General features: G+C 34.9%; 13 protein-coding genes across 19 annotated transcripts in view; 6 read left to right on the top strand and 7 right to left on the bottom strand.

Annotated features, from left to right (window-relative positions):
• Nucleotides 1-10,576: 10,576 nt before the first annotated feature.
• LOC129806858 (anaphase-promoting complex subunit 7) lies at nucleotides 10,577-17,201 on the bottom strand. The gene is made up of 5 exons (XM_055855670.1): nucleotides 16,997-17,201; nucleotides 16,817-16,923; nucleotides 15,842-16,754; nucleotides 11,000-11,326; nucleotides 10,577-10,929 (listed from the first exon to the last, which is right to left on the bottom strand). Exons 1-5 carry the CDS (start codon nucleotides 17,063-17,065, stop codon nucleotides 10,636-10,638), a joined length of 1,710 nt encoding a protein of 569 aa, XP_055711645.1. The 5' UTR covers nucleotides 17,066-17,201; the 3' UTR covers nucleotides 10,577-10,635.
• A 6,174-nt stretch (nucleotides 17,202-23,375) lies between these two features.
• LOC129806850 (uncharacterized) lies at nucleotides 23,376-47,826 on the bottom strand. Its single transcript, XM_055855658.1, has 9 exons — nucleotides 47,547-47,826; nucleotides 41,299-41,591; nucleotides 41,020-41,215; nucleotides 36,267-36,588; nucleotides 35,794-36,096; nucleotides 32,275-33,147; nucleotides 27,803-29,067; nucleotides 24,593-24,863; nucleotides 23,376-24,527 (listed from the first exon to the last, which is right to left on the bottom strand). Exons 2-9 carry the CDS (start codon nucleotides 41,513-41,515, stop codon nucleotides 24,165-24,167), a joined length of 3,810 nt encoding a protein of 1,269 aa, XP_055711633.1. The 5' UTR covers nucleotides 41,516-41,591; nucleotides 47,547-47,826; the 3' UTR covers nucleotides 23,376-24,164.
• An 83-nt stretch (nucleotides 47,827-47,909) lies between these two features.
• LOC129806824 (zinc finger protein 271-like) lies at nucleotides 47,910-57,288 on the top strand. 2 transcript variants are annotated; one of them, XM_055855619.1, is made up of 6 exons: nucleotides 47,910-48,149; nucleotides 48,209-48,837; nucleotides 48,901-49,797; nucleotides 52,012-52,165; nucleotides 52,259-52,391; nucleotides 52,455-57,288. In XM_055855619.1, the coding sequence occupies exons 1-6, from the start codon at nucleotides 48,000-48,002 to the stop codon at nucleotides 53,069-53,071; spliced, it is 2,580 nt and encodes an 859-aa protein (XP_055711594.1). In that variant the 5' UTR covers nucleotides 47,910-47,999; the 3' UTR covers nucleotides 53,072-57,288. The 2 variants fall into 2 exon arrangements, with proteins under 2 accessions (XP_055711594.1, XP_055711587.1); XM_055855612.1 differs by having other exon boundaries at nucleotides 48,898-49,797.
• On the bottom strand, nucleotides 57,213-59,379 carry LOC129806839 (protein arginine N-methyltransferase 1). Its single transcript, XM_055855631.1, has 3 exons — nucleotides 58,742-59,379; nucleotides 58,553-58,679; nucleotides 57,213-58,492 (listed from the first exon to the last, which is right to left on the bottom strand). The coding sequence occupies exons 1-3, from the start codon at nucleotides 58,994-58,996 to the stop codon at nucleotides 57,297-57,299; spliced, it is 1,578 nt and encodes a 525-aa protein (XP_055711606.1). The 5' UTR covers nucleotides 58,997-59,379; the 3' UTR covers nucleotides 57,213-57,296.
• LOC129801476 (mitochondrial import inner membrane translocase subunit TIM14) lies at nucleotides 59,146-59,725 on the top strand. Its single transcript, XM_055846615.1, has 2 exons — nucleotides 59,146-59,163; nucleotides 59,372-59,725. The coding sequence occupies exons 1-2, from the start codon at nucleotides 59,146-59,148 to the stop codon at nucleotides 59,723-59,725; spliced, it is 372 nt and encodes a 123-aa protein (XP_055702590.1).
• Nucleotides 59,726-59,894: 169 nt separating this feature from the next.
• Nucleotides 59,895-60,890, top strand: LOC129806846 (40S ribosomal protein S3a). The gene is made up of 2 exons (XM_055855644.1): nucleotides 59,895-60,289; nucleotides 60,364-60,890. Exons 1-2 carry the CDS (start codon nucleotides 59,949-59,951, stop codon nucleotides 60,824-60,826), a joined length of 804 nt encoding a protein of 267 aa, XP_055711619.1. The 5' UTR covers nucleotides 59,895-59,948; the 3' UTR covers nucleotides 60,827-60,890.
• A 3,963-nt stretch (nucleotides 60,891-64,853) lies between these two features.
• On the top strand, nucleotides 64,854-72,417 carry LOC129806772 (uncharacterized). Of its 3 annotated transcripts, none has more exons than XM_055855546.1 (3): nucleotides 64,854-65,217; nucleotides 65,674-68,086; nucleotides 71,801-72,417. In XM_055855546.1, exons 1-3 carry the CDS (start codon nucleotides 65,044-65,046, stop codon nucleotides 72,196-72,198), a joined length of 2,985 nt encoding a protein of 994 aa, XP_055711521.1. In that variant the 5' UTR covers nucleotides 64,854-65,043; the 3' UTR covers nucleotides 72,199-72,417. The 3 variants fall into 3 exon arrangements, with proteins under 3 accessions (XP_055711521.1, XP_055711534.1, XP_055711527.1); XM_055855559.1 differs by having other exon boundaries at nucleotides 64,913-64,963; XM_055855552.1 differs by lacking the exon at nucleotides 64,854-65,217 and adding an exon at nucleotides 65,486-65,534 and having other exon boundaries at nucleotides 65,630-68,086.
• On the bottom strand, nucleotides 72,404-79,713 carry LOC129806792 (uncharacterized). Its single transcript, XM_055855569.1, has 3 exons — nucleotides 79,510-79,713; nucleotides 78,530-79,449; nucleotides 72,404-73,756 (listed from the first exon to the last, which is right to left on the bottom strand). The coding sequence occupies exons 1-3, from the start codon at nucleotides 79,597-79,599 to the stop codon at nucleotides 72,472-72,474; spliced, it is 2,295 nt and encodes a 764-aa protein (XP_055711544.1). The 5' UTR covers nucleotides 79,600-79,713; the 3' UTR covers nucleotides 72,404-72,471.
• On the top strand, nucleotides 79,674-85,877 carry LOC129806802 (carnosine N-methyltransferase). 2 transcript variants are annotated; one of them, XM_055855579.1, is made up of 6 exons: nucleotides 79,674-79,962; nucleotides 80,033-80,288; nucleotides 80,355-80,506; nucleotides 80,562-80,702; nucleotides 80,775-81,032; nucleotides 85,085-85,877. In XM_055855579.1, the coding sequence occupies exons 1-6, from the start codon at nucleotides 79,841-79,843 to the stop codon at nucleotides 85,365-85,367; spliced, it is 1,212 nt and encodes a 403-aa protein (XP_055711554.1). In that variant the 5' UTR covers nucleotides 79,674-79,840; the 3' UTR covers nucleotides 85,368-85,877. The 2 variants fall into 2 exon arrangements, with proteins under 2 accessions (XP_055711554.1, XP_055711562.1); XM_055855587.1 differs by having other exon boundaries at nucleotides 79,749-79,962; nucleotides 80,388-80,506.
• On the bottom strand, nucleotides 85,394-86,572 carry LOC129806818 (protein KTI12 homolog). Its single transcript, XM_055855598.1, has 2 exons — nucleotides 85,877-86,572; nucleotides 85,394-85,777 (listed from the first exon to the last, which is right to left on the bottom strand). The coding sequence occupies exons 1-2, from the start codon at nucleotides 86,483-86,485 to the stop codon at nucleotides 85,484-85,486; spliced, it is 903 nt and encodes a 300-aa protein (XP_055711573.1). The 5' UTR covers nucleotides 86,486-86,572; the 3' UTR covers nucleotides 85,394-85,483.
• A 277-nt stretch (nucleotides 86,573-86,849) lies between these two features.
• LOC129806762 (ATP-dependent DNA helicase Q5) lies at nucleotides 86,850-95,594 on the top strand. Its single transcript, XM_055855537.1, has 3 exons — nucleotides 86,850-87,055; nucleotides 87,134-89,545; nucleotides 95,448-95,594. The coding sequence occupies exons 1-3, from the start codon at nucleotides 86,938-86,940 to the stop codon at nucleotides 95,525-95,527; spliced, it is 2,610 nt and encodes an 869-aa protein (XP_055711512.1). The 5' UTR covers nucleotides 86,850-86,937; the 3' UTR covers nucleotides 95,528-95,594.
• LOC129806754 (sarcosine dehydrogenase, mitochondrial) lies at nucleotides 95,171-101,859 on the bottom strand. Its single transcript, XM_055855528.1, has 6 exons — nucleotides 101,572-101,859; nucleotides 100,052-101,496; nucleotides 99,845-99,987; nucleotides 99,525-99,779; nucleotides 95,949-96,387; nucleotides 95,171-95,883 (listed from the first exon to the last, which is right to left on the bottom strand). Exons 1-6 carry the CDS (start codon nucleotides 101,705-101,707, stop codon nucleotides 95,623-95,625), a joined length of 2,679 nt encoding a protein of 892 aa, XP_055711503.1. The 5' UTR covers nucleotides 101,708-101,859; the 3' UTR covers nucleotides 95,171-95,622.
• Nucleotides 101,860-134,618: 32,759 nt separating this feature from the next.
• The window catches only part of LOC129806689 (bifunctional 3'-phosphoadenosine 5'-phosphosulfate synthase), a 52,681-nt gene continuing 47,096 nt past the window's right edge, over nucleotides 134,619-140,203 (bottom strand). For all 3 annotated transcript variants that reach the window (XM_055855468.1, XM_055855462.1, XM_055855476.1), the window contains exons 3-4: nucleotides 134,925-136,273; nucleotides 134,619-134,853 (exon numbers count right to left, since the gene is read on the bottom strand). In XM_055855468.1, the coding sequence (XP_055711443.1) occupies nucleotides 134,756-134,853; nucleotides 134,925-136,273 (1,447 nt within the window). In that variant the 3' untranslated portion in view covers nucleotides 134,619-134,755. The remainder of the gene's footprint in view (nucleotides 134,854-134,924; nucleotides 136,274-140,203) is intronic.

Here is a 140,203-nt window from a genome sequence, read left to right as displayed (position 1 = left end):
TAAGGAATCGAATTCGCAACATTAGAATTAAGAGCTCAAATGTTCTATTACTTTCTTACTCTTTTACAAATTATGCAGTCAAATAAAAGTTCTGGGCCTATTTTTAATTTTTACTTTTGAACCTAGGACGAAAGGGCTAGGTTTTCAATTTTTTCCAAAAATGTGAAGCTTAAAAATAACTGTTAAAATATATTTCCATGGTAAAGATATATTAAGCAACATAGGAAAAACTGAGGTGTTTTATTTTTTAATAAAACTGAAAATTTGAAATTAAACATAAAATAGGGTAACTGTACAAATTTTCGGCCAGCTTGCAATTTCGGCCACCTCTTTTATTTCTCAAATTTCCATTAATTTTTAGTTTTTGCGCACTGTAGAGATTATACAGCGCATAAAAAACAAAAAATCTCGCTTTTACGAAAAAGATGTTCCGAAAATGACTTAAGAAGGATTCCGGAAGGGCAAGGAACTATGAGAATTAAGGTAGCCGAAATATTACCCAAAGCTAAGTCTATATTTTTAATCATTTTAAAATTATTAAGAATGATTTTAGAGAATAGAAAGACGATTAACTAAGGTAAGGGAGGTATGTATCGGCCAGTTAAGAAAAATACTCCATAATTCGCTTAAAATAAATGATCTAAACCAGTTTTTGACATTCTAAAATATGCCAATTGGAACTCCAGTATTACATCTATCTATATATCAACATTTGATTTCTTACTATTTAGAGAAATTAGTTAAAAAAATGGTAAAATTGCAATCATGCACTGCGCATATTGCATCGGCCATATAAAAGCAGATGAGGAAGATATCGGCCAGGAGTGTAGCAGGCATCGGCCGGAAAATAAAACCCAAAAAAATATCATAAATTTGAATATTTTTCTAATTGATTACGTTGTACTCGAAGAAACACTCTCTGACATCCACCCCTTACCAGAACCCAACCATCAGGACCACTTTTTAGCACTTTCCAGGGAGATTTTTGGTGAAGGTTGTCTGCATCTTCTCATTTCCACCATATTTTTGATCCAATCCTGGAGCTCGGACTTAAGGATAAGAAATCCAGTTTCGGCTTGATTCACGATCCTCCGGTTCCCAAACTTACGTAATACAAGCTTACCAGTGATTTCCCTTTTGAATGCCTTCCGCAAAGTTTATCATTCAGGATCATTCTGGACACTCCATACTTTGCAGTTATTTTCAAGAAGATTCTCGTGCCGTCATGACATCCAGCACATTTTTCAATCTTTTCCCTGATATTGCAGTTTCTAAAAGACCTCCTTCAAGATGTTTAACATTGATAAAATGCGAAATTCACACTGAGGAAATCCTTTTTCACAACAAAAACATTACCGACATAACCTCAACTGCTCGCGAACATGACATCGAAATGCGATGAAAAATGGCCGGTGAGCTCTGTACTTGGAACAAAACGTACTTCCTCTCAATTAACAAATTAATTCTAATTATTCGTAGCGAGATAATTAAAAAGTTCTTTGATACTAAAAGTAGAATAATTGAGTAGTATTTTTTTTCATTCAGACAGATTCGTAAATCATTTAAATAAGGTATAATTCCTTATTTTGTGTCACTGAAATTCTAGTATAAAATCATAAGAATTTGAGAAATGGCTACTTTTTGATTAAGACTCTGACACAGTGATTCAATTAATTAGATGAATAATTATATTTTGTTAAAAAGTCGACGAAAAACTTAATTCAGAAGATCATATATGAACAAACGTAATATATTTTGTATTAGATAATTGGTAAAACGTAGTTAGTAATTTTTAAATATTCATTTTTATCTTGGTGGCCGATATCTTCTGCAAGCTGGCCGATACAAGGTACATGGCCGATATATACTTCTCTTACCTTATCTACAAGGATCCAAAAAACACGCCTTTCAAAAAAGTAACGAAAAAAAGCAAGTTGTATTAAAAATTTTACATGCCAATTTTAAGATTTTGGCGTTTACGCTTACATGCAACTATGACGAAATTTAGGTGCAGTTACCCTAAATTATCAAAGGTACGGCTAGCAATGTGTACTTCATGTTTGTTATTTTTATTTTATTAAAAATAGTTATTTATTTTGTTAAACGGTAATATTAAAGAAAAAACAACAATAGAAATAAGCAATTTCGCGTTTTATAATAAAAACTCTAGGGTAAAATTTGGAAAGGCGGACACTTAAGAAGGAGCTCAACTTCTTAGGTATATTTATGGACTAAAGTCATTTTTCAAAGTCCGACATTCAGCGCTGTCCGACTTTTAGCAAATTACATTTTTGTAAACAGAAAATCGTAATAAGGAACATGAGTATTAACACTTCAATTCTGAGATAAATCTATTAGCCTTTAAATTGTGATTCCTATTCTATGATAATAATTTTTAATTTTATCGTTTCATTTTCTTTAAGTTTTCAACTAAGCTGAAATTAAAACGACATACTACTTTAAATTCTTTTTAGTTTTAAGTCTGAACGTAATTAGTTTTTAACTCACAATAAGAGATCTTTAATTTTGACTTTAAATTTTTCAGAAGTTTTCAAGAGAGATAGATTCATTCAAGTCAAAATAAGAATAAACAAATCCTCCTTATTTGAGTGCTTAATCTCATTTACTACTGCCTTACAGAATATTTCAAGACCTTTCTAATGATTCGAAACAAATTGTATTAGATTCAACCCTCTAGGAACTAATTGAAAAAAATACGATAAAAAAGAAAAAAATATTAGATGAGATCATATATTCTGTCAGTAGAAGAGGTAAAAAGTTTGGAGTGGTATATCTCAGCTCCTGATGAACATAATTGGATGAGTGAACTATTGTTGGAAAGCTTGGTTCATTAGCTTTCAGAATCTGGTATATGTAATTGGCTATGGGTAAATCATGGTCATCCAGAACCATTTATGTCGAAGAAGACACTTTTTGCAGCGTCATTTTTGACCATCTACTGCTGGGACCAGGAGTGACCCACAATTCTCGCACTTGGACTGTTCGTTAGAGGAACTCAAAGGGTATAATTTGTGGAAGAAACTTTTTTTTTGGACGTCTTACTTTTTTTTATTCATCGACTTTTGCAACAATTTTAACATTTTACACGCAAGGAAAAAATTACAAAAATCCTAAAAGAGTGGTTTCTGGAGGGGAAGGATAGACGTGGGGATGAAATTGATATGATATTTGGATTCCTTGGATCAACTTATGGGGGAGTACTTAGAACATTCCAAGTCGATATCTTCATTAGTTTGTCCAGAAAATGAGATAGAAGGATTTTTGTCATTTTTTTCTATGCGTATAAAATGTTAAAATTCTTGCAAAAGTCGATGAATAAAAAAAAGTAAGATGTCCAAAAAAAAAGTTTCTTCTACAAATTATACCCTTTGAGTTCCTCTAACGAACAGTCCAAGTGCGAGAATTGTGGGTCACTCCTGGTCCCAGCAGTAGATGGTCAAAAATGACGCTGCAAAAAGTGTCTTCTTCGACATAAATGGTTCTGGATGACCATGATTTACCCATAGCCAATTACATATACCAGATTCTGAAAGCTAATGAACCAAGCTTTCCAACAATAGTTCACTCATCCAATTATGTTCATCAGGAGCTGAGATATACCACTCCAAGCTTTTTACCTCTTCTACTGACAGAATATATGATCTCATCTAATATATGTAAAAACGCCATTTTGGTATTTCATTTTCGAAAGTGATAGATCTTTGTACAGTTTCTCATCCATCACTTAGTAAGAAATTTTTAGCGCTAAAAAAAGTATAAACTTTTATAAATTATAAAGTTTTTCGTTTAAGAATTTACATCTAAAATACAAATATGACTGAATTCAACTAAATTCTAGAAAAAAATGGCTTGCAGAAAAATTCTATTGAACTAATCAAACAACAATTTTGAGTTCAGTTAATGATCCATTTATATTGCAATTTGTTACTTTTCCAATCAACTTGCATCGGAATTTTACATAGGCTATTAAATTGTTGCATCTGCAAATACCATTATCCTGTTTGCCAATGTATAATGAATAATTCATTTAAATTGTTCGAAATAAGAAGAAAACTTCATTAATTTGTAGCCTCTCTTGATGTCAATATCAACAAATTCTTAAACAGTCACCACACCCCAGAAATCATCTTTATCAATCCTCCTCTTTGGTCACTTTTCGGCAAATTTACCCATCAAACTGCTCAAGAATTTTTGTATACCTGCACTCTCGAACGCAAACATTTGATAAATTCGCAGTGAAAAAAAAATCTCCACTCCACTAATGATCTACTAACACTTCTTGTGACCATGCCATTTCCAAATCTGTGAATTTAAATGAAACGACCTTCGACAATTAGCCACTTGATCGTGAATTGAGCACGATCTCTGCAAGATCAGCTGAAAAAAAAACATCATCTCTCTGGTGAGATCGTCACACTCTCCAGTAGCTGGTGTGGAACTAATAAAGTGCACTTTAATTAATAAACAACAAGTCTCAGTATTGAACTTGAATGAGACGCCATGGAGAGCACTTCCGCCTCTCGTTCGGGGGCGACTCACCGGTCTGACCTACTGGAGGGATTTTACTACACAATTTTGCATCCATAAATGGCGCTACAATTACACAGTCAACATATTTAATCGAACTACAACATTACACACACCATTCCCTCTCATTTTCATCAACATTTATGGTAGATTTTAATGTAATTTACAAGTTTCCCTTACGGAAAAATCATACCCGAGTTGAAGCAAAATGCATAATTTTTATCCCATAGATAAGATTATGTCATTTATACTCTTTCGTCACCTTTTTCTTCGAAATTTCACCCTGTAATCACCTAAAATTGCTTTATCGCTGAAAATTCAGTATTTTTACGATAACAATTCGTCACTTTTGCACCGAAAGAGAGATAAGAACTAACTAAGGGGCTTTCTGACATTATCACAAATGAATCAAATGAACATGTTTTATGGCAAATTATAGAGAATTCAACAGTTGGTATCAAATTAATTATCAGAGAGATCAGAGATCATCAAATTAGGGTGTAATCTCAAAGTGAAACAATATACTTTTTGTGGAAAGATAATACAAATAATTATACCTGTATAGTTGTCATATATTGATAAATTGTGATTAGATTTCAAATCACATGATTTAGGGCCTACAACCTCTTAAGTTTCCAAGAAGTACATCAACTTGTGTCAAACTTATGATATTTTCAATAATATTTTAATTATTTTATGTGCAGATTATTTTCCTAAAATCCTAGGAAACGTTAAACAATATTTGATAATTTTCAACAAAAATAATAGCATCTTTTTTCCAATGCTTCACACTTAAAACCACTTTAAATAAATTGATATTTTTTCAATATTAAGAAAATAGAGAATTGCAGTACAAAATTACCAAAAATTTTGACCAAATAATACTTTCATAAAATTATCAAATGTCGTAATAATTAAATAATACCAATTTACTTAAAGTGAAATTAAATGGACAGATAAACCTAGATCAATTTATTGCAGGTAAGAGTCTTAACCTTTTCTGCTATTTTTAAATGAAATTGAGCCTTATCAGCCAGAAACTGCTCACCGAGATAAGCACACAAGCAAAAATATAGATCAAAATGTTAATTAAAACCGGAGATACATGCCAGTCAATTTTTCAAATTTGACCCCTTACACTCGGGTCGGGAAGTCAACTTGCCAGGTGCTTGGTCGGGAATGTCCGAGGGACTTCGGTTTTTTTTGATCGAAAACTCTAAGATCCAGCTTTAACTCTTTCGTCTCTTTTGGGACTCTGAATACCCAAAGCAGCATATGAATGTTCTGTGAAAAACCATGTTTTTTTAATTATTCAGAACTGATAAAAATCCGATTCTTGTGGATGATTACAAACTACAAAGATGTCCAAATGTAATATTATATATTTTTTATAGGACCTCAATTAATTCCTGAGCTTAGATATTTTTGAATAAAAAATGGGAAAATTGGCTTGCAGCATATGCTGCGGTCCGGAAAGAGTTAACACAATAAGATTTTGAGTCTGATCGATGCCATAGGGGCTGAGCTATTTGCAAAACAAAAAGCGAGGTTACCAAAATGACGAAAAAAAGGGTGGGGAGGTGGGGGGTCAATACACCAGGTTGCAATTTTCACCCGATATATTATATAAACTTTGCCGAAAACCGCAAGTCGATATCTCTCTTAGTTTGGGAGCTATGAAGCTCCAAGAACAGCCGGACGAACGGACGGCCGTGAAAGTTGTTTAGCTACCCATAAGTTCGTTACCAAGAAGTAGCGAAGCGCATTCTGGAGAAGTTTGGAGTCAATCGGAGGACATGAGATTTTGTTAGAATTATAAGTAGCTGCGATTTTTAAAAATCTCACCTAATTAGAGATTTTTTCTTCTGAGTTAAAGGTTAATCTATTTCAATCTTATTACAAAATTTTCTAAAATTAATGGTATAAAAGATCATTCTGATCAGTATTTCAATCAATACGGCTTAAATAAATTTGGCATTTTAACAAGTATCTTAATCGAAGAATTAGAATCATCCTTTAACCCTTTAAGGACGAGAAGGTCAAAAATTGAGCGTCAGAAAAAATCATTTTTTCTGACTTTAGAGCTAAACACAACTTTAGAAGGCCATAGGAAAAATTTCATTTTTGGGTCACCGGTGACCCAATGGTCCTTAAAGGGTTAATGGCCAATTCAAAGATTTATGAGCCCGGCACACCTGTTCGATCAGGAACATAAAGTCAAAATTTACATCCCTTTCATTCTTAAAAACTTTGCATGTTTGTTTATCCTACTCTTTATTTCGTACTCTTCTTCATATTTTGAACATCACACTAAATTAAATTTAGTTCAGTCAAATTTTGAGACCGAAAGTGTGGGATAGATTTATGCCCAACGCACAATAACTTTTGTTTTGTAAACGTGTTTTTGACAATTCAATTAAAGTAATGGCCTCTACGCACTAGAGAAATTTATGTCCATATTGAACAGTTTTCCTACACAGGCCTATGGAATTTGCTTCAATATGAACATAAATGTCTCTAGTGTGTAGAGGCCATAAGTGAGAACTTGATCTAGTCATCTCGCTCACTCTTACAGAAAATTTTGAAAACATGTTTACAAACAAAAATTACAATAGACTCTCGCTCAATCAGCTCTTTTTCAATCAGATGAAAAATTTTGTTGGCAATTTCACGTTTAATTATGAAGCAAATTTGTTCAAATTCGCTGTAGTTCTTCCTATTTTATCGTGATTCTTTATAATTGAACGCTTTTTGTGGAATTTAAAAAGGCTTTGACGCCCAAATCTATCGATAAACCGGATGACATTTTGTCCCAATTGCCAAATTGAGAGAGAGTCTACTGTATTGTGCGCTGGGCATTATGCAAATCTTTCGAGGAAGAAAGGGAAACGAATTTTTATATTCATGAAATTATACTGACCTAAAAGGTGTACCAGGGCAACACTTAGATGTGTTTTAGAAATGAGAGTATAAATTTTAAATGAGTCTACAAAAAAATTATATGGGTTTTAATATTCTAGTTAGGAGATACAGCATTTAGAATTTCCTGCCATTAATTACACTCGTGGTAGCAAAAGGTTATGATGTTCGCAAGAATTAATGAAATCAAAAATTCTTATATAACTAGTAAGATAGTAGGTATATTTTGTAAAATTGTTCGTAAACTTTTGTGAATTCCCAATGAGGACTCACAAAAAGCTCGTAAATCGGATAACTCACTAAAAAATTTCTAAACGTTTGTACGTTTTTCACAAAAATTGTTCGTAACTTAACGAGCATTTTTTTGGTTTTTTACAAATCCTTTGTTTGTAAATGTTCCTAAATACACAAATGTTCGTAAAATGTTGTTGTTCATGAAGCGTTGTCAGACAAATAAAAAATGTACAAACAAGAGTTTGTAATAAAAAAAAACAAAAAAATCTTGTTAAGAAATCATTTTACAAACAGTTTGTGAAAAAGTACAAACTTTTACGAACTTTTTTGTGAGTTATACGATTTACAAGAATTTCGTAAGTCCCCAAGGGGGTCCTCAAGTCCCCAAAAGGGTTCTGCTAAGTATGCGTGCTTTCTAGTTCTAAGTGTTCAGTAATCTTCGAAGTAAACGTGCTAAATTAATTAAACTGAAATATTAACATGTGAATGGTCAGCATTTCCAGAGAATCATAGGGGAACTGAACCATAATAGTTTAATAATAAGCACATTCAAAAGAAATTTCAGGTTTTCCACAGAAAAAAAACTGTCCAAAAATCACTAATTTATATGATAGGGTCATTTTTCATGACCAAAGGAGCGTTCTCTTCTGAAATTTCCTGTTCATAAGATAATTTTTGAAAGAAAGAGCCAAAATTGTGAATAAAAATGCGCATAAAACATTTTTTGGTAAGTAAATTAGTACGTTTGATAAGTTAAAAAAACCAATTTTGGTAAAGTAAAAAAATCATTCTGGTAAATAAAATATAAAAATGGTTCAAAAAACTTCTAAATTTTCCTTATGTCACTAATATTTCACTATTTACCATTTTCCATTTTTTACTTACCATTTTTAATTTTTACTTACCATCTTTACCGAAATACAAATCTGCTGTAGCCATAGGAGAAAGTTCCCATGCTTTCAACGCTTCCAAGCTTTACAATGACTAAATTTTTCCTATGTTTTTCAATAAATATGTTTCATCGAACCCATATTTTAAAAATCAGGGGAAAGTGTCCTGTTTTTAAAATATATTGGGGAGTCACATTTATTCAGAAACATAGGAAAAATTTATTCATTGTGAAGCTTGGGATTGTACAAAGCATAGGCACTCTCCCCTGTACATAAATTGGCCAAACACAGGGTTTTATACAAATCGTCAGTTAAATCATCATTTATCGTAACTTCATTTTTGCGATCAACACAATTTTGTTTATTAAACGCACTTGAGAAAAAGAAACTTTTATAAGCCCAATAAAAATTATTTTAAATAAAAATTATCGTAAGTGCCCTTAATTAATAAAAATTTATCAGAATTTGTCGTAACTTCCATTTTTGTGGTAGTTACGACAAATTCCCATACAAAATTTTCAGTAATCATCAATCATCATTTGCTGTAACTTTTTTTGCTCGTTTGCGTGGCTTGTAATTTGCAGCAAAAATGTAATATGTCTCATTAAAACGTTCACAAACTCTTCCAAATATCCAAAGACAGTGCAAATAATGCAACATGAAATCATTTTAATTCAATATTTGCGAGAAAAAAAAACTGAGAAAAAATCCCTACCCATTTGTCATTAATTCAAAACAAAACAAGGGACGTGGCGCACAAAATTTATTCAATAAAAGTTACGAAATTAAAGCTTTTGGTGACAGGGATAACAATTTAATTGACTATAATTGACTAATTTAGTCAAATAAAGGAATTTTAGAAAATTGTCGTAACTTCCAATATTTCCATACATTGAAAGTTACGGCTTTATAAACGATGAAAGTTACGATAAAATATTATTGTGTTTCTTCTAACATATGTCTCAATATTTCAGCTTTTAGATCATTTTATAAAGATTTTTTCCAGTTAACTTACAGTTTATTAGTGTCACTTTTATTATTTTGACTCAAAAGTATTGCATTCGGGGCTAATTTTTAAGAAAAAATAAAGCTGAATCTGAAAATTTCGTCTCCTGAAAAGTTATCAAAAGCAAGTTACGACAAATGCTGATTTAACTGACGAAATACAATTTTTACCATTTTAACAATTTCACTTTACTTACGTTTTTGTTTTATGAAATTAAGTCTTGGAAACTGCATTTCTTAATTAATATGAGTTCCTCTCAATTTTGTAATTCAAAACTAAAATATTGCATAGGCTTTGTTGACTGATCGCAACTGCGATATCGCAAGCGGAAATAAGCAAGCATTCTTACTTTTAATAGTTCAACATATTGCTTACCATTTTGTGGTCGGTGGATGGATACTTAAGATTTGCAAAATTATACTAATGCAAAACACCTTGAATATTTAAGAGATGAGATATGCAGATTATTGAATAATAAAATGAATATCGAGAATTACCTTCTCATTCTCAGTTGTCCAAAAAAGTTATAGCTCTGGTTGATTGTATTAAAGTAAAAAAAATAAATAAATAAAAATAAAAGACTTTGCCAAACTTACCATTGATGTCCACAGGCCACAAACTCATGAATTTTGACATCAACAAGAATACACAGGCCTAGATAGTTTTTTTTCATCTACACTCTTTGCAGCTCTGTTGAGTGTGCAGAGTTTGAACTGTACGCCTCACAGTGGTTGCCTTGAGTGCGCTCGACAATCCGTTGGTAGATATTTGGTGGATACAACAACAACAAAAAAAAGGTTCACTTCCCAAACCAAAAATAGCCATCCAAAGTCACCACTTGCGGTCATTTGCCTTTTTGTTGTTCCTCACATCTTGCCGGCAGCATTGACCATCATCCCAAAAGAGACAAATTACTGATCATCCCCTTAAATGGTATCACATTTAAGTGCACATAACACTACATGAAAGTTCAAGAGCATTTTCAGGAAAGGGTAGTCCCTCATATTTTTTTCCCATCGTTCAAAGTCGCGGACACAATTATGTTGAATTAATCTCAACCTCCACATCTGACCACATTGCCTCACTCTCAGATTCAATATCTGGCGCCGGGATCTCTTCCAGTTCATAGGGATAGCTCGTACCTTCTTCAGCTGTCGACGGAGTCACATAGGAATTTTCTATTTTTGTATTAACCGTAGGATGTCCCATTGCCAGAAGACTCGCAATGGCTTTGCGATTGGAAGGATCAAGACTCAGTGCTACGGTGTAATTTTCCAAGGCACCACTGTAGTCCTTCTCACCGCTCAAAATATCTCCAAGCATACAATGTACCTGAACATCACACACATATCATTTTTCAATATTCTGAAAATAAATGACCCATTCGCATCACAAAATTTACCTTGCTGTTTGGCTGGACGCCAGTCTGCTTCTTCAGCAATTTTATTGCCCCAGCACTATCTCCCTCTTCTAGCATCAATTCTGCCATCATAAACACAGCCGGTAAGTAATTCTCATCCAATTCTAGGGCTTTCTCCAGCATCGATTTAGCCTGGAATTTCACCATAACATCTCGCACATAAGTCCGTGCCAAGAGGACAAATGTCCTCGGACTCTGACCCAAAAACCTCACAGCATTCGATGCCATGGTCTGAGCCTCACGGAAACGCAGCATTCGCATGTACGTATCCACCAGACCCTTGTACATCTCAAAGCGATACGGAGCATACTGCAAGGGGGGAAATGGGAAAATTTTTGAGGAAATCCCAGTATGATCTAATTCACTGCAAAATAAGTGGGACTATTTTGAGCTCTCATCGTCACTGCTGAATCAACAATTTGCAAGAATTTATGAATGTCGCAGAATGGGCGTTGTATTGATGAAATAATTTATAGTTAGCACAATCGATTTCCTGAGCATATTTTTAGAGCAAATAGACAAACCCCAATACCCCACAATTTAAATTTTATATACCCTTCGATATTTTGGTAAATTTAAACCCAAGTATAAATAATTATTTTCACATCCAATTCGAAATAAGTTCTAATTTTAATTTTAATTTAAAATTTAATTTAATACTCTTATGGTAATATTAATTAATTCACTCATTTACAGTCGCTTGTACTTAATGAGGTCGCAGAATTAGGACACCCCGACACCCCTCCACACCTCCCGATTCTCGATTTTCTCCCACTTCAGGAAAGTATTCACACTTAAATGTAAGGCATTCCGAAGCAAGATTGTGAATTTGGTAATATTTACGAAAAACTTACCAAATGTTGCCTTTATAAGTTTCATGCGCAGCAAAGTTGTTTTGGTAAGTATTCAATTTTAACCCTTTAACGACGAGACACTTTTTACGGACCGAAAATCAACAATGAAAATTAAACCGATAAACAAAATTTGTGAAACGTTTCATATCTAACTTTGGAAAGTTCAACAGAGTCTGATTCGGTATATTTTTTACGTCTACGTGCGATAGGGACAAAAATAGCTCAAAACTTTAAGTAACTTTTCTGACAATAACAATGAATAATATTTATCACTTTAATGAAAAATATTACGTATGAGTAATGTAGTTTTTATTCCTAAAAGGGTTCTGCTTAAAAAAAATTGGAAGTATAAAAATAATTTTTCCATATGAGAATTTAAAAAATCACCATTTTTAAGTTTAAATATTTAGTATTACAGCAAATAGTTGGAGACTGGCAAAAAATATCCTAGATTCGTTCAACCTTCTGCTTTGCAATTACGTACAAACATAAGGAAAAAATAACTTTAGGTAGTCAGGAAAAATTATTTTCTTTATGGGACACCGGTGTTCCAATCGTCCTTAAAGGGTTAAGGGCTCTACACATTGGGAGCAATTTTTTTCAAAAATTGCATTTTTGACAGAATTTTGACGTTTCTACTTACAGCAGTGCAGACGACTTCCTACAAAAATTAATTTTTGGCAAAAGTTGTTCCTAATGTGTAGAGACCTTTAATTATAGAAAATTTCACAAAATCAAATTTCGCATCCTTTTCTTTCACAAACGTTTAACATATGTCTATCCCACTCTTTCACATTCTTCTTCACCATTCTAATGTCACAAAAAATTCAATTTATTTTAATTCCACGTGAGATGTGAGTACAAGAGACAGTCGTATGGAAAACGTTTGAGAAAAAAAAGAAATGTGAATTTAGATTTCAGGAAAATTTCATGAAATCAAAATTCACATCATTCTCTTTCTCAGACTTTTTGCATAAGTCTGCCTTGTACTTTCGACCTCCAATTCGATTGGACTAAATTTAATTTGTTGTGATGTTTAAGAGAAGAAGAAGAGGAGTGTGAAAGAGTAGGATAGTCATACGAAAAACCTTTAAGAAAGAAAGAGATATGAATTTCGATTTCATAAAATTTATTTGATGTAAAAGGTGTGCCGGAGGCATAACTACTTAAATTTTGTAAGTGAAAAATCTAAATTATTTTAGACAATTAGAAACGAAAAGACCTGTCGGAGAACATTTTTATAGAATAGAATATTTTTTTTGAATCACAAAAGTAGGGTTCTTCCCTCTTATAATTGTGATAAAAAGCAAAAAAATTAAAAAGAGAAAAAAAGCAGAAGAAACCAAAGAATGAAAGACAACAAAAAAATGTTAAAACCGCTTTTTGAAGTTAAAAGAGAACCACTGACACTGACAGAATTGAATTTTTGCCGACCAAAAAATATACATATTGCAAGAACAAAAAAGAGAGCAAAAAGATGCTATGTAATCCATTTTCCCTGTGTGTCATAAATCTCAAAGACCAAACGGCAATATATGGTTTTTCGCGTTTTCCCGTTCTTCAGGAAGCCCATTATAAGATCAATCCCAGGCTTAACAGCATGATACTAATTTCTCCTCGTCGTATTTGTTTCATTCAAAACAACGTTTTTTGTAAAACTTAAAAATAGTTTTACTTTTTTTAAGTCCTTAAATACGTTTCAGAGGTTATTCAAGTGGTCAAAATTTGTTAAAATAGTTTTACTTTTTTTAAGTCCTTAAATACGTTTCAGAGGTTATTCAAGTGGTCAAAATTTGTTAAAATAGTTTTACTTTTTTTAAGTCCTTAAATACGTTTCAGAGGTTATTCAAGTGGTCAAAATTTGTTCAAAAACGAGGCATTATTTGATGTTTTACAATTGTTAACCAGTGTTTGGTTTTCTTAGAATATTGATTCTATTAAAAACATTGATTGATTGTACATATTTTGAAATTAGCTCCTTTTATGGTTTCGGCACACCTTTTAGTAGATCATGAAAATTTCATGAAGTTAAAATTCACATTCCTTTCTTTCTTAAAAATGTTGCATTAGTCTATCCTACTCTTTCGCACTCTTCTTTTTCTTTTGAACGACAAATTAAATTAAATTTAGTTCAGTCCAATTTTGGATATGAAAGAGTGAAATAGACTTATACAAATCTTTTAAAGAAGAAAGGAACGCGAATTGTAATTTTATGAAATTTTATCGATCTTTAATGTGGACTGGACGTATTAGAGATTAATAGTTGATTATTGTGATAAAGAACTATTTATTTATATAGTGTAATTGTCTAAAAAAAAGAATTTGTCACCCATAATTAAAATAAAGAATGAGGATAAAGGAAAATATTATCAAAATCAAGGTGATATGCCAAAATTCCCATGCGTAACTTAATGCACGAACTTAGCATAACTTTTAAATTTTATTTAAATGGGGAATGGACCGGCTTATGAACGAAAATTGGTGTGGGCTCCATACTGTCCACAAGGAGTTATTCCTAAACACTTCTGGACTGTTCGACAGTCCCTTAAGAGAAATAGTTCTTCCTTAATTAGTTTAATTAAAAGTGAATTAGCGAAAAGGCGACCCAGTTAGTGCATGGTAACTTATTTCAGTATTATCATTATTTTAAAAATTTTCTTTAATATTTTTGATATTTTTTTTATGTTTTTGAATGAAACAGTGAATAATTCTATGGATTTAGAAGAAGTAAAAAACAATTTCATCAGTCCAAAAACAAGCGTTTAAGTAGCACTCTTCGGAAAGCGATCCAATTACCCCACCTTACTATATTTTCAATCCTCATGCCCCTCTAAAATTAACTCCTCTAAAAACATATTTTTAATTTTACAGATCTTTATAGCTCAGCTAAATTTGGTCAATTTAATTTTAATTGGAAATTCTTGTTTTTTTTTTTTCAATCCGACTGCACCAAGATAGGGGCTAAACGCTAAGAGATATTGACTTCTGGTTTTCAGTGACCTCCCATAAATCAATATCATCTAAAAATGTAATTTCACACCAGCCCATATCCAAGCCTCTCCCCGCCCCAAAATTATGTATTTCAGATCATTTCAAAAACAGTTCTAAAAATCCCGTTTAGACGCATATTTCGTCCAAAGATTCTTATGATCAAATCAACCTTACTGAAACATTCATGGACAAAACTCAAGTCTAACTAGAGGGCTTAATTGTGGAGCTCAGAGGCAAAATGACACATATCCTATGGCAAAAGCATAGGATATGTGTCATTTTGCCTCTGAGCTCCACAATTGCTCAATTTAAGCTAGTTTGAACTCTGAAGTCCTGATAAATGTCAACAGATTCAAACCACTTATAAACCAACATCAGAAAATCCAATAAGTAAATCCCATATTTTGTAAAATTAGGTCTTGTAAGAGTGATTTCGAATTTGTTACTCCTACAAGACTACAATTTGACCAGAATCTAATTTTGGACAATTTTTTTTGAAGAAATTCAACATCTCCGCATTAAAAATATTCTGTGATCATAGAGGGCGTATGGTAAGTGTTTTCAGCGTTTTCAGTTACCAAAAATTACCCAAATTTTATCCAAAATTGCTACTTGGGTCAATTTTTGAAGACAATTCCACCTCACAAATTGTATTTAATTCTCTCATTATTTCACTCAATTTTCAACTTCACATCTTACTTGCATCTGTTTTCATAAATTTGCAATAAATTTTCATGCCTCTGTGACAAAATAATAAATTGTGGAATTCTTTTAGAAAGAAGAATTCATGTGAAACAATAGTTTGGCCAGAGATAAATTGTTTTCTTCCGATTTATGTTAAATATTTCAGTAGAACTCTCCAAATTTAAGAGTTATTTCCTGAGAAATAAAGTTGAAGGAGAGAGATAATGGTCTCTGGGTCACTGAAAATTTATACTTTGGAGGAAAAATGTTATTTTTCTTTTGTCAGTGAACTTACCAATTGGACTGTTCGCAAGTGCAACAGGGCATCTTTGTACTTCTTGAGTTCCAGAAAGATATTGGCTTTGAGGAGAATGGCCTCAATATTGCGGCTATCGAGGAAGCATGCTTTCTGTGCAAAATATGCCGCTCTCTCGTACTTTCCCGTCACAAAGAGATACTGAGCCATTATGAACCAATTCTCTGTGGTGTATTCCCATACAGATGCCGACGGCGTTATCAGTTTCTCCAGCTCGCTAATTTTGTTCTTCTTTGCATACAAACTGGAGAGGATCATGAGGCCATCTGTGGCCTGTGGATGGAGAGTGTGAGCTCGCTTGAGGTAATTCAGGGCATTGTTGTAGTCACCATTGTGGTAGCAACTCTCCCCAATTAGCACCAAGAGTTTATTGTAATCTTGAATCAATGACTCATTCTCCAGATTCTTGAGGATCTGGATGGCTTGGGGATATTTCCTGAAGGCTATGAAGGCATTAGCCTCAATCCAATGCGTCAGCCAGTCGGAGCATTGGGGCCAATGGGTGGCATCTACAACCAATGAGTTCACCTCTATCCCTTTGACGCCCAATTGGAGGAGTCCCTCCATAATATCCAGCGCCAGGGGACATTCCTTCAAGACTTCCTTGTACGAACTCACTGCACATCTGTCATGGCCATTGTACTGCGACAGCCGACCATAGAGAGCATTAATCTTGGGGGATCTCTGCTTCACTGGAATTGACTGAAGCACAGTTATCGCCTCTTGTGATTGCTTTACCTCCACCAAACATTTGGCAATTTTAAATTTGATCTCAGTCTCTGGGAATGGGTCAGCTGCTTCTGTCGTTTGCTTATTTGACGGTGATTTAAGCTTAGCAATCACTTTCTTAGAATGAAGAGCCTGTCGATAGAATCCTTCAGCCTTCCGGAACCTTTTGACAAAAGACATTTCGATGCATTTCAATGGATTCCCATCGACCAGAAAAAGTCTTACCTATGCTCATTCCAGAGCGCATCTCCGTAATACATCAGCGTAAGGAAATGCTCCTGATGCGACAGGATGTGTCGATGACGCTCATATGAGCAAAGGATCAGGTTGGCCTGCGGAAAAAGGATAAAATCCCGGGAAATAGGGACACCGAAAGGCTCCGCCAGAAAATTGCTTATAACTTACCAGCGTCATAACATCTGAGTACAATTCATAATCGTAGAGTTTCTTGAGATTCTCAAAAAGCGACGTCATGGCTTTTTATTGTTAATATTACGATAATACTGGAGAAATTGATAAAAAATCACTGGGAAAAACTCACTCTTAATTCCACTGTCAAGTAGGACGCCAAGCAATCAGCTGATTGTGCGAGAAAGATAGTCAAATAGACAAATTACCTGTGTGAGAGTGAAACAACTAGATTTGCCCACAAAGCACAATTGAGAGGTTTATTCTGGCGGGAAACATTGAAGTGTTTCACAGGGTGCTCCACTGAATTTCCACCTGTGAAATTTCCACCTGTTCCCCGAAAAGGTCAAAAACCTCTTCAAATATATTTTTTTTTATATTTTACAAAAAAAAACATTTTTTTACTTCTTGAGTAAAAGCTTTATTAAAAAGAACACAATTTTATTCATACATTTTGTCTGGCTTTGTGGCCAATTCTACAAAAAAAAAAGGAAATAGATCTCTAATTAAACGAGTTTCTTCTTTACTATTTTGACTAGCATTAACACTTTGCTTTATTTCACTCCCTCAAGAATAGAAAGAAACGCCACGGTAATGTCGCAATGAGAATGTTTCATTTTCATCAAAGATAAATTGTGCAAAAATTTCCTTAACTGATATCTTTTTTTTTTTAATTTCTATAAATATTCAATTCATTCTATCAGGTAGATTTTTTAATGCATTTTTTTCTTTCTGCAATTTAATTGTTTCAAGTCTAAAGACCATTCTTTTTTTCTCAATTCATAATATCCTAACACTAGAAAAGTTCTACTGCTTTGCAAACAACTTTGAAGAATATTTTTTTTGCTATTCTGGATTGAAGCTATGTTATCTTGTGATATATATATATACAGTAGAGCCTCGCTATAGGCCATATTTGATTCCAGATTTGACACTTGGGTCGCACTATAGTCCATGTCATTTTTTAAAATTATCAACGATTTTTAGTATTGAAACTGCTCGACGGCTTCCACTTTCTTTGCGATTGTGGTACTTGTCCTCGCTCACTTCATTATGGATCACAATTATCACAACTACCGTCGTTGCGGGTGACTTTGCACGTTTTTTCGCTGTTTTTCAACTTTACCCTTTAAAAGTGGATAGTTAAAGTGAAAGGAGGGGGGTGAATGGGTAAAATTATTTGTATTCAGTTGTTAATGAATGGATTTTGTGCCACTAACATTAATTTTATAAAATTTTACTATGTTAAAAAAAATCAAGAAAAAAGGCTTGCACTGGGGATAAGGTGCGGGTGACTTTGCACTTTTTAATAAATACTAAAAAATCAACAATTTCTGATAATAAACGACAATGAAGATCTTCATATCTAAGGGTAAGATGCACGAGATCTACAAGATGACGTGGTCGCCATCTTGATTTGACATTTCTCTCCGCCATTTTGAATAACTGTCAAACCCTAAAACTGGTCCGATTGGGTTGAAATTTTAGTATGTTTTAGCTGATGTCAAGACCTTTTCAAAACGTATCTATGTTCCAGTCTACGTCAAGTATTTACCTAGATACAGAGGCTCAAAGTTTAAAATGTTGTAATAATCATATTTTGGCGGTCTTTATTTTTTAATCTTCAATATTTGATACCTAAACGAAATGCCTTAGTAACCATTAAAAATGGTTGAGGCATTAATTTTATATATTTATTTACTCTAATATAATTTAAAAAAAATAGACGAAAAGTGCATTTAATTAATTTTTTTATTTTTCATCTTTACCAAAACAGTTTTTAAGATTCTCAAATAAAGCGCTGTTATAAACAAAAACATTACTTTTCTTTTTGTTTGTTTGTTAGATCTCATCGCCTAACAATAACGCTGTCTTTTTTGTGATAGTTTTGATAAAAGAAGCTCCCTGTAGTTCTGTATTCATGAAAATGTCAAAATTTTGAACTTGGAGCCCCTATATCTAGGCAATCACTTGATCTAGGTCGGATTTTATATATTTTCTGAAAAGGTCTTGACATCAGCTAAAACATACTAAAATTTCAGCTCAATCGGATAAGATTTTTGTTTTGACAGTTATTCAAAATGGCGAAAAGAAACGTCAAATCAAGATGGCGACCATACCATCTTGTAGATCTCGGTCATTTTATCTTAAGTTCGCACAAAATTGGATAATTTTTAACCAAATACTTCTATAATAAAGCTTTAAAAAGACCAATATATGCAATTTTATAACATAAATCATGCGTTCTTAGGAAGATAATAGGAAAAAAAATATTTTAATAAAAATAATCAACAAAATCGAAATGGATTATTCTAGCCAGATAAATTTAGATTCGATTTGAGCAATTTACTATTCTGAAATCGATTTTGGAATTGCACCTTCAGATAACTTTTTCACGGAGGCATTTTTTGACAAAATACCTATATTAGCATTTCATTCACTATTACTAAAACTACAAGAATCCTTTTGGGGATCATTGTACCTTACTTGGTACTTAACATATCCCTATATACTTTGACATGGTAGATCGGATCGGCGAAGACCATCAATAAGTGCTAGAATTTATGAAAGTCTTACGGACAGCAGAGTGCAAAGTCACCCCCCGAGTGCAAAGTCACCCGCAACGACGGTACTCAATTAAGTTGGACAAAAATATTAAAATAATTATGACAATATTGCATGTCGCGTACTAAAAAACATAACCTAAAATAAATTCAGTGTTTTGAAATCAACGGTCGATAAATTGTGGACTATAGAAGGATGGCCTATAACGGGGTTCTACTGTAAATTTATCTTTAGGGGAAAACGGGGCTGTTCAGACACTGTGATCTTTACCTTTAATTAGCATTATTTTAATTCATGAAAAATAAATCGTAATCGTAATCTGGATATTTTTATTTATAAATTTATTCGAAAAATGGTTAACATCAGTCGTAGTTATTTTTAGTAATTGTCACTTCTAAATTATTTGTAATTTCCACTACTTTTGTAATAAAAATTCTAATTCATTTAAATTCAATTTAAACCAAATGTTTAATGCTCGAATGAAATTATTATAAATTGATGATTATATTTTTATTTTGAAGATTCATTAAAGCAATCATTAAGAAAAGTTAGGTTATGATATGCTCATCCTCCTTAACCTCAAATTAAGTTTTTTCATAAAAAAAATATTGTCCTTATGTTTCTGGCGTTTTTACAGTTTAGAATTCATAATCAAACAACGAAAATGAACACGATTTTCTAATTAGAGGGCTAAAGGTGTTAGTATATTATTTGGACAAGATATTCTTAGTTTATCGCACAGAATTATGATCATTTTTTCAAGGTTAAGTGGGTTAAGTAATACCATTACTTCATTTTTTTAAATAACCTCTTATTTAGCTTAATTTTCTTAATTTCCCAAGATGTTTATTATGCCATAGATCCCATAGACACACTGCCTAGAGACAGCTTAAAATAATTGTAATCAAAATAATTATCAGATAAGATTTCCATCGGTTTCTGTCTAATCCGTCTCTCGGATTAAGCCGAGAAACGACTTAGTTAATAGAAAGCTGATAGGAATTTAGTCTAATCAATATTTTGATTATAATTACGTTAAACCGTCTTTCGACTTAAGTCGTAAGTGTGTCTAGGGCATTACGCATAACCTCAAAAGTATAGAATAAATCCTTGGAAATTCAATTAGATTGTTTTATATCTTAATGCAGCTTTCGCCAGAAATCTAGTTTTTAGTGGTTTCTACGGATTTATCAAACTGTTCAAGTTTGGAAGTTGGAGTTTATTAAATTTCTCAAACCTTTCAATAAATAAGAAAAGCTATCATTTTACAATTATTCAGATGTTTAAAATAGTGATTAAGTTGCATTAGGTCTTTGACACACTTAGGACTTAAGCCTAGAGACGGCTTAGTGGAAAATGATAGAAATGTTGTTTAACCATTATTTCGAAAAATATTACGCTAATCCGTCTCTCGGCTAATCCTCAAGTATGTCAAGGCCCTTAGTCGTTTCCTTTGATATAGGAATATCGGTTTTTATTTTACTACACAATGTCAAGGTTATGTCAAATATAACCTCAAATTTTAAAATATCTCTTTGCCAAGAAAAATAATCAAAAATAAGAGAATATCACTGTTCATTCAAAAACGAAAACATAAATATTTTTCTTTAAGAAAACACGAAAGTTTTGGCTGCAAAATTTTCTTGGTAATCTTCAATTCAATTCAATTCAATTCAATTTATTGATAAATAAATAGGACAAGCTGTCCTCTGTACAAAGAATTTCCCTAAACAATTGTTTGTGCGGGATTTAAGGAATGCGTGGTAGACACAAATCTGAGGATAAGCTCCCTCTTCCGCTCACGCGGTAAGTTATTCCATAGAATAATTCCCTCTACAAAAAGGGAATTGCGGAGAATGCGACACCCCGAACCCGGCACACGGAGACACGAAGCCCTAGTGGATGATCCAGTCATCACAAACTCCGTGAGATACCTTGGCCCACCAGTGTACAATAATCGAGAGACAAAGTCAACAGCACGAGTCTGCAGATAAGGGACAAGAGAAAGGCCTAGGATTGAGTCAACCCAAGGAGAAATATGATCGTATTTGCGCAACCCAAAAACGTAACGCACACAAGAATTAAATGCCCTATTCAGGCGATCCTTCGTCTCAACACTGGCGCTGAAAAATAATTCAGCCCCATAGGTGAAGAAAGGAATAATTAGGGACCTAATAAGTAGGAGCCTGGTACCCTGTGGTGTGAAGGCTTGGAGACGTCTAAGAGTGCGCAAGGTATGGAAAACCTTTCTACAAATCTCAGCTGCATGGTCAGTCCAAGTAAGGGTTTCATTGAAAATGATTCCCAAATTCTTAACTCTGGAATCTTGTCTGTTTTCTATTCCCATTTGCAAAAAAGTGAAGGGAAGACGTTTTTTACGCTTCGTTGGTACTTTTTGTAAAATAAAAATGAAAATAATTTCATAAAGCTTCTATGAAATGTTTACTCTTGAACACAATGTAATTAGACTGCGAAAATCATGTTTTCTTAGAAAAGTTTGGCAATCTTGCAAATTACTCGTAACAAGATTTATTGTGAGGTTAGAATTTGATATCTTTTAGAATTGAAGGAAGACTTTTAAAAAAGTTCATAATCTCTCGAATTACATTTGAAGATACATCTTTCTGTGTCTTAATAAATAAACAAATTTTCGAAAATAATTTATATTCGGAAAATTTTAAAGTTTTTTTTTACTATGTTATGTTAGATACTTTACATAGGTTATGTTCAATATAACCTCACATTGCAAGTTTACTCTTTAACTTGTAAATAAATTAATAGAGAGCAGCACGTTGGTATCCGAAACAAATCTACACAGAAAAAAATATTTTGTAAAAATGTTCGTAAATGTTTGTGAATTCCTATTGGAGACTTACAAAATGCTCGTAAATAGTATAACCCACAAACAAGTTCGAAAAAGTTTGTACTTTATTTACAAACATTGTTCGTAACATGAACACTTGACGAACATTTTTTGTACTTTTACAAAGATGTGTTCGTAAATGTACGTAAACACACAAAAAATGTTCGTAAAATGTTTGTCAGACAAACAAAAAATTACGAACAAATGACAAAATATTACGAACATTTTTTGTGTGTTTACGAACACATCTCTGTAAAAGTACAGAAAATGCTGGTCAAGTGATCATGTTACAAACAATGTTTGTGAAAAAAGTACAAACTTTTACTAACTTGTTATCCAAAATCTAAAAAAAAACTTATTTTTATATTTTTGAAAAATTGATAAATAGCTAGATTTTTAGATATTTATTTATTGATAAATTTCTAAAAACTGTAAGCTGTTTCGAATCTTGAAAGAACAGAGGGCTAATTTTTATCACTTGCACTCGCACCCGTCCGCTCTTTAGTGGCCAGAAAAATCTACTCGTACACCTCGCAGATTCAAATCCTTTTGGAACAACTCTTTTATAATGTAAAGTAAACGTTGGATGTAACTCAAAAATCTGCAGAGTAAAATGTGGCAGGCAAAATGTGTTTTAAATTTTAAAGCATTTTTTTTTTAATTTCCCGTGGAAAACATTTTTTTAACATTCTTTTAACAAGTGACGTGACACCTCTTTTCTTTCAGATTGTAATCGTAGAACGTTAAACTGCCTTTTAACTTAATTTTGAAAATGATCTAATCTAAGTCCGAAATCTATTTTCCTGTTTAAACAACCCCATTTCCGCCTATCTTATTTAATTGATACGATATTGTATATCAATCTAAAAGTATGGAAAGTTGGAATTTTTTAATACTTCTTTTATTTACAAGGAATTGAAAGAATTTGAGACGAAAAATGCTAATAAATGCCCCTTCAAGATCTTTTTTTTTATTAAATAGTAAATGATCAATTAACATAATACTTTAATCCCGAATAGCTTTTCGATAAGATTTTAGAGATAGAGAGAGAGCATGGATTGATTCAGTGTCGGCATTAATGGCATTAATATTTGTTCATGTTATTTTTTCTTCTTTTTTTTGGTGTTGGGTAAATTTTACGTTGTCATTACAGCTAATATTAAATTTTTAATTTCTAATATTATTTGTATATGAAATATAAGTAATAGTTTTTTTAGCTCTCTAAAATGTGTAAACACTTTTCTTGTAAATTGTCTGATATTTTCATGATTATTTACTACTATTTTTTTTTGTATGCAATTTAGACTAGACTTTTACTACTACAACTTGCTCTTCAGTAGATAATCTACACAGGTTTTCTTAAAAATCCTTTTTTCTTTAATAGCTATTGCGGGTTTTTTCTTTTCTTCTGAGAAATATATAGGCATCCATTTTCTGAAAATGAAAAGTCGAAACCAAATTTTCGGGCGGATTGCGCAGTTTCTTTTTTTTACACCTAAAATCCACTTAAATTTACCAAATAATTGAACTCTGTAGAGAGAAAACAAATAATAGCTACACCGACAAAAATAATAATTAACCTTTTAAAGACAATATCACACAAAACATTAAAAAAAAAGATTATATCAAAGAAATTACATGTAAAGATTTATGCTCTATCCCGCTATTTCTACTGAATATTTTTTTTGTTGTTGTTTTCAATTAAACTTTGTTTTTGCGATGGAATAAAGTCAAGAGTTAGACATTTGTCCCATAAGCTCCACCACTATACATGGCCCTAGAGCTATCAGTATCGAGAGAAATATCCTCAGGACTAGCGAGATCTACGCGAACGGTGCCCGAAGTATTACGCCGTTTGGCCGCCTGAGCTGCACCCCAATTGCTCAACGTCCACTGGAAGCAATTGTTGTCTGACTGTGTCGTCTGGATGGCTGTTGTTCGATTACCACATGGCAGTGTCTCTGTCGTACCTAGCGTTGTCCCCGTCACGGCAGCAATGCTCTCACGGGAATCATTGGTGTCATCTGATGTCTGTGATCCCAGTGAATCCAAACTCGAATCAGCTACTCCGCCACGGAAACGAGCAATTGCACTCACCGCCTACCAATAGGACACATTGCAAATACCTGCAACAAACATCATCATCACATCACACTCTGTCTCACCTGCAAATCCCCATGGCAGTCCTCAATGGCGCGCAAAATCTCCCAACACAGCTCCGAATCGAGTGGAATCGGCTGTTCTGAATCCCTATTGTGAATAGCAATGGCAATGTGAACGGGATGTGGAATTGGAAGTGGAATTAGGAGCTTCTCTGCTGGATTCCTTTCACCATGTTTTCGCTTCCACGGCCTCCATGGTGGATTGGAATTATTTACTGGTTGTTGACGACGAGCTCGTACTCTTGGAGTAGTCAAGCCCGTTGGATTATTATCACTGAAATTCCAATATAGAAACATAAAATTTATTTGATTTCAAAACAAACAATAAAAATACCTATGAAAAAAAACATTGTATAGGGGAAAGCGCACTATTTTCGAACGACTCAAGCTTCGAGCACCTTATTCAAGGACAAGCTAGTCCAATGTATCAAACTTCCAGAAAATGCTATGGGTCAAACAGGGGCCTTTCGACATTTCATTTTTCCATACGTTTTTGCATAAAGGCACTGAAGACTATTGGCAAGTTTTTTCCTAAAGTGAATTGACTTATCAGTTTAATATAACTATTTCGAAATCGTCCATTAAAAGCTATCTAAAAATACATATTTCATAATGCTCGCCAAAATAATACAAGAACTATGAAGAAATTTGTTTAAGTCGCGGTGCAATATCTGCAAAATTTTTACAAAAAAAAGTGAAAAATATCTTAACTTTTTATAAGGCTTGATGGGCCCCTGGGTCAAATCTATGTAATAAAACAAAATTAAGTTATCCGAAGGTATGGCGCATTTCCCCTATATTCGAACGTACAATGCTTCAAATACACTGAGCAATAATAATGAACATTAATAAAGGTGCATGACATTTCCTATGTTTCTAGCGTGCCGAAAAAACTTTTGAGTTATTTAGCTATTTTCTGTCATTGTAGAATGATTTAGCAAAAAATACTAATACAAAATAAAAGCCAATTTAATATTGAAAAGGCAACCGAAAACCCCAAATTGGCAACCTACGTAGTTTTGGAGATATCTTATGAAATGTGTACGAAAACAGGAAAAGTTTGTACTAAAACTAGTCACATTTTTCAGAGCTAATGCCACTCCCCTGTTATCAATCGTCAGTCTTTCTTTTGGGATGGGTTTCGCTTTGATAATGTAACAGTCCAAAGGAATATATTTTCAATAAAAAAAGAAATTTGATGAATTTGTATGCAATGAAAAAAGAACCGAACAGAGTGCCTATGTTTGAGCTTTCCGCAAGGTTTTGATACTCATCATATTACAACAGACCGATTCATAAATTACTTAATAATTTTCCCAAAGTCGCATAAAAGTACAATTTACATTTTGAACGAAAATTGATAAAACGGAGTATAATCGCTTAATAGGGTAATACGGGCTTCAAACCAAAAATTTGAAAAACCTAAGTTTTTATTGACACACCTTTTAGATTAAAAAAATCATGAAATCGAAATTCGTATTTCTTTCATCGAATTGTTTTACATAAGTCTATCATACTCTTTCGCACTCTTCTTCTTCTTTTGAAAATCACACCAAATATAATTTAGTTTATTCCAATTTTAAGACCGAAGGAATGGGATGGACTTATGCAAATCTTTTGAGGAAGAAAGAGAAGAGAGTTTTTAAAAAGTGTGGCGGACCCATTAGGATTGGATAATTGAAGTCAAATTATCTATTAGATTCTGAAAAATCAATCCAATTGGTTACTTTCTAAGATTTCATGACCTTCAGGAACTGGACTAAGCTTCATGGGTGCTTTCGTGTATGGACAAAAAGTCAAAAGATCACTTAAGACATAGACGAAAACGAAAAAAATGCACAACTCATTTAAAGCTATCCATATAGAATATTCTTGTACGGAAAGGATAAAAATAAGTGAAATATGAAGGTCATGTTAATATTCCTTGGGTTGACTTATGGGGGTCCCCCGAAGATCTCTAATCTATATCTCTAACTGTTTGATCTCTATAGCTATAGGGGAAAGGCTCATAATTTTATCCAGTTTCTTATTTTGGACACTTTGAGGATAAAACTGGACACTAAAAGTAAATTGATTAAAATGATGGATTTTTATTCCAATATTTGATGAATAATGAATGAAATACGTTAAATTTTGAATATGATTTTAGTTGAAATTGCTTTATTGAAAATTCAAAATGAGCTGCTTACGAGAAATATGACAGAACTTCGTTTTTACTTCAGTCTTATTTAGCTGTGGTGAAGTACTAACAATATTTCTTCGCTTTTTTTGAGTGATATTATTGAATATTCATTGAAAATTGTGTTGATTCACGTTAGTGGTGATTTGTACATTTGACCTGAAGTGAGATTTGCCTTGTGAATTAGATTTTTCATGTGAAAAATGGGAAATTTTCTAAGACATTTACCTGTGAGGTGATGGCTCTTATTTTGGACAGGTGTTTTTCTCACGAAATTTCGTGAAGTTTTAGCTTTTGTGATGACTAGGTTGGACAAATGCCTGGAGAAACAAAGGAGCATCATCTCTACGAATGAAAGTGAGAAATGCCTTGAAAGGCTCCCGGAAAGGCCAGGGAATGCGCGAATCCGCGCGTACTTGGAGTACCGAAGTCAACTCACTTTAATGAATAATATGGAAAGTTTCCGGGTTTCTTGTGACATTCTACGTTTCCCTTACATGAACAGGAAGAGGACTTGGTAAGATTGGTTCATGAAATGAAGAACAATGGGCATCCTGTTGAGGAGGATTAGCTGTCCATTCAATGTTAAGGGTCGACCGTTAGGATGATATGAGTCAGATGTTGGAATTTCGGTCTAAAAACTTTCTTGTTCTTTATGTTTTTATTGGCCGATGTTTCGATCCTTGGTTGGGACCTTCTTCAGGGCATCAAAAACTGGGAGAACAATTGTAAATATTAATACAACACCATCAACTTTCACTGACACTACACATTGCTCCTTATCCATCAGCAGCCAATCTTCCACTGCTCCGGTTCCATTTGACCGATTTTGATGAGTAACTAACATAAACACTTGACGAGCGTTTTTTTTCTCATTCATATACATTTGTTCGTACATTTTTGTTTGACTGACATAACTTTATTTTAACTATGCATAAACTTCTAAAATAGATTAACCAAAAATATTAGTCAGATATTACCGATAGTGCGTGAGGAACCTAATATGGAATTTTAAGAAATTAAGAGTTACTTACTGTCGCTTCTCTGCCTTTCGGAAGTTCATTGTGATCCTGGAGCGTGGATTGAAAGCAGATACTTCGAGATAGGGTGAATGCACTTGAATATTCCCACGTGGAGCATAGACATTGCCTAGCAAATCCGGTCCATTGACACCCATAATATCACTCGCATTTTGTACCATCTCACTGTACCGCGACAAATCCAGCTGCGGATGTGCCTCCAGTTTAAATTGTGTCTCTGAATCACCAACTGGTGTAAGAAAGTCCAGACTGAAGATTTCCACATAGTGAACACCAGCTAATCCAGCCCAATCTCCATGGGAAATACCTCTAGTCTCCCAAAATTCATCTTCAGACAGAGCTAAATGCGGAAGAACATGACTGGGATAGAATCTCTCCAGGAGATGCGCTCCCTGCTGAATGGCAATCTTCAACTCCATCGTAGTCATCTTAATTTTGGACTTTACCGCTGGTGTCAAACCTGTCTGAAGATCTCGTCGTCTCTTTTCGAGTTTCTCACGCAACGAAGCAATTAGATCATTGCTTTCTCGCTCGAGATTGCGATAGGGTCCAGTCTTGGACAGTTCTGCTGAGAAAGGTCCAAAGCAAGCCTTCACAAATTGACTGAAATCCTTTTGAGGTTGCATTATCACGGATTCCATGGAAAATTCAAAGGCATTGAGCTCTTCAAGTTCCATTTTTGCCTCAAAAGCAGCCAAAGCTTGTTCGGGCTTTATGACAAAGAAGTAGTCAAGAGCCAAGCCAGGTCCGGCAATTCGTCGAACTGCAAGACTATCGCTGGCCGGAACTCGACCACATTTCTTGATGAACAGATGAAATGTCATGGAATCCCACAGCAATCTCAGCCAGTAACGCGCCAATCCAACGCAGAGTACTGCAATCGAAGTTACTGGACAGATGCAAGTTGCCACAAAAACAGCCAAAAGAGGTTGAAGGCATCCCTGAACGATAATATTCCATCCGACAGCTTCAAATAGTACACAATAGCGATTTCGCGAAGGTTCAGGACAATCCAAATCGAAGATGAGCATCATATAAACGTGCAGAAGGAGAGTAACAATGGGCACCCAAAGAGGAGCCGTTATTGCACAAGCTATACTCGCTAGGCTGACCATAACACAAAGCAGAGGGAAGATAAAGATGATTAGAAGTGTTCCGAGGAAGCCTTTGAAGACATAATTCCACACACGATTCATATGCCGTGTCATTCCTTTTCCAATGAATCCCGTATCTGGTTCTGTCTCGAAATGTGTCCGTGCCTGGTTATAATCAAGATTTTTATTGAAAAAGACAAACACGTACGTCATTAACTTAGTGTCTCCTGAAGATACTTAAGTCATTAAGTGAAAAGGGATGGCAAGGCGTCCCAGGCTTTGCGAAGTGCTCGAATTCGTCACTTAAATGTTATAGGGTAAGTGTTGCTTGAAACCTTGTAGACCGTTTATCGTCTATATTTTCTCTAAAATCAGGGGCATGACATTTCGTATGTTTCCTAAATTTTTCTAGCGCGCCGAAAAAACTTTTGAGTTTATTAGCCGTTTTCTGTCATTGTAGAATGAATTAGTAAAAAATACTAATACAAAATAAAAGCCAATTTAATAACGAAGAGGCAACCGAAAACCCCAAATTGGCTACCTACGTAGTTTTGAAGATATCTCGTTAAATGTGCACGAAAACAGGAAAAACTTTACACTAAAACTGGTCGCATTTTTCAGAGATAATGTCACCCCCTGTCTAAAATCATTCTTAATACATTTTAAAATGAATAAAAATGTAGACATATCACTGGGTGGCCTATTTCGGCCACCTTCATTCTCATAGTTCCTTGCCCTTCTGGAATTCTTCCAATGTTTTTTTTTCAGATTATTATTATTTTTTGCATTGTATAAGATTAAGATCTAGAATATGCAAAAACTAAAAATTCATGGAAATTAGAGAAACAGAAAATGTGGCCGGAATTGCAAGCTGGTCGGAATTTGGCACACTTACCCTACATCAAAAGTACTTTTGCATCATTTACCTTTCACCGGTTCTCAACCGATTTGAACCGATTCATAAATCACTCAAAAGATCCCCCAAAAAAGTTTTAAAAATATTGAATTGATTTTCTGGTCAAAATTAGTTATCGGATCGGTTATGAATTGCCTCGTTACCGATTCATGATCAATTAGAATCGGTTTAGTTCTAACAGAAATTTCAAGACCTTTCCAACGAGCCTAAATCTGATACAAATCGAACGAGAAGTACGCTTTCTAGAGCCTTTTTAGCCTTCAATTCTGGAGAGAGAACGGAAAGAGATATCGAAAAACGTTTTTTGCCAATCAGATCCGTCACCTCATCCCTCCTTTTGGCATTTTGAAACACATTCAAATTTTATTTATTTTTCTTGCACTAACTCAGCCCCTATGACATGGATCGGTTTCAAATTTAACTATCTTATAAACTAGTCTTATTAGCTTTCAATAAAAACACTTAATCTCAATGTACCCCGACCTTTATCGAAATTGACTGGACTCTTTCTATATTAACCGATTAGTGATAGGCCCAGATAAACTTGCAGTAGCTGAGATTCTTTTCAGGGAGGAAACCTAACGCTTGCAAATCAGATTGCTTGAAACTCGAAATGTGTACAAGTTCGATTGTGAGTTGAATTTTGGGAGTAACGGCTCTGGCACAAATTTTCAGGAAAAGGAAAATGGTCAAAACCAGTCCCGGAATCACCACGAACTGGACCTGTGCCTGTGCCAATGGATAAACATTGGTATAGGTAACTACTTTTGTTTAAAACTTGCCGAGAGCAAGTGGAAGAAAGCCATCCGATACCGTGGAGGCAGGTTTTCGACCTCGTCAGATCGAGCCTAAATTTTGGATTTACACGTTTTGACACTCATAGTTCCCAAATATCATGTGTGCTAAAAATCGATTTTCGTGGACGTCCCGTCCGTCCCGTCCGGAATACTAACGCTTCTGGAGAAAGAACGGAAAGAGATATCGACATGCGGTTTTCGGCAAAGGTTAAATATCGATGAGTGGCTAGAAGTTCATGATGTCAGACCCCCCCTCCCCCCACTTTCGCCATTTTGGGATACCCCTAAATTTTGTTTTCTCAATAACTCAGCCCCAATCGGGCTCAAATTTTAGTATGTTATAGCTGGGCCTAAGAGCTTTCGATCGATACCAAACGATCCGATCCAATGCCGACCCCCCTGACCCGAGCTAGAGTGGGTCAAAAATTCAATTTTCAGATGGTCATATCTCCGCTTCTAATTATCGGATTTGGAAAACTTTCGGTGTTTTGGGAAGCCCTCGTGGAGTACTACAACATTTATGATATCTCAATTTCATCCGATTTAATCGATGATGGTCCGATTAATCGAAAAATCGATTTTCGATTGATCGATCTCAAATATTTCGAAAACTAGACGATGCCTTTTCTTTAAATTATAGTATGTTGTAGGTGAGGTCGAGACCTTTCCAACGGTGGGTCGCACTCCTCCCTCGATGTACCCTGACCCGAGCTATAACCAAAAATGTTTTGACCGGACTGCATTTTCTGTATTTATAAAGGGATTTCGATGAAATTTTAGCCTATATTGTATCTGAGAGCACGATCTTTCGAATAATGGGTCCCATCCGTCTCTACCCCAACCCACTGTACCCCGATCCTTACAATACCCATATGGACCGGACTCTATCCGATATTAACCGATTTCAATGAACTTTTTTTTCTTTTGTTGGTCTTCCCCAATCAGACTATTTAAAATAGTAAATGACCAGTGATAAGCCCAGATAAGCTTATGGTAGCTGAGATTCTTTACAGGTGACCTCGAAATGCGTGAAAATTCCATTGTGAGTTGAATTTTGGGAGTAAACAATCGCGTCGAGCCAATTTTATCCATTTAGGAGGGGGCCGAGAACTGTTTGCTCGACGCGATTCTTGTTTAAAGATGATTACCTGCAGACAGAAATAATTGTATCAATAAAATAGCCAATATATCCGGCTTGGAGCACCCGGTAGAATATTGTCTTCGATGAATGTCCTCTTGTTATACATATTTATCACTTGAAAGACACTTTTTTACAATTAAGTTACAATTTATTCTCAATTTGAACTTGTCTTTTTTACTGCTCCTTACTTACTACTTTTTATAATAATTTTTTATTTTCTGAAGTTACTATTTTAATCACTAAACTGCAACAATTCTTTAACCCCAAAATTCAACTCACAATCGAATTTTCACGCATTCCGAGTTGCAAGCACCCCGAGTAGCACGCATTTCGAGGTCACCTATAAAGAATCTCAGCTACCATAAGCTTATCTTGGCTTATCACTGGTTTTTATTAAGAAATACTAAAGCATACTTCAGGAGACTATGAGCCAAATCTTAAAACAAGGAATTCTATATCATGCTACCTACAGTAGCTGCTGTTATATAAAGTAATTCAACAAATTCATTTGAACGCACCTTTGATATGTGTCTCCAGAGTTCCAAGAGGCGGGAAGCCATTGTTTGAGTAATGCTCGTCTTTCGTGGAAAAAGTGTCCCATTAATTTGCGACAGCTCCAAATCATGCATGAATGGTTTCATGCAGAACAACGCACGCAATCCCAGTGGACTACACCATGGGACAACGATGCCCAGGAGAAACATCATATTCCACGTCCAACACCAAGTGCGCTGAATGAGATTGAGAAGACGCCAAAGTGGCCACCTGGTACTGGTGGTGCGATTTATCTCCTTCTCCACCAGAAACACCGGTTGGCTGGGATCACTGCGTGGCGTGACAATTGAAGTGGCCTGCTGGCAAATCACCGTGGGAATGACCTCAGACTGACCCTGAAAATTGCGTCGAATGATCCAAGACTGAGGTGACCAAATGCGACATGGCCATTGGAAATTTCGTGTGGGTGTCTTGGCATTTCGCAGCTCCTTCAGCAGCACCGGTTCACGCTCCTTCATGAACACCATATCGCGATTGAGGAAGTATGCTGTCTGCTGAAGATTGTGCTTGGAGCAACCCTTGAGGGCCTCCTCATGAGCTGACCATGTGGTCTTGGTGAGCTTTGACAATTCAGCCGACGAGAGACGTGATCGTAGCCATGGAGCCACTCGAGATAAGACCGGATGTGTATCTGTGAGATTCTTTTGTTGCTCTTCACGACAGTGTTTCAGTTCACGTTGAATTTTCTCCACAGCCTTGTGCATAATCACCACTGACTGAGCCTGTTGCACAAGTAGCTGTGGCACTCCCACACCCAAATCCTCAAGATCGGTATTTGAAAGGATGGAACTGTACACACGCTGCAAGTATTCCTTCATCACTGCCTCATTCACTTCCTGCAGGAACATAAAAAAGGTCCACTGAAAAATCTTCATCCTGACTCTTTCTATTGATATTTAAATGCTTTAAAAAATGCGTTATTATATAAACCCTAAATTTTCCACCTCCCAAAATGTTCAGCTTCCACTCTACAGGGACTACTTTTCTCAACAAATCTTCGCGTTTCAGACGATTTCTGATCAATGGCGCCACGTTGTGTTTGCCAGCTGTAAAGGCCAAACGGTAAGAGACAGCGACTTAGATTCTTCAGGGGACCCCCCTCTTATAAAAAATTACAAAAATTACCCCCTTTTACAAAAATACCGTTGAATCATTCCTAATAACGATTTTTCAAGGTCAACATTTAAAAAGGCTCTAGAGAGCATTTTTCTCATCCGAATTGTATCATTTTTGGGTTTGTTGGAAAGGTTACGGAATTTTCGATGAAACTTAACCGGTTCCAATCGGTTCTGAAATGGTACGAAACCGGTTCATAACCGATATACCGATAACTAATTTTTATTCGAAATTCAATTATATTACTCCTTAAGCGTATTTTAAGCGATGTTGTGAGTGATTTATAAATCGGTTCAAATCGATTGTGAACCGGTAATGAACCGGTTATAAACCGATAAGTAATTAATTTCAAAAATCTAAACAATTACTCTTAAAACTTTTTTGAGGGATCTTTTGAGTGATTTATGAATTGTTTTAAATCGGTTGAGAACTATATAGGGGCTTGAAAAGCAGTCTTCCAGGAGTTTACACAGACGAGGTTTTAATTCATTCTTGACGGGGTTTAAGCTTTACTCTTGTCAAGGTTTACTGAAAAAAGGTTTGAGAATATATCCCTGATAGGGTTTAAGCTTTACTCTTGCCAAGGTTTACTGAAAAGGGTTTAAGAATATACCCCTGACAGGGTTCCAGCTTCACTCTTGCCAAGGTTTACTGAAAAGGGTTTGAGAATATACCCCTGACAGGGCTTAAGCTTTACTCTTGCCAAGGTTTACTGAAAAAGGTTTCAGAATATACCCCTGACAGGGTTCCAGCTTCACTTTTGCCAAGGTTTACTGAAAAGGGTTTGAGAATATACCCCTGACAGGGTTCCAGCTTCACTCTTGCCAAGGTTTACTGAAAAGGGTTTGAGAATATATGTTTAAGCTTTACTCTTTCCAAGGTTTACTGAAAAAGGTTTTAGAATATACCCCTGACAGGGTTTAAGCTTTACTCTTGCCAAGGTTTACTGACGGCAAAGTTAATTAATATCCGTGATAGGATTTGACTTTCTACCTTTTCAAGGTTTGGTTGAAACAGGGTTTAAAAAATACTTGTACATCAAACCTTGCCACATTTAGGTTGAAACAGGGTTTGGCATCAGTTTGATAGACAAACCCTGTTTTACTTACCTATTTAACCGTGATTTTTTTTAGTGTACTAAACAGTAAATGATACAAAAGTACTTTTGTGTTATAGTATCTAATTCACGAGGTCGAGCTCTTCACAAAGCCTGAGACACTTTGAAATCCGCTTTCTTTACAAAATAGACACTGAATTTTTCATATGAATATTTTCCTAATATTTTCAAATATGAATTTATTGTTTTGCAATTTTTATTCTAAATAGATGATAATATGAAAATCCTAACTAGTAAGAAGTAAAAAGTGTAAATCATGTATAATAATTAGAAACTCTTTATCTTTTTGTAAGTAAATCAAAAATCAAACAAAAAGCTTTATTGCACTATTCCAATGAAATAGAAAAAAACATGTTTTAGTACATCACTGTTCTCAAATGCTTCTGCATTATCGACTGCTCTTTGCGTTGGTTCCTGTGTCACAACTATTTCTTCTCAGTCCTCCTCGTGTCCCAAAACCACCAACCAAACAGTTGCGACAGGAACCCAACACAAAGAAAAATCGATAACGCAGAAGCATATAAAGACAGTCATGTACTAAAAAACGTAAAAAAAGATTTCTCCTTTTCATTTCTCATTTGAATAGGACTATATTGGTGGTATGGGTGGTATAGTCAATTAAGCTGAAACTAAGAGCTTTTGCTTTGATTTTACGAAATGTAAAAGCTTTGTCTACAAATAATTAAATATTAATTAGAATTAAATACTTTATGGTGCTATTAAAATTATTTTTTAGCACTTCACTGTTTTCAAGTGCTTCTGCATAATCGACTTTTCTCGGTTTTCTGCAGTCCTCATATTGTTCTAAAACCATCAAATATTCATGACAGGAACCAGTGCAAAGGAAAGTCGATAATGCAGAATCCCTTGAGTGCAGTAAAATTTAAGAAAAAAGCATGTTTATTTTTCATTGGAAAAGAACCATTATTCCCCCCATCGCGTTCTTTAATTGCAGAGAACTATGGATATTTCCAAGTTCTCAGTCAATCAGAGAACACAATGAGACTGAAATATTTTTTATAAGTATTAATATTTAAGTAAATTGTGTATAAAACTTAAAAGCTATAAATTAGAATATTTTATTCATAATTGAATTTAAATGCCAGAGTGAAAAAAAAACTCTTCTCTTTTGGGAAAATATTTTTCACCAGAATCCTTCCAATAAAATTCCTGATGTTTTAGAGTGTCTGATTTCATCTTCATAAATTCCATTCATAAAAACAACAGAAAAATTGAAAAATAACGTTACCTCCTCAATTTCTTCATCGGGCATCTTCTTCTCCCGCATCTCAGCAATAAGCCTCTCGCGAAAGTGCAGAAACCACCCTCTAGTCTCCCTCTCGAGAATACCAATCAATATTGGCAGTGCCTTTCTCATGATGTCCCGAGAGAACAGCCTCAAGTCAATCTCTTGACCCTTGGGCGTGAGGAAGAGATATGGAATTGGTTGTGCATTTGTGTCACATTCCACTTCAAATTTCTCCATTGTCGCTCGCCTCAATTGGTGCCTTACATACGTTGTGAGCGAATCCATACAATCTTCATATTCTGGCTGTTGTGGGCATGAAATAGGAGAGGCAAGAATTATTACACAGTTGGACGAAAAGAAAGCCAAATAGATTATTTAAAAAAAAATGAGAGAAGAGCGAAAGACAAGAAGCCACAAATTATCAGATAAGCTTTTGAGTGGGTATAAAAAAAATTGGATAATCGTTCATTTACCCGACACACAAGTTCTGCCACGAGAAATCGACAGCGCTCCTCCTTAATCTTGTAGTCGAGATTGTGGGCCATCAGCGATGGCACTCCAACGAGCATATCCAATATTTTAATGAGACCCTCAAAGAATGCTCTAGCACCCTGAGCCACGCTGAAAAAATGCCCCGTGAGGCGTGATTTGGCCGTCACCACAATAAAACGTGCTGCCAGTGCCAAATCACTGAGCAAAGAATCATGTGCACGTTCTGATCCCTTTTGTAGCAATTGTGACAATCGCCAACGATGCACTTGTCCCGGAAAATTCAAACTTGCCACCTCAAATTCCCTGAAATATTTGAAGAGAAGCCCTCATTGCAATTTATTGATGTGATCTCTTTCTAACTCGATAACACTCAAAATGTATCAAACTCATCACAATAATAAAAAGATATTTCGTTTAAAGAGACATTAAAAAAAAAAGATTACTAAAAGAGTGATAGACAAAAGTTGAAAGAACAAATAGTGAATTAAATGATTTGTATACAGATGAAAACTACAAAACTTAAAGAAAAAAACAAAACAAAGAGAGTGAAAGGAAAAGAAGTGTATTAGGAAAACATCTAACAATCATTCCAGTTAAGAGAAATTTACAGAGACAATAAATCTACCAATTTTAAAAATATTCAAACACCATTTCCCGTCCATTAAATCACAATATTTTACAATTACACAATCATGCACATTTTTTTATGGATCTCTCCTTCCTATCTCGACATTCCCGCATTCCCATTTTTCATGATATCAACATCAATTTCAAGTCATTTTCTTTTCTTGTCTTTCATCTCATCTGTGTATTTGTTTGCAGTGTCTCTTTTTTCGTTCTTTTTTGAGATTCTTGTTTTATTTTTGTTCTTTGTTTTTTTTTTTCTTTTCTTTTTTTTGGTAGGAGAAAATCTATTTACCCTGTCGAGCGTATCGTTTCCAATTGCTCCAAACTTAGCTTCTTCGGTTTCCCAAATTTATCCTTTTGCAAGCTTTACAATTGGAGTGCATTATGTTAGTAATAACATTAGATTTCATAGAAAAACACAGAATACGGCATATAAAATGACAAGAAACAGAGGAAAATATGGTATTTAAATTTCAAGAACTTTCGAAGATACTTTTCTTTGATATATTTTTTTTAAATTTATTATAAAATATCTGACATTGTAAAAATATCAAAATGCCTATTTCTTTTTGTCCTACAAGAATCATTCATTTATCAAGTAGGGGAGACTGGGGCAAAATGTCACAAATCGAAAAATTCAAAATTCAATATTTTCCAAGGTAAAAAAAAACGGCTCAATGTTTTTCTAGCCTCCATAGACCTTCTTCAATGTCGTAAGTTTCTTAGAATTCGAACAAGGAATTTAGAAAATAAAAAATATCGAAATTTTTAGCCCTATTTTTGAAATATTTTCCTTGCAGAAGATAACAATTATTACCTACTTATTTCCCAAAATTGATGCACTAGTTAATATTTTCTAAATAATTTGGATTTTTTGAATACGAATCCGCTATCTATTTTAAAATTTCACAAAAGTTCTTTTTTTCCAGAAATCCTTTTATTAAAAATGGCCACTTGGGGTAAAAAGTAACAAAAGGTATAGAGCAAAAAGTAACAAAAAAGCGAAGCAATTTTTGATGCCTCACGGCGAAAAGAAACGTCATTATCATGTCTCGCCGCTTGTTGTTTGCATTGGTCAAACGATTTGCAGTCTTTTGTGTGTTTTTTTCTAAAATAGTTTGAAAAGCGCTTTTCTCGTTTTATCACTTTTCTCGCAGAGAAAACGGTGTTTTACAAAGGTGTAGATGAATAAATTTTCTATGAAAATATGTCCTTTAGGTATTTTTTCAAATTTACGGAAGCCCGTAATGAAGCGAATCAAAATATGATAATACCCCATGTCTGGTACTTTTGCCCCAGTATTTTTGAGAATAGTCATAAAATTACCCTTTATAGAAATTGGCTCGATAAACGTATTTCCTTGCAAAATAGAGGAAAACTACTTTCCCAAAGTTGTAGGCGGTAAATTTTCTATAAAACTGCACTAATTGGAAATTTTTGAAGCGCTCGAGTAGCTTGTAAAAAAATAAAATATCCGTTTTGTGACTTTTTGCCCCAGTCTCCCATATGCAAAGTTAAAAGATTCTTAATAGTAGGTATTAAGAACTTAAATGATTTATTATGTAAATAAGATTTTTCATAAAGAATTCATGAAATTCAAATTCAGATTTAATAAACTTTAAGTTGCTTAAATTGCATTTTCTGAATTTCTCAAAATGAGAGATTTTAAATCTCAAAAATCCTGTACTCTGCATGTAAAATCTCAGCTTGAAATCGCTCTCCTGTAAAATTTTCCTACTGCGAGTTATTCGTTTCTTAATCTGAGCAATCGATATTTGGTTTTTCGAAATTCCTGGCCGTCCCAGAGCTCTTCTAAGGACTTTTCTACAGCATCTGAATCGTAAAGACGATGTTTTTGTTTATTTGATATCCTATATCCTCGAGAAATTGAAAAACAACTAAAAATTATAGAAATTTGAAAAATAAAAGAAGTTTTCGATGTATAGGTACCGGACAAAACCCCGAAAGCCAAAATTTCGAACACCAAAATCCCAAAAGGGTTGAAATCACGAAAAGCCAAAATCCCGAATACTCAAAATCCCGACAGGGCCAAAATCACGAAAAGACAGCATTCCGAAAGCCAAAATCGAGAATGGGTCGATATCCGGATCCGGAATGCGTCAAAATCCTGAAACGCCAAAATCACGAATAGGCAAAAATCCCGAATGAATCGAAATCCCGAAAAGCCATAATCTCGAATGGGCCAAAATCACAAAAAAACTCAAATCCCGAATCCCAGAGAGATATTAGAAATTTAGAGAATTTTACCGGGATCTCAGTCAGTCCAAGACCGTCTTGGGCGGATGAGATCTCTTAGTCGACTCTCACAGTTGTGAGTTCGAGTCCCACCCAGTGCAAACAACTGAATGTTTAGAAAGAGACATTTTCACCATTTTCACATAGAATAAAAACGTAATAAAATGCACCGCCTCTGCCCAACAACTCCGGGAACCACGTACAAAACAGACAACAAAAATTCATATATTAAAGAATGAATAAAAAATTTGTTTCATTGATCACGCATTTTTTTAATTTATATTTGGTTAAAGTGGATTTGTTTAATTTAAATACGTTTTATACCTAAAATAATTTTATGATTGCCCGGTATTTTGTTTTAAAAAAAAATTAAGCAGTTAATTTATTAAAAAGTATGATTAAAACAATGCATATATGGTTCAGAATAAAAATTAGAAAACGTCGAAATGCATTGCCAAAAAATCCTAAAATTCGAAGACAAAAACGATTTCTATATTAACAAAATTACTAGGAATATTTAAGTATTTTAAAAGACTTTAATACAAATTATTTGCTCTATAATTTTCAAATATTTTAAACTTTAAGTAAAAGACTAAATTTAAGGGTTTCCCAGCATTTAAGATAAAATGGATGATGAGTTAATTCGTATAGGTTGATTAATCTAAATATGTTAATACAAAAAACAAAAATAAAAAAAACGCAGGAGTAGGGGGAAGTGAGGCTATATTGATATATGATTTTTTTTAAAGGAAATTAGCTCTAAAAAACAATTGTGGAACTAAACTAAATTATGGCCGACCTAGCTTCCCTTAGGCCGGCTTCTGACCTAATGTTTAGCCCAGTTCCCGATGGTCTCGAAATTCAAAATAACAACCAAGTTTCTTGGTTTTTCAAAATTTGATGGATCACTTGCCCATGTTGTCCAATCTTAAGTGATAATTTTCCAAAAAAATCTTGATTGATAAGGAATTAGAGAAGTTAAGCCATATGGCTCTGAAGCCTGTATTAGGATTATGCGAAAAAATATCAATAAAGCATATCCCCTGCTAAAAGTGATCTATATCCCCATAAAATTAAAAAAAGAAATGAATACATATTTTTAAAATTCATGGCCCCTTGCTATCACTAGGGTTTATAATTTCCTTTGCAAAACCGAACGATAAAAACCAAGACACTTTTTTTTATAACTTCTTTCACTATTTCAAATCTTCGAAAATCAAACCCAAATTTAAAATATGAACAATATTTTTATTAACAAGAAATAAAAAATTTGAATATTCTCATTTTCGTCCAATTCTCGTGATTTTTCATTACTGCGATATACTCCTGTACAGGGCAGTCAGTCATAAACGGAACTAATGAAGATTAATGTCTCTTTAATTAGTCTTGAAAAGTTCTTGAAATATTAACAGCATTTTTTCCCTCAAACATTTCATATGCTGCACCTTGTTTGCTGTACAAAAAATCATATTTCACAAATTTTTATTTTTATTATCGTCTAACTAAAATAATAAATAAATTTTCTGTGTAACAAAAAAAATAAACTTTAGAAAAAAAGAACTAAAATGAAGAGACAAATTTGTGAGGTGGAATAATTTATCGATATTTGTTTTGTCCCAATTAACAAATATTTGTGGAATAAAAAAAAAACTGAACAAAAGAGACAAACATGAAATAAAGAAATTATTTATGTACATTTTGATAATAATTAATTTCCTTCATGGGTGCTAAAATGAAATTAGGCCTTTTCTATCGATTTAATCATTGCTTTTAGATATTCCTCTAAAATAGAGGGATCACATGGGGAATAGAAAGTAGAGAAAGAAAACAAATAGGAATAGAAGTACGCACCCTCTTTCTCGCAGTGACCTCAGTTGATTGTTGGTCAATCTTCTGGGTTCACCATTTCCATCAGCAGCCACGGCGTCCAATTCATCAAATGGTGGTGCAACAAATAAGTCACGCAGATTTATCGGACGTGATTTCCTATTACCATTCGAGGAAGTCGATGAAGAGTTATTGCCACCACATAGCGGATTGGGTAGAACTAGGTAGAAGGAAAATATAGGCAATTGCAATTGCAAGATGTGTAAATGCAACACTTCAGAGAGTGACAAATGGTCAACATACCAATTGGAAATGTTTTCCAATGATAGAGAAATTGCTCAGCAACTTGTTTAATGTGCTCAACAAGTTGTTCCACTTCTGGTGGGGCCCCCACGAGACTCACGTTAAAATTCACGGGCTCTCGCTCAGGTCCCAACAGACTGCTCGGCCTTGACCTCATCACTGGTTGACCACTCTGACTCTGACGAAGGGTAGCCGTCTCTCCTCCGGACGCCTCCATGGCTCACGGTACACTCCTCCTTCTTCTCAACCAATACTTCCCACAAACTCTGTCACCAGTTCATCATAAAACAAATCTGACGACGAGAACAACACCAAATTGTCTCTCTATTCATTTCAATTGGATTCACAGTAAAACAAAAATTAAAAAAAAAAAACATTTCCCACTGACTGTTGCGGGAATTTCCTCTCAAACTTTACAATGCATAAAATTCTTTCAGATCAACAATTTTTACATTGTCTTGAATATCAATTCAGCTGCTTAAATATTTGATGAAGTAGCATTCAGAATAAATTCTTTCCAACTGACTGTATTAATTTAAGTAATTTCTCTTATATGCGAAGCAGCTGCATTTTCAAACTAACATTACACTCTCACAAGGAAGCTCTTCTTTTGCGATAATACTCTCTCACTATCTCAGTCTGGCTTAATGTAGTCTTCTCTATTAGGAAAATTCAAGAAAATTCAAAACTATTTTACTCTTCCATTTTGCTTAATTTCCCAAAACCCGCAAGGTCTTTTTATTGCTTGAAGAATTAAATTTTGAATTATTTGCAGTTCTTATCGACAAGCTATGAATAGGGGTCTTTGTCAAAATCTCTCTTTAACTTTCTGTCCAGGAGGTTTATTTTAAAATAATCTTGCCAAAGGAGAATTAAACTATACTGCTTCTGTTTTATAATCCGAAAGATTTACTACATTATTTCACCCATGTAAGACTTTTAAAAAGGATATCCAATTTGATCCTTATATGACAACAATCAAAATTTATCTACTTTCCTGATTCACCCTTTTGGTATTCCAGCAAAAAAAAAACATTCATAGGAATATCGCAAGATTAGCTTCAGAGTATAAACTTCTAATCGATGATGAGCCCTGTGTAACATCTAAAATTAACATTTTGTGTTTGTGTATGAAAATGAAAGAAGAGAAAAGTTTCTTAGCTCCAGGGAATATAGAGATGCTGAAGCATACACAAATCTTCCCGAACACGTGTGTTGTGAGAGAAATCGCGGAATTCTCTTATCCCAATATATATATATATATACATATACGTGTACATATTTGCTCCAATAAAAGTTCTTTGGTCTCACTGTGAGAACTCTTCGATGCATCTGTGAATGTTACAAATTAATTCACACACACGATCCATGATTATTCTTGGGAGAAGAGAAATACGAACCAAACTGAAATGGAGTGTTGAGGCAAAAAAAAAGTTCATTCTCTATGCTTCTATGTGTGCTTTGTTGGAGGAATAATTAATTGCGTGAGCAAGAGACTTTACGGAATGCTTGATTAGGAATAGCAATTATTTTTTGTACTCCGATTAATTATTTACTTTTATTAATACCAGAAAAATTAAATTTTAATCATTTAAAAATGACATCACTAGTTCACTGAATAGAATAAGAATATTAGATTAACCGCACAGAGGTCCTTGATTTGAACGCCGTGCCGGTTAAACCACGCCCAGTTCTTTGAAAAAAAAATACCGTTCAAGTATAGGTAGTAACATAATTCCAGGCTAATCTGGTCAAGCACTATCAGTGATCACCGGTAACCGCGAAACTTAGGATAAGGACATAAGGAGCACGAGAGGAGCACCCATATCAAAAGGCATCGCTTTTGTTTTAATCCTCCCCGTACGATAAAACAATTTGAAATGAAAAAATACACATCTTAACACAATGAATATTTAAAATAATATTGAAACGGAATTATTTAATTTTTTGTCAGCTCGAACTCAAGGAGAAAACAATATTATATAAGGTAAGAGAGGCACGTGTGGAATACAGCTCGGTTTGTCCGGTTTGCAGGACAAATTGCCTCCCCGAGATAAAAATCCAGATTAGATTTAAATTAGAAGATCTTAAAATTTTCACCGGAGCTGCATTAAATTCCAAATTGAATATTGAATATTTGTAAAAAGCTTCGAAACTATTTGTCGTATTCGTAATGGCCCAAAAAAGAAACAGTATAAGAACGACTTTCGGTCTTTAGTGACCATTCCAAAGTCGATATCACAAACGGTTCCATGGATTTCTTTCATTTTATAGATTTTGTAATTATGATTGCAAGACTATCTGGGCAAATATTTCGTCCATATAAATAATATAAGACAAACGAAGCCAAACTTGATTCCTTCAAACAATTTTTCAATGTCAAATGTTAAAATCTTTTAAAAACCTCACAGCATTAAATCCAAATAGTGGTAGCCCCATCCCTGGGAATATTTAGTTCGTAAAGTTTAGGTCGTAAAGAATAAGCACAAATTGTCATAGGAGATTATAGGGCAGTAGTAAACAAGGGGTTGTTATAAACATTCAGATATTTTCATTAGATATTAGACTTCAAAGGATGAAACCTAAAATGAAGTCGTAGATTATAGGGATCCTAATTCACTGAATAAATTGTCGCCATAAGTTCAAGCAGCATAGAGAGCCTAGACATAAAAATCAGTGTTTACAATTATACGCTGTGTTTACTCTACCCCAGTTTCCCCTACAATATGAATTAGGATCAGAAGGACCAGGTGAATCAAGTTTAAGGATGAAGCTATTGAAATGCTCTATATCGCAAATTTTAGCAATTCTAAAAGCTTAGACAATTTGCCATTATTTTTTTTCATGATTTCTATCAACATCTCGCCGATTAAAATAGAAAACCTGGCAAACTTAAATTTAATTTTCAAAAAGAATAAGATTTTTTAGAGGAAATTTTATTAAAAATTTTAAATTTGTCTTGTGTTGAGGTCATTAGGTCAATAGGAACAAAATATTTTTTGCCAACTTCAATTTTCATATTTTTCAAAGCTTAAAATTGTCATGTTGATCGTTTTTCTTGCCTTTCAAGGCCTCTAAACACTAGGAGCAATTTCTTTAAAAAAAATGTCTCTTTAAAGAAAATTCCCCTATTCTTTTACGGGTGTCTACACACTAGAAGCTATTTTCGTCAAAAATTGCCTTTTTTTAAAAAATTCTGACGTTACAAGGGTAGGGAAAATTTTCTTTATACATTTTTAAAGAATTTCTCAGTGTATAGCAGTAGGCAAAAACGTCAGATTTCTCAAAAATCTAAATAACACGCAATTTTATTGATTTTTCAAAATCTAATGAATCATTTGCCCTTATACACTCAGTCCCGGCATTATGCACTTCGGGATTATGCACCTGACGAGATTATGCACACACGATTATGCAATATGCCTACTTTTGGGAGTCAATTTATGAAATCATTTTTTTTAAACGCCTGAATGTATACTATTTTTTGACGTGGGAAATTTGAAGACACTATGCTCATTTTTCGGAATAAAACTTTAATATCTTTTATAAAATTTTTTTTTGAATAGTCTATAAATTTATTGAAGAATTCTGGGCAAAAAGTACTGTTTGTTAATGCATTTCTATTAAACAGTTGAATCTTTTTGTTTGAACTACTTTTACTCCGTTTGTAAATTCGTTCTATTTATTCAAAAGAAAGCCCCTGCGGGTGTGCAATTTTTCTCGATGCATTATGTCATTTCGTGCGTTTTTTTTTTGGTCCCGAAAATGTGCATAATCCCGGGACCGAGTGTAATCCAATCCTAATGGCGCTGGCACACCTTTTTAATTACAGTAGACTCTCTCAAATTCGGGCATATGGGACCGAAATGTCAGCCGAATTGGACAGAAATTCGGGCGACAAACTTTTTGAAATGCAATGATTTTTTATTCATGTGCATATAGATATTGAGTTTACACACTCATATATAACGTATATTGCATGAAAATCCCTCAATAATGCAAAATCACATCGAAAATAAGACAAACCAAGCCAAATTTGAGTATATTTGATTCATTTGATAATCACAATCAAACTTGAAAAATGACAACAAACTTTTTTCAAATGTAACCGCTGCCCGAATTAAAAAGTAGCCCGATTTTAAAAGAGCCGAATTTGCGAGAGTCTACTGTAAGTAAAATTCAATCGATTGAAATTTGACCTCTTACTCTTTCAAACTGAAATAAGATATGTTTGTCTCTTTCTGTCAAATGAATATTGGAATTTCAATTTCATTTTCAATTTCTATTTTCATTTGACAGAAATGTACAGCTATATCTGATTTCAGGTTGAAAGAGTAAGAGGTAAAATTTAAATCAATTGAATTTCACTCAATTGAAAAGGTGTGACAGCGCTATAAACAACAATTTTCTAAAAAAAAATCGTGCCTTAGGGGAAATGCTTCTAATTTTGTCCAGTTTCTTATTTTGGACACTTTGAGGATAACATTGGACACTAAAAATAAATTGATTAAAATGATGGATTTTTATTCCAATATTTGATGAATAATGAATTCTATCTAAATATTTGTTCTTTTTGGAATATTTTAACACTAAATACGTTAAAATTTGAATATGATTTGAGTTGAAATTGCTTTGTTGAAAATTCAGTGTGAGCAATTGCTTACGAGAAATATGACAGAACTTCGTGGCTTACTTCAGTCTTATTTAGTTTTGGTGAAGTACTAACAAAGTTTGTTCGCTGTTTTTGAGTGATATTATTGAATATTCATTGAATATTGTGTTGATTCACGTTAGTGGTGATTTGTACATTTGATCTGAAGTGAGATTTGCCTTGTGAATTATATTTTTCGTGTGAAAAATGGGAAATTTTTTAAGACATTCACCAGTGAGGTGATGATTCTTATTTTGGACAGGTGTTTTTCTCACGAAATTTCGTGAAGTTTTAGCTTTTGTGATGACTAGGTTGGACAAATGCCTGGAGAAATGAAGGAGCATCATCTCTACGAAAGAGATGCAGTGAGAAATGCCTTGAAAGGCTCCCGGAAAGGGCAGGGAATGAGCGAATCCGCACGTACTTGGAGTACCGAAGTCAACTCACTTTAATGAATGATATGGAAAGTTTCTGGGCTTCTTGTGACATTCCACGTTTCCCTTACATGAACAGGAAGAGGATTTGGTAAGATTGGTTCATAAAATGAAGAACAATGGGCATCCTGTTGAGGCGGATTATCTGTCCAAATTTACAGACAAGTTGTAAAAATTAATAACCAAGTTGTCCAAAATAAGAGTCAAATTCACCTCTACATATCAATTCATTTTTAAACGTATTAAAACTAATTTTAGTAAAAATAAGATGATAAATAGCTTGCCAAGTTTCTAAACAATCCTTCTGAAAAGAGAGTAACAAGAAAAGTCAATTAGTATTGAAAATATGGCACTTCAAACTTAGGATATCGATGCTTATATGCTGACTGTCCAAAATTATAAGCACTTCCCCTATTAGGAATTAGAGGAGTTAAGCCAAATGGTTAAGTCTTAAGTCTGAAGCCGGTATAATAGCTAAAAGGAGTATTGGCTGAAGTCAAATTCCTGGATTAAATTGATTTTTCAGAATTATCTAAATTTCCCGATATCGTCTCAGTATTGATTGATTTTAATATTGCTCTCCCAGCTGACTAACAAAGCGAGTTTGAGCAATAAAATTCTTTTTGCTGGACAATAGAGTGTGGGATTCTTTAACTGATTTGCATTATTTTATTTACCGAGACTGAAGAACTTGAAGAGATTCTGAAGTGGCTGGGACACATTTGCTTTTTTGGTAGCTCCCCTTTATTGCTCCTCAGATAATCCCTTTTGTGTACCTCCAGTGCCTTTTTACAGAAACTCTCCCTTCTTCCACCACAAACAATTTATCAATCGATAAAAGGGTACACCGTAATGTCTCTCTCTCCCCAATTTTGGGGTATTTTTTGTGGCTTTTTTACATCAAAAGCCACGGCAAAAGGTGTCAAAACAAATATTTAATTAATAAATCATTGAAAAAACACAGAAATCATCTGAGCAAATGTTTATAAATACAACAAAATAGATTTTTTTTCTTTTCAAATGGTTTTAATGAGAGCAATTTTCTTCAAACTCCCACCTCAAATTACGAACAATCAGCTAGTCAGAAATTCCAAATTCTACTTCAGTGTCCTTCTTTGGACCCCATAGAGAGCTAAAGTGGGTTAAATAGCTAAATTACATACCATTTTAGGCCAATAATTATTCTTTTCTCCAGTTAAGCATTTTTTCTTGTGCGTACTTGGTTTTAATGGAATTTCGGTGTTTACACAGAACACTCCCGATAACTTTTAGACACTTTGGCTATCGTTGCGAAATGTACACACAATACACTCTATGCTACACAACATTGATGGACACGGAAAAAAATTGTAGAAAAACTGTCGATAATTAATATTTTTTTCGTGAGAGAAATCCTCTCTCCGCGAAGTTTGCCAGCGACTGACAGTAGAAAAATTGAAGAACAGATGGAGGTGAATTTCTCTCGGATAACTAGATATTCACCACTACGCTGTTATCCAACATTCTGGATAATTTAATGTCAAAACAATTAAAGATGGCGTGCCATTTTGTTTTTTAGTGGATTTGTTTGTGGCAAGATATTTTCGTGTTTTTCGTGTGTTTAGCCACTTCCACAGATGGATGTGGTGGGTGAAATGGTACCTGAGTACAACCTGGAGAAGCTCTGCAGGCTCTGTCTCAAGGAGGACGATGACGTACGGTCGATATTTGGAGATGAAAATGGGAAAACATTCAATGAGATAATTATGGAATGCGCAAAGATTGAGGTATGTGGTCAATTCTCTGTGATTTCGAGGGTATTTTGTAAGTTTGGATGCCTTTGCAGGTTCATGAAGATGACGGTATGCCCAATCAGGTTTGTGGTTTGTGTAAGGTACAAGTACAGAGTGCCTATGCCTTCCGGAAACGCACAGAAGAGAATGACTTGTCTCTGAGGGCGTACATGATTGAGAAGTTTCCTGACAAATTCAAAGCCACCCTCTTGGACATTAAGACGGATCAGGACTTTCAAAATGTCGAATTTTCACTGTCTATTGAGCCAGATGTGCCCTTTGACGTGGACATGGATGCAGGTGTTCAAGATGGTGATGAAGTAGTTGAATATCTGCAGTGTGAGGAGGAAGACCTCAAGCCGGACATTGAGGTGACACCTGAGAAGGAGCCACCCAAGGAGAAAAACAGAGATCAAGTTGAGTGCCATCTGTGTGAAGAGGAAGTGCAAGATATAAAAATTCTAAAGGAGCACATTGAAGGCAATCATGTTCGACACAAAATGAAGCAATGCCGGATGTGCAGGGCAAAATTCAGGCTGAAGGCTCAGATGAAGAAGCAAGTGACTGAACAGGAGGGCGATGAAGAGGACCAAGAAGATGAGAATGCATGTTCTCAGTGTGAAAAGAAATTCAAAAACGCTGATGACTTGAAGACTCATGTACTGACGCACAAGAAGCAAAAGTAAGAAGAAATTTTTTACAGGATTTTTTTTCATAGATTAATTTACTTTTTTTTCTCTAGAAGACGAGGCCGGCCTTCTCTGAAGGATCTCGAGATCCGGAATCAACTATCCAACCTGAAAAATCTCGAAGATAAACAAAACAAAATCTACGAGACGATACAGGAATATTCAGTGGAAGGAAAGGTGGCTCTCTGTCGTATCTGCGATGTGACATTCAATAAAATATCCCTGCTGCGCAATCATCTGGACAAACACAAATGTCTGGATTCCTTTGAGGACATCAATCTCACGACAAAGTGCTATTTATTTGATAATACAAAAATCATGCCGGACATGGAGACCAATGAGAGTTTAGTAAATTACGTGATGAATGAAATTTGCACTGGCAATTCCACAAGATTCTATCAGATTACCAATAGCAATGGTCATGAATTCGAATTATCAGACTCAGATACCGCAGAATCGGACACTGAGGGCATTATAGACTTCAACCGGAAGCACTATCAATGTTCAGCTTGTCAGCAAGTTTTTGATCGTCTCTACAAGATTTTGGCGCACATGAAACTCGATCATATTGAGTCAGATTTCACGGCAAAGTGCCTCCAATGCTCCAAGGTCTTTCCCAATGACGATCTCCTGGCCAAGCATTCGCGGCTGCAGTGCCTGAACAAGGAGAAGATGTACTTCTGTCGCATCTGCAAAATCAAATTCATGTGGGAGACAAGTCACGAGAAGCATCATCAAAATGTTCATGCCAACAGGCAACTGGCCACAAAAGCACGCCGGGAGAGAGGAGTGAAGGAGAAACCCAGAGAGAAATGCTTTTCCTGTTCGATCTGCAGCAAAGCCTTCTACAGGCAGGAGCATCTTGATCGCCACGTGAAGATCCACATGCCGTCAGAGAAGAAATTTGAGTGCACAGTTTGTCAGAAGAAATTCAATCGAAAGGACAATCTTAGGTAAGTGATTGTGTTGATTTAATAAACAAGTGTCGTACGTGGAAAAAAAGTTTGGCGATGCAAAAAAATAATGATCAGTTTTCGCGATGTAAAAATAATTACCTCCGGATTACAGAAAATATTCGGATTTCCGAACAACGGAAAATATAAAAAAAATGCGATTAGAGCGCTCCTATCGTCAATCCGATAAAAGTCTGTTGATCTTAAAAGCTTTAGCAATTTTTCAAATTGATTTTAATCTTTTTTTCATGCACAAGAATCTTTTTCAATATATCAATATCAAAAGAAATACAACGAAACTCTGGAACTATGACTTTGTGTTCTGATAACATGATTTTTTTTGTTTTAAGATCAATAATTTAAGAAAAGGCTTTTAATTTTTATTTCCCAATAAAGAAAAATAATTTATTCGAGAATATTTAGCCTGTAAAATTTGTCAGTAAAAATTTATCCTAAATTTTCATACACTGAGGGCTTAGGAACATCAATTACAGTTCCTTTTTATAAATTTGCCTTACCTTATCCTTCATTGCCAAGTTTTACAGGCTAAATATTCTCGAGGATGAGACTGAGTCTATTTGGGCCCTTAGGCTCATCAAAATTGAAATTGGAACTTTTGAGACATTAGACAATGAATTTTCAAAAATCGATTTATCCATTAATCGAACCTTCGATTAAATCGAATGAAAATGGGATGTTCAAATACTTAGTTGTAGCATATAATGAGGAATTTCCAAATCACTATTTTTGTTGTCAAATCCTGACAATTAAAAAACCAGAGTTGTGGCCATTTTTAAATAAAATTTTTGACCCCTTCTAGCTCGGGTTAGGGGAGTTGTGTAGGGGCTTAAATTTTTTTCTAATTAACAGCTTTTAGGCCTAGCTATAACATACTAAAATTTGAGACCGATCCATGCTATAGAGATGAATTATTGAGAAAACAAAATTAGGGGTGTTCCAAACGGTGGCAGTCAAAATCCCGAAAGCCAAAATTCTGAAATCCAAAATCCCAAATGTTCAAAATCCTGAAAGGGATGAAATTATATGGAGGAAAATGTTTAGGATAATTTCCTAAGATACAGAAGATTTCCCTTTGCCTCCAGCAAGCGCGGGTACAATCGTGGGAGTAGCTGTGACACTTTTAAGAATTCGGGATTTTGGCGTTCGGGATTTTGACCGGGACCTGTTGCAAAATGGCTTGAGGGTGGAGGAACGGGCGAATCTGATATCATCTTCTAATGTCGTCCACCCGATATTTAACCTCTGCCGAAAACCGCTTGTCGATATCTCTTTACATTCTCTCGCCAGGCGCGTTTGTATTACGTAGAATCGGCTGTACGGCCACAAAATCGGTTTTTGGCGGGTATGATATTCGCGTGAGCTATTAGAATCAAAACATATACACATGCAAATTTTTGAGACCGATCTAACGAGGTCGCATTTCATCTCGGACCACAGAAGCTGAGATTGTGAAGGATCTTAGCTGAAGAACGCACAACGCAGTTTCGAAAAATCCTGAAAAGGTTTTGGTGTGGAAAGGGAGGGATGGGGGGAAATGAAGGGCATGTTAATAATTCCAGGGTCGTCTCTGTGGGGTTTCCGAAATTCTCCCGAAGTTCCAAAGGCTCTATCTCTAACCGTTTGGCCTGTAGAGGTGGCAATATATAAACGGACCGAACCGACGAAAAAACAGTGTGACGTCGAAAAACTCGAAAATTCAGGGATAACATGATAACTTATTTTCGATACTATCGACTGTCGATTCTTAAAACTTTAAAAGATAGCTGCACTTATTCTATCTAATATGAATATTTATCAACAGCCTCATTCTTTTAAGAATGTTGCAATGAATGGCCCAACTATCCGTAAAAAGTAGATATTCACTTAATCTAACAGATATAGATTTATCGATAGTATCGATTCCATAGTGTCGAAGAGTTATCATTTCACCCCAGATTTCCAAAGGAGGTAAGGAGTCGAAATCGAAATATATATAACTCAAAATCGTGAGATTTTATAATATATACTGCTTCCTTTGAGGAGTTTGAGCAGTAAAATTTGGCACCTTTACGCTCATGAATTACCTCTCTGACTTGAGATACAGGCGATTTAGGGCATAACATCAAATTTACGAGAGTTAGTGCATTACGTGAATTTGGGATGCTAATTAATTTTGTATAAAATGAATAGACTGCAATTTATTATTGCCTTTAGGTCTCATATGAGGGTCCACAAAGACATCAAGGAAGATACAGATAAACACTTGTGCGTGTACTGTGGACGAAGTTTCTCCAATTCGTCAAATCTCATCGTTCACATGAGAAGACATACAGGCGAAAAGCCCTATCGATGCGATTTGTGTGATAAGGTAAAGATTTTTAAACGCAATTTGCATAATTTTAATGATCTCTTGAGCTTTAATTCCAAGTTAATAAATCTATCGTTGTGATTTGAAATCAAGGGTTTCCCAAGGTCTTCGGATCTTCAATGTCATCGCCGGACGCATACGGGTGAAAAGCCTTGCCTGTGCACAATTTGTGGAAAAGGATTTTCGCGATCTAACAAACTCGTTCGTCACATGCGAATTCACACTGGTAAGTTGGGATTATGCCGTGAAAATCTGCAAAATTATTGATTTACGAAATTGTACTGAATAGGAGTTCGTCCGTACAAGTGTACATACTGCGATCGAGCATTCACCCAATCCAATGATCTGACCCTACACATCAGGAGGCATACGGGTGATAAGCCCTATGTTTGTGGTATTTGTGGTGATCGTTTTATTCAGGGTACTGCTCTGGCAGCTCATAGACGGATGCAGGGACACTATGAGGAGGTCAATCAACCCACTCCCTTTTCCAGCATCAGTGTCAATAATCCAAATCGTTATACAAATGCTAATCGTGTCAATCGTATTGGTATTCCGCCAAATCCTCAGCAACAGCAACCGCAACAGCAGCAACAGCAACAACCTACAACTCTTATCATCTCACCTGCAACTCAGGCCACAACTTTGGCTAATATCAAGACAGAGAAAGTGACCAGCAATCCTATTGTCATTCCGGTCAGTAGCCTGACACAAAATATCCAAAATCGAGCCAGTAGTCCCCTAAATCCTGCTATAGCAAGGATACAGGTCAATTCGGCAGGATATGGCACAAATGGCCAGATATTTTCTAGTTTCGAAGTCACTTCGCTACTCTCAATGCCTCACTATCAGATGCAGCAACAAACATCGCAGCAGCAACCACAGGATCAACAGGGATACAACTGAGGGTTGCTTTAATAAAGAAAAAGTGAAGAGGGCTTCGGTAACAGGTATTTATCACCTCATATTTTTTTTTAATTAGGGATATTTCTTGAGTGTCACAAAAAAAATGAATCTCACATTTTTGAGATTTACTGCGCTAAGTAGGCTGAGTATCATGAATGAGACACTCAAAAAATCCAAAGGGCAGTTGAAGGATTGCTTCAGAAAAACTTTCCAAGCAGCCTTGTTGTTAAGAGTATATTGTCATTAAATTTAAGAGACAGTTGTAGATATTAAGCCAATCTTTTGAAAGCTCAATAACTCAAGAAGAAAAGATTGTGTTGGTGAAAACACATTAACATAGGATTTTATCATAGTAAAAATTCACTAAATTTAATTATAAATAGAAGTTGAAATATTTGGCGCCGTTCTCTTATTTCTTTAAAACACAAAGAGGTTAAGCATCAGGAATTTCAGGTTATGTCAAATATAACCTCAAAACACATGAATTATATTTGCAAATTCCCTTACGGCGTTATCACACTTGCACATTTAAATTTTAATGTGCTTCACATTAATTGTCGCTTGTGAGCGTCCAAATATGTTATTTGTGTCTTTGTGTCATTTAATATTTGGAGTTTTTCTATTTATTGATAAAGAAGTGGACTTGGCCTGCAAAAATAAGTTTAAATTTACCTAAAGCATAAATATTTTTCACATTAAAAAATTAAAGAGAAAATCGCATTAATTTTTCGCATTAATGCTATAAATCAATTTATATCAAATTTTGCGGGCCAAGTCTACCTTTTTATCAATAAATAGATCAAATTTTGAATATAAAATGATTCAAACACACAAATTACACATTTTGACTCTCACCAGCGACAATTAATGTGAATCATATTAAAATTTTAATGTGCAAGTGTGATAACACAGTTAGATTTTGCATCCAAATGCATTTTTGATTTAGGAATTTAACATGAAAGAGAAAGTTCTAAGTGAAAAAAAATATTCTTATAGATTTGACAATAGGGTAATTCTTTGACAGAATATTCAACACTAAGTTCAAATTGCTCCTTGACTCTTCTAGAATGTTACTGTTTAGTGAAAATTCTTTCAATATAATTTGAAAACTTCATAAATACAAGAAAAACACACAAGTGCAAAGTGCTTCTATTGGAAACAAATTAATCGAAATGGAGACAAGGGAAATTTTCTAATTGGAGACAAACTGTGTAAGTGAAACCGCGACGAAAGGCTTCCAAAACCTTGTTGAGTTGCTTTTAAGTGCAGGATTTGTTCTCATTCCTGGTCTTTTCTCCTTTCCCATCTAAAACAATAAGAAAATTTCTCCAAATTAATCATATTTCCGGGCGTTTCCATTTGGAGTATAGAAAAATTTTCATTTGGAGCAAGTTTTGAATTAGCTAAATTTACCCTATACCTAATGGTTTAAATATATTAATTTCTCTGATTTCTCAACAAAGAATGCAGAATCGATGACTACATTTATCTTTATGATGTTTAAGCTAGTTGTAAAATAAAATTTAAACTCTGTGATCTCATAATTTTCTCTATAACCTGGATTTTCAAACTTAAATTAATTTTCAAGAAACACATTTCCAAAACGAAAGGAATTAAGAATATCTCCGGTATTCGCCAGGAAAAAAAAAGTTGTCATCGTAAGAAGAAAACACTTTTTTGGTCTCGTTCATCATCGCGCACGTTCACATTGTTGAGACAAGAGAATTAGGTTCAATAAGGTAACATATTTTTATTGAAAAAAAGAAAAAATTGTTTTATTATCATCCGCCTTGGAGCTTCAGATTTATGTTCTTATTATTGGAATTTCTTTTTTTACGTTAAATTCTTTATACAAAGTTACCAAATACTGATTTATTCAGGTTTGATGAAACTGAAATAGTAGTCTTAAATTAGGGGGAAGCTTCAATTATCAAAAATAAATCGATTTTTATTGCCTGAATCGATAGATAAGCTGTTTAAGAATGTATTATAAAATATCAGTAAACCAGATTCGATACATTTTCGAAAATACAGACACGAAAACGAAGGAGCACCGAGTGGATTTGCAAGCACACAGGCGGACATGCAAAACCTTGAAACGTGTTTTCTTCACTTCTTATTTTTACGATTTTAAAGAAATGGCGGGGAGAGATAAGATTTTAACAAGAATCAGTTCTCCATTTCGAATTATCGATGCATCGAGGCCACAATCGGATTCATTATGCTTCTCCGCTTCTACTCTACCTTATCCCCCGATACTGGTAGCTGCTTCATATCACAGCTTCACTGTATGCTCCCAGTTGCAGTGATAATAAAGATCACAGCAGCCCATCTCGATGCGTGTGTTTGGATCAGTGTAACAGTGAATATTTAATCGACTGAAGTATATAGGGCTGTAGGGGAAAGTGCACATGCTTTCTATGATCCAAAGATAATAGATACCCCTGAAAACTAAGCACTTCCCCCTAGTTTTTAAAATATGTGTGCGATGAATCACATTTATTGAGAAACGTATAAAAAATTTAGTCAAGCTTGGGATCGTACGAAACATAGGCATTTCCTATACCATTTACATGTCTTCAAAGGATTTTTTTTTTAATTTTTTTTTATTCGTCTATTATTTTTCTGCGGTTCACTTTTATTGCTAATTTGCACACTATGTATTTTGCTACTGCTGCTTAGCTTTGAATCTGAACGAGACCTCATAGTCATAGACATACTAGTCTATCTACTGATCCATTTGACGTGATCGACGTGATCATCCAAAATGCGATTACAATTTTATCGAAAAAACAACTTATGAACCGATTAAAATGAATTAAGGCCAGTTGAATCTTGAATCTTCTAGTTGAATCATGATAAAAACTTTTAAAAGTATTTTTTAGAGCATGTAAGTTTATGCCAAAAAAAACAAGAATTTCCGATTTGACGATTTTGTTTTTTTTTATTTCCTTTGTAAAATTGTGAATTCTACTCTTAGTCCACCACTTTAATCTTTACTTTTTTTCTGAGGCCCGTTGCATATAACAATTTTTACAATTAAAATAACTGTACCAAAATTCGGCATAGTTGCATGCAAGCACTAAAGTCTTAAGTTTGAAATGTAATATTTTTAAAGAAAATTAATTTTTTTAGTTACTTCTTTTTTAAGGAGTGTTGCTTGGAACTTTCTAGAATCTTAATATATTTTAAAAATAAATAAAAATATAAACATAACATTGGGTAATAATATTTCGGCTACCTTGATTCTCATAGTTCCTTGCCCTTCCGGAATTCTTACAAAGTCTCTTTCAATTCATCTTATTCGTCGAACTAAATTGACTAAATTTCGAAAAATATTTAAAATTCATCAATAAGAATAAATCCACTCATTTTTAAAGGGTTATGCGAAAATGTGAGGTTATGCCAGTCAACCTAAAAATATCAATAGAAGCATTATTTGAAATAAGAAATAAAAAATTCCACACAATTGTATATTCATAGAGCACCCACAGCTGGAGTTTTCCCTAGGGAAAAGACGAGACTTGTAATCCCTGACAACTTTTTACTGTGATAACTGTAAATAGTTGCCTTTTAACCTCGAGATACTTTCGAAGAATCACACTATCTGCGAATACAGTAGTCTCTCTCTTAATTGGGCATTTGGGGCAAAATATCATCGGTTTATCGATAGATTTGGCCGTCAAAGCCTTTGTAAATTCCACAAAAAGCCCTCAATTATAAAGAATCACCATAAAATAGGAAGAACTACAGCGAATTTGAGCGAATTGGCTTCATAATCAAATGTGAAAATTGTCAACAAAAATTTTTCGCCCGATTGAAAAAGAGCCGATTGAGTGAGAGTCTACTGTACCTCGTTTACAAAGTTTAATTAAAATTGTGTTTAAACATTTTATAAAAATTGAATACTTCACCAATCACTTCTTATTTAATATTATAAATTTTGCATCGTCGGTGATTGATTTTTTTTCTACAACAATTAAAGGTTATGTTTTCTTCTAGTTGTTTTTTTCTTGAGGTTATGCCAAACATAACCTAAAAATAATTTCTTCGTTGGTTATAAGAGAGGACAGCACTATGTCAACATAGAAATCCTATGTTAATGTGTCACAGAACAACAGTAAAGAAAAAAAACTCCAAATTGAATGTATCATAGAAATTGTGTATAATATTGAAATAAAAGAGCATCACAAATCTATTTTAGAAAGAAAAGAAAACCGATGACTCACATGAAATTGTACTTGAGCACTTCGTCCTGAAGATGGATTGTGATGAGGAGTGATCTTGTATCTTGGGGATTCTTTTGGCAATCGAATGTGCCAGAGATTGTGTCACCTGGGGAAACGGGCAGTGGCTTGGGCAGGAAGAATACCACCTGTTTCCAGTGTGTTGGCTCAACATGGGGTCCTGTGGAGAAGTGCACAGGAACATTGGGTAAATCGAAATAGGTGTCGAAGTAGCCAACGAGGGAAGTCAGGGAACCGGTTCGGAGAACTCTGAGGTTGAAATTGTAGGAAAAGGAGTAGCATGAGGTGTCTACGGTCATGAGATTGAGGTCTATGATTGTATTGGACTCGGTGATGATCATATCCTGCTGGCAGACTTCAACGCTAGCTTCCCTGAGGACATCATCCTTCATGGAGGACATATCAAAGCCATAGACATTCTCCCAAAAGCCTATTCTTTCCCGGTAGCGTTCAACATCGCCGGATCCCACGAGGCTGATGGTGCAGCGATTGGGCAGGAGAATTCCATTGGGATTGAGGTATCGATCCCTTGCATATATAACACTGTCCAGCATTCCCTCAAACAGAAGCAAATATCCCATCCATTCAGACACAATTACATCCACTTTTTCATGCGGCAGAGTCACTTCCTCAATTCGTCCTTTGAGGAATTTGATATTCTCAAAACCATTTCTCCTGGCAATATCCATTGCCTGATAGAGAATATCTGATTGATCCACAGATACTACACTTTTAGCTCCAGCTTTGGCTGAAAACATGGATAGGATTCCTGTGCCACAACCTAAATCCATCACGATTTTGCCCTCAATTGAAGGCCTATTCTTCTCAATTGCATCCCTATATCCCAATGTCCGGACTTCATCGCAGAGCATCTCCTGGTGGATGCCATAGTGAGAGTATGATGTGAAATATGACTCATCATCCCTAACAGGTTTAGTTTTAGGCTCTTGATCGTCTTCCACGAGGGTTTCGATGGCACTTTTCCGGAGATTTTCGACAATTTCCTGGAGTTGTTTGTTGGCATCTTCAAGTTCCTGATTGCGTTTTAGAGACATTTTCAAAGCATTTTGTAAGCCTCGAAATTCATGGAGCGGTAATGAGACGATTTCGTCGTCCAGGGCAGAGGATTCTTTCAACTTTTTCCTGCCAATTTCCTCGATGTAATCCTCAAAGTCTGAAAATTCTCTAATGGGATGCAGTCCTTAAATAAAGGCAAAGAACTCTTTACACTTACCGAAAGTCAGCCAATTCTGCCTCTCGTCCTCCACTGGACGTAAAAATCTATCGTCTGACCACAAACATTTGTCCGAAGAGACAATATCTTCAGGACAAGGCTTTTCTCCCAAGATGAAATTAATCATCTGAATAAAAAAAAGTTTCATCACAAAATGTTCTTGCCTTTCAAGAATATTCCGCTCTATACCTTGATATATAAATATTGATCCATTGAATATTTCTCCTGGAGATCAACAACACTCAATTTGTGACCAATTTTTAGATGATCAAATGCTTCCTCAAAGATTTTAAATGATTTTTCGCAAAATAAACACTTTGCAGACTCATCACCTTCCTCCATTTCTTCCCATTCATCCGATAATTCTTCATCATTTTCTGAACAATTACCATCAATAGGATCACTATTACACTGTACATCCATATTTTCATCAATTTGCGACATTATACACAATTTACAAATTAGATTTCCACGAAAAACTCGGTTTGTTTACAAAATGTACCACGCGTGTTCACGTGTTTTTGCGGCTTTTGGATAATAATTTTTGACAATTGACAATCTTCCTGGCAGTTTGGATAAAATCTCGTAACACGATGAATTTACGTTTTTGCGTAAGAAAATAGTAAAATTGCTCTAAAAAACATTAATCTAAATGCAGTTTTATAAGAAAAGTATCTGTTTTAAGAGGGATTTTCCATAAATAGCTGTGCTGCAACAAATTATTTGGTGTCTTTAGGAACTAACCTTAAAAATGGTGAGTTGCCTACTTACCAATCTGATGAATTTTTATTTTAATTTTACCCTTCACCGTCCTTTCAGGCTTCCCTAATTCTAACTGGGATTGGAATTGCTGCTGTGGGCTATACTGGTCGATACATACTCAGAAGAGTGCCGAATATGAGTCAAAAAATGAGTGAAGCATTGAAATCCCTACCGAAACTTGATGCAGAATCCCTGGCAAATGCAAAGTACTACAAAGGGGGTTTTGAGCCAAAAATGTCCAAGAGAGAAGCCTCTCTTATACTTGGAGTGAGTCCAACGGCGTCAAAAAATAAAATATCCGATGCTCACAAACGGATTATGTTGCTAAATCATCCAGATCGAGGGGGTTCTCCGTATATTGCGGCTAAAATCAATGAGGCAAAGGACCTCTTAGACAAAACAAATAAGTAGAAAGGGATGTAAATAGATAGATTGCGGTAAATAAATTATAATTTTCCAATAGGGAAAATTTTCTCAAAATGTTTTTGTTTTTTCTTCAGATTCGATATATCGGGATATAATATCGGAGATTTTGGATAAGTCAGTGTGGTGAATTTGGGATAAAAATGGCGTGTTGGCTGTCAAGGGAAATGTCAAGTTGATTTCCGGTCTTTTCCAACATCTCGACGTAATCATGGCGGTCGGTAAAAGTAAAGCAATTTCAAAAGGTGGCAAAAAGGGATCGAAGAAGAAGGTTATTGATCCTTTTTCGCGCAAAGATTGGTACGATGTGAAGGCTCCCAATATGTTTGCTACGCGGAACATCGGGAAAACCCTTGTAAACCGCACACAGGGCACTCGTATTGCCTCCGAGGGCCTCAAGAACCGCGTGTTCGAAGTGTCTTTGGCTGATTTGCAGAACGACAATGATGCCGAACGCTCTTACCGCAAGTTCAGGCTGATCGCCGAGGAGGTTCAGGGTAACAATGTCCTCACCAATTTCCACGGAATGGACCTCACAACAGACAAACTGAGGTAAAAGAAAATAATGTTTTTGTTGTCAGACATAACCTCACTAAAGGTACTTTCTCTCTTCCGGAAAACAACAGATCCATGGTTAAGAAGTGGCAAACACTGATTGAGGCCAATATTGATGTTAGAACAACTGATGGATATGTCCTCCGTGTGTTCTGCATTGGCTTCACATCCAAGGATTCCCTGTCGCAGCGCAAAACATGCTATGCCCAGCATTCTCAAGTGAAAGCCATTAGGAAGAAGATGTGTGACATTATCACACGCGATGTGGCTAGCTGTGACCTCAAGGAGGTGGTCAACAAACTACTCCCGGACTCCATCGCCAAGGACATCGAGAAGTCCTGCCAGGGCATCTATCCGCTCCACGATGTCTACATTCGCAAGGTGAAGGTGCTGAAGAAGACACGCTTCGATCTCTCGAAGTTGCTGGAACTCCATGGAGATGGAGGTGGCAAGGGGACTGAGGGAGCCGTAGCTGAGGGCTCCAAGGTCGACAGGCCCGAAGGATATGAGCCACCAGTTCAGGCTTCTGTCTAAACTGAAACACAGCAAATTGTGTTGAATTTGGGGCGAAATAAAAAAAAAAGGCTTGAGACAGATATTCACAGAGCTTTTTCTTCTTCTCTTCATTCCCTAACCACGAGGTAAATATGCAAATGCTCTTTTGAACTAATTTGTTTTTCTTTTCAGTTTAACATTCCAAAAAGTTTCAGGACAATTTCCTTCTACGAAATGTAAGTGAAAGTTTAATTTTTTCCTTTTTTTAAAGTTCAATTAAAATGATGATTTTTTAACTCAGCTCACTTTGAAACATAAATGAAAATAGCTTGAAATATTTCCCGACTGATTTTTCTTTAAAAAAAATCATCAATTTTGTTAAAATAGATTCCTAAAAACTCAAAAAGAAATTTTTGTTCTACTTTATTCACAGATCTCAAAAAGGCGCGCCTAAAAGCTCAAAAAGGTATTTTTTCAATTCTATTTAAATCTTTAATAAAATATTAAAATGATGATCCATAACATAAACCCAGCTCGATGATACATACATGAAATGAAATATGTTATTCCAATTTAATCCACTGAATAATCCTTATCCTGCAAATGAAGAATTTAAGAAAAAAAACTGGAAATTGACCAAAAAATATTGATTTCTTTTTTTCCCAGGTGATGAGTTCTTGGAATTGAAGGGGGAACCGACTTGTCTCAATCGTCTCAGGTGAGTTTCTTCAATTTCCTTGGATTTCTTTTTGCAATTCTCTGCGATGATGTTTAATTTTTCGTCTCTGAAGCAAAATGTGTTGACTTCGTACTCCTGATGCAGATTTTTGCAAAATTCTTCACATTTCACCTGTCAAGAGGTAATTTCGCTAAAAATTCTTCCGTTTGCGTCTTTCAGGTAGTGGCAATTTTTGAGAGAGTCCTCCGCCAAAAATTTTCAGCGGCGTTGCTAGGTTTTAGAAGCGGCGGAAAAGGGCGAGCCTGGCCGCGAACTTTTTAATTTTTGATCTCACTAAATGAGTTGAGACCAAAATATTGTAATTGACGCAAAGAAATGAAAGATAAAATAAATATTTTTTTATGGAATGTAAAAGTGGTACTAATTTCCATACACCCTTTGGCTCGAAAGAGATTTTTCTTCCTCTCTTAATTCTGTCTGGCGATATTCCCAAAGCAATTATAAATAAACGTACAGCATGCGAAGGAACATTTCCATTGTTTAGTTGTAAGAGGCTGGAATCAACACTAAGACGGCAATGGACGCATGGAAAGGGAATGGGAGGCAAAAAAAAAACAAAACGAGATGAAAATAAATTGAATTATTTTCCATTTAGGGGAAGGTGAGGCTACATTAAAAACGCTATTTTTCATATACATATGTCTAAAGGGTTCGGTTTTAACGTAATGTATCTTAAGACAAAAACATTGCGGATTAAAAATAATTATGGGTCTTAGGTCCGTTTTCCTTCAGAAATATGCGAAAAATAGCATTTTTTTTTTTAATAAAGTCCCAGCTCAATATAGTCCATAGACATAGACCCACCTATTGTCCAAACATACAGTGCCGGACAAAATTGTACCAATGTTTCAAAATCCTCTATAAACGATTTAATATCTCAAGATCTAATATATATTTTAACTGAAACTTTTTTTTAGAGAGCTTTATTATAAAGCTACAAATTGTGCCTTATTAGAATTTTTTAGGAGAAGGACTAATATTTTTGTAGAGCCTTTTAAAAGAAAGGATGCATTGGTACAATTTTGTCACTTGTACCCAAACGCTACTTTTTGTTCTAAGATTTTATTTTATGAACTATTTACGTAAAAAGTAATTTAATATAATGACTTCCGGCTGTTTTTAATGCATTTTCCATGAACACTTCCGGATTTTTTTCACTTACAACTTAAGTAATGGTATATTTTGATAAAATACTCTCTTAATGAAAAAGTGTTTCAATAACGGATTTTTGTCCAACAAAACGGCTGCACAATATGACGTAAGTCATATAACAGAGATCAGACTACGTATCTAGACGTGATCCAGTGGTAGGACTATCAAATCCGGAATCAAGTCACGGTTTTTTACCATTTATTATAGTATTTGGGCGAAAAAATCGCGTTCGGCGAGGTCTAAACTGTTAGCTAGCCTTTCAAACTAATCAAAATCGATATCCTAAGCAACATCAGCTTCAGGGTATGATAACTAAAGGCTGTCTACACACTATGAGCATTTTTTAAAAAAATTCTTTAAAAAATAACCCTAAAAAGGTTTTTAAAAAGAATCGGCTCTACACTAGTGAAAATTTTTGTAAAAAAATGGATTTTTTACAGAAATTTGCCTAGTATGTAAGCAATTTTGTAAAAAAAACCGACCCATTTTTATTTTTTAAAAATTTTTTTAAAGAATTTTTTTAAAAAATGCTCATATGTGTAGACAGCTAGCCATGAATTACCCGGCTGAATAGTCTATATACCGTGTAGGCAAAAAAGCAGCGAAATTACTTATAAAGATTTTACGAACTGATGTAGTATCATAAAATTTAATACCAAAATCGGACGATAGGGCTGTAAGACCATGGAAATATTTAGTATAGTGCAAAATAAGTAAAATAACCACCTGGGATCGAAAAGATATTGAAAAATCTTAAGAAATGTCGGTTTATTTGACGAATTGTAAAAGTATAAGTTAAAACTGTTTTAGTTTCTTTTACATTTCGTTCTCTTTCTCTGCTTTACCGATCTACTTTGCTGATCTACTCAGCAAAAAAATGCTGAAAATGCTGGTTTTTTCACCTGACTGTGCTCGTTGGACATGATAAATTGACTTATTGACCACGTTTCCTTCAAATATTCTGCATCATTCTTTACAAAAAAAGTTTTATTCGGGGACTTAAATACCGAAGCTGGTATTAGGAGTTCCAAAATCTCGGGATTTTTTAAATTTCGGGATCCTGGTATTTAAGTATTTCATTAGTCCTAAAAATCTCTTTACCCTGAAAATTCCGGGATCATGAAAAACCCGGGATCCCGAAAATCCCGAAATGCCAAAAAACATGGGACCCCAAAAACTAGCAAGTCCATGGACCCCGAAAATCTCGGGATTGCAATACAGTAGAAGTAGAATCTCAAATTCGGGCATTTGGGATCAAAATGTCACACGAATTAGAGAGAAATTCGGGCGACAAACTTTTTGAAATGCAACGATTTTTTCTTCATCTACATGCACATATTGGTTTACATCGTTTACATACTCATACATCGTAAATTTTATGAAACCTCCTTAATAATGCAGTTACTTCAAAACTAAGCAAACCACTACAGACTACAAATTTACGGATATTTGCTTCATTTGATAATCAAAATCAAACTTTAAAAATGTCAACAAACATTTTTCGAATTTAGAGTCTACTGTATTTAGAAATTTCAGGATCCCGAAATCTCGTTTTCTCAATGCATCGTTCCCGGGATTAATCTCGATTCTAAAAAGGGTCGAAATCCCGGGATTTCGACCCTTATGGATATTATGGCCTGGCCCACTACTTAAGCTAAACGTTTGTAAAAAATTTGTAATCAGATAGATATGAGAGAGATGACAATAAATGAAATGAAATTTCGCGATACCGCATTGGAAACTCTAGCTCACATAGGATGTATTGTATTGCATGCATTTATTTTATACGCTCTCTATTGAACATTTAAATTCGCAGTAAATTAACTCTTTTTAGTCCCTTTAGTTTATAAGAGGGGTATAAATACTAACGGTTTTACATATTTTAAATATAAATTAGATAGACTGATAAATATTTAAAAATGAATAGGCAGGAAGTTATAATTACTCTGAAGAGCAATTTGCTTAATATTCTTTCTAAGGAAAAATGTAACACCACACTATCTAATACTATACGTGGCTAATCTGTCCCGGTTTCCCCTATAACAGAAACATTATTGATGAATTTCTTGATCGAGTAATCGAGCATACAGCAAATAAGATTCTGCTTCTGTTTGGCAGAAAATAAAAGAGAGGGGAAGTGGAGAAATACCACCTGTAAACCTTTTAAATGTCCCGTAACAATGGAATTCCAATTTGGGTGGGATTCCTGAGATGGTGGCCATCTTGGAGTAATAATGGCGGTGCCTTGTTGATCGGGTTCTCGATAAATTGCAATTTAGTGGTGCGTGAGTGGACTTTCCGTGGTATCCGTGTGCAGGAAGTTGAAGTGGAGTGTGTCCACCAAGTGTGGCAATTGATATTCAGCATGACGGAGTTTCTGCCACTGTGTGATCTACTATTCAATGTTATCTCGCTGGCTGGCTACTTTTGTGATATTGTTTTTAATGTTGTCTTTAGCTATGCACTGTATGAGAGTGGAAAATTCATCTATTTCGCCCTCACTGCCACCATTGTCCTTTCATCGCTGATACTATCCCAAGTAATTTTTCTCATTTTCACCTGCATTTTCCATTCTCAATGTTCCATTTTTCTTCCTCCGGGGTGCATTCCATCGTTGGGTGCTTTTTGGAGGGGAAAATTACCCAAAAAAGATCTTGCGGCGTACTAGATCACAGGGGGCTACTTACTAATCCATGCATTGAGTGCATTTTTTATATGTTATATGAATTTTTGCAGTGTTTTTTTGGATATTTTGCTTTTTCTCAGAGTGTTTTTGCATGCAACAGTGATTTTTTTGTCTATTTGATGTTATTCTGTGTTAAATGGTCTGGTTGGGTATTAATGTTCGATTTTTAAGTGAGTAGCCCCCTGCATCTATAGATCATTGAACTTGGCATGCCATGGGATGCATTTTGTTTCTTTTGCATTTTTCATCATTATCACCCCCGAAGGGATTCCGTGCACATGGATAATTATCATTCTTTCCCTGATGCAGATCATATCGCTGCGATGGTTCCTGAACAAGGAGCGCCTGACGCAGCGGAAGCAACCGCACGCGATCACCCAAGCCACAGAGGAACGACAGTCGGTGACCCAGATTGTGCGGTGGTGCTTCATTCCAAAGAACATCGTCATCCTTCTCCATGCTGTACTTGTGGGGATTGTATGGCGATATGCCAAACTCCTGGCTCCCGTTGAGCTGCAGAATGTGAAGCATGAAGTGCGGGATTTGTGCATGTTGCGCCTCATTCATGCATTTTGTGAGAGTGCGCCTATGCTACTGCTTCAGCTGCATATCCTGGTGTCTGATCACACTGCCCGGGATATCCTGTCGGGCTCTTCGGCTGAATTGAGGCCCAAAATCCTGAGAGAATCCACAACAGTTAGTGGATTGGTGGTGGAGGGAACAGATGCCCCAGCTATAAATAGCCATGCCTTCCGGGAGCTCAATATCGTGTCAGCTGCCCTGTCGTTGTTCAGTGTCTGCTGGGCTCTGGCCAGTTTTAGCAAAAATGTCCGTCTGCAGAATGTTCATCGATTGATCCTCACCTGGCTCGGAGTCATTTTCCAGCTACTCTGGCGCCTTGGTACTATCACTTCCCGTATGATTTCTTTAATTATCTATGGTTCCTTCTACTACTACTGGACCTTCCTCGTGATCATCCTCCATTGGGTGTCCATGTTCCTCTGGATTATATCTCCTAAGAATGTTTTTCACGGTGAAAGGATCTCACGGCTCAGGAAGTGTCTTCTGGCTGCTCTCATTGCCTTCGTCTATGTCTTTGCCTACATCAATCTCCAGGAAGTCAATCATAGGCAGAAAATGGTTATTTTCTACACGGTAATGTTCCTGGAGAATCTCCTTCTGGTTGGTCTGTGGATCTTTGGTATCTGGGCAGAGAGGCCCGATGGATGGTATTGGATTGTCGTGATAATGCTCGTGACATTTGCCTTGGGGATCTTCTTCATGTTCCTCTACTACAGATTCTTCCACATTCGGCGCCTGGGTTACGAGATCAATGGAATCTACCCGTCAAAGCCATCAATAAATTGTGGAAATTGCTATTGCAATAGCAAAGAGCATGAGCATAAGCTTCCGCCGAAGATGGATGTAAATTCCAAGAGTTACTACCAAGGGATTCCCGGAGTATTTAGCTGCAGATTCATCAATCCCATTGGCATGGCTGCGACGAAGAGGAAGAAAAAGAAACCAACTTCTTTTGTGCCTCTGTCACTGTCGATCACAGAATTGGCGGCTGGTGCTCAGCAGAATGGTCAGATGCCAAATGGTCCGATGATGGTGCCATTCTGGAAGAAGCAAATTGCTGCACTGCAATATGCTGGATCCAGTGAGAATGAGAGTAGTGTGAGTTCACGCATTGACATCCACCAGAAGTTGCAGGAGAAGAAGCAGAAGCAGCTGGCGGAATTGCAGATCATCGAGGAGGAAATTAAACAGGGAAAACTTGGAGGACCAGTGCAATCGGTTCCGATGAATGGTGGCGATGGCGGAGGAAAGGTTTCACTGCCAAAAGAACCCATTCCCAAAGCAAAAAATCACCGGAATATCACACCACTCGGCTGGCCAAATGCCATGATCACAGAGGTCAATGAATCCTTGGCGGATTTGCCGTATTTGCAGCAAAACTATGCGGAAAATTATTCAGAAAATTCCATGATGAAAGAAAGTAATTTGCCACACATCCTGTCATTGGCGTCCAAGAGGAAGGTTGACTCACCCAGTTCGTATTTGCATCAGCAGCAAAAGCCAGAGAAGATATCCAAGAAATTGAGTGATAATTCAGACATCACAGATTCCCTGCAGAGGCAACTGAAGATAATGAATTCGAGTGAGAATCAAGCCAATCGATGCATGCCTCCGCCATCGTACAGAGGTGCCTATAGTCCAGAAACTGTGTTCAATCGAACAAGAAATTACAGTCGAGGAGTTCCTCTGGATCTCCATCGTCCCAGACAAATAACCGGAACTTACTGTACGAATCTCGAAGCTTCGTACATTGATAAAGCCTCTTTCCCCTTCAACGTCGTGCCACCGCCAAGGAATCGGGATTCGCAGCAGCAGCAACGAGATCGTCGAGCTATTCCAAGTATATCAGGGCAGAGATTTGTGGAGGAGAATGAGAATGAGGTGGTACTGTCGCCACACTATCTCGAAAGACCCAAAGGCAGTGGGAAGTGCGATGGTGGAAATTTTGCACCATACAATGGGAATGACGATAGCTTTCTCAATCATTTGGCCCAGCAAAATGGTCCATCTGATATTGACAGTCAAGTATCACTGCCCAGATCCTATACACTACCCAGAGAATTTAAGTACTATCGGCGGAATCGCTCAAAGAAACTCAAGCAGGAGGATATTTTTGTCACAAGCAACAATAGTAGCGATGGTAAGTCATTTAAATCTTTTCTTTGGTATCTATTAAACCTCTAACGTCCAACTTTTAACTATGCAAAAAGAAGTAGTGAGATAATTTTTTCTAGACTAATTTATGGTCCAATAAACTCAAAAAATACATCAGTTCTTCATTATCTTTTTTTCTTTAGGCGCAAAGTGCGAAAATATAAAAATTTTTGAAATTCTTTTCGCTCCTAAAATTCACATTTTTATTTTTTTCAATTTTTTAATTAAAAATTTACAAAATAAACCGACATGCCTTTTATAAAAAATTAATTTATTTCAGTCAGATTACTTTAAATCAGTATTTTTCTTGAATTTATAAGTGAGATTTTTTGTCATACAAAACTGAGGATAGCAACTAAACGAAGAGTCGAAATTAGGTCAAACTTTCAAAAGATGTTAGTAAGGTCCTCGACAGACCTGAGGATTAGCCGAGAGACGGCTTAGCGTAGTTATATTAGAAATAATGGTCAAACTACATTTCCATCATTTTCCACTAAGTCGTCTCTCGGCTTAGGTCTTAAGTGTGTCTAGGGCATAAGACTATTACCGAGGACACTATTACCACTCTTAAATAAATAAATCATTTATTGTCGCTGTAAATGCGATTTTTGTGATGCTACCCTGCAGTGACTCTTATACGGGTTTCAGACCTAAGGCTTAGCCAAATGGCTTAACTGCTCTAATTTCTGATCAATTAAATTTTTTTTGGAAAAATTTAACTTGGGATTGGATTATTAAAGATAAATTATTTTTGAGGCTCTCAAAAAGTGACGAAGTTACTCCCTATTCAGGATTTTGAGACCTTCGGAAACTAGGCTCAACCTCTAGTCTGAAGACCGCTTTATACGTTAGAGGTTTAGGGCCTTGACAGACCTGAGGATTAGTCGAGAGATGGCTTAGCCTAATTATATTCGAAATAATGTGTAAAGCACATTTCTATCATTTTCCACACAGCCGTCTCTCGGCTTAAATCGTAAGTGTGTCAAGGACCTTAAATTAAAACTCTTAATCCATTCAGTCAATGTACCAGAAATACTTGAGATAGTACGTTTATATTTTGGGATTAGTTTCCTACAGATTAATAGATGAATTTTTTGAAAAGAAAAAAATTTTACCTTTCATGGGGGCGCGGAGAGCCCCTGTCAAGCACACGTCTTAACGGTCACTGAATTTAACTTCTGTGCATTAATTCATTACAAACTCTATTGATTTAGATAGAGGAACTATCCAAGAAAACAAATTGGCAATTAGAATTCAAATCAGGAAAGAGGCCAATTTTAGCAAATTCAACGGGATGTCGAATTTTCCGTCCGCCATTTTGAACAAAAATTTTGCATGACCTTCCGCGAAGCAAGAAAATAATAACAAAATGTATTTTCATCTCTGTCGGTCTATCTTTCCCAAGTAATTAAAGAACTAAAGTTACTGAAAATCCATTCCCGACAGCAATTCGATTATCAGTTGCCTAGGAATAAATAATCTAAAATCACTCAATTTGCGTATGATGTACAATACCACGGTATGGAATGGGTTAAGATAGAGAAAAATTATCTTTGACAAAGTTGTAGAGAAATAAATTTCCTCTAGAAATATGTCTATTTGATATTTTTAACGTTTGCGAGAGTAAAACGTCACAAATTATCCGAAGACTGACAAAATTTGCCCCAGCAATTTTGAGAATCTCCATAAAATCGACTTTTAGAAAATGATTCGAAAATCACATTTCTTTCGAGATAGAAGAAAATAGTCTTCTGCAATGTTGTAGAGCAGTAAATTTCCTATAAGAATATGCTCATTATAAAACGTTTAAGTTTTCTCAGAGCTCGTGAAAAAATTAAATATGCGTTTTGACAAGTTTTGCCCCAGTCTCCCCTATATTTTTAATTTCCTTTTTATTGCTCTATATAATCCGCTTTTTCTCCAACTTATCACGGCTCTTCTAAAGCTTAGCTTAAACGGTAAAAGATATAAACTTCCGGTCTTCGGTGACCCCAAATAAAAAAAATGTATTCCAGACGTTTTTTTTTTCATTTTACCATCACCAACCCCTCCAATACCATTTCTTTTGGTTTATCTCAAAATTGACTCAAACTTTTTCAAAGATTTTCGGATATGTTAGGTAATCTGTGTTCATCTATAAATAATAAAAAAAACCATTTGTCAGTGCGGTCATTTTAAAATACGTAACTTTTAAGTTTAAATATTTACTATACAGGAAATAGTTGGAGATTTGCAATTTTTTTCCCAGATTCCTACAACTTTCTACTTTGCGAAAAATTATATTCTCTATGGATCACGGGTGACTCAATCGTTCTTAAAAAAGGGTTAAATAACGTAATTGAATAATTTTATTTCGGATTTTTTTTTACTTGACTTTAATTTTTTTCCCAAACGGAAATGTTTTCGGTGGACGAGACAGATAAAATTGGCTCGACGCGATTCTTTATCCCCAAAATTCAAATCAAAATCGAATTTTCGCGCATTCATTCAGAGTTCGCCTGTAAAGAATCTCAGCTACCATAAACTTATCTGGGCTTATCACTGGTAATTTTCTCTATTTTAAATAGTCTGAGTGGGAAAGGCGAAATAAAAAGAAAAAATGTTCATTGAAATCGGTTAATAAACATAAGAGATAGAGTCAGGTCCTTTTGAATTATGCATTAAAATTTCATAGAAATCCCTTCATGATAATGAAAATACAGTCCGGTCAAGACCTTTTTGATTATAGTTCAGGTCAGGGAACATTGAGGGGGGAGTGCGACCCTCCGTTGGAAAGGTCTCGACCTCAGCTACAACATACTAAATTTTGAAGAAAAATCACCGTATAATTTTCGACATATTCGAAATCGAAGTTTCAAAAATCGATTTTTCGATTAATCTGACCTTCGATTAAATCGGATGAAATTATTGTGTCAAAAAAGTTGTAGTGTTCCACGAGAGATTTCCATAACATCAAATTTTTTCAAGTTCTGACAATTAGAACTGGACATATAACCATTTCAAAATTAAATTTTTGAGCTCTTCCAGCTCGGGTCAGGGAGGTCTATTTTTCTATTCCTACTTCTATTTTCTATTCCCAATAACGGTTTTTCAAGTTCAAAGATTTAAAAGACACTAACTGAACCAGTTCCAATCGGTTTTGAATCGGTAATGAACCGGTTCAGACACTGAGAAAAAAAGAGGCTGCGATTTACTTTTGTTTGTCATAACCTTAACACTTTTTGGGTGTAAAAATATATCAACATTTTTTAATGTTAATTTTACACCTTTTTAAGGGTAAAATTAATATGAAAAAGGGTTAATTTAACCCCTAATACACCTAAAAAGGGTAATATTTACACCATTTTCGGATCAATACTGCAGGGTAAAATTAACATTTTCGGAATGTTATTTTAACTTTTCGGATTTCTCTCAGTGTAACCGAAAAATAATTTTTATACGAAAATTAATTCTATTGCTTTTAAAACAATTTTGGGGGATATTTTGAGAGATTTATGAATCGGTTCAAATCGGTTGAGAACCGGTAAACGGTAAATGATGCGAAAGTACTTTTGCGGTACTTTTTAAATATCTTATTATTTTCAAAAAATTACTGCAATTGTTTATTGTTGGGAAAATGAAAATTTTTACCAACTGGACTAAATTTTAAATCTGAAGACCGTTTTAATTAAGCATCTTCGAAAAAATTTCAATTTTGCAGGCGATGTAGATAGTATCGAGGACACAGAATCTGAGCAGAACTACAATATTCCACCGAATATGTGTCGCAATTTGAACTGCAACAATTTGCTGCATACAAATGACACTGCCATGAATTACCTGAATGATATTCGACTGAGGGAATCTGCTTCGCCGCGTGCCATGCTGAAGAGTGGTGGCGGCGGTGCTGGAGGAGTTCCGAAGGAGTCTGATATGCCAACGAGTGATGTGATACGCAACAGGAGTGCCAGTGCGTATCCGGAAAGTGGTGCCATGGAGGACAATTGTCTGCCGGACAGTAATGCTGGCAATTATTCAAATGCCCTTCTGCGACAGCTACGAATACAGCTCTACAATGACAGGAAGTCTGGGATATTCAGGCATGAGACTAAATTATAAATTATTGAAATTAGTTAGGATATTGTGTAGTAAGTAGGATGTAGCCGGAAAATGTGTTCTCTGACAAGATTTTTCTATCAGAGTTTCATTCTCCCTTTTTTTTGTAAATTTAGGACAATGAAATTTTCTTTTTGATTAAGAATTCAGTGTCGAATTTTTTTTATGCGGCGGATGTTTGTTGGAGAAATTAAAAAATTGTTATGACTTTTTTATTTCAAAGTTATTTTATTTCATTTAATAATAGTAGTCCAAAGTTAGAAAAAAATTAAAAAGCTACGGATCATCCACAAAGTAACTGACCAAATCTGTGACATCTTCATCATTGGAATCCTCATCGATAATTATCAGAGACTTTCGGGGACGTTTCTGTTGGGGTTCTGGAGAATCAAAAGCTGGAGTTACTGGTGGATTTGAAATGGGAGTGAAGACAATTTCTTCGTCGGAAAGTTCCTGAACTTCGTTGCTTTCGTCAGAATCTATTTCTAGCACGATATCCTGTGTGGTTGCAGCCTTTTCAGTCCTTTGATTATCTTCGTTGATCATTGGGATATTGCCATCCTTTTCGTCTTTCTTCATTTCATCAGCTTCAACTGTAGGAGCTTTTTCAAATTCATCTTGTTCAATGTGAATCTCAGTTGATTCTGTTTCTTTGACTTCAGTATCCTTTGTCATCACAATAGTCTCATCAGTCGCTTGAGACAATGGTTTATCAGGAGACAGTTCAGTTACTGGAAGGGTTTCAGGAATCCTTTCATCTTCATCGCTCGATGGTAGTAGAATATTTTCCTGAGATTGAGTACGTGACATTTTCAGTGGCTCCATCTCCTCCCTGGGCGGAAATTTGAATTCCAGCTTCTGTGGATGAATAACCCTCTCCAAATCAACAAGGATCTCACCACAGAGTATCCTATTCTCATGCCAGTGCTCAGAATGCTGCGCCTGGGCAAAAACATGAATGAGAAACTGACTCTGCGGCAGAGTAATTGTAAACGATGAAACCAGGAGTTCTTTGAGAACCAAAAACAAACTCCTGCGACAATCTTTGTTGGCATAGAGAGGACGCTTCTTCCGATCAATTTCAACATTTTGCATCATGAGTGCCATCGCGTGCTCATAGATACGCTTCATCTGATGTGACTTCATGAAGCACGAACCACATCTAATCAACTGACGCAAACAATTGAGAGCTTCTGTGCAGAGTTCTTCATACTTTTCAGCATTTAAATGTCTCTCAGTCACATTCTCATCCTCAGATTCATCCTTGTCGCAATTTTCTCCAAGTCTCCGTTTGAGCCTCTTGCTGGGTTTATTTTTGCCATTCACACCATTCACCTGAAGGTGCACTTTCACGACAAAAGGCTTAGTATCCTGGATGATTGAGGTGATAAAGGAATCAGAAATGTCCTCAACGCAACTCGATGTGTTGACAGTATTGCACCAGAAGACAAAGAGTTTGTATGTTGCAATACGCAAGGAACTGACTCTGGTTGAACATTTTAGAGAAGACAGCAGAATAGAGCAAACACTCCTGCTGAAGAGAACCATATTCCCTCGCAAACTGTAAAAAATGGGTTAAATTATGTCCCTATCAAAAAACCATTTAGGGTAAGTGTGCCAAATTCCGGCCAGCTTGCAATTTCGACCACCTTTTTTGTTCCTCGAATTTCCATGAACTTTAAGATTTTACATACTCTAGAGATTATACAATGCAAAAAAATAACAAAAAATGTAGCTTCGACAAACGAGATAACGTGAAAAAGACATAGGAAGAATTCCCGAAGGGCAAGAAACTATGAAAAAGAAGGTGGCCGAAATAGGACACCAAAGCTATGTCTATATTTTTATTAATTTTAAAATGTATTAAGAATGATTTTAGAGTAAATAAAGACGGTAAACTCTTTACAAGGTTCCAAGCAACACTCTTTCAGAAGAAAGAATAAAAAAATCAATTTGTATTTAAAATATTACATTTCAAACTTGAGACTTTGACGCTTGCATGCAACTATGCCGAAATTTGGCACACTTACCCTATATTGATCAATTTTAATTTATAAAAAAAAATCTAGTTGGAGAAGTTTTCTGAATTGAGCTATTTTTCTCTATTCGAACTCGCAAACTCGTAATTTACATTTTAGTCCTTCTTAATATAATTGTATTTCAAGGTCAAAGGTTAATTTGTTCCAGAAAGCGTTTTCCTTAATCGGTTGGACCAAGCTGGGGCTTTTTTGAAAGGTCTTGGAATCCCAGAGAAGTGTGGAGCAGTACTTAATGGATTAATATTAACATTAACATTAAAAAGTTGCCTGAAATTTGAAGTCACTTTCTCATACTTCGATTTAAATTTATATGGGATTTTTTTTGCACTCGCTACCGTTATGCTAAATATTTAAAAAGTGAGAAGTTTTTCCGTATTATAAGATACCTTTCCGTATGGAGGAATAAAATATACTAAATTTTTGTTTAAATAATTTTCTTCCTCGGAGCACTGTGAGCTGAGTCCGAGATCAATTTAGGAATTGGCTTCAAATAGCTCCATATAAAAAGGCCAACTTGCCAGGGGGTTGTACAGGGTGAAAAGTCTAGTCAGCAATTGGTTAAGAAGGACCCCGAATACCGAGAACAAAATTGTATATACATGTATTATACATATATTAAGGTTCCCATCATTCAGGATTAATAATAGGCTCTATTTTAGTGTCAAGGGCAGGGGCATGACATGTTTCTAGCGAGCCGAAAAAACTTTTGAGTTTATTAGCTATTTTCTGTCATTGTAGAATGATATAGCAAATAATACTCATTCAAAATAAAATCTAATTTAATATTGAAAAGGCAACCGAAAACCCCAAATTGGCAACCTACGTAGTTTTGGAGCTATCTCGTGAAATGTGTACGAAAACAGGGAAAAATTACACTAAAACTACTGGAGTTTTTAACGGGATTGAGCAAAGGTCGAATATCCTCTGAAGAGTAAATTATTTATTCCCAAGGTTCCCAAGACATTGATGGTTTAATTGTCCCTGTAAACAGCTGCTCAACTGGTAAAGTTTGCACAAGAGGTAGATTTCCAGTTTAAACTGGGTATTACTCTCCATTTTGACAAAAAAAAAATAATTGCACGACACCTACAATGTTGTCGAAAATCAACGCCCCATTCATCGCCTTTCAGGTGTCCCAAACATCCCCACGTGTAGTTTTGGTATTTACAACCTTAAAGTAAAAAACAAGATCGTATAATCTCTGAAACTTTTATAAAAATATGTTCCCAGATTACACTGCTACCTAATGAGATAAAAAAGTTTTGATTATATATCGCTGATATAAAATACAAAGTGCAAAACTGAGAAATCAAAAAATACAATATTTTATCAATTTTTTAGAAATTGTTCATAGAATTAAAACAATAAAACCGAGGATATCCAATCCTTTAGTCAAGATACATCTTAATATTGTTTACGATTGAATAGTGGTTAAATCCCATTTATTTCAAAAATTAATGAGAAAACCTCCTTGTCCCACACTACCCCTGTCCCAAACCTCCCCGGTCTCCCCTAAATCAGATGTTTCCTGATAAATGGCGTCATTCTAATGGTCTGTCATCTCTGCCAGACTGTCATTAAAAACTATAGAGGCCAAACAGTAAGAGATAGAGACTTGGGACCTTCGGGGAACCCCCCCCCCCCCCATAAGTCGACCCAAGGATCGTTAACATGCCCCTTATTTTACGCCCACCCCTCCCCTTCCCCTCCAAAACCATATTTTTTGGATATGTTTTAGGGATTACCCAGGCGGACATTTCGTCCTTAGACGAAAATACCGTTGAATCATTCCTAATAACGGTTTTTCAAGGTCAAAGGTTAAAAAAAAACACTAGAGCGCATTTTTCAAGCGAATGGGGTCATGTTTGGGCTCGTTGGAAAGGTCTTGGAATTTCCGACAAAACTGAACCGGTTCCAATCGGTTTTGAATCGGTAATGAACCGGTTCATAACCCATAAATGATTTTTATCCGAAAATCAATTCTATTTATTTTTAAAACAAATTTGGAGAATCTTTTGAATGATTTATGAATCGGTTCAAATCGGTTTTGAATCGACATTGGACCGGTTCATAACCGATAAATAATTTTTATATGAAAATCAATTAAATTACTTCTGAGGTGTATTTTGGGAAATATTTTGAGTGATTTATAAATCGATTCAAATCGTTTGTGAACCGGTTATTGACCGATACAGTAGACTCTTCGATATCCGGCTGACTGGGGGACAAAATGACATTTAGGTTTTTTGAATGATCAACGGTTTTTCTATTTTGTGCAGTAGTGTGAATTTATTTTCTGTCTGACAAAGAAAAAGAGAATTTTCTTCATGATGTGCTTATGTTTCATTTTTTATCACAATTATGTATTAAAAACTTCGATACAATGTTAATAATACTTTCTTCTTCTTCTTCTTTTGTTTTACGTTTTGGCTGTCGGACTCAATTAGGTCCATATAGCCATTTCGTTCGCTCACTTTAAATTTTAATTTTTTTTATTTATCACTTTATTTTATTTTTAAACGTTCACTGTTTTTTTTTTAATTATTATATGCTCACTTTTTGTTTATTTAATGAATTAAAATATGTCTTCTTTGTCTTTTGATTTACTTTTCCATGAAGTTTTTATGCTCACTTTTTCTTTTTTTTTATTCCATTTTATCATTTACTCGTCTCTGACTAAATGCTTTGCACTGATTCCAAGCTCCACGTTAATCTATTTTCACCGTCATATTCCCTATTTTGTGATCTTGAGTTCTTCTATTTAATGTTTGAAGGCTTCCTCTGGTCTTGGTCACCAAGATTTTCCTTCCGGTCTAAATAACTTTGTGCTCCCAGTTTATTGCTTCCTCTAGTTCTTTTCCAATATCATCTGGTTGTCCCCACATTGAAAATTTGCAACACTTCTCGCCGGTGGAGGTTTTCCTGCTTGCTTTTGCATGAATTCATTGGGGACGCCGTCGGATTTAACCTCAAATTTTATTTCTCTTACTGATTTCTCTCTGAATCTAATTTCCTTATAAAATTTCTACTCAAATTTAATCATTGTGCTTTTAACTTTAATTTGGGCACTCATTTTATATGATATAACACTAATTTTTATCAATATCATAATTTTCTTTATGCTCTGAATTCAATATGGACTTATCGTCGCGCTCTTTTTCGGACACTTTTTAATAATACTTTAATTCACTCTGGACAAACTTCATGTTTAGTGAAAATAATTTTGAATATATCAACCGCCAGTGTTTGGCAGCTGTCACCCGGATATCGAAGTGCTGGATATCGAAGAGTCTACTGTAAATATATTTGTTTGAATATAATTTTTAATTTTTATTACTTTTTAAACTATTTTATGGAATCTATTGAATGATTTATGAATCGATTTAAATCGGTTGAGTACCGGTAAACGGTAAATGATGCGAAAGTACTTTTGAGGTATATCATCTAAGTCACGAGCTCGAGCATTTCGCAAATCCTGGGACGCTTTGCCACGCCTTTAGTTTGAAAAATTTCTCATTTGGACTAGGTTATGAATCAGGCCAATTTATCCTATTCCAAACAAGGAAAAAACAACCTAGTCATTAAAATTAGCTTTCAAAACACCCCTTAATAACTAGAATTTGAAAAAAAAACAAATGAGTTTAAATGATAATAGGAAGACCTAATCTCTCAAAAACTTTAGTTTCAATTCTAAGAAAGCAAAATTGTTATCGTATTTCCATCTTATCCGTGTTTATCAGGGGTCACTAACTTCGCAAAAAAAGGACTCCGGGTGTGTCCCAAAGTCGAAAACTTTCGACCTTTACTTGGTATGGCCAATTCAAGGAGATTAGGAATAATAAATAATTTTTCAATTTTCAAAAACGACCCTTTTGTGAAGTCGGCGGGACACGAAAAATAAAGATTCACAATGAGATATAATTTTACCATAACTACTTGGCCAGAGGAGGTGCTTTTCACTTTCAGATCAAGTAATAAAAATTCATAGAAAAAATCATTTACAGATCTTACAGCATAAAATAAACTTATAGGGTGGAGTCTACACTTATGGATGCTATACACTTATGGACAGCGTGAAAAAATCTTAAGTTTTTACGTAACACAGATTTCGAGAAGTTATAAAATTATTAGTTTTTGTTGTAAATTAACACTTTTTTTGATTTTTCGAAATCTGTTTAGTGTAATAACTTAAGATTTTTGCGTTGTCCATAAGTGTATATATTATATAACATCCATAAGTGTAGATTCCACCCTAATCTTATCAATTATTTTAAAAAATTTTGGAGGGTACTTACAGTGCAATCACAGCTTTCAAAAGTCCCAAAATGCTTTCGTGCATTGCCGGCAATATGTTCACGGTGACTACATCTTCCAATGCCAAACTGTCCCTGGATGCATTCCCAAGTACTTCAACGGTTTTCGAAACAATCTTCAGAATTTTCACCGGTTGTACGGGTTTTGTTGTTTTATAGGGTCCCAAGAGGGCCACACTGAAGAAGGTACAGAGATTCCTGAATCTCTGAATCAAATCCACAATACGTTTAAGTGGGCCAGAGCTCAGATCAATTTCTGGTAGATTTAATTTTGACTCTGTATCTGCGTTATCTCCATTTGAGAGTTCATCCCCAAAAATCGCAATTAGAGTATCCGACAGGCTGCCCAAGAGACGACTTTGAAGTTTGCCCCAGGATTTATTGTGATTAACACCCTGAACTCCTCCGCCAGCGAGCTGTTGCATCAACAGGAGACACTTTGCAGCTTCTTGGGTAATCCGTTCATCTTGGGAGTCGACAAAGTTCAGAATGAACTTTTCAATGCGACCCTGAAGAGGACTGCAGTGGCCTCCGTAGTGCATCAGACAGGCCGAAAGGCATTGAAGGGCAACAAAGTGGCAGTTCTTGGGAGTGTCAACGAGATTTAGGACAAGTCTCGAGAGGTATGTACTTGCTATAGTCTTAACCAGTTCCTTTGCTTCGCTGGACTTTGTGACAATCTTCCCCAGGAGACTGTAGGACAACTCAACGGAGCACATAGTTGGCATGTCCAGTGAAATATGCTTCATCAGTGGCGTTAACCACGATGATCCGGCTTTATTGAGATCCTCTGGAGTGCAATAATCCAAGAAGGTGTTTAGCACCAAAAGGCCCTTTGTGTAAGTCTGTGGATCTCTTAGGAGAGCTGTTGGAATGATGTGAAAGGAACCCAAGGCTGATTTCTAAGGGCAAATATCAGTTTCCTGAAGGTTTTCACAGGGGGAATTCAATTGCGCTTTTACCTCATTTTCCAGCAAGTTATCCACAAAGTACACACACAGTTCTGGTCCTAGATCTTTCAGTTTATTTAGGATTCCACCGGAAGATTCCATAATGTGAAAATTTCCGTGAAAAGACGCGAAAAAGAAAAGTCTGCAAAAGCAGGAAAAATGATCTGTTTTTTTTAGGTTAGGTGTCACATGGTACAACGTCAAAACAACATTGCGATACTAGCGCCGAAATCGCGGCAAAACCGAGAAAGTGTTGTTTTTGTCCAAACAAACAAGTCACAGTTTTGTTGTTATTCATTTTGGGAGCACACTCCAGTGATTCCAGAGCTCCAGTTCCTTCCCGATGGCTTCTCCCAGTGATAGTGGTGATCTTTTAAACCACGATGAATCAGTGGATATGGATTCAACAGCTGCCCAGGAGAGACAAAACTTTGAGAGTGTTATTGCAGCATTTCTGAACTACAAGTAAACAAAGGGATTGCTTCCTGGGATCTTGTGCAGCTGGATATTCACTGGGTGTGACTTTTATTTTCAGGGTCAGTAGCCTTCAGAAGATCAATGCCACCGAAGCATATTTTAGCAGATTACCCTCACACCATCAGGAAATGCTGAAGAAATATACTGGAACCTTCAAGAAGATCAGAGATTGTATTGATCAGAATTTTAATATTATAAGACTGCTCCTGATGCACGTGAACAGTATCTTCGATGAGGAACAACAGCAGCCAGATAAAGCTGTAATTTCTCACAATTATCCGGAAGCAAGACTCCAGTTTAATGAAATTGAAGGAGTAAGATTGATTTTTCTTTTTTTTCTCTTTCCCGTGATTCTAAAAAAAGTCAATTTTCTTGGTCAGTCTCATCATGTAGAAGCATTTAAATCATTAAAGGTGGAAATAACACTCAAACTCTTTGCCCGAGACTGGAGTTTGGAAGGTGCAGAAGAAAGAGAACAGTGCTACAGCCCAATAATCGATGCAATTACAGAGGCCTTCAATCCAGAAGAATGGTAAGAAGTTTTCCCTCCTAGCTCGATCAAAACTAATCTTAATGTCCCTTTGCAGTGACGTAAGTAGAGTAAGAGTGTTGGTACCTGGCGCAGGATTGGGTAGATTGGCCTATGAGTTGGCCTATCGAGGCTATTTCTGCGAAGGCAATGAATTTTCCTACTTTATGTTGATCGCATCGAATTTCATCCTTAACAAGTAAGTACTCTCTCGAATCCTGGAAACTTCTTTGCGGAGCTCCCAATCTTAAGCTGTATTTCAAAATATCAGGTGCCTCTATGCTGATCAGCACACTCTCTACCCCTGGATCCATCAATATGTGAACAATGTGAAACGTGAAGACCAGATAAGACCCATCACCTTTCCCGACGTCAGTCCCATTCAGGCACCGCCAAGTGGGAAGTTTAATATGGTAGCTGGGGATTTTCTGCAAGTGTACAATGACTGGGATGCGTGGGATTGTGTCGCCACGTGCTTTTTCATTGACTGTGCCAACAACGTGGTGGAATTCGTCGAGAGGATTTATAGGTACAGTGCCATATAATCTTATCTAGCGATGTTCCCAATTTCAGCTCATCGCCCGCACACGCGATATCATTATTTATTAATTTCTCAATCGCCCAAAACCCTTTCTCGTCTGCAAATTCAATTCTTGCTGTCTTGCATATCTTATGCTCTTTAAATATTTAGAGACATTTTTTTGGTGGGATCTTTTACTCTTTCATTGACTACGACTTATGGCTTCTTCTACATACAAGAACTAGAGGAATTTATGTCCATATTATTTGACATTATATTGAAACATTTTTGAAAGTTTTTCGATTTACAGGTGTAAATAATTTGCATTGCTTCAGTTAGGGTCTCTAAACACTAGAGAAATTTATGTCCATATTGAAGCAAAAACCCCTACGCTTGTGTAGGAAGAACTCTAAAATATGGACATATTTTTCTTTAGTGTGTAGAGGCCATTAGGGTCTCTACACATTGGGAGAAATTTTCGTCAAAAATTTCATTTTTGACAGAATGTTGATTTTTCCACACATCAGTAGGGTTTCCAATACGGGATCCTGGGATCCCGAAAATTCCAGAGCCTCTGCAAATCCCGAGATTCCGAAAATCCCGGGATCCCGAAAATTCCGGGATCTCGAAGAAAATGGTGCCCCGAAGATCCCGGGATCGCGAATGATTATTAATACCGGGATCCCGAAAACCGGGATCCTAAAATCCTAGATATTCGGAATCCCGGGATCCCGAAATTCGGGATTAGTGAAATATTTAAATCCCGGGATCCCGAAATTTAAAAAATCTCGGGATTTTTGAAACCCTACACAGCAGTGCAGACGATTTCCATTAAAAAAAATCAAGTTTTGGTGAAAATTGCTCCCAATGTGTAGAGACCTTTATCCACACATTTTAAATACTAACGAAAATTTCTTAAGTAATGTAGTGACCATTAAAGCATAAAGAATAATAATTGATGTCTATCCGGATCCTATTAAAAAAGAAATTCTTTATGCTTCTGTCACATTTATGGCTTCTACACACTATAACAAAATCTGTCAAAATTTCTTCAATAACGCCAAATATGGGCAAAAAATTCTTTGACTTGAAGAGTCCATTCAGCGGGCTTTAGAGACTTTAACTTTGTCATATGGCTTAAGTGCTCTAATTTATTACCAATCAAGTTTTTTTTTCTTAAGAATAATTTAACTTGTATTGGATGTTGAAAGACAAATGGACTATTAGATTCTGAAAAAGAAATAATAAAATTGTTTGCTATTTGGGATTTTGAGGCCTTCTGGGAATATAAGATAAACCTCTAGTCTGAAGTCCGTTTTAGATAGATTACGAAAATTTCATGAAATAAAATTTCCATCCCTTCCTCAAACGTTATCTACCTCATTTTTTCATACTTTTCTTCTTTTATGCATCTGGCGTATCTTTTTGATCGGTAGGATTTCGTGAAAACAAAATTCGCGTCCCTTTCTTTCTAAAAAGATTTGCATAAGTTTGTACCACTCTTTCGGACTCAAAATCGAACTAAACTAAATTTAATTTGAGATTATAGAGGCTTCAAGGCCTCTTTTGAGCAATTTTCGTCAAAAATTTCTTATCTGAAGTAGATCGTCTTCACTGCGCTATAGGTGGAAAATTCAAAATTGTCAAAATACCATTTTTTGTCAAAAACTGTTCCCAATATGTAGAGGCCTTAAAGAATAGTGACAATTTTACACTAAACTCTTTTATTTTGCTTTTGTTGTTCAGTTGTAATATTTTGTTTCATTGCATAATTTCGTTTCAATTCGAATGTTCTGCATTCGAATAATGTGATTTTTTTTATTTTTCCTAAGAGAATTACACATAATTATTATGTAATTATCAATAATTGATGATAAGCTAAGTAAATGTGCAAGTCTCTTAAGAACAATAAAAGAAAATTCATATTATTCGAAGGTATGAACGTTCGAAGGGAGAATACTTTCCCCTATTGTCGGTTCATTTTTAGTTTATTAGTAATTAAAACCGGTTCAGATTTCCTAAACTTGTTTCAAAACCTTTAAAGTAAATCTAATTTGAACCAAATCAGTTGAAAAATAAGTAAGTCTTTTTAGAGTGGCTTAACTTTAACTAAAAATAAATAAAAATATTAAGTGATTAACTTAGAAAATCTTCGAAATGTGATTCATATCAATTACTGAGAGCAACCATGTAATTTCTTGTCATTATGACGACAATTTGTCATATGACATTATCATATTGCTAGAATTTTCCTACTGGATTGCCTTCGAAACGAATTCGAGAATAAAAGAAATCGTTAGAAACAGTTTTGAAGTAAACCAAATGGTTTTGAACGTTTTGAAGAAGGATAAAGACGGTAAAGACAAAAAATGTCTCTAGATAATACCAATTTATAGGGGGTTATCGAAGATTAGAAATCGATAACTCTTACAGTTTGGGCTCTAGGACAATAACAAACGGAAAACAAACATGATGACGTTAAAAAATTCGAAAGTTTAGAAATCCTATATTTTACCAAAATGTGATGATTCCTTGAAGGATAATACAGTCTTGAGACTAGAGGTTTAGCCTAGTTCTTGTGAAAAAGCTTTCAGATCAGCAGTTTAGCCTAGTTCCCGGACAGAGGGAATTTCTAAAATACCAGTAATTGCAGTGATTTTTCAGAACGTGTTAGGTCAATTGCATTTTATATCGGATCCTACGTCAAAATTTTCACAAAATCTTGCTTATTGAAAAATTACAACAGTTAAAGTCACGTGGATAAAGCTTAGGGCTCAAGCTCGTATAAATCTTGAATTCTTAAAAGCAATTGCAGTAATTTTTTTTATCTCATCCCTGATCCGATGGATCATTTGAACATTTAATATAAAATCCTGATAAATATTTTTTCCAAAACTTTCAAAAGAAAATTAAGCAATTAAGCCATATAGATAAACCTTAATGGCTTCTACACTATGAGAAATTTCTTTAAGAAATGCCTTTTTAAAGAAAATTTCCCCTATCCTTGTAGGCAGAAACGTCAGAATTGTTGAAAAAAGGGATTTATTGACAAAAATTCCCTTTTTTAAAAGATACTGACTTTTCTGCCTACAAGGATAGGGGAAATTTTCTTTAAAAATGCATTTTTTAAAGAAATTTTGTATTAGTGTGTAGAGGCCGCCTGAAGCCCGTATGAGTTGAAATTAATTGTCAAAATCAATTCGATTTTGGTATATTGCTGTCTTGTATTTGTGTATGGCTGTACACACTGCAGAAATTTATGTCTATATTGAAAAGTTTTTCCTACACAAGCATAGGAAATTTGCTTCAATATGGACATAAATTTCTCTAGTGTGCAGAGGCTATTAGAGATGGGACTGTAGAGCGAGATTGGATAGGTATTGCAACATTTTATAAAAATTACATTACTTCGAGTTTTCTTTGATTTTCTGAATTAATAAAAAAAAGTTTTTAATTTAATTCCTGGAGAAGAGAGGGAGATGTATCTTTTTTTCAAGATTATTATCTAAACTTTTATTTTATGGGTTATTTTTTATCTGAGTTAAATATTAGGTAAAATTATTCAATTATTTAAAATATATCATAGTAACATATTTATAGAGCAAAAAATATAAAAATAGCATTTATAATATTATTAGAATAAATTCAACAAGGTTTGAAATAATTTAAAATTTAGAATTAAGGCTCCAATTCTAAGTTAGTAAGCTTCTTATATTCATTATTCTGAAAATATGAAAATAATAGCATATAAAAATTTACTACATCTTTTCTGAATTAACAATTTTCTAGTAAAAAAAACGCATTTTGCTTATAAATTTAATAAAAAAAAAACTTTCATATTATCGTCCGGGAAAAATAAAAAATTGCCGATTTAGATTTAATAAACTTATTTAAGGCCTTTAGTAGAAAATTCTTTTAAAAATGCCTTTTTAAAGAAAATTCCCCTATCCTTGTTCTTCTATTCTATTCTTCTATTGCTTCTAGTGTGTAGACACCATTACAAATTTTGTGCCCCCTAAATTAAAATATTAATGCACGTTCTTTCATTTTTTTTTATGAAGAATCCTGCGACCTGAAGGAATCTGGGTGAATTTGGGACCCCTTCTTTATCACTACAGTGATATTCTCAATGAGGGAAGCATTGAACCGACCTACGAGGATCTTCAGTCAGTGATTGAGACTGTGGGATTTAAATTTCTGCGAAATGAGACGGGAGTGCGGACAAAGTACAGCCAAAACCCAAGATCAATGCAACAAAGTGAATACCTCAGTGTCTTCTTTGTGTGTCAGAAGCCAAAAGAAGCAACAACCTCGGATGACGGCGAATTGGACGGAATTGAATAGTGAAGGGGGAGAAATTTCCACAGAAGTCAATTTTTAAAATTAATTTAGTTATTAAGAAGAGTGTGATTTTTTTTCGCGTCCATTTTCTCAAAAAATATCTTTCACAAAAATTTAATTTAACTTACGTTGTAATTAGAGTTGATGTAATGAACAAAAAGTTGTGGCAGGGTGTCCAATGATGGGGGCGATGATTGCAATTTAATGTAGTTGAGGAACAATTGACGTACGCGTCGCAAGTCAGCCACACCAATTTCCGGGGGAATATTCACAGATAAGTGGTCAGGACCTTTTTGGTATCGCGGAAGTGAGATTGATCCTGAATTATACTTTCTCGCTGCGATAATGTCCATGACAATTCCCCGACTTATCTGGTCCAATTCATAGAGATAGTTTGCCGGACAGACTGGAGCCTAAAATAAGCACCAAAAGAGAATATTTTTAATAATGAAGGGTTCCTGGACAAGTTTCTAGAATCAAAGAAATTTAACAATAAAATCAAAGTGAATTACATTTTGTGTTGATTGATTGGGAGTGGGCAATTTGTTTTCGAATAGGGACTTGTAGATCCCATCAAAGTCGAGCTGCTGATCTGGAAGGACGACAAAGAGCGGAGAATCCCAGCGATTGGTTCCTTGAGGCTCTTCAAATCTCTGGCAGAGTGCATCGAAAACAGCCTCTGTATATTGAACATCGGAATTGTCACTTGGCTCTGAGGATTCTGGAAGTTTTTCCTCGACCACTGACCGTTTTCTGTTGAACTCTTTCGCTTCCTCCAATGGCAAATTGCACAGGATTATGCATTGGGTTACGCGACTTCCCTTTGCCTGGCAATACAACTCATAACGATATCCTTTGATGTAGTTCCCTGCATCCAATATCACAACATCTTTCGCATTCTGCAAACGTCCCACCTCAGATTTCAGAGATGACCGGATGATTTTCTCCTTTTGGGAGTCCGAGAAGAGCTCATTTTTCAGGAATTTATGAGCTCTGCAGCATTTATTTTCCGAGACACGGTGAACTGCGATATTTTTCTCATCTCTGAAGAATTTCTCTAATTCTTCCGCTCTTGTTGTTTTCCCACTACTTGGGATGCCGCACAGGACAATTAGAGGCATTTTTTCTTATCAAAAATTAGGAAAATTTATTTTTTTTTAGAGAATTTTCTATTTATAAGTAAACAGTAAAATGAGGTTATGTTCGTGTTTCTTCATTTTTCCCACGTGGTTTGAAACAAACATGAAACACATGTTTCATTAGATAATAATAATTATTATTATGTTGTACCTTCAGTTTTTTCCGATCCTCAGAAGTGATAATGAAACTTAATAATTATTTAAACAAAGTCATGCATAAAAATATTATATTAAGGTGCAAAATCTGTAAAAATACTGAAAAACTCCAAGGAAAATCGTTACATTCAGTATTTGAATTTGTGAAACATGTTTAAAAGTTCAGCTATCGCACACCGCAGCATGCCAGTCGATTCAACTGTCATTTTCCAGCGGTCAAAAATTTGTTTTGCATGCCTTTTTTCTCATAAAAAATTCTCGGAAAAAAAGTGCACAAAATGAGTGGAAAATCATCCCCACGGGATGTTGATTTGGAGGCAAAGCTCAAGGAATACTTCCATCACACCACGTTCCGTTCAAAACTACAGAGAGATGCAATAAGGACTATTTTGAAAGGTTTGTATTGTCTGTCGAAGTGAAAAAAATGTCCGGCGGAGTTTGCCAATGAGACTGATAATTTTTTTCAATTTTCAGGCAAAAATGACGTGTTTGTGTCTATGCCAACGGGCTCAGGGAAGTCTCTGTGCTTCCAGCTACCTGGTGTGTTGCAGGAAAACAAGGTAACATTGGTATTTTCACCGCTTTTGGCTCTGATAAAAGATCAATTGGACCACCTGACAAAGCTCAGAATCCGGGCAGAGTCGATAAACTCAAAGATGACCACGAAGGAACGTGGTGAGGTTTTTGCAGATCTCAAGTCTGTTAGACCTAGCATTAGATTTCTCTACATTACGCCTGAATTTGCAGCAACATGGATATTTACTGAGCTTATTGAGCACATGATCAAGTATAACAAAGTGGCGTATTTTGTTGTAGATGAGGCTCACTGTATCTCCCAGTGGGGACATGATTTCCGGAAAGATTACCTCAAACTCGGTGATTTGCGTAGTAAATTCCCAAATATTCCCTGGGTAGCCCTAACGGCCACAGCTTCACGGGAAGTTGTGAAGGACATTGTGGCCAATTTGCATTTTAAAGAGCCCATCTCGAAATTCACAACACCCTGCTTCCGGGAGAATCTCTTTTATGATGTGATATACAAGAACTCCATCAACAATGACTTTCAGCACCTCAAGGAATTCATAATGCAGTGCAGAGAACCTGGGGTTGGGGGTGTTCCATGTGGCATTATTTACTGCCGGACACGGGATCAGGTGGAACGAGTGGCCAAGAATCTTACAAATTGCGGTCTGGTTACATTTCCCTATCATGCAGGCTTGAAGCCTGCCGAACGGATAACTGCGCAGGAAGAGTGGATGTCGGGAAAGTATCCGGTTATTTGTGCTACAATTTCCTTTGGGATGGGCGTAGATAAGTCTGCTGTGCGATTTGTCGTCCACTGGGACATTCCGCAGAGCATTGCAGGGTACTATCAGGAATCTGGGAGGGCTGGAAGGGATGGAAAAAAATCTTATTGTCGTCTGTACTACTGCAGAAGTGAGACAAATTCCGTGGAGTTTCTGCTCAAACAAGACATCGCCAAGTCACGCACGGACGAGAGTGCTGATAAGGCGAAGCAGAATCTCAAGAATTTTGAGAAGATGGTGAAGTACTGTGAAACTGTTGAGTGCAGGCATAAATTTTTTGCTGACTATTTCGGAGATGAAACTCCAGTCTGCATCAATAGATGCGATGTATGCAAAAATCCCAAACAGAGTGCTTCAGCTCTTGAGAAATTCCATTCTCTCTCATCTACGGGCCGAATTGGGGGCAAATTGTCTTACGACTATGATGATTACTGTGAGGATTTGTATGAGGGTGGAAAGAGAGCACAAAAACAGGCAGAATCTGAGTATTCTGACAGTGATTCGTCATCATCGAGGGAACAAAGGGCCAAGAAGGAGAGAATGTCACTGATTCAGAAGGAATTTGCCGCAAGGAAGCAAGCTGCTGAACAGCGTCTAGAGCGAGAATTTGCATCAGCAAGAATTTCTCGGGTAAAACATGCCCTAAATACCGAGACAAAAATTATTGGATTGACAATATCTCTGAGAGAGAGTTATTTGAGTATGATAGCAGATCTTCTGAAGAAGAATTATGATGCAGGAGAGAAAGATGACACAATTCCCGATACCCTGATCTATCGAGATTTTGAGGATATTGGCGTGGAGCTTGAGTATAAGATATTTACAGTTAACAAAGTCATTTCCCTCTACAGAAGATCAGCAGCAAAGTTGATGGCTGAGATAAAGGGATCAACAGCAAAGAATTTGTGCTATGAATCATTTGTGAATTATCAGCCAAAGAAGAAGGAACCACGAGAAGAGCCTAAGGATGTCACAAAGGAAAAGTCCAAAACGAGTGTTGAGAAGAGAAAACCTCATAAACATCTCAAGAAGGATTACATGAAACAAACATCCCTCAAGAGTTTCTTTGAGACTTCACAAAATAACAAAGAAACCGAAGTAACAGAAAATGAACAAGAAGAAGACATGAGTGAAACCACTCCCCTTCAGGATGAAAATGATAAAATTGAGGAGAAAGTAGTACCTGCTTTGAGTGAAATCCTCGAGAAGATCAGTAAACCCATTCGGCAAGAGGAAAAAGAGGATAAGCCTGAAATGCCTCAGAAGAGGCCCCTTGAGGATGATCCGGTTGAGGCAAAGCCCGAAAAGCGCCATAAATATGATCTCCCAATTGAAATATCGCCCCAAACTCAGGAATATCTCGATCAAGTGGAGAAGGTCGAGAGGAAAGTCGTTGTAGCGCCAAAGGAGGAAAAGCCGCCGCGGGATGAGAAGCACGTGAAGGCACAGAAGAGCAAGTTGGCGGAACTTGTAGTGGGTTACCTGATGCCATACTATCGAGAGAAGAGATTTGACTCCAAAGAAATCTTCAAGAAGCTCGCCAAGCATCTTTCACACAAATTTTACGATACGCGAGCTGGTGAGTGAATTTTTTCATTTCATACGCAATATTTTTCTGTTTTTCTTTCCTTATTTAAAAAAAATATACATTTTAAGGGCCTAAGGGCCATAAGGTTAAAGATATCGTGACTTCAGATTCTCCAAGTTGATATTATTGTTTTTTTTTTCTTAAATGCCGCACGCAGTCTAAACAAAGATTTCGCTCTTCCGGTATTACAGGGGCATATGCTGATTTTTATCAACATTTAAATATGTCGTCTAAAGATAAATTTAGTAAATTATTTAATTTATTTTGTGATAATCGACGTAACTTGTTTAAAAATATTTAGAGTAATTTTTATGGTCTTCTTATACTTACGAAATGCAGTTTACAAAAGACGTAAGGATATCTTTTTTGGGGTCCTGGCCAAAATCTTGAATGCCAAAATCCCGAACATCAAAACTCTAAAAGCCAAAATTCCGAAAGCCAAAATCTTGAAAAGCCACAATCTCGAAAGCCAAAATCCCAAAAAGCCAAAATCCCGAAAAGCCAAAATTCTGAATTCCATAATCCCGAAAAACCAAAATCTTGAAAGTCGAAATCTTGAATGGACCAAAATCCCGATCGTCAAAATTCCGAAAAGCCAAAATCCCGAAAAAAGAAAATCATGAAAGCCGAAATCCCAAATGGATCGAAATCTTGAATGGGCCAAAATCCCGAATGTCAAAATCGCGAAAAAAGAAAATCTTGAAAGTCGAAATCCCAAATGGATCGAAATCTTGAATGGGTCAAAATCCCGAAAAACCAAAATCCTGAAAGCTATTTTATGAAAAATATTTTAAGTAATTTTTATGGTATTCTTATACATAGGGAATGCAACTTACAAAATATGTAAGGATATCTTTTTTTGAGGTTCCGGCCAAAATCCTGAATGCCAAAATCCCGAACATCAAAATTCTAAAAGCCAAAATTCCAAAGCCAATTTCTTGAAAAAACCAAAATACCGAAAGCCAAAATCCCAAAAAGCCAAAATCCCGAACGTTAAAATCCCGAGAAGCCAAAATTTTGAATTTCAAAACCCCGAAAAACCAAAATCTTGAAAGCCGAAATCCTAAATGGATCGAAATCTTAAATGGACCAAAATACCGAAAAGTCAAAATCCAGAAAGCTGAAATCCCGAACGGATCGAAATCTTGAATGGGTCAAAATCCCAAAAAGCCAAAATCCCGAAAAGCCAAAATCCAGAAAGCCAAAATCCCGAATGGATCGAAAACTTGAATGGGCCAAAATCCCGAAATGTCAAAATCTTGAAAATCAAAATCCTAAATGGGTCGAAATCTTGAATGGGCCAAAATCCCGAACGTCAAAACCCCGAAAAGCCAAAATTCCGAAAAGCCAAAATTCTGAAAGCCACAATCCCGAAAACCAACATCTTCAAGGCCAAAATCCCGAATGGATTGAAATCTTTAATGGACCAAAATCCCGTAAAGCCAAAATCATCAAATCCAAAATCCCGAATGAATCGAAATCTTGAATGGGCCAAAATCCCGAACATCAAAATCCCGGAAAATACAAAATCTTGAAAGCCGAAATCCCAAATGGATCTAAATCTTGGAAGGGTCAAAATCCCGAAAGCTAAAAACTCGAAAAGGCAAAATCCTCAAAGCCAAAATCCTGAAAAGCCAAAATCTTGAAAACCAAAATCCCGAATGGATCGAAATCCTGAGAGCCAAATTCTCGAACGGATCGTAATCTTGAATTGGTCAAAATCCCGAAAAGCCAAAATCCAGAAAGCCAAAATCCAGAAAGCCAAAATCCCGAACGGCAAAATGCTGAATTCTTAAAAGTATCATAGCTACTCCGACTTTCAGAAATTATTCTACGTATTATTTCTCGTATAATTTCATACCCTTCAGTATTTTGACCATTTGGGATTTTTGAATTTCGGGATTTTGACGTTCGTGATTTTGACTCGTATCGCTTTTATAATTATTCAATTACTTCTTCAATTATCTAAATTTTATATAATTAGGAAAAATTAGAGTTCAAAGTTAAATATGCTTAGCGTTAATATTAAAAGTTTCTCAATCTGAGTTAAAAGATAATACGATAGATCTTATAAGATTTCTTTAAAAGCTTGCAATGTAAATGCGTAAGAAAGAAATGGCAAATGATGACAGCTTTGCGGATCTTTAAGCTGACTAGATAATGCTTCTTCGAACGTGAATAATTAGGGTAAATTAAGTTAATTCAAAACCTGCTTCAAATGGAAACTTTTCGCTATTCCAAATGGAAACGTCATTTTTTCCATGATAAATACAGTACTAAATTATTATTAATATAATTTTCTATACCACAGTTTCATTATTTAGTTAATTTTGCTCCAAATAAAGCAAAAATCCCTTCATATTCCCAAATTTTAATTTGTTAATTTCTCAGAAAAATTAAAAGTGTACCTTTTCACCATCGAATTTTTCATCGATCGACCATATTTCTCAATGAAAAACACAATGAGGGGACTGCTGTTGATTCGTTTTGTTTAACATTTCATGTCACATTTCTAGTTAATTTTAGTTAAATTAAGTGCTAATCTTTATTGTTAACGGTACGTGAAGTTTTCAAATGAAATAATCGCCTATTTCGTGAACAAAAAGGGTTTTTCTGAAGTGTCTGCAAATGCTTCAATAGGAAACTCTGGAAATATGATTTTCTTGGAGAGATTTTTCTATTGTTTTATATGGGAAAGGAGGAAAGACCAGGAATAAGAACAAATCATGAACTCAAGAGCAACTCAACAAGGTTTTGGAAGCCTTTCGTCGAGGTTTCACTTACACTGTTTGTCTCCAATTAGAAACTTTCCCTTGTCTCCATTTAGATTAATTTATTTCCAATAGAAGCATTTTACGCTCGCGTATTTTTCTTGTATTTAAGAAGTTTTCAAATTATATCTAAAAAATTTTCACTAAACAGTAACATTGTAGAAGAGTCAAGGAGCAAATTTATGTAATTGATTTCAAAAAAAATATGAACTTAATGTGTTGAATCTTCTGTCAAAGTTAAAGCGTCTGAAAATGGTTTTGAATTAGGATGTTTACCTTATTTTGTGAATTTTTGGGTGCATACCAGTTTCCTACCGATTTAAACTGGTCATTGAATCATTGAACTGTTTTTGAAATAAACCAAAAATCATGGATTTGGGTGGAAAGGTAAAAGGTGAGGGCAAAAATTTAGTGAAAAAAACGTCTCTAGATAATGTTTTTATGAGGGGTCATCGAACACCGGACGTTAATATCTCTTACCATTCGATTTCTAATCTGATAACAAGTTGAAAAAAGCGGATTGTATATAATACTCTCGCTTTTGGTTCGAGCAATAAAAAATTAAAAGATTATTTAGTTCTCTCTGAACTAAACAAATCAGAAAAAATATGTTGGTCTATGTCTATAGTTTAAAACATTTTTTTTTATATCAAAAGCTTTTTTCTCTAAATCTATGAAGAAATAAAAAAATCAACTTAGTTATTTTTTTTTGTATTTTGTAAAGAAGATAATTTAATAAAATGTTTTTGGAACAAGTCGCTGTGTTAAATATTCTTTTCTTATCATTGGCATAAGCAGACATTATAATTTTCTGCGGCAATAGATGTTTTTCTTTTCAAAAGTTTATCAAAATACTACCCTGTCCTGTCCCGTGTGAAAAGGGATAAATATAATAGTTTGATGTCTCTGAGAACTCTGAGCTGAATTTTGATCAATTTATGAATGGATTTCTAGTATATAAAAAGAGATGGAAAAACGTTCCAATTTTGCGGAATGCTCGAACTCATGAGATAAATCTCGCCGTGAATTACCTTTTCGCATGATTTTTAGGCGCATAACTGCTTCAAAAATTCAAAAAGGTGAATTTTTAGGTCATAGGTATGATAGAAATGTTCACCTGTGCTACCTTCAAAGCATATCAGAAAATGAAAAAAAAATATTTGAACTGATTTCAAGGAAACTTAAAAGAAACATGGTTTTAGAGGGAAAGGAGGGAGTGGCGGATAGAGGAACAGAGTTCTCTAGACAATAAAGACTTATGGGGGGGGGGGGGGGTGTGTCACCGAGGATCGGGACTGGAATTCGGCAGTTGTTACCGTTTTACTTCCACATCGAAAAAATGAATATGACCTATATGACCAATGAATAAAAACTTTCGAATAAAATACTACCAGAGCTTTACCGATTTATTACTAATTGAGATCGATGCTGTCGAATTAAAAATTTAAAGACCTTTTCGAAATATACAAATTAAAAAAAAACGGTTGAAAAACAGGCCCTCAGTGGTTGAACTTTGACTTTCAAAAATTCAAAATGGCGAATTTTCCGGTCGTATAAGGAGAAATTAAATCAAGCATTTAAGGCTCTGCTGTAAAATACAAAACAAATAGGAAATAATATTACTCTCTCTTTAGTGAACAGTTGTGTTTTGGAGAACGTGTTTAGGAGAAGATCCTGGCGGACAGTCTGGAGTCTATATCCTCCGCAAATTTTCTTCATAGGCCGGTCCGTTTCCCATTTTAAACATTTTTCTTTTAAAAATGTTCAAAATTCAGCTGTTGGGACTTTCAGAGCCTGCTTTGAAAAAAAATATCTTTGGCAGAGTCAATATAACATTAAAATATCTAAATATTGTCCTTTTAACATAAAGATAACATAAAAGAGTTAAATTTTGGTAAAATTTATAATACGCATTTTACTTAAAAAAAATTTTGGTCAAAGAAAAAAAGTCACTTAGTTAAGTCTTTTGCCCTAGACATACTTACGATTTAAGCCGAAAGACAGCTTAACGTAATTATAATCACAATAATGATTCGACTAAATTCAATTCAGTTGCCCACTAAGCCGAGAGATGGATTAGTCAGAAAATTATGGAAATGTAATCATATAATTATTTTGATTATAATAGCGCTGAGCCGTCTCTTGACTTAAGTGGTAAATGTGTCTAGGGTGTTAGTCTATCCTCTATACTATCTATATCAAGAAGACATTTCAATGAAATTGGTGCATTATCTGCTGGACACACCTATGGCTTAAGTCAAGAGATGACTAATTATTATTTTACATTTAATTACGTTAAGTCATCTCTTGACTTAAGCCGAGAGATGGTTTAGTAGGAAACTAATGGGAATGTAGTCTAATTATAATTAGACTACATTCCCTACTACATTCCTACTAAACCGTCTCTCGACTTAAGTTTAAGTCTTGTCAAGGGCATTAGTTTTTGAGAAATTGTAACTATCGGTAGATTTTCTCAGATAAGATAAGGGACAATATAAGAATGAGGCGATCAATCAAAACGAATCTCCAGGGATTGCTTAGGAACCCTATGAGTTCCCTCTAAAGCGGTATTCAGTTCGGACTAAATATTAGCCGGTTAAGGCCAGTTCCTGAAGGCCGGTTATTAAAATATATTTTTAAATAATTAGCGTTACTCATAGTTTAAAATATTCTTGAGTGTTAAAAATGCATCAGTGTTCGCTACAGCAAGTAAGCTAGGTCTTAATGACATTAAGTTCATTAAGAAGCTAATGAACCATTATGAATAGTTTTGACTCGATCCTCCAGACCTAATATTTGTCTATGTTGCTTTTATCATATGATTAAAGGGGTTTATCTAAATATATATGTTGCATTATATATTTATTAAACAATTGTGTCCTTAGTTTAAATTTTACAATAAAATGTCAAGTTTTCAAAGTGTAATAATCATTCTTTTTAATTTAAACTTTATGAAAAATACCCAGTTTTTATTTAAAATGACATGAAAAAATTGCTTTATTAGATTTTTTTCGTTTTTCATTGTAATAAAGTTATATTTTTTTTTACTTAAAATAAACTATTGTCTTTAATTACGTTGCGTTGTTTTTAAAGATTTTTTTGTCTTTCTTTTCTTTCCTCAGATAAATCGGTTATCAAGCGAACAGTTGAGGATATTTTTAGCAAGGCATCATTTATCAGGACCGAGAAAGATTTTATGTAGCTGGGTGAGTGTATTTTTTGCACAGTTTTATTTTGAAGAAGATTAAATTGCCTTTATTTGTGTTTAATACGATGGCTATATTTTTATTGTTCAAATTAATTGTAATTGCCCTGAATTCTGGCGTTTTTCTTATCAAATGGACTCCTCAAGTGACATGTGGCTTTGTAGAGTCGGCCCATTATTTCAATTTCATAATTTCCAGTCTTGAGAAAATCATCATCCATCTTCTCACCATTTGGCTTCCGGACATATCCCTGGCCAATGGGCTTTTGCAGAGTGTATCCATATTCTCCGCGGCGCAAATGTCCCACAATTTCGCCATCTCGGTAAATTGTCTCAAGTCCCCAAATTGGAATCTACAAAACGGAAAATCGGAAGGATAGTTCAATTTTCAAATATTCTTATCAAATTAATCTCTTACTTGTTCTTCAACGGTGAAAAATGCCAATTTCTTGTAAATTCCCTCAGCACGTTGTTTATCAATTACGGCTTTGCCTTTGTACTCGCCAGTTTTTCTGCATGTAAATCCCAAATTGGCTTCAATGGGTGTATCATCGGATCGCAGATCAAAACCCCACAAATGATATCCTTTTTCACTGCTCAGCGAATACAGAGATCGATAGCCGGCATTCCTGAGACCCATAGGAGCTCCAGCATCCATCACAGCATTGAAAACTTGTTCACAAAATGCTTTCGGGATATGTAATTCGTAGCCCAATTCACCGACAAAACTAACACGTACCACTCGAACATTTTGGTATTCTCCGGATGGTAATCTCAGTTTTACGATGGCTGTGCTATTTGGCGGAAGATTGTCGTTGCTTAAGTCGTAATCTGTGAGCTTTTCCAGAATTTCTCGACTGGAATTTGAAAAATTTGTGGTATATGTTCAGATTTAGATGACATGTGATTAGATTCGATATAAATTCTATTTTATTATAGACAAAAGCTGCTATCAAAGACCTGTTGGAAAATCACGGGTAAGATTTAAAAGATGGATATTATTTTATTTATAAAGCTGCAACAAAAAAAAAGATGAAAAAGTGTATCAGCTTATAAAAAAGCTCTAAATTGTGATTAATATAAGACGCTAAATTTTTGTAGATTTTACACTTAACGTAGATATCGATATCGACGTAAAATGCCACTTCAATGTTAAGTGTACATAAAATGTTTTAGTTGTATAATTTACGGATAAAGCATCGTTCTCACGTGGTCGGGCATTTCGTAAAGAACTACTTTATTGTTTAAATTTCGTGAAAAGATTTCTCAAAATAGCCTATAAGGGATTTTAATTGAATTTAAACAAAAGATTATAGGTTCATAACAGATTAGTTATCGATTCTTAACGATTTAGAATGAGTTCCGGACTTCTTAGAGATTCAAAGACCTTTCCAACGAAGCTAAATTTGCTCAATCGAATGAATAAAAAGCTCTTGTGAGCCTTTTTTACCTTGAGACATTGAAAAACGGATATTACGACTCAGTTGAATTTTCATACGAAATGAAAATAATTATAATTCAACCCCATAATCCTTAAAAGAACTCAAAAACGCTAAGACGGCGGTGACCGCTATCACACAAACATTAAATTTCTTCAACACCTTTGTTAAAATTGTGCTTTCAAGAGCTCTAGCTAAAAGGATACGGAAAACTAAATTCTAAAAAATTCTAAAATAATAGGAAAACACGTTGTCTCTTTACACCAACATCAAAAATTGACATTTTGATTTTGCAATCAGGATTCTCATAACTGAAATTAAGTTTGTATTTTAAGTTCCAGGCAATAAATTTAGTGTCATGATATTTATTCTTTGACCCCTTTGCCCAATGGAGGTTAATATGTCAATAATTTAATTTTTAGCTTATTATTGAATTATAATCCTTTCTTAAAAAATTTTCCATTATTTTTCTGAAATATTACGTAGAATATATTTATCGAACAAAAATTTAAAAAAAATTAAAGTCTTTAGAAAGCAAAGAAAAAATTCCAAAAAATGAATAGGTTCTAGGTCCTACCAGCTGATAGTCAAATTTGTCAATATATCCGTCATGAATGTTCTTTAACTCTTTCTGAAAACGCACAGTATATGCTGCGAGCCAATTTAATGTTTTTTTTTCTCGAAAATATCTTAGCTAAAAAAGGCCTCTGCACATTAGGAATATATAATTTCTTGAAAAAAAATGCATTTTTAAAGAAAATTTCCCCTATCCTTGTAGGCAGAAACGTCAGAATTTTTTAAAACAGGAAAGTCTTGACAAAAATTGCTTCTATTGTTGTAGACACCATAAGGAATTAATTGGATTCCTGCAAAAAATATCCTAGATTTGATTATCCTTATGGTAGTTTGGAATCATCCACAAGAGTCGGATTTTTATCAAATGACGTAAAACATTTTATGTTGATCAAACTATAAAAAGCCTGCTTAATGATTTTTTAGATTTCATTTTACGATTTCCTTAATTTCCTTAATTGTAACTTTGAAAAAGTTACAATTAAGGATGGTTTTCTACCATTAGAATATTTTTGAATGGCTTAAAATTGATCATTATTTATTATATTTATGCAGGCCGAATTAAAAGACCTAAATATTAATATTCTTCAACAATTTACAGTCGTGTTTGAAAGATAATAAACTTAGGAGAATTAGGGTCGAAGGAACACCTATTCGGCAGGGAACACTAGTTTGCAGTTTCGTCAAAATATTGAAATATCTAAGAAAAGGCAAGTTAATATGACTTGTTTTTCAATATTCTACCTTTTTCTATAAGGATATGTGTTCAAAGTTTGTATTACTAAATGGTACGGTGTAGGGTTTCAAGAGGTCCTGATACGCGTTTTTAAAGTGCCAATAGGTGTTTCTTTAACCCTAATATTTTATATAAGGTTCTTATAATGCATTAAAAAATATTTTGACCTTAGAGTAAATGAGGTAATTTGGAATCCTAATATGGAATTTTGAATTTACCTCCTGTTCCAGATGGGCAAAGAGAAAAGCAAGCCTACGAAGAAAAGACTCAAAAAAAAAAAAACAGAAATATGAAATAGGAATAGAATAGAAATTAGAATTATAGAAATAGATTCAGGCTAATCCTCAAAAATATTTAACCTGTACATTTCGGTATCGTTGATTGAAGGTCCTTTGCATATATTTCCTTTATCTAAAACTTTACTGCCAAATTTTACAGGGTAAATATCCTTGAGGATTAGCCCGTGGGCCTATTTGAGTTCCTACATTCAAAAGTACTTCCTTGTGTGTGTGTGTTTTTTTTTTCTTTTTACCCATCTAAAAAATGAGGATATTTTAAATTTCCAAAATAAAAATAATTCCAAATTACCCCATTTTACTTTGCGAAAATTAAAAAGCTTCAGAAATTGTAGAAAATGGGGAATCGTATATCCAAAATCGCAAGAGTATCTACTTACTACAAACTTTTTCAGACTAAATACAACAAGACATCCGAATAGGAAAAGCTTTAGAATAGATTTTGAAAATAAAGCAGAAAATGACGTAGATTATAATCGTTAAAAGTCTATATGTAAAATGTTTGGTTACAAACTTCAATATTAAAATTTACTAAATCTGCAAAATTCATCATTATAAATAGTGGAATGTTTATGTAAATGTTTGCAAACAAGCTGCCAATATAGGAAATCTCGTGATAAGGTTCTCCTGAAAAATTGCTGACATCTCTGACATGATTTCTTGGTGGCAAAGCAAAGCAGCTGATTAGAAAATACTTAACAAAATATTAATCTTCTACTGCAAACATAAACATATTTATGGTAATTACGTAAATGTAAGTAATGCTAATAATTCAAACACATTATCGCTTTCTTCTTTGCCGTTTTGAGATCTTATCAATCTGCTAGGGGCTATTTTGTAAACGGCTTTCTTGAATTCCATAAGAATAGATAAGCCAATTATCCTCTGACCGACAGGTATCTAAATTTTATCTGTGACAAAATCAATTGAAATGTGAGAAAATATCTCACCTGTTTCTTCCCTGAAGAGACAAAACTCCTAGATCTTGCGTAACGTCCGTTATTTGTGCTCGAAAAGCTTTGTCCAGGAGGGCATACTTAAGATGACTCACTGTGTGATATGCAGAAGCACCACCAGCTACAATGTAGTATCCAGGACGTTTGAGAATGGGTGCATGAGGCTCTCCGATGCCCGTATCGATGACACTCACAGTGACATCGGCTTCCACACCGCCGCGATTGTTGAGAGCGCACGTGTAGATAGTTCTTTAAAATTGGAAGAGATTCTTCATTTGAAGGAAATTTCAAGGAAACCTTATGGCCTCTCTAACTTGTTAATGGGTTTGGCGGTATCCCCTGTGAAAATGTACTCTGCAGCCTTAGCAGCATCACGTCCGGTGAGATAGACTTTGCAGAAGTAGCTAAGATTGAAGACCACGACATTGTTTCTGCACGCTGTGGCTTCTTCTCCGATCTGTGTAGAAAAGCAAACAGTTTAAAAAAAAAGAGAGTAGGTTTAAAGGTTTGAACGAACTTACCAAATCGTGATTTTCTGAAAATCCAAAAGTTAGATCCTTCTTGAGTTGATCTTCGTATGAGGAATCAGGTGCTTTTTTGTGCCCGTAGCTTCCGTACCAGTCATATGGTGGGACTTTAGCAAAACAGTCCGTTAGGAAGTACCCTGGCCGTTCCCAACCCTGCTTTTCCTCCATTACTGCAAAATACTGGATCATTTGCCGGTGGAAGGGATCCTGCAAGAAGTTTCGTCCAGCTACGGGTTGATCGTAGGGGAAGACGACTGCATAATTTTTCACGTAACTCTCATGACTTCTTTCCGTTGCCCAATTGTGATCACGGGTCTGTTTGGGGAGAAAACGGGTGACATCGTAGGCGAACATGTGTAGGCTAGGACTTCCATTGATAACCCATTCGGCTACTTGTTCCCCACATCCTCCACCAAGCATCATTCCAGCGGAGTTGTAGCCACATGAGTGGAAGAGTCCATCGAGCCTGGGATCCCAGCCCATTAAGGGTTTGTGATCGGGTGTGAAGGACTCAGGTCCACAGATGGTGCTCTTAATACCGGCAGATTCAAAGGGTGGACACAATGTTGCTGCCCCTTGGTAGTTTGACTCAAATACCGTCCAGTCGAGATCGTAGAGGCCAAATTGAAAGTCTGGTGGGACTTTCTCCATGAGCACAGGACAATTTTCGTAGCCGCCTAAGCAGATAGATTCTCCTTGTATACGGAAGTATACTGAGAAGTCATGATCTCTAATATTAGGCGAACCCTTTACACCATCCATGGGTTCACTTACAATGTAGGCGTGGCGCATAGGTATTAGGGGTAGGGTAACTCCATGCTTTTCAATAATATCCCTTGCCCAAACACCTGTAGCATTGATTACAGTATTCGTCTTTATGGTTCCGTATGGAGTAACTACACCACGGATATCTTTAGGTCCTAGGAATCCTTGGCCAACTTCTAGTTCCAATACTGGACACTCCTCAAACACCTTTCCGCCATTCTTTACGGCCTGTCTCGTTAGTGCTGTACAAAGCATTGCGGGATCTATAACACCATCACCGGGCGAATAAAGAGACCCTGTGAAGGATTTGTCGTCGAGCAGTGGGAAGAGTTTCTTTGTCTCTTGGGGACTTAGAAGATGACTTTCAACATTTAAACATTTTCCAATTGTTGCCAAGCGTCGATATTCGTCCATTCGGACATCGTTGTGTGCTATGAAAATACCACCATTCATAATGAACCCTGGATCGAGACCAGTCTCAGATTCTAAGCTCAAAAATAAATTTCTCGAACTGGCCAGCAACTGAATTTCTACATCATTTGGTCTTAGGCGCCAGACAAGACCAGCCGTATGCCATGTTGTTCCAGATGTTATTTTGCTCCTCTCAACTAAGACAGCCTTAATGCCGCGCTTTGTCAAGTGATATAGGGCATGACATCCAGCAGAACCACCACCTTTTTTTGTTTTAATATTTTAGAGGAAATTTTCACTGGGACATGAATTGATTAACACTAAGGCAAATGCCTTACCAATTATAACGACATCTGCACTGTAAGGTAGGATATGATTTTTCCTTTCGTACGAAGCGCTAGTGGACGAAAATCTCGACAACACAACACTTTGAGATAATTTTTGAGCTAGGGAATATCCTCTGAAACGGATCATTTTGATCCCTAAAATGAATTTTAAATTCTATCCACTGAGAAAAATGGCGAAGAAATGATGAAGCAACTTTACACTTTTTCGATGATTTTCATACTGAAGCTATGGCGAGAGTGCTGAATGCTTTTACAATCCGCAAGACCTACATGTTTTGTGGTGATGTGGGGTAACACGGGGAGCTGGTGCCACGATCATTTCCCATAAGATGAACTCGACCTGAATCGTGTGATAACCTTCCCTTTTCCCAAAAAAAACGCCAGTGATAGGCTTACTTGTGCTTATAAGACCTATGATTTCTTGACTGTACGTGCAAGTAATACAGAACAATATCCCATTGAGAAACTAGGTCTTTTATGACCAGCGCACAATAACTTTTGTTTGTAAACATGTTTTCAAAATTTCTCATGAGAATGAGCGAGATGACTAGATCTAGATCTCACTCACTCCCATTGAAATGTCAAAAACATGTTTACTAAACAAAAGTTATTGTGCGTTGGGCATTAGAATGTAAGATTTCCAAACATGCATTTTTTTTCTTTTAAAAGGATTAAATTATCTGAATTATCCGTCCTTTGCTCTGAAGTGGAATTAAGTGTAATGAAGCTCATTGGACGCGATTCATTCGAATACCTCATTTTAGCTACATGATTTTTGGTGAAGGTATTGAGGAATTCGAACTAATGTGTGATCACCTATCATTGCTCGGGTAAGATGATCACTGGTAGTGAAACGAACTTTTTAAACAGTTTTTCAGTATAAACACCATAGTTTCGAAAGATGTAAAATAAACCTATAATACACTAATATCAGATGAGCCAGTATCTGATGCCGTGTTTTCTTCAAAAATTGTCGTACGGCGGACGATACGGTCATTTTTTTGGTAGTTGTTTTCGGAATCTGGGTGGGGACCTAAGTCATGCATCCCCTCTACTTCCGGGTTTCAACAGCAACAGGTGAAGTATGAGAATCTCATCTAAAAAATGCACTTAAAACGTGTTATCAAAGAAACACAAACCAAAAAGATAGTTAAAAAGATTTTTGCATGACATTAAATAATTAAATTATTGTTGGCAAAAATCATGGCTTTTTATAACTTGTGTCTACTTTTTTCGTTAATATCAAAATACCAGTTTAACCTGAAAAAAAATTAACAGTCTCTTAAACTCGTTAAAATCTCAGTAACTGATGAAAACAAACTTTATTTTGTATTGCAATGTGCTCGTATTGGTAAAATCTGCTGATCGTAGATCGCCTAAGAACGCCTTCTCCATGGTGAATGCTTCTTCCGTGCTCCTGAAGTTTTTTTTGGGTAGAAGCAGTGCATTTTATTACGTTTTATCATAGTGAAAATGTCTTTCTGACATTCTGTTGTTTTGAACTGGGCGGGACTCGACCTCACCACTGTGAGAGTCGAGTTAGAGATCTCACCTCCCAACGGTCTTGCCTATTGTGCCACTGAGATCCCCAAGTATCTTGGGTTGTTATTTACGAGTGATGGTAGGATGAAAGCAGAACTCTCATCTTGCATTGGTCAGGCTTCTGCAGTAATGGAGGAGCTTGGCAAAAACGTCATAAGGAAGGTTAAGGTTAGTCCTATTTCTAAATCCAAATGATCGATTTTGAAAACGGTGTTCAATCGTATTTTCACCTATTCTGGCCATGAGATTTTGATAATGACTGAAAGAGTATGATTGCGAGTACAAAGCCGAGATGAAGTACAGTACAACTCCGATAGAGTCAACCCCTAAAGATTTTAAACACCATGAAAAATATGTAAAATTCCAGGCTTAACGGTAAACTTTTCAACAACTTTTGTTAAGTAAGAATCAGAGACAATTTTTAACGAGTGAAATAGTAACTAAAGCGTGTCCCGGATTTAAATGTGAAGAAGACAAATGACTCTCATTAAAAAACTATAGTACATATAAAAATAGTATTTATATTTCTTAAAAGGGTATTTCATTGTGATTCAAATCCACTTTATGGTTTTTTATTCAAGCGGTTTCTCCGCGAAATCTTCGCACCATCTTCTTTACTCCCCTGCGAAGGCTCTGGACAAGGTCGTCCCCACGATCTCTCACGACTTTCTTCCACTTTCGTGCGAAGTCCTGCAAATCTTTGGCTGGATTAGCCTTCTTCTTCAAGTCTCCTTTCAAGATTCCCCAGTATTTCTCAATGGGGCGGACTTCTGGAGTGCACGGCGGCTTGACCTTCTTATCTACATATTTGACATTGTTTTTTGCCCAAATCTCTGACTGAAAGGTAAGGTTGCTTCTGGAAAAGCGCCAACACTCTCTTCTCCATCCTTTTGTCTACAGCTCCAGCTTTTCTGCCACATCCTGGTTTCCGGACAACAGTCTTGAGTTCCTTCAAGCCTAACATAACCCTTCGCACCGTCGATGGACACTTTCCGGTGATCCTTCCGATTTCAGAATAGCTCTCTTTTGGATTCTTTAGGTACGTGTCCACGATCAATTTGCGCAAGTTCTCCATTTTTATCACTTTTCTCAGCCAAAACACAACCTTTTTCAATATTTTTTTCAGAAATGAAAAGCTGACGAAATTCTCTTGAAACGTCAAAAAAATCAAAACAAAACTCAATTCCAATTGTGACTAACTTCTTGTCGAAATCTTAACATTTAAATCCGGGACACGCTTTACAACAATTAATAACTTACAATATTGTAGGTATATAAGAATCAAATGTGTTGACTTTATTGGAGTCGTACTGTACTTCTGGGCGGTTAAGGGAATTACTCGTCAAGATCTAGTGACGAACATAGTCGTTCATGTGGAGCTAATGTCAATTGATTTTTTCCGTATTTCGAGTTGCAAGAACCCTGAGAAGCACGTATTTCTTGGCCATCTGTAAAAAATCTCAGCTACCATAAGCTTATTTGGGCTTATCACTGGTTTTATGAGTTTAAAATCAAGTTTAAGATCTAAAGAGAGGATTTTACATAGAAGAACGCTAAGACGTTATCTTGTTTCCAAACTGTTCTTAGAAACTGGCTTAACCACAACGGATCATCCATTCGAACTTGTATTGGTGGCTTATTTAGAGATATTCGGACTAGAAAAATATGAGTTTGATCATTGATGCTTAAACTGTAGAATTACAATAGCAGCAAACATGAAAGAATTACAACTAAAAGGACTGATTGTGATGGCTGTTCAAAAGATTATTTCGCATATTGATGTATGCTTGGCTAATACCGCTTGAGTCAGTAACGCTATGTTAACAATGCAAAAATTTTTCAACATGCTGACGAATAAGCACTTCAGTTCGTTGGGGGCACATCTCATAGCTCAATTGATAAGGACTATTGAAACAAAACGCAAATTATCGTCAAAATAGCCCATAATTTTTTTTGAGTTATGATTCAAAAGGCACGTTTTTCGTATTTTCCCAATCTTGAGGCATCTCCTGACTCTCAATCCAGTTGAAACTGACAAAGATGAAATTTGCGCATTTCATAAACTGCTTTCAACGCGATAATGGAATAATAACTTGTGGCAAAATTGAACAAGTTTCAAACTGACCCATTGGAGTCATTTTTCTCAGAAATGGAAGAAAGAAAATAAAAAGATTTTTGATATTATGACGACATTGATTAGTGTTTTTATTGAAATTTTGCGCAATAATTTGCTATCAAAATTGCAATATATGTTGACTGACAACAGAATCTTTGGAAATTAGATGGAAAACATTTTGTTTCCCATTTAGCGAAATGCATTTCACAAGGAGATAACATATATTGGGAGCAATGAACTCCTTGCTGTTGAGAATACTTGCAGTGATTTTCAACGAGTATGTTTTGTAATGGGATCTTTAGAATAATATAGATTAAACTCATCAAAATATACAAAATCTTAATCAAATTGTACCAAAACTCTTAAAATTTACTTTTCTTTTAGTTTAGCACAATAATATTCAGACAATTTTTGCCGATGTTGTTGTAGTGTTATCCTTGTTAGGATTAGGTGGAACAGTCGGAAAAGGCATCAGATTTGTGGTATTATTTCTGGGATCATTTTGTGTTGTATTCGCTTCACTTTTATGAGGACAAACCATATTACAAAAGTCTTAAAAGAGAACAAAAGCAATCAATTAATTAATTTATCACATTTCAAGAGTTAATAATTTACCTGTCAGTAATTTTTTTGTATTAAAAAATGATTCAGTCTCGCATTCACCTGAAATTAAGATCAAAACCGTATAGTTAAGAAAATGTCTTCTTAAAATTGTATAATAAGATTACCTCCTATCAAAAGTACGAAGATCAATATCCCTATCAAATAAATTTTCATCTTAACGTGATTTTCTTTATTCTTTTTAGTCACTTGAAACTTGAATGAAAATTGCTGGTTCACGTTAAAAAGTTTTAAGTTTTATAGTTTAAGGTCATTAGGAAGTAAAAGATTTATAAATTTTATAATTAGCAAAACTAATAAGCGTGAAGTGAGAAAATATTTTTTTTTACAACGTGATTCACTTTATCTTGAGTTTTCTTTTCAAACTTGCAAATTGGGTTGAGCATTGTAAAGTTGGACAGCGTGGAATGTTGGATAAACTGATTTGAATGGATTTTGCTAATTTAGAAAAAATATTGTAATTGCACAATATTAGAATGTTTTGAAGATTATTTAATATCCATTCTTTGTATAATTTTAATGGAATTATCCAAAATTTTGTGCTATGACTTGTTTGACTTTAAATCTAACTCTTGAATCAGTATCAGTTTATTTAGAAATGAATTAAAAGATTTTTTATATGGCTTTATTTATTTCAGTAAACTGTCTATTTCAGAAACCCATTACAATGCAATATTTTAGTAAATTGTTTTTAATTTTTGTTATCAACCAAAATTCAAATTTAAAAATTCTTGAGAATCTTTCTCATAGATTAATTTAAATCGATAAGTTTCTTAAAAGAAATATTTTCGGTTAGATCTAAATCATCTTCAGTAGATTCAATGTTCCAATTGATAGTCGTTATCGGTATCGCGCCTTCGCTCAAGACGAACCACAAATTCTACAGGTTACAATAATTATTTTGGATAAATTAAAATTAGGTAATTTTACAGTAATATCTTAAAGTTTGGATGTTACCTCTGTCCTCTAAATTGTCTAGAAGTCGTTCTACTGTTGCTTCATTTGCACTATCATCATCGTTCGATATACCGAGATCGTAATCATCCAAAGAACGGTGGAGAGAATTTCGCGAATTTGAAGACTGTCTACCAAAAAAGCTTTCACCTAAAAGAATAATATTATTTTATTCGATTAATTATACAGTAATAACAAATGTCTTTTTATACCTCCTTGCAAGACCACCAGAACTAAAAATGTTGCCAAAAAACACTTCATTTTTTTTTTCAAACCTGAAGAACTGATATTAAAATATGAAAACTATTTGGTTTATATATTATTCTCTACCCATTTATGAAGAACTAATTTAAAAACTGAAAACTAATAAATTTAATGTTTTTTGTGTATATTTAAATTAGTTTTCTAATTTGTATTAAATAAACAAGTTCATTCATGCATTTAATTATGGTAAAGAAAAACTAATTTATTGAAATGTTATTATGTGTAATACACTATACAAACAAATTTGTGTGGTATTTTTGTTTTAATGTCTTTACAACTTCAAATTAGAATACATAAGGAGTGTAATTAGTGTAACAAATTTAATTTTGTTAACAACTGAGCCCCTATGTCATCGATCGATCTCAAAATTTAGAATGGTTTAGCCGGGCCTAAAAGCTTTAGAATTTGAAATTCTTTGGTGACTTGGAAAGCTCTCGTTATATGCTACAACTCTTCTAACACCTCAATTTAATCCGATTTAGGCGAAGGTCCGAATAATAAAAAAATCGATTTTCGAAAATTCGTTGTGGAATATTTGTCTTTAAATTTTAGTAAGTTGTAGCTGAGATCAAGACCTTACTAATTTTATGGGTCGTATTCTTCTCTAGATATTCTCTGATCTAAGTTAAAAATCTTTGGTCAAAAAATGAGGTATTTATTAGGGGAGACTGGGGCAAAAATTGTCAAAACGCATATTTGATTCTTTCACGAGCTCTGAGAAAACTTAAACGTTTTATAATGAGCATATTCTTATAGGAAATTTACTGTTCTACAACATTGCAGAAGACTATTTTACTCTATCTCGAAAGAAATGTGATTTTCGAATCATTTTCTAAAAGTCGATTTTGTAGAGATTCTCAAAATTGCTGGGGCAAATTTTGTCAGTCTTCGGATAATTTGTGACGTTTTGCTTTCGCAAACGTTAAAAATATCAAATAGACGTATTTTTATAGGAAATTTATTCCTCTACAACTTAGTTGAAGATAATTTTTCTCTATTTTAATTAGAAATGTGCTTAAATTGAGCTAATCAGTAAGGGAGACTGGGGAAAAAAGTCACAAAACGGATATTTTATTTTTTTAAAAGCTACCCGAGCACCTCCAAAATTTCTAATTAGCACAGTTTTATAGGAAATTTACCGCTCTACAATTCTGTGAAATTTATCGAGCCGTTTTCTAAAAGGTAATTTTGTGATCATTCTCAAAAATGCTGGGGCAAATAGTATCAGGCATAATACACATTTTGATTCGCTTTATTACGGGATTCCGTAAATTTAAGTAAAATACCGAGGTTACATATTTTCATAGGAAATTTATTCTTCTACACCTTTGTAAAACACCGTTTTCTCTATCTGAGCGAGAAAAGCGCATTTTAAGCTATTTTACAAAAAACACACAAAAGACTGCAAATTGTTTGACCAATGCAAACAACAAGAGTGGCGACACATAGCATTGACGTTTGTTTTCACCGTGGGACATCAGAAATTGTTTCGGTTTTTGTTACTTTTTGCTCTATAGCTTTTGTTACTTTTTACCCCAAGTGGTCGTTTTTAATAAAAGGATTTCTGGAGAAAAGGATCTTTGTAAAATTCTAAAATAGATAGCGGACTCGTATTCAAAGAATATCCAGATAATTTGGAAAATATTCACCAGTGCATCAAATTTAATATAAGTAGCTAATAATTGGTATCTTCTGCACGGAAAATATTTAAAAAATATAGCTCAAAATTTCGATATTTTTTATTTTCTAAATTCCTTGTTGAAATTCTAACAAACTTACGACACTGAAGAAGACCTATGGAGGCTATCTATGGAAAAAATTTTAAGCCACTATTTTATTTATCTTGGAAGATATTGAATTTTTGCCTAAGTCTCCCCTATTGATATTTTCTGTAAGCTAAATATTCCAAAAATAGGGCTCAAAATTTCATTATTTTTTATTTTACATAATTCTTCCTCGAATCCCTTTAAACTTTGTAAGTTTAAGAAGGTTCATGAAGGCTATCTATAATAAAAATTTCAAGCCTCAGTCTCTTTTATTTTAGAAAATAATGAATATTGAAATTTTCGTTTTGACAAATTTTGCCCCAGTCTCCCCTACTTTCCATAGAGTTCTAGTAATAGGGGAGAGTGGGGCATTTAACCCCTGAATTGCAAAATGGATTTCGAAGTCGTTTTATATAAAAATGAGAAATAAAACTAGATACTATGAGATCCAATAGAGACTAGTGTTAATAAAAATAGAAACAATTATCCTTTAATTTCATTGGTCTATTGTGTTCGCGCAAAAATGGCTCAGTTTATAAGAAATAAAAAAGAAATAAAAACCGTAATTATATTCAAAATAATGATTTGACTAAATTCCGAACAGTTTCCCGTTAACTGAACATGATTAGTCAGAAACTGATGAAAATGTAATCTGTTCATTATTTTGATTATAATTACGTTAAACCGTTTTTCTGCTTAAGTCGTAAGCGTGTCTAGGGCATAAGACTTGATCAAACTGCCCTTCTCGTACTTTTAAAACTTAAAACAAATTTGTAAGAATCATCTTAAATTTTATTATAATCATTAAACCACTATACTAGTAAGTTATTACAATTATATTACTTCGATAGATAACTGCAATGGTTTAAAAATTTACGAAAATAAGACATCCCAAATGGTTTAAATTTTATGTGGTTATTTTTTTTTTAAATCAATTGTAGAACTCAAACGAGAAGGGTTGCAAAATTAATAATTTTTGTACGAATGGGACGTAGGTACTGCTTTTATATCATAAAGATTTTATTCCAATCCTTTCAAAAGAATAAAAAAATATGCAGTAATTGAAACTGCTCCTTCGTTAAATTCTCCCACCCTCTCTATTATGTAAAAGACATGGATAGACTATCGTTCAATTTTAATTTTTTCTATCAATCTTCTAAAATCCACGATGATGCGTTTTCTTAATGAGAAAATTGGATTTATTCAATAATTTCTTCTGAAATTTCTAACATTACGTTCTGAAACTTCATCATCACAATAAATACACGGGGTCTTTTGAGGTTTATTTTCGCATGCTCCAAAGATTCTGCAGAGTGCTGTAAATATAATACAAAAAATAGAGATACTGGCATTATGATTATTGTAATTAATAATAATAAAATAAATAATAATGCGGGCATAATATCCCATAGAGCATAGAACAACTAGGCCTTTCTGCAAGCGAGATTTCTTGACTGGCTTTTTAATTTTTCTTGTTTTTTTTTTTTAAATCAAGTAATTATACCTCGATCTACTAAACTATCGCTCATCACATCATCTGATTCATCGTAACTTTCATTTTCGTGTTGTTTTGACTTATTTTTTAGATGATTTCGATGATTGGAATAGTTCTTTGGGTAGCTTTGTCCTAAAAGAATTTTAAGATTTAGATTTATACTCCATTATTTATTTTTGTTTGTTTTACCGTATTGCAAAATTATTAAGATAAACAGTGTTATAAAACATAATTTCATTTTAAATACGAAAATTGAAAATTATATTGAAAACTGTAAATTTCAAGCACTTCTGCAACAAAATACTGAAACTTATTGCAAAAGTATAAGACTGTGCAGTTTCCTTTTATTTATAATATACAGTGATTAATAAATAAAATAGGTTTAAGGTGTTATAAAGCGTGTAATTGCAATTATTATGCTTCTAATGATTTTTATCGTTCAGACTGTGAATATCGTTGTGCTCGTGGTGCAGTAAATAAAACGTTAGTTAATTTGGGAAATGATCCATCCTGACTCGACTCTCGCAGTTGTAACTTCGACTTCCGCTTGGTGGAAAAAACTGAATGTATGGAATAGGACTTTTTATTAGTCAAATTTGAGTTTTGTTACACCATTACAAAAAAAGTTTCAAAAGGACTTGGAGACTATAAAGTGGATTTTTCTATCATTATTTCTCTTTGAGTTTTGCTTTAAAATTATCAGCTGCATTTCAGTTCAATTGAAATAAAATAAACTTTCAAATTTGGTATTTTATTTAATTACTAAATGTTATAATTTGCTTTTGATTTTGTTTCTGTATAACATTTTTAACTTCAGGAGGATTTAATGCACTGGAATATCCTTGTTGTTGATCTTGTTTTTTGTCTATCAACGAAAACACTTTTTCTTTAAGTCTACTAAACAGATTGAATGCTAAAGAAGCTGTAAAAATACAACGAACTATTATATTAAAAAAAAAACGTAAACAATTTTTCATGATATAAAGAGAAAAACTTACATAACATCACCGAAAATAGAAGAAAAGTATAAAAATAAATCTTCATTCGTTGCATTTCAGATATCGAGTATTTGTTTTAAAAAGATACTTAGCTTAAGAAAAAGGAAATTCTTAGTACGTTTTGTTTTTATGCTCAAATTATTTTTTTCATTTGTAATTAGACAATTATAATAAAGTTAACAGATTTACTATAAATTTCAAGTTCTTTTGCAACCAAATACTGAAACTCAAAGAAAAAATACATTTTTTTATAGTTTCCTCTCATTTATTAACTGCAGTGATTAATAAACAAAACAGATTTATTAAGTGTTAGAAAGCGTGTAATTAAAATTATTAGAGGGTGGTAATGACTTCTTGTTCGATTTGGAGATCTCGTGATTGATCTTTGCACCGGGCGGAATTTAATTTCTCGATACTTAAGATAATAAGTGAATTTCTTTTATTTTTCCTAAGAGGGTTACACATTGAAGTGTCATTCATTAACTTTGTTTTAGTGGTATTGCCATCTAATTATGTTCATTAACCCATTCCTTACCATGGTATTATACATCATACGCAAATTGAGTGATTTTTGATGATTTATTTCTGGAAAATTTTTATCCGAATTGCTGTCGGGAATAGATTTTTAGTAACATTACTTATTCAAATACTTGAGAAAAATAGTCCGACAGAGATGAAAATACATTTTGTTATTGTTTTCTTGCTTCGCGGAAGGTCATGCATAATTTTTGCTCAAAATGGCGGACGGAAAATACGACATCCCGTCGAATTTGTTAAACTAGGCCTATTTCCTCTATCCTGATTTGAATTCTAGTTGCCAATTGGTGTTCTTGGATATTTACTCTATCTAAAGCAATAAAGTTTGTAATGAATTAATGCACAGAATTTAAATTCAGTGACCGGTAAAACGTGTGTTTGACAGAGGCTCCCCGCGCCCCCATAAGAGATAAATTTTTTTCTTTTCAAAAAAATCATCTATTAATCTGTAGGAAATTAATCCCAAAATATGAACAATCTATCTCAAGTATTTCTGGTACATTGACTGAATGGGTTAATCAATGAGAAATTAAACAAAAATGGAGAAAAGATGTGAAGCCATATAGTTGACAAATATCTTCAAAATCCACGTATTCACGTATTCACAAATAGTAAAAATGACTGGGAATTCACGTGGGATAGTCCAGAACGTAATTTTAGTACGATTCATGTAAACCAAAACTATTGTTCAAAAACCAGGTTGTGGTAAGAATCGAGGAATTCTAACCACCAAATGGAGAAAATGGTGCTTGTGTACTTCAAGATTCACTTCTCTGCTTCTACACGAGATGTGACCAAAAAATGGGTATCTCATCCAGCCTGGTACAAAATATCTAAAAGAAATCGTTACAAAGCCCAACCAGTAGTCAACAATTGAATGACAAACTTGTAAAGGGTTTTAGCTGATATACTTTACAATCGCAGTTTTTATGGTTCTGGGTGAAATCCGACCTCGTCAGAACGGGCCCAAATTCAGTTCGGATTTACACGTTTTTTAAATGTGCATTCTGATGGATGATGAAACGATCGTAAAAGCTGACTTCAAACAACTTCCTGGAGGGGAATTCTGTAACGCTCTGGCAATGCCATATGACAAATTGGGTTCGAATCTCAAGAGAGCTTTCTCGAAAATGCGATTCTGTAGCCGTGACATTGCCACTTCAGCTCACGTGGCATTGTCAGAAGTCACATATTTGAGATTTCTGGCAATTCAAATGGCAATGAATTTTATTGAACAAATCAAACAAGACGTACGGTATTTTCATAAAATCATAAAGTAAAGGGATATCATTAAAAAATCAATGAATTGCATTTTCGAACTCATATGATATGACAAAAAAAGCTCGATTGGCATTGTCAGGTTTCGAACTCACGCATGACAATGCCACGAAAATTACAGAATTCCCCTACTGGTCAAAAATTTTACTCTGCAAAATCTCAGACGTGTGTAGCTAAGAAGTACAGATTCAAGAACTACTCGAAGTTTCCAAAAAAATCATGGTTTGGATGGCGATATGCTCTTGTAGTCGTAGGAGCCAAGAGTTCTTTACGGTGGGCACAATGAACCGCGAAGTTTAAAAGCGTCTTCTGCCTCTTTATCGTGACCACGACATTCTTCCAATGTTTTGGCCAGACCTAGCATCCTGTCATTATGCCAAGGACACCATAAGATGCCTTGGAGATACTATCACCCAATACGTGTCCCGTGACTGTAACGCACCAAATAGCCCAAATTCGGCTAATGGGGAAATAACTGGGATATTTTGAAGAGAGACATGAGAATGAATGCTAAACCAGCCAAGGACACCAAAAATTTTGCTCAAATGTGAAAAAGGATATTCAGGACAAGTGGGAATGACCTTGTCAAAACCATGATGGCGGGTTTCAAGGGAAAACTCGGCGAATTTAGGAAACCATTAAATTGATTAGTTAAAAATTTTAAGAGCGCAAAAATTATAAAGTACTTTTGTTGGGGACGTTGGGGACGTTGTAAGTAAAATGGAATGGCTTTTAGTCAGTCGGCAAAGTGAATGCTTCCATTTGGATTCAAATGTTTAATATTCTTTATTTTTTTAAGTACTTTAAGTACTATAATTTTTCAAGTTCATTTCATTAATAATGATGAGAAAACATTCGATCAAATGAGTAGAGATATTCGAGATCGCGTCGGTTCCCAACGTTGCGAATAACCTGACGACGAATTCTCTTCTCGTTTGGTTTCCGTACTACTCGAATCGGATGTTTCATATGCTTCTTTGGGTAGCTTTGTCCTGAAAGAATTTTGAGTTTCATATTGATTATGTATTAATTGAGTTTTGTGACTTTTACCGAATTGTAAGAGCATTAGGATAAACAATGTTATTAAACACAATTTCATTTTGTCAATGAAAACTTAATATTAAAACAAAAATGTAATTGCATTAAGTTTTGATACACTAATATTTTCCCTCTAAGATTTAATGCAAAAATACATGATCTTATATACAGTTTGCTCTCATTTATAAATATCATAAAATTGATTTATTAGGTGTATCAAGGCATGTAAATAATGATTAATTGACTGGTACGATGAAATACAATTTCTGTAATGCGTAATGCCCAACGTAATAATAACTTTTGTTTCTTAAATATGTTTTCGGAACTGCTTATGAGAATGAAGGCGATGACTAGATCTAGGTTTCTCTCATGCTCATTGAAATATTAAAAAGATGTTTAGAAAATAAAAGTTATTGTGTGTTGGACATAATGCAACTAAAGTTTATTTAAAAGCCTGTTTTCGTTTAATATAATTCACACAACATGACTCCGGCCAATTATTAGGTGAGATTCTTAACAACCTCACCTACTCCACCTACTGTAATCCTACGAAAATTAAATAACTCAAAAATTCCTTTGTGCATCAGGCTGAAATTTTAGTATGTAGTAGCCGTAGATTATACCTATCAAACAAAAAAATACTTAAGTCTATCGATAAACCATGACCCGAGCTATAAGGGGTCAAATTTTACCAGCCTCTATCTCCGGTTCTAATTAACATTTTGACCTAAATTTTGGGTTTTTGGTTTCGTCTCGATGAGCACTTTCAGATGGAAGTTCAAAAAGTCACCACAGGTGGCGCTGCGATAGCCTCAAAATTCATCAAAATTCAAACTCATTTTTCTCAAAAACTCGATTGTGTAAGTTAATCAAATTTAAGAGTGTTATAGACTAGGCTATGAAGTTTCCAAAAAGTGGCGTGGGTTCGCTCTGAATACAATAGAACCGGAGATATGAGGGGTCAAAGTTCACGAAATTCAAAAATACATATCTCCGGTTCTATTTGACCGGTTTTGATGAGTGAGGGCTCAAATGAAAGATCTCATAAAATTCTACAACTTTCTAAAACACTTGAATTTCGTGGGACCAACACCAGGGGCGCCACAGTCGAAAAACCAATTTCAATATCACATAACCTCAATTATCTCGACATGTGCTTAACCGATTTTGATGATTACTTCGACATAATTATAGAGAACATTTATGTCTATATATCGTCCATACATAATTTGTCGATCAGACAATGCCATCTGTCCGATTTTGTCGTTTAAGTGTGAAAAGATTGATTTTTCCTGTAATAACGCTTTGAAACCACTCAGATGCCAATTTGACTACTTCTTCTCGACCAAGACACTTAAAATAGGGTTTTAAATTGAAAGTCTCACAAAATACAACAATTCTTTGATATAGTTGATGAAGTTCATCAAATGAACACTTGCGGCGCTCTGGTCGAAAAAACGAGTTCAGAAACAAACAACCTCGATTATCTCGGCTTCTGATTATTTGATGAGATCATGTTCTACGGCACAATTTTAGAGAACTTTCTGGTCTACATTACATCCATTATATCACTTTTCTGCCAGTCCATCCAAATCCTTGATGTTTTGGTTTAAAATCAAAATTTGTATAATTTTTAGGAATTAGATTTAAGATAACTGAACGGTCTCCCCCAACTTCAGCTCTAAATCGAATTTGCATGCATTTCGAGTTAGATCACGTTAAGAATCTCACCTACATAAGCCGATTAAGATTATCTGTCCCTTTTAATTTACTTCTTTTGAGGAGCTATTTATTTTCAGGAGCGTTGTTTGGAACCTTCAAAAATTGGTTATTATCTTTATTTTCTCTTAAATTATTCTTTATGAATTTTAATATTGAATAAAAGGGACAGATAATCCTAACCGGCTTATGTAGGTGAGATTCTTAACGTGAGCTAACTCGGAGTGCATGCAAATTCGATTTGGAGCTGAAGTTGGGAGACACCATTCAGTTATCTTGAATCAAATTCGTGAAATTATACAAATTTTGTATTTAAACCAAAATATCAAGGATTTGGATGAACTGACAGAAAAGTGATATATGGGTGAAATGTAGACCAGAATGTACTCTATAATTTTCCTATAGAACATGATCTCATCGATTACTCAGAAGCCAAGATAAGCGAGGTTTTTTGTTTCTTAACTCGTTTTTTCATCCAGAGTTCCCCAAGTAGTCATTTGTTGAACTTCAACTATATCAAGGAATTGTTGTATTTTGTGGGACTTTCCATTTAAAACCCTATTTTAAGTGTCTTGGTGGAGTAGAGGCAGTAAAATTGGCATCTGAGTGATTTCAAAGCGTTATTATGGGAAAAATCAATTTTTTCACACTTAAACGGCAAAATCGAAGTGATAGCGTAGTCTGAGCGGAAAATGATGTATGGACGAAATGTAGAGACAAATGTGCTCTACAATTATGTCGAAGTAATCATCAAAATCGGTTCAGCGACAGTCGAGATAATTGAGGTTATGTGATATTGAAATTGGTTTTTCGACTGTGGCGCCCCTGGTGTTGGTCCCACGAAGTTCAAATGTTCTAGAAAGTTGTAGCATTTGGTGAGATCTTTCGTTTAAGCCCTCATTCATCAAAATCGGTCAAATAGAACCGGAGATATGATTTTTTGAATTTTGTGAACTTTGACCCCTCATATCTCCGGTTCTATTGAAACCACAGCGCGCATACGCACCATTTTGGAAACGTCCTAGACTGGACTACAACATACTAAAATTTCATTAACTTGCACAATGCCGTTTTTGAGAAAAGTGACTTTGAATTTCGATGAATTTTGACGCTATCACAGCGCCACCTGTGGTGACTTTTTGAACTTCCATCTGAAAGTGCTCATCGAGACGAAACCAAAAAGGTAAAATTTAGGTCGATATGTTAATTAGAACCGGAGATAGAGGCCGGTCAATGTTCGAACTTTGACCCCTTATAGCTCGGGTCAGGGGTTATGGATCGACTTAAGGTTTTTTTTGTTTGATAGGTATAATCAACGGCTACAACATACTAAAATTTCAGCCCGATGCACAATGGAATTTTTGAGTTATTTAACTTATAAGATTTACAAATTTTCTTTTTAATAACAGCGCCCCTAGCGGTGGTTTTATGAACTTGCGATGTTAGAAGGGGAAGTGGCATTTCACGAGAGCTTTCCAAAAAGCCCTCACTTTTTAAATTCTGACAATTAGAACCGGAGTTATGGCCATTTTAAGAAATTTTTTTTGGACCCTTATAGCTCGGGTCTGGGGGGTCAGGGGACCTTAAGTTTGGTATTGATGGAAAGCTCTAAGGCCCAGCTATAACATGCTAAAATTTGAGCCCGATCGATGCCATAGGGGCGGAGCTATTGAGAAAACAAAAAAAGGGGGGTCTTCAAAATGGCGGAAGGAGGGGTGGGGGGTGGGGGGTCAATGCACCAAGTTGCAATTTTCACCCGATATATAACCTTTGCCGAAAACCGCAAGTCGATATCTTTTTTAGTTTAGGAGCTATTAAGCTCCAAAGAGCGGCCGGCCGGCCAGCCGGCCGGCCGGGAACGTAAATTAGCCACATATATATTCGTGATCAGGAAGTGCTGAAACACATTTTGGCCAAATTTGAGGTCGATCGGACGACATGAAATTTTGTTAGGATTATAGTAGGTGAGATTGTTAAGAATCTCACCTAATATAGAATATTGGTTTATGTGCTATACCGGATACTAAGTTTCTCGAAGTCTCTTGCCCTTCCGGGACTGTTCCATAAGGATTATAGAGCATCTCATTCATACAGCGACGTTATGTTGTTTTGTCCGTCCGATATTGCAAATTATAAGCATTGCTGATGAATAAATATCTATCTATCTAAAAAAAAAAAAAATTGCCTGAAATTTGACACAGCTTCCCTATACAATCAAATTCCTTATTAAAGAATGTGATATTAGGAGATACTGGGGTAGATTAACCAGGAAATATTTTTTCCCTTATAAATGTTTGAATCATATCTAATATTAATATCTAATGTTAATACAAATTTTAAGAGCGCAAAAATTATAATGTACTTTTGTTGGAAACGTTGGGGACATAGCAAGTAAAATGGAATGATTTTTAGTCAGTCGGCAAAGTAAATGCTTCCACTGCTTCCCTTTGAATTCTAATGTTCAATAATCTTTATTTTTTTAAGTACTATGGTTTTCAAGTTCATTTCATTAATAATAATTAGAATACATTCGATCAAATGCGTAGAGATATTCGAGATCGCGTGGGTTCCGGATGTTGCGAATAACCTGACGACGAATTCTCTTCTCGTTTGGTTTCCGTACTACTCGAATCGGATGTTTCATATGCTTCTTTGGGTAGCTTTGTCCTGAAAGAATTTTGAGTTTCATATTGATTATGTATTAACTGAGTTTTGTGACTTTTACCGAATTGTAAGAGCATTAGGATAAACAATGTTATTAAACACAATTTCATTTTGTCAATGAAAACTTAATATTAAAACAAAAATGTAATTCCATTACGTTTTGATACACTAATATTTTCCCTCTAAGATTTAATGCAAAAATACATGATCTTATATACAGTTTGCTCTCATTTATAAACATCATAAAATTGATTTATTAGGTGTATCAAGGCTTGTAAATATAAATAATGATTAATTGACTGGTAAAAAGATGAAATATAATTTCTGTAATGCCCAAAAGAGAGTGCACAGAAAAATTTTTAAACCATTTTAAGGAAGCGTTTTTTAGGAAAGGTGGCTGAAGCACATTGATTTTGCGAGAATGGTTCAGAATTGACTACAGAAACCTTTCTAAAGTGACGATGGTTCGAGAAGAATGGAGGGTGAGCTTAGACCTAGGTGTTCTACTTTCGTTTCTCTGTTATACCGGCTTGGCTTCAGACTGGAGATTTAATCCAGTTCGAAAAGGTTGCAAAAATCTAAATACCAATGTTCAAAATATAATGGTTCATTTGCTTTTAATATCCAATCCTAATCGACAATTTCCTCAAAAATTTCGCTGACAAGAAATTAGAAGAATTAAGCCATATGGCCAAGTCTTAGATCTGAAGACCATATTAGGGTCAAGTAGTTGAATATGTGATCAAAGAGAATGGCTAGGATTTCAGTAAAAGGAGGGCTAAATTGAAGGATTATCTCCTCAAAAATCATTTTTGAAACGCAAATAACAAGAATTTTCTCAAAAAATCACTAAAAATCCTATTTAAATTTAATCTTTTTGAACTTGAGTTTTAAAAAAAATAAAAATAAAACCCTTTATTTAGAACCTGGGTTCCGATGAGTGAGAAAGATGAATTTAAAAGCTAGACCACCCCAAATAATCTTGTGATTGGATTTGTGCACTTTGTTACAACGAATGAGCGAATGAAATGAAATTAAAAAAAAACTAGTAAAGTTATTATTATGCATTAGATTACTAGTGTTTATTTTTATTATTTCATTAAAAAGAAATTAAAAAAAAAAGTTGCTCTTATCCTATAAATAATTTAGAATAATATAGGGGAACTGTGCCAACTTTCGGACAGACTGCATAATAAGCTACAAAGTTCAAGGTTTGATATGTAATATTTTTAATAAAATTTAAATATATATTTTTTACTTCTGAGTTTTAATTCAAGAGTTATTTATTGTTAAGATAATTGTTTGGAACTTTTCTCTAAAATTATTCTTAATACGTAAAATTGAATAAAATGTAGGATATTGCTTTGTGTGCTATATCGGATTGGGTAAAGTGGTACAAGTTGGACAGTGGTGCAAGTTGGACAATGATACAATTTGGAAAGGGATTTTCGTCTTGATAAAGGAGAATGCTCAAAACTATATGGGTGCTGGTCCCGGAATCGCCACAAACGAGATAAGACTACACAACTGATATAAGATTAATAAATTACCGGAACCCAGGACTATAAATGCTGGAAGTCCTTGTAAAAAAGCGTTTATCCTTCCGAAATATCGGTGTTTTGACAACGAATTACTCAAGAACGACTAAAGCGATCTTAATGAAATTCGGTATAGGATCAGTGTATTACTTAAACTTTTTATCCATGTATAACACCCCCTCCCCCCATCCTCCATTCTGGTAGCCTCCATACAAAATGAGGCCATTTTATCTTACGACTTCTTTCTAAGAAGAGGTACAATGCTGAAATACGGCATGCGAACAAGGCTTAAAGAAAACTTTTTAACCATACATACCGAACCCTTCTTCCATCATCCCCTCTGGAAGTCTCCATACAAAATAATAGCATTTTACTTTATAATTCCTTTCTGAGAGGAAGTAAAAAGCTGAAATTCGACACGGGAACAAAGCTTAAGGAAGACCCTTTAACTAGCATACCACCCCAACACCCACCTGTCTGATAGTCCCAATACAGAAAGAGTTCCTTCGCACAAATTGTTATAATTCCACTGAATTGCATATTAGTACAACTTCTGTAGACAATAAATCGAGAAGCAACTCCAAAACCTTGATTACAATATCAAAAAAAATCACCACTAATGCAAATTAGATTATATGAGGATATGTTTCTATCTTTCACGTAGCAACAGATCTTAATGAGGCGAAAAATGAAATATAAAAAATCTGGAAAATGATTGTTACCGTTATTACTTATTCATTTTTTTCATTCAATCAAGCTCGAACAAAAAGTTCTTCGTGAGGATTACTGAAAATACTTCTTCTCAGAAAGGAGTTATAAAGTAAAATGGTACTCATTTTGTATGGGGGCTATCAGAATGGAGGGTGGGGAGAGGGGGTGGTATGCATGAATAAAAAGTTTAAGTAATACACTGACTCTATACCGAATTTCATCAAGATCGCTTTAGCAGTTCTTGCGTAATTTGTTGTCAAAATAGTGATTTATCGGCAAGATAGAGGCTTTTTTACAAGGACTCCCAGCGTTTATCGTCCTGGGTCCCGAGAATTTTTTTAATCTTATACCAGTATCTGCAAAATGCTCCTACTCTCATCTCTGAATAAAGGTGAACCGGTGCCCATATAAACTTTTGACCATTCTTCATTCTTAGAAATAGTTTTTATGCTCTAGAATTTTTCCTCCATGGTTTAGAACATTGGTCCCAGAACAAAAGTTGTTACCTATACCAATGTCTATCCGTTGACATAGGTCCCGTTCGTGGCGAGTCCGGGACCGGATTTGACTATTCTCCTTTAGTACTTCATTTTTATTTGTATGTTTTTAATGCTTTAGTTTTATAATTTGGTTCCTTGTGCTTAAAAACAAATTTTGTACTGTATTTATCAAGAAAAAAGCCATGTCCAACTTATACCGGCGAATTGTCCAACTTATAACACTAGGGGAAAGCACTTTTCCTTCGAACGTTCATGCCTTCGAATAATGTGAATTTCTGTCATGTTTCCTAAGATATTATTACATGATTGTCCCATAATTATCAAAAATTGATGACAAGCTGACTAAAAGGTAATAGAAATGTGTAAGTATCTTAGCAAAAATAAAAGAAAATTCACATTATTCGAAGGCATGAACGTTCAAAGGGAGAGTGCTCTCCCCTATGTCCAAATTGTATCACTTTACCCTACTAGGTTTCTCGAAGTCTCTTGCCCTTCCAGAACTCTTCCAATGATTTTTATAAAGCATCGTTCATACAGCGACGTTATGTTGTCATGTCCGTCCGATGTTGCAAATTGTCTGAAATTTGACACAGCTTCCCTAATACAATCGAATGCTTTATTAACGAATGTGATATTAGGAGATACTGGGGCAGATTAGCCAGGAAATGATTTTTTCTTTGAAAATGTGTGAATCAGACTGATAAATATTTCAATGAGTAGAGAGAGAGAGATTTACTTACTCAACATATAGTAGTTTGATTAATATTCTTTCTAAGAAAAACTATAACGTCTCACTATCTAATTCTACCCTTGATTGAATTTACCCCGGTATCTCATTTAGACTTAGTGATAGTAATAGTAATAGTAATATTTATTCAATCACAAAAATAGGGTTCATCCCTCTTATGCCCAACGCACAATAACTTTTGTTTGTAAACATGTTTTCAAAATTCCCTATAAAAGAGAAGGAGATGAATAGATCTTTGTTTCATTCACTCTCATTGAAATGTCAAAAACATGTTTGCAAAACAAAAGTTATTGTGCGTTGGGCATTACAATTACAATAAAGAAAAAAGAAAAACAAGTTAAAAAAACAGCAAGAAAAAAAGAAGAAAGAAAAATAAAAGAACGATTTACAATAGTATAAGAAGGTAAATGAAATTTAAATAAGAAAAAAAATCCAATAAGTGTTCTCTTAAGACTCAGCCTGAAAAAAGCGTCGGATGCCATCTGCAGACCTACGCAGATCACTTGGAACGGAGTTAAAGATAACTACGCCCTTTACAAATAATGACCGGTAAAGACAGTCACTCCTGACCTTAGGCACTATGAGTCCCCGAACCCTGGCCGAGCCCCCCCTAACCAGAAGACTCGACAGGTACTGAGGACACCCAAATATTATCCATTATTATAACTTATCCATAAAAAATATACACTTAAAAAAGCCTTATTTAAATTCAAATAAAATAAACCAAAAATTTCATAATTAATGTTTTATATAATAATCATATAATAATTTGTGTTATATTTGATTTTTGTATTGCACTATTAACTTCATCCGGATTTGATACGTCGGAATGTCCTTGTTTTGGATCATGGCGTTTGCCTATCAAAGAAGACACCTTTTCTTTGAGATCACTAAGACTGGATGCTGAAGAAGCTGCAAAAAAACAATTATACAAAAAACGTGATCAATTTGTCAACTTAAAATATAAAAAGTACCTATACTTACAAAATAATAACAATAGCAGAAAACTGCAAAAATAAATCTTTATTCCTTGCATTTTGGAAGTAGATTAGTTATTCAAAAAAAGATGTTTAGCGTAAAGCCTAATTTTTATTATATTTGTTTTTTTTTATAAATTAAGCAAAGAAAATACTTAATAAGCTTTGTTTTTATACTCAAATTAATTCATTCTTTGGACGATAACGATAATAAAAAATCTTAACGAATTTCTCTAAAGTAATTATGCGGTTAGTTGATTTTAAGTATTTTCTGTATTCCAACACAAATATATGTATTAGATTATTATATGGTTTTCTATTAACAATAATATATAAATAGTTTACGTTTACCTGCAAGTTCACTTATTTTTCTGCATTATAACAGTGGTTAAGTTACAAAACGGCATTTTAATGAATTCCTGGTCATTGATACTTTTTTTGGTCACTTTGCTGCAAGGTTTTGATGAACACAAGTCATTAAAGCTGTATTTTGTATAACATTTTTTATTTTTAATATCACACAGTGGCGTGCAGTAGATATAGTTTGGCTTTCTGGTTTCCTTACAACATTAGAGATAGACTGATTGATATTGTAAACGACATACAACCTGCTGCTGAAAACATGGCGGGATGAATTAAAATTTATTAAAGGCAATTTTTCTTCTTGATAAATTTTAATAAACAATATATAGACAGAAAAAAAAAATTTATTTCTTACCGAGTACGAGTACATGCAATTTGGATGAGCAACAGCTTATTAAAATAATTATAATAGTTTAATAGTCAATAGATCAAAACTCTTTTTATATTCCAAACTTACGAACTAAGTCCAGCTATTTCCTCTTGGGTATTTAATTATTTGAAAATGTGCAACATATTTCCCATATATTAATTTATTGTCCAAAAACTTTATAAATTTAAAATTAAAATTTCGTTTAATTTATTATTATTATTAACCCTTTAACGACGAGACATTTTTTACGGACTGAAAATCAACAATAAAAATTAAACTGGGAAACATAATCAATGATAAGTCTTACATCTAACCTTGGAAAGTCCAACAGAGTCTGATTTGGTGTATTTTGTGCTTCTATGACCGATAGGGACAAAAATAGCCCTAAAATTTAAGTAATTTTTCTGACAATAATGAATAATATTTTTCGCTTTAATGAACAATATTACGTATGAGTATTGTAGTTTTTATTGCCAAAAGGGTTTTGCTTAAAAAAAATTGGAACTATAAAAAAATAAAATCAATTATGAATTTGAGAATTTAAAAATTCGTCATTTTTGAGCTTAAATATTTATTAAATAGTAAATAGCTAGAGACTTCTAAAAAATATTCTAGACTCCTTCAACCTTCTACTTTACAATTGTGTACAGACATAGGAAAAAAAGATAGTCAGGAAAAATTATTTTCTTTATGGGACACCGGTGTTCCAATCGTCCTTAAAGGGTTAATCGCATCGGGATATATTTATTACAGTTCAATCATGTTGTATATCCCGTGTTGAAAGAATCTGCTGATAGTAGATCGCCCAGGAACGCCTTCCCCGCAATGTTGATGCTTCTTTCATGCTTCCGGAGTTTTTAAGCAGCGACCGTGCATTTTTTTTATTACGTTGTATCACAGTGAAAATGTCTTTTTCTGATATTCACATCATTTGGGACTTGAACTCAAAACACTGTGAGTCAAGTCGGGGATTTCTCCGTCCAAGAGCCAAAAATCCAAATTTTAATTTTAAAAAAAAAGTATAGGGGAGACTGGGGCATAAAGTCACAAATCGAAAAATTCAAAATTCAATATCTTCCAAGATAAAAAAGATAGCGACTCAAATGTTTTTCTATATAGATAGCCTCCATAGACCTTCTTCAGTGTTGTAAGTTTCTTAGAATTCGAACAAGGAATTTAGAAAATAAAAAATATTGAAATTTTTAGGCCTGTTTCTGAAATACTTTCCTTACAAGAGATATCAATTATTACCTACTTATTTCGCAAAATTGATGCACTGGTAAATATTTCCTAAATAATTTGGATTCCTTGAATACGAATTCGCTATCTATTTTAAAATTTCACAAAGGTTCTTTTCTCTAGAAATCTTTTTATTAAAAATGGTCACTTGGGGTAAAAAATAACAAAAAGCGAAGCAATTTCTGATGTCTCACAGCGAAAAGAAACATCATTACCATGTCTCGCCGCTTGTTGTTCGCATTGGTCAAATGATTTGCAGTTTTTGTGTGTTTTTTTCTAAAATAGCTTGAAAAGCGCTTTTCTTGTTCAGATAGAGAAAACGGTGTTTTACAAATTAGATGAATAAAAATTTTCTATGAAAATATATCCTCTAGCACGGATTACTATATTCTTGGATAGTAGGTAGAGATTTTCGTGTCTCATAGTAGTACAAACAAACCAAATAAAAGTGCACCCAGGAATGATGCGATTTGATGCTGAGGATTGAAAATGTACGATTTAAGTGACTTTCAGTCTCAAGAATATCAAGAAGCAAGGGTTCGACATCTATTCGTACTTTTTATTCACTTTGTTTGCACTATTATGGAACACAAAAATGTCTACCTACTATCCAGGAATATAGTAATCCGTGCCTCTAGGTATTTTTTCAAATTTACGGAAGCCCATAATGAAACGAATCAAAATGTCATAATATCCCATGCCTGATACTATTTGCCCCAGCATTTTTGATAATGGTCACAAAATTACCTTTTAGAAATCGGCTCAATAAACGTATTTCCTTACAAAATAGAGGAAAATTACTTTCACAAAGTTGTAAAGCGGTAAATTTCTTATAAAACTGCGCTATTTAGAAATTTCTGAAGCGTTCGAGTAGCTATAGGAAAAAAATAAAATATATGTTTTGTGACGTTTTGCCCCAGTCTCCCCTACCGTTTAAGTACAAGTAAACCTCATCAGTTAACAGAAAATATTTTTTTTTACCGTCAGATGGATATTGAGAAATTTTGTACACCGAAAACTATTTTTTAAAGACTCCCAAAAATCAGGTCTCATCGGCTGCAATTTAAGATTTTTTAATAAAAAAATCAGAAAATATTATGTTAAATGTTGTACTTTTACATGCTTAGGAACTTAAGTTAAAATAAAACTTTATTATATTGAAAAAAATTAGAGAAAATTTAGTGTTTTTAGTCTTTTTAACTCACATAACCCTTCAACCCTTTAACTCTTTCCGGACCGCAGCATATGCTGCAAGCCAATTTCACCATTTTTTAATCCAAAATATCTGAGCTCTGGAATTAATTGTGGTTCTACAAAAAATATTAGGTGAGATTCTTAACAATCTCACCTACTATAATCCTAACAAAATTTCATGTCGTCCGATCGCGCTCAAACTTGGCCAAAATGTGTTTCGCCACTTCCTGATCACGAATATATGGGGGGCTAAGTTACGTTCCCGGCCGGCCGGCCGGCCGTCCGGCCGCTCTTTGGAGCTTAATAGCTCCTAAACTAAAAAAGATATCGACTTGCGGTTTTCGGCAAAGGTTAAATATCGTATGAAAATTGCAACATGGTGCATTGACCCCCCACCCCCCACCCCTCCTTCCGCCATTTTGAAGACCCCCCTTTTTTTGTTTTCTCAATAGCTCCGCCCCTATGGCATCGAGCGGGCTCAAATTTTAGTATGTTATAGCTGGGCCTTAGAGCTTTCCATCAATACCAAACTTAAGGTCCCCCGACCCCCCTGACCCGAGCTATAAGGGTCCAAAAAAATTTTCTTAAAATGGCCATAACTCCGGTTCTAATTGTCAGAATTTAAAAAATGAGGGCTTTTTGGAAAGCTCTCGTGAAATGCCACTTCCCCTTCTAACATCGCAAGTTCATAAAACCACCGCTAGGGGCGCTATTATTAAAAAGAAAATTTTTAAATCTTAAAAGTTAAATAACTCAAAAATTCCTTATGCAATCGGGCTGAAATTTTAGTATGTTGTAGCCGTTGATTATACCTATCAAACAAAAAAAACCTTAAGTCGATCCATAACCCCTGACCCGAGCTATAAGGGGTCAAAGTTCGAACATTGACCGGCCTCTATCTCCGGTTCTAATTAACATATCGACATAAATTTTACCTTTTTGGTTTCGTCTCGATGAGCACTTTCAGATGGAAGTTCAAAAAGTCACCACAGGTGGCGCTGTGATAGCGTCAAAATTCATCGAAATTCAAAGTCACTTTTCTCAAAAACGGCATTGTGCAAGTTAATGAAATTTTAGTATGTTGTAGTCCAGTCTAGGACGTTTCCAAAATGGTGCGTATGCGCGCTGTGGTTTCAATAGAACCGGAAATATGAGGGGTCAAAGTTCACGAAATTCAAAAAATCATATCTCTGGTTCTATGTGACCGATTTTGATGAATGAGGGCTTAAACGAAAGATCTCACCAAATACTACAACTTTCTAGAACATTTGAACTTCGTGGGACCAACACCAGGGGCGCCACAGTCAAAAAACGAATTTCAATATCACATAACCTCAATTATCTCGACTGTCGCTGAACCGATTTTGATGATTGCTTCGACATAATTGTAGAGGACATTTGTCTCTACATTTCGTCCATACATCATTTTCCGCTCAGACTACGCTATCACTCTGATTTTGCCGTTTAAGTGTGAAAAAATTGATTTTTCCCATAATAACGCTTTGAAATCACTCAGATGCCAATTTGACTGCCTCTACTCCACCAAGACACTTAAAATAGGGTTTTAAATGGAAAATCCCACAGAATACAACAATTCTTTGATATAGTTGAAGTTCAACAAATGACTACTTGGGGAACTCTGGATGAAAAAACGAGTTAAGAAACAAAAAACCTCGCTTATCTTGGATTCTGAGTAATCGATGAGATCATGTTCTATGGAAAAATTATAGAGAACATTCTGGTCTACATTTCACCCATATAACACTTTTCTGTCAGTTCATCCAAATCCTTGATATTTTGGTTTAAATACAAAATTTGTATAATTTCACGAATTTTATTCAAGATAACTGAATGGCGTCTCCCTACTTCAGCATCAAATCGAATTTGCATGCACTCCGAGTTAGCTCACGTTAAGAATCTCACCTACATAAGCCGGTTAGGATTATCTGTCCCTTTTACATTTGGACATCCTTATAGTTTGTAATCATCCACAAGAATAGGATTTTTATCAGTTCTGAATAAATAAAAAACATTGTTTTTCACAGAACATTCATATGCCGCTTTGGGTACTCAGAGTCCCAAAAGAGACGAAAGAGTTAAGGACGATTGGAACACCGGTGTCCCATAAAGAAAATAATTTTTCCTGACTACCTGAAATTATTTTTTTCTTATATTTGTGCGTAATTGTAAAGTAGAATGTTGAAGGAATTTAGAATATTTTTTGCAAGTCTCTAGCTATTTGCTATTTAATAAATATTTAAGCTCAAAAATGGCGAATTTGCAAATTCTCAAATTCACAATTGATTTTATTTATTTTTTATACTTCTAATTTTTTTTAAGCAAAATCCTTTTGGCAATAAAAACTACACTACTCCATACGTAATAGGTATTTTTCATTAAAGCGAAGGATATTATTCATTGGTATTGTCAGAAAAATTACTTAAATTTTTGGGCTATTTTTGTCCCTATCGGTCACAGAAGCACAAAATACATCAAATTAGACTCTGTTGGACTTTCCAAGGTTAGATGTAAGACTTATCATTGATTATGTTTCCCAGTTTAATTTTTATTGTTGATTTTCAGTCCGTAAAAAGTGTCTCGTCGTTAAAGGGTTAAAGCCATTTTGAGCATACCTTACAAATATTGTGACTAATAGTAGGGGAAACTGGGGCACCACCAAACACGGGGTAGCACCAAACATTGCAGTTTTTTAATCAGATATTCGACTTCTAAGGACAAGACATATAGGATAGGGATGCTTGTCTACTGAAGGAATGGTCGAGATAGTCCAAGTAGTTTAGAAATAAAAATTAGTGTTTGGTGGTACCCCGTGTTTGGTGGTGCCCCAGTTTCCCCTATAACTGGATTGTTTCGTACATATGTGAGGATTCGTAATAATCTTGCCTGTAATTGAATGTTAAATATTTAGTTTCACTAGACATAAACAGTTATAATTATGTAAACCAGTCAATCGTGTAATAACTTCATTATTTAAATAAACATTTAAATTTTTCAAATAAAAGTGGATAAAATAAATTTTGCTGGTAATTAGCATAACGAGTTTAGCTTGATAAAAATGTATAAAAGAATTGCGTTGATGTAACGAAGTGCAGACGCGCAGAATCTTTTCACTAAATTTACAAAATCGAAAATTTTTTTTCTTGAACTGTGAAAGAGAACAATGAAATTAATTTTGTTGTTGTTGATATTTTGTGTGTTTCTAAACATAGGTAATTATACATAGCTGCAGCATTGAACAAGCATTTAATATTGATGATATTTTCTACAGCATGGGCTTTCTTATTACCAAAGTGGCCAACTCATAGCAGTTCACATACTAAAATAAAGAATAACGCGAGATACCCATATCCACATATGGGTAAGAAGTAGAAAATGGCATAGAGGTTGCAATCTAGAATGTTTTTTTTGTGTGTAATGAAAAAAAGTGGTCCATAAGTATCTAGAGTATGTAATCTTAGGTATACATAAATGTACTTAACCTGGATATCCTTATCTTTGCATTTCTTTTAAACCTAATTGTGAAATATATGGCTGAGAGATTGGTCCAAAGACGAATTTCACCTTGACAAGAAAGTTTTATAAGCTTGCAGTTTCTTAAGAAAAGACAATGATCTCTGCCGCTGAATTTTACTTTCGCTTATCTAATACATGCCACAGACACAAAAATAAATCTAGACTGGTTCAACACTGTAATCTTGGGATTTAGGTTTACCGGGTTTACTGAATCGTTCCACATACAGGAAATCAGACATAAAAATATTTTGATTGGACAACTTAATGAGGACATTTAATAAAAAAAAAACTAAATAGGATTAGACTGGTGCTCGGTCTTTGAAAATCACAACGAACCAAATAAAAAAAAACTGCTTAAACAAATTGTCATTTAAAATCTGGAGAGTAATCTCATTATAAAATCTTCTAGAACTAGTTGAACTGTATCACTTAGCTAGGACAAATTATCAGATTCTAGGAAAATACGTTATGTAAAAGAGGAGGAAATTTATTTTACTTATTTGTTACACAGACGGTTTGTCCGATCCAGAGAAAAGCACCGTAGGCCAGAAAGTAGTTCTTCCAGCCACGAACTTGCCTAAAAACTGTGTGAATAATACCAACTGAAGATTTTCTGCATTTTTTTCACATGACTTCATAGCATTTAACGATGGATGGCAGGATCTCACTTTCAGCAAGTTTATCACTAATCCTTTGTAATTATTCTACTTTTTGCCCACAAATAATTTTAATTACGAATAAATAAATTTAGTGGGAATAATTCGACTCAAAAGACTACACATGATTAAGTTGATGAAAAATGAATTAACAAGCAATATCTAATGCTGTTTTATACTTAATCTAAACTACCAGGGGTGGTATGAGAACTTTTCGACACTACCGAATCGGTAGTATCGTTAAATCTATAGCTGTTAGATTAAGTGAATGTCGATTACTTACGGATTGTTGGGCCACTCATTGCGACATTCTTAAAAGAATGAGACTGATGATAAACATTTATATTAGTTAGAGGAAGTGTAGATATCGTTTAAATTTTTCAGAATCGATAGTCGATAGTGTCGAAAATAAATTATCATGTCACCCCAGGGTTTGTAATATCCTAGATACACTTCCGCCTTAAGCCGAGAGACGTCTTAACATAATTATAATCAAAATGTGAAAATTTTCGAAGGGAAGCTCCGTCCGGACGCGGCAACACAAGCTGTGGAGTCTTCTACCCAAAAGATCAAAAAACTTACTCTTCTCCAGAGCTTTCGACACGCTCCGTGTCTTCCTCAGTGGTCGAGTGATGTCAAAGATCACTGCGTTTCGTTATTTGGGGGATCTTACAAACTTGGTGGGAGGGTTCCAGGATGCTCATACAAATATCTCTTATGTCCTGTACACACTTACGACTTAGCCCTCTAACGTTTAAGAGTCACTGCAGGGTAGCATCACAAAAATCGTATTTACAGTGACAATAAATAATTTATTTATTTAAAAGTGCTATAGTGTGTCGTCGATAAGAGTCTTACTGACATCTTTTGAAAGTTTGAACCAATTTTGACTCTTTATTTAGTTACTGTCCTCAGTTGTGTATGACAAAAAATCTCACTTACAAATTCAAGAAAAATACTGATTTAAAGTAATCTGACTTAAATAAATTTATTTTTTACTCAAAAGGTATGTCCTTCTATTTTGTAAATTTTAATTTAGAAAATTGAAAAAAAAGTAAAAATGTGATTTTTAGGAGCGAAGAGTTTCAATTTTTTTATATTTTCGCATTTTGCGCCTAAACGAAAAGAGATAATGAAGAACTGATGTAATTTTACTGCTCGAACTCCACCGAGAAAACAGTAATATATAATCCCTTGATTTTTTCACCCCCCAAAATTTCCACAAGGATCGCTAACATGCCCCTCATTTCTCCCCCACCCCTCCCCTTCCCCTCGAAAATCATGTTTTTTTTTTTAGATTGCTCGAAAACGCGACGTGAGATTTCTTCGTTTTTAGATACAGTGGACTCTCACTCAATCGGTTCTTTTTCAATCGGGCGAAAAATTTTGTTGACAGTTTTCACGTGTAATTATGAACCTAATTCGCTCAAATTCGCTGTATTTCTTCCTATTATTATTATCGTGATTCTTTATAATTGAGCACTTTTTGTGGAAGTTACAAAGGCTTTGACGACCAAATCTATCGATAAACCGGATTACATTTGCTCCAAATGCCCAATTGAGAGAGAGTCTACTGTATATTGTAGAGATTACCATGGCGGATATTTTATCCATATACGAAAATACCGTTGAACCATTCCTAATAACGGTTTTTCACGGTCAAAGATTAAAAAGACACTAGAGAGCGCATTTATCAAGCAAATGGGGTCATGTTTGGGGTCATTGGAAAGGTCTTAGAATTTCCTATAAAACTAAACCGGTTCCAATCGTGTTTGAATCGGTAATAAACCGGTTCTTAACCGATAAATAATTTTTATCTGAAAATCAATCCTATTACTTTTAAGAATAGTTTGGGGGATCTTTTGAGAGATTTATGAATCGGTTCAAATCGGTTAAGAACCGGTAAACGGTAAATGATGCGGAAGTACTTTTGAGGTATAGGGGAGACTGGGGCAAAATTTGTCAAAACGAAAATTTCAATATTCACTATTTTCTAAAATAAAAGAGACTAAGGCTTGAAATTTTTATTATAGATAAGATAGCCTTCATGAACCTTCTTAAACTTACAAAGTTTCAAGGGATTCGAGAAAGGATTATGTAAAATAAAAAATAATGAAGTTTTGAGCCCATTTTTGGAATATTTGGATTACAGAAAATATCAATACTGATTAGCTCAATTTAAGCACATTTCTCGTTAAGATAGAGAAAAATTATCTTCGACAAGGTTGTAGAGGAATAAATTTCCTATAAAAATATGTCTATTTGATATTTTTAACGTTTGAGTGAGTAAAACATCACAAATTATCCGAAGACTGACAAAATTTGCCCCAGCAATTTTGAAAATATCCACAAAATTGACTTTTAGAAAATGATTAGAAAATCGCATTTTTTTCGAGATAGAGTAAAATAGTCTTCTGCAATGTTGTAGAGCAGTAAATTTCCTATAAGAATATGCTCATTATAAAACGTTGAAGTTTTCTCAGAGTTCGTGAAAGAATTAAATATGCGTTTGACAAGTTTTGCCCCAGTCTTCCCTAGCATCGAAGTCACGACTTCGAGCATTTCGCAAAGCCTGGGATGCTTTGCCACTCCTTTTTGAGTTTATTGGACCATAATTAGTACAGAAAAAAAATATCCCACTACTTTTTGCATATTTAAAAGTTGGACATTATGCCCTAGACACACTTGCGACTTAAGCCGAGAGACGACAGTGGAAAATGATGGAAATGAAGTTTAACCGTTATTTCGAATATAATTGCACTAAGCCGTCTCTCGACTAATCCTCATGTCTGTCAAGGTCCTTAGAGGGTTAAGCCGAGAGAAGACTTAATGTAATTATAATCAAAGTAATGCTTTGACTAAATTACCATCAGTTTCCCATTAACTAAGTCGTTTCTCGGCTTAAGCTGAAACACGGAGTAGTCAGAAACCGATGGAAATGTTATCGATCATTATTTTGACTGTGTTAAACCGTCTAACGGTTTAAATCGTAAGTGTGTCTAGGACATTATTTTGAAGGATCATCCCAAATTAAACAACTCTGTCAAATCACTTGGCAAATCTCAGAAGGAGGCCAGACTCAATTTGTGGAAGAAAGTCCCTCCACCGAATTCTGTCGAAGTAAGGGAAAGCTTTCTTCTGGATGATGACCAAAACTGGATGACGCGGAAGTCTCTAAATCATTGGCGAAACAGCGTAGCGTATTCAAAATACAAACAGGTATTCTCCGAATGTGACGCCCTATGCAACTGTGCGGTAATCCAGACCACACTCCACTTATGAGCCCTGACACATTTTGATATACTTTCTAACATTTCTCCAAAGATTTTGTACAAAAGAAGTTAGAGAAGGGAAATAATCATCTAACTAAACTCTAACCTTAAACTTTCGTTCTGAAGCTTACATGAAACACTTAAACTTAAACTACTAATAAGACACATCCCTACTTCAGAGAACCCAGTTAAAAAGGTTCACCTAATTACACTAAATATTTCTGTAGTATTTGATTTTGATACATTTTCGTTGGGGTAACCGGGGTAGCCCCCTTAACCCTTTAACGACGAGACAGTTTTTGCGGATCGAAAATACGCAATAAAAATGAAACCGATAGACAAAATCAGTAAAAAGTCTTACATCTAGCCTTAGAAAATCCAACAGAGTCTGATTCGGTGTATTTTTTACATCCATGAGCGATAGGAACAAAAATAGCCTAAAAATTTAAGTAATTTTTCTGACAATACGAATGAATGATAATTTTCACTCTAATGAAAAATATTATGTTTGAGTATTGTAGTTTTTATTGCCAAAAGGCTTTTGCTTAAAAAAAATTGGAAGTATAAAAAATAATTAAAATTTGGATAATTATATCATTATGAGAATATAAAAATTCGTCATTTTTGAGCTTAAAAATTTACTATAATAGCAAATAGCTAGAGACTTGCAAAAAATATCCTAGATTCCTTCAACCTTCTACTTTGCAATTACGTACAAACATAATGAAAAAATAACTTTAGGTTGTCGGGAAAAATAATTTTCTTTATGGGACACCGGTGTTGCAATCGTCCTTAAAGGGTTAAAGTTGCTGCGAAAGGCATAAATTTCATTTTTTAATCAGAATTCACCAGATTTACCTTCACAATATTCGTATATTTTCAAACTAAAATCGATGATTGGGGCTCTTGAAAATCACTTCTTCCAACAATGAAAAACCTTCCCATTCCCCATTGAAAAACAATGTATTTAGCGGTCATAAAATAATAAAAATATACATTTATGTATAATAGAATGACAAAAAAAAAATGAATAAAATAAAATAAAACTTAGAACTCTATCACCCTACAAGAATGTTTATGTTCATTTCTTCTGGAGTGATTGGTAGTATTGAGCTAGGATTCCCCATGCTTTTGGCTCCATGAAACCAGTTGGTGGTAATTCGTTGTTTCTCGCAAATCCTACCATACAATAAGCAACGGAAACCTTTTAGAGTTACACTTTTAAAGGGCAAAAAAATAATCAAACTTACCTCTCATCATTGTGCCAGATATAAAGAGAAAATCATTCTTGCGCGAAGGCTCAAAGAAAGCCATCTTCTGCACCACTTTGTCATATGCAGCCACTTTGAAAGGCAAAATTTCAATTTGATCCAATCCCGGAGCCATTTTCAGTACCCGTGCCCCATGAGTGGCATCATAGAGATTTTTATCTGGATACATATTGACATCCGGATGTGGCATTCCAGCTGGATCTCGTCCAACAATGTAGAAATTAGCTCCGGCATTCATTCGGGCCTTTGCATGCCATTGCACTTCAGTGGGCCCTGCATACATCATGGGCGATGGGAAAATGGCCAGGACAGTATGATCCCGATCGAGTACTCCAGCATCCAGTACAGCCTGATGCTGTGCCATTCGCACAGGCAAAGGAACATCATCATCCTTCGTCCAACCGCCCAACGGATGCAGCAGCAAGACGGGATTCTTGAAGCCACGCTCCAGCAATTGACGTCGACAGTCCTGCATCAGCAGGGCATGCCCATTGTGAATGGGATTACGTAGTTGAAAGGCAAATACTGCATCGGCCTTCATCTCCTGGAACTTCTGTCTCAGTTCATTGGGTGTCAATCGATATTGGTCCAATCCATCATTCCAGCGAATTCTCTCCAATACCTCCACTTCTCCACCCACCAAATAAGGTCCAGACTCCTTGATTATCCTCACGTATGGATGATTGAGGTTATGTGTGCCAAATTGCCGGCTACACCGTTCCTCCTTTCTTTGGTAGTAGAACTCCGGACGACGCAGTATGGCCACAGGTTTGCTGTCATAGCACAACGTTATGGCACTCACCGAGTCCAAACGCTCCCTATCCAGCTCATTCACCGACAGTACAATCGGCACAGATTGATTGTCCCTTCCTGTCTCCTCGGCATTGAGGACACAATTGAAATGTAGCGTTTGCAGGTACTCCTTCTCACGCATAAATCCTCTCAGAGGATTAGCCCAACCCTCTGATAGAACTTGCAACCACTGTAACTCTACCGTGGTAATGGCTAGAGCTGGCAAATTATTTGCCTCAGCCCGTGATGCTGCTTTCTTGGTCCCCAAGACAAATAATTCCGGAATACGATCAGTTTCTCGCAGTGTTCGCGGAATTATCTGCTCGCGCTCCAACAACTCAATCACCCTTTGCGTAGACTGCCTAATACTGAGACCTTCAGTCTTCACCACGAGGTCTGGTGTCTCTGGTGGTTCATAGGCCTGTGTCACTCCTGTGAACCCCTGAATTGCACCTTCTCTGGCCTTCTTGTACAACCCCTTGACGTCTCGTGATTCGCAAACAGCCAGTGGAGTGTCGATGAACACTTCGAAGAATCTGCAAATCAAACAGATTTATTTGGTCATACTAGGAAAGCTTACAATCCTTACAACAATTATTTTCATATTCTTTCACAAAAAAAAAAATTAGAAAAATCTATTTTTTTGCCTATTTTTGGAGGATAGGAAAGGCATGAAAGGAGAGAGGGGAAAAATAAAGAGGTTGGGTTCGAGATAATGTCATTTGAGGAGGGGTCATCGAAGACCGGAAGTTGATATCTCTTACCGTTTGAATTTTATATGGGTCAAAAGACTGAAAAAGCGCGAAAAACAGTATTTTTAAAATAGAGCTATTACCGTTACTTTTCCGATCTATCACCGATTATGACCGATGCAGTCGGGTTCAGAATTAAAAGATCTTTCAAAAAAATTCAAATTTGTCCAAATCCGTTATATATTAGGCCCGCCAGGGTGGTTGACCTTTGACCTTGAATAATTCAATATGGCGAATTTTCCGGTGATAGGTGTCTATGAACGAAATGTTTAGCTAGACTACCTCCAAAATATATCCAAAAACGAACGAAATCGCCAGGGCCAATTTTTTGCAGTCAAAAAAAAACATGTTTTTCGAGGGGATAGGAGGAGTGGGGGGTAATTTGGGTAAGTTAGTTAGTTAGAGAATGTTGACTCGTGGGGGGTCATCGAAGACCGAAAGTCAATATCTCTTACCGTTTGGCAGCCAGGATGGAGAGAAATTGAAAAAAAAACACGATTGTTAAAACTGCTCTCTCTTGGAGTTCGAGCAGTTAAAATTGGACAATAATGATAAAAAGATTAATCTGCAATAATTATAATTGTGACTTTCAAGATTCCTCATGTTATTTTTGTTCAATATTAATGAAAATCCTTTCTAAAGTAGTAGGATTTTCTTTAAAGAAATTTAATGATATTTAACAAACCGGATCACTGAAACTTAACGATCTTAACTCTTTTCAGTCACCAAAATATACATTTCAATCAACATTATTTTCAAAGAGTTTCAAAGTTCCGGGTGAATCACAATAAAATTATCTTAAAGTATAGTTTCCAAAGGTTTCATATCGACGGTTCCATTCCATACTATGCTATCTCAGAATGACAATTTTTTAGGAGAGCCATTTGAAGTTGGCGATTTCCTATGCTGCCCGTGTAAATTTTTATTCAAAAGTATCAAATCGGGGCAATCATCTTCCAGATGGACCCCTAAATAAAATAAAAAAAAAAGTATCAAATATCTCGTTACCCGAATGTCGAATGACCACCAAATTTTTCACCAGTTGTAGATCTCGGTCTCAGGAACAACATATCTCTCGGGGTAATATAAGGCTAAGTCGACTTAGCATAGTATGGAATGGAGCCGTCGATATGCACAATTCTTTTACAAAAGAGTTATAGAATGAAAATAGATAAATAATAACATCATTTCAAAGATCTGATGAAAAACACTTGGAGGTTTTTGAAGAATTAAGATTGAAAAAATCTGCTTCTCCGTAAGAAACGTTATTTAAAAAGTATTGCTATAGGTTTTGCTAAATACTCGCAAAAAAAATCCTAGATTTGGATGTCCTATAATTCTTATTATAATTCACAAGAACCATTTTTTTTTAAAATTATAAATAGGTAAAAAATATTTTCTTCATAGGTACCCAGAATCCGGAAAGGAACGAAAGAGTTAAGAATCTAAGCAAGTGGGGCACCTTTGAATTGGTGCAGTTTTGAAATTGGAATTTTTTTCCTATTTTTTAAAGAAACTGGGCATTATTATGAAATAATTTAGCTTGACAAACTAATTGTCAAGCTAAATTACATCATAATAAAGCCCAATTCCATTTAAAAATAAGAGAAAAAATCCCATATATAAAGCAGTCCCAATTCAAGGCTGCTCTATTTCCCTCTAATTGCTTTTATTTTAACATCATAAATCCAAATTTCTCCAAAAATGTCGGCTATTTTGAAAGAAGTTAAGGGGTTACGTGGGTCAAAAAGCGTGAAAAATACCATATTTTCTCTATATTTTTTTCAACATAATAATAAAATAATAATAAAATAATTAAAATAAAAAAATAATAATAATAAAAAAAATAATAAAAAAAAATTTTATTTGAAGTTCTTAAGCCTAGAAAAGTACAACATTAAAACTATTTTCTAAAAATTTCATTAAGGAATCTAAAAAATTCGGCCGTCTAAAGAAAATCTAAAAAGAAAAAGAAAACATAATTTTTGGTAGACAATATTTCTCAGTGTATATTCATCTAATGTCAAAAGCTATATATTTCCTGTTAGCTGATGAGTTAAATCCGTACTTGAACGTTAGAATTGGTTTTTTAAATGAAGTTTCGATTTTTGGAATTATTTTATACAAAAAAAAAATACAAATTTCGGCGTATGTTACACCACCTTTTGGCTTGTATATTAAGTTGTAATTAAGGTAAAAAAATTCTACCGTTCAAGTACGAGTTTAACTCATCAGCTAACGGAAAATATTTAGTTTTTTTGTTATGTCAGATGAATATACTTGGAGAAATCTTGTCCACAGAAAAGTATGTTTTTTTTTTCAAAAACTATCTCCAAAAACTAGGCCCCAGCGGCTGAATTTTTAAAAATTTAAAATGAAAATTTCAAAAAAACATAGTTATTATCAGGGGCATGACATTTCCTATGTTTCCAATATGTCTCTATCGAGCCGAAAAAACTTTTGAGTATTAGCTGTATGAAGAGGCAACCGAAAACCCTAAATTGGCAACCTACGTAGTTTTGGAGATATCTCGTGAAATGTGTACGAAAACAGGGAAAAAATTACACTAAAACCGGTCGCATTTTTCAGAGCTAATGTCACCCCCTGGTTATTATATTGTACCTTTATATAATATATTCTAAGAACTCGAATTTAATATTTATTTTATTATGTTGAAAGGGATGTCAAGAATATGTGCTATTTTTTAGTCTGCGTGACCCATATAACCCCTTAAGTCTTCTTCTTCATCTTCTACTTTAATTAGGCAAATGCCTATTTTTCCCAGAGTAGGGCTACGGATTATTTATCGTGATTAAGTGTTTGTACCCCTTAAGTAATGTACCTAAATAATAATAATAATATAATAATAATAATTTATTCAAACTCTACATATCCCACCCTCCCATGCGTCTGCCGCCGTCTTAGCGTTGATGACCAGCCTCCGAAGCCAAACGGCAGAAATGCTTCTTCATTGGCTGTGTAATCTTTCAAATATTTGATGTTACAAAATTCATTTTAAATATTACAATGGCAGAAACCTAGCGCAAAGGCACAAGGATGTAGAGTGCGTTTTTTTTTTGTAGAGTTAGCGCATAGCCAAAAGCTGTTCGCGCTCTCTAAATGGAGATGTGATCTCCGAGAAGTTAAAAAAAAAAGGTTTAGAGATAGATAATTAGATAAAATAAAATGCAAAGAAAAATTTAAAAAAAATGCAAGGCTAAACCATATCTCTTTTATTATTAATTGGCGTCATTGAAATTGAAATCCGAACGGACCCCCGCCAGACGGAGCCCCAAACAAGTAACGGCAGGCGACTTCAAACCAGACAAAGAACGACGCCCCCCGGACATCCCCCCACCCTCACAGACCACGCCCCGGCACCCGAGCGTCCCTCCCCCAGAGAGTCGCGGGTCCGCTCATCACATTAGGAGGAAAAAGAGAAAAACCAGTTAAGCTGGAAAAAAGAAACCTCAAAAAACAGAACCGCGCAAACCCAGGGAGAACGGTCAGACTCCTGGGGCGCCCGGCACCGCTCAACCCTTCAGGCGGCCCCGCAAGGATAAAAGGCGGAAAGACACACGGGCGACGCCGAGCCATACCAAGTCAAAGCCCCCAAACCGCCGACGGGAGCGGTCCGTATAAACGGGAGACCATTCGGAAAAAGAAATCAGCCAAACAAGCCTCATTAAGCTTCTGATATGTCAAAAAAAAAGA

Source organism: Phlebotomus papatasi, chromosome 1, assembly GCF_024763615.1.
Source record: "Phlebotomus papatasi isolate M1 chromosome 1, Ppap_2.1, whole genome shotgun sequence".
Classification (NCBI taxonomy): Eukaryota; Metazoa; Arthropoda; class Insecta; order Diptera; family Psychodidae; genus Phlebotomus; species Phlebotomus papatasi.
The sequence above is the reverse complement of the archived record's forward strand: the minus strand, read 5'-3'. Positions and strand labels throughout refer to the sequence as shown.

Bases quoted from the DNA above. Each gene is read 5' to 3' on its own strand.
- LOC129806824 (XM_055855612.1), top strand. From the start codon at position 48,000: ATGGATGTGGTGGGTGAAATGGTACCTGAGTACAACCTGGAGAAGCTC. The intron at 48,838-48,897 runs GTAAGAAGAAAT...TTTTTTCTCTAG, and splicing joins CTGACGCACAAGAAGCAAAA to AAGACGAGGCCGGCCTTCTC. The intron at 52,392-52,454 runs GTAAGTTGGGAT...TGTACTGAATAG, and splicing joins TCACATGCGAATTCACACTG to GAGTTCGTCCGTACAAGTGT.
- LOC129806762 (XM_055855537.1), top strand. From the start codon at position 86,938: ATGAGTGGAAAATCATCCCCACGGGATGTTGATTTGGAGGCAAAGCTC. The intron at 87,056-87,133 runs GTTTGTATTGTC...TTCAATTTTCAG, and splicing joins AATAAGGACTATTTTGAAAG to GCAAAAATGACGTGTTTGTG. The intron at 89,546-95,447 runs GTGAGTGAATTT...TTCTTTCCTCAG, and splicing joins ATTTTACGATACGCGAGCTG to ATAAATCGGTTATCAAGCGA.
- LOC129806858 (XM_055855670.1), bottom strand. From the start codon at position 17,065: ATGACGTCGCTTTTTGAGAATCTCAAGAAACTCTACGATTATGAATTG. The intron at 16,924-16,996 runs GTAAGTTATAAG...CTTTTTCCGCAG, and splicing joins ACTCAGATGTTATGACGCTG to GCCAACCTGATCCTTTGCTC. The intron at 16,755-16,816 runs GTAAGACTTTTT...TTTTGTCAAAAG, and splicing joins GCGCTCTGGAATGAGCATAG to GTTCCGGAAGGCTGAAGGAT.
- LOC129806846 (XM_055855644.1), top strand. From the start codon at position 59,949: ATGGCGGTCGGTAAAAGTAAAGCAATTTCAAAAGGTGGCAAAAAGGGA. The intron at 60,290-60,363 runs GTAAAAGAAAAT...GGAAAACAACAG, and splicing joins CTCACAACAGACAAACTGAG to ATCCATGGTTAAGAAGTGGC.
- LOC129806850 (XM_055855658.1), bottom strand. From the start codon at position 41,515: ATGGAGGCGTCCGGAGGAGAGACGGCTACCCTTCGTCAGAGTCAGAGT. The intron at 41,216-41,298 runs GTATGTTGACCA...CCTTCTACCTAG, and splicing joins TTGGAAAACATTTCCAATTG to TTCTACCCAATCCGCTATGT. The intron at 36,097-36,266 runs GTAAATGAACGA...TGCCCACAACAG, and splicing joins TGGCAGAACTTGTGTGTCGG to CCAGAATATGAAGATTGTAT.
- LOC129806818 (XM_055855598.1), bottom strand. From the start codon at position 86,485: ATGCCTCTAATTGTCCTGTGCGGCATCCCAAGTAGTGGGAAAACAACA. The intron at 85,778-85,876 runs GTAATTCACTTT...TGCTTATTTTAG, and splicing joins CCAATCAATCAACACAAAAT to GCTCCAGTCTGTCCGGCAAA.
- LOC129806754 (XM_055855528.1), bottom strand. From the start codon at position 101,707: ATGATCCGTTTCAGAGGATATTCCCTAGCTCAAAAATTATCTCAAAGT. The intron at 101,497-101,571 runs GTAAGGCATTTG...AAACAAAAAAAG, and splicing joins TGCAGATGTCGTTATAATTG to GTGGTGGTTCTGCTGGATGT. The intron at 99,780-99,844 runs GTTAGAGAGGCC...CCAATTTTAAAG, and splicing joins ACCGCCAAACCCATTAACAA to AACTATCTACACGTGCGCTC.
- LOC129806772 (XM_055855546.1), top strand. From the start codon at position 65,044: ATGACGGAGTTTCTGCCACTGTGTGATCTACTATTCAATGTTATCTCG. The intron at 65,218-65,673 runs GTAATTTTTCTC...TCCCTGATGCAG, and splicing joins CATCGCTGATACTATCCCAA to ATCATATCGCTGCGATGGTT. The intron at 68,087-71,800 runs GTAAGTCATTTA...TCAATTTTGCAG, and splicing joins AAGCAACAATAGTAGCGATG to GCGATGTAGATAGTATCGAG.
- LOC129806792 (XM_055855569.1), bottom strand. From the start codon at position 79,599: ATGGAATCTTCCGGTGGAATCCTAAATAAACTGAAAGATCTAGGACCA. The intron at 79,450-79,509 runs GTAAAAGCGCAA...ATTTGCCCTTAG, and splicing joins ATAACTTGCTGGAAAATGAG to AAATCAGCCTTGGGTTCCTT. The intron at 73,757-78,529 runs GTAAGTACCCTC...CATTTTTTACAG, and splicing joins TTGAAAGCTGTGATTGCACT to TTTGCGAGGGAATATGGTTC.
- LOC129806839 (XM_055855631.1), bottom strand. From the start codon at position 58,996: ATGTCGCAAATTGATGAAAATATGGATGTACAGTGTAATAGTGATCCT. The intron at 58,680-58,741 runs GTATAGAGCGGA...TTTTTTATTCAG, and splicing joins ATCAATATTTATATATCAAG to ATGATTAATTTCATCTTGGG. The intron at 58,493-58,552 runs GTAAGTGTAAAG...GAGAATTTTCAG, and splicing joins GCAGAATTGGCTGACTTTCG to ACTTTGAGGATTACATCGAG.
- LOC129806802 (XM_055855579.1), top strand. From the start codon at position 79,841: ATGGCTTCTCCCAGTGATAGTGGTGATCTTTTAAACCACGATGAATCA. The intron at 80,507-80,561 runs GTAAGAAGTTTT...GTCCCTTTGCAG, and splicing joins GCCTTCAATCCAGAAGAATG to TGACGTAAGTAGAGTAAGAG. The intron at 80,703-80,774 runs GTAAGTACTCTC...TCAAAATATCAG, and splicing joins TCGAATTTCATCCTTAACAA to GTGCCTCTATGCTGATCAGC.